Raw genomic sequence first — 144179 nt, 5'->3', positions numbered from 1 at the left:
GGACCTTATATGGAAGATTCAATGCAGATCAGCAGAATATCCATGTCTACATAAAATAACATGACTTTAAAATGCTGTTTGACCTAAAGTAAGGGGGAAATGGAAAGGAGAAATGAGTTTATATGGCTACGAGTTTCTAAAAAAGAGTCTGGAGGCTGGCAGAAGGATTGCCCTCATGCACAACTGAGCAGAGTCAGAGAGACAGATAAAGCAGATACAACCCCCAGATATTGGTTCCTATGAAGGCTAAAGAGACCCATGAGAGTTATGGTCATGGCCGATGGGGTTGACTACCAGGGCAGATGGCCCCTCTTTGGAAATGGTGTTTATGTGTGAGGAATCTGGACTCAGATGGCATCTCCCTTCATAAGACTTTCATGCTAATGTGCTAGAGGTGCAGTTAACGTGAGGGTTTAAGATAGATTTAGGGGATTTGAATCTCTGGACCGACAATGTGATAACCAGGTCCTGAGCCTCAACAGACTCCAGCACCTACAATCTGATTTATTGGACTTACCACACTCAGCTAAGATGGAGTTGAAGAAGGACAATCACCACACCATGGAGCCTAGAGTGATTACAACCGAAAATGGGAGGATTGCATCCAGCATCCATGTGGAATCTGAGCCTCCTCTTGACATAGAGGTGCAATGGACACTACCAATCCAATGTCCACAAAGAAGAGGTGGCATTGGATTGGGAAAAGTGGACATGGTGGACGATGGGTGTGGGGAAAGGCAGGAAGAGATGAGAGGTGGAGGCGTCTTTGGGTCATGGAGCTGCCCTGGATGGTGCCTCAGAGGTAATCACCGGACATTGTAAATCCTCACAGGGCCCACTGGATGGAATGGAGGCGAGTATGGACCATGATGTGGACCATTGTCTATGAGGTGCAGAGGTGCCCAAAGATGTACTTACCAAATCCGATGGATATGTCATGACGATGGGAACGAGTGTTGTTGGGGGGGGAGAGGGGAGTGGGGGGGGTGGGGTTGAATGGGACCTCACATATATATTTTTAATGTAATATTATTACAAAGTCAATAAAAAAATATAAAAAATAAAAAAAAATAAAAAAAAAGAAAATTATCTAAATGTCCTTCAATAGAGACTGTTTAAAAAATTAGATTAAATCAATATTTTGCATATTTTGAAGTCATTAAAAAAGCACATTGCCAGGGAGCAGATGTGTCTCAAGCAGTTGAGCACCTGCCTCTCACATGTGAGGTCCCAGGTTTGGTTCCTGGTGCCTCTTGAAAAAGCAAAAAAAACAAACAACAAGCAAAACCAAAAAAAGCCAATTCAGGGAAGCCAATGTGACTCAATGGTTGAGAGCCAGCTCCTACATACAAGGTCCCAGTTTCAATCCCTGGTACCTCAAAAAAAAAAAAAAGGGAAGCGGATGTGGATCAAGTGACAGAGCTTCAGCCTACCATATGGGAGGACCTGGGTTAGACTCCTGGGGCCTCCTTGTGAAAAAGAAGAAGAGAAAGCATACCCACGTAGCAAGTCAGGCCCATGCAAGTGCCCGTGTGGTGAGCCAGTGTCCCACGCAAGTGAGTCATGCAGCAAGATGATGATGCATTGAAAGAGAGACAAGGGGAGAGTCAAGGCGAAGCACAGCAGAAACCAGGAACTGAGGTGGTGCAATTGACAGGGAACCTCTCTTCCCATCAGAGGTCTCCAGGATCAAATCCCAATGAATTCTAGAAGAGAGAAAATAAGAAGAGAAGAAAAAATAGACAGCAAAAATAGCAGGGCAGGAGGAGGGGAAGGGGGGAAAATAAATAAATAAATCTCTTTTTTAAAAATCACATTGTGAAATAGTTAATTCATGGAAAAATATCCATAATATTCTGTTGAGTGAACAAAAAGTGTTATTGCAGTGCCTAACATGCATATTTTACCAGATTTACAACATGAATTATATATATAAGAAAAAGAGGCCCAAAGGGTACACATCAAAATATTAACAATGCTTATGTTTAGAGAGTAGGATTATGAGTTTACAGTTTTTTCTTTCATTGTGCCGTCCTGTCATTTCAAAATTTTCTATTAAGAATGAGTAAAGCATTTTTGTAATTAGACAAACACTGTAAACAGCACATGTATTTTTAATGTCATCACCATAGCCCCAGTCCTCAGTGAACTGACAATGTACAGAGCAGGCTGTCCCTTGCTGAGGCCAATCCTGGAATCGCTTTGGGCAAAGTATGTGCACAGTCAGGAAAAGAGAAACATGCTGAACTTCCATAGGAACCCATAAGAGATAATAGAAAAACTAAGCTTTCAGGGTATTTCAAGAAACATCTTCTGCTCCAGGAGAACCTTATTATAAATGGGCTTCCCAAAGAACATGAAAGCCAAGTGAAAATAACTAAAACTTGAGTGGGACTTTTAACTTTTCCAGAGGACTCTCATATTTTTTAATACATTCGATCTTCATAACAACTATGTAGGCAGGGGAACTATTAGTATGCTTATTTTAATAATGAAAGAATTTAAGTAGAGAGTGATTAAGAGATAAACCCTAAATTGCACAATTAGCAGAGCAGGGCTGCACTTGGAATTCAGGTCTGACTCTCACTCAGTCCAGTGCTCCTTCTCCTGCCCGACACCCTCCCTCACAGGACTTTTTCCACAACAGAACCCATGGAGACTCTCGGGTCTTTTTAGCTCCAAAGAAAAGAAAAATGTCTTTTCATCATCTTGTGAAATGGACGAAGACAGATAGGACTACAGGATAATTTAAAAATTCAGTCTGCTTTCACGGAGACTAAAATATAAGGCTTTATGGCTACAGAGGATCAAATGGTTGTTTCTGAGCTTAAGAATGTGTCACTTTTTTCACTAACTATATGCTGTTGTGCATTAGCCCTGAGACCCAGACAAGTAAGAACTCTTTGGAATCCAAGTGTAGCAAATACCTCCATAGTGAAATGCCAAGGGATAATGCTTATTTAATGCTGGGTTGAGTAATATATAATTACTGTCCTAATCTTAATTAAGAAAGGATTTCCTATGAATGGACATTATTTTATATAGTAGATGACTTCACAGTTGCACCCAATTGCAGTATAAGAATTTCATTTAAATCCTTTTTGGTTTCAACACTCAAACATGGCTGTTTGGGAGATAGTTTACAACTCTATTTTTAATGAACTGATTTAACTGTAGATATTATAACTGCAAATAAAACACATTTACAAAAAGCTGCTGTCTTTAGAATTGTAAATCTGGCAAGGTTTTTAGCAGTAGAGCCTTAGATAAATAAAAAGTTGCATCTCTTTAAACTGTGAGTGTTAATTGGGCTTTTCTTATCATCTTGAAGAGTAAAAGCAGATGTTGATCTGGTGAAACAATACTTTATCATGTATAGTGGTCCTAAGAGGTGGCATTTTCTTTGATGCCCTTAGTTGTTCTGATTTATAATGGGACCAGATTTACCTCCCAGTCACATGTTTATTTGGACTTGGAAATATCAACCAATGATAAGTAATTCAGGTGACAGCTATTACTAAAGAGGAAGGATCCAACAAGAAAGTCACAAGTGTGTTTTGTCAGTGGACTGTAGCCATGTCAAGGTGAGATAAACTAATCATTTCACCTTGATGTGCTAAATTAAGTAGTGTGAAAAAAATCAGAAGACAATGGCGAAGCAAATGAGCTGAGTGAATAACTTGCTATTTCCTTGCATAAATAAATTTTTGTGATGATTAAAGCTTCGTGAGTAAGTTCAGGGGTGGTGGTGGGAGAAGCAATTATTCCACATAACAGGAGAAAGCATCTGTAATTATTTCATGATAACTATTTAGAGGCAAACAGGAGAAGTTATCAGAAGGGTTATGGTTGCATATTGATCTAGTAAGCTAGGAAAAGCAGAATTGGTCATTCTGACTCTGAAGACTTGAATTCAAATCCATCTCTATCCAAATAAAAAAGAAAGATTACAAGCATGGTCCTTGGAGAAAGGTGCATGTACTACAAGAATGAACTCAAATATGGGAGCCTGTCGGGTTTGAGGCAAGGAGTTGAGGAATGAGCAAGAAGAAGACAGCTTGTTCTCTTCTTCCTCTTGTATGTGCTCTCTTTTTTCCTCACTCATTTCATTCCATTTCAAGAACAATTATTGTGCGCCTTCTAAATTCCAGCCCCTGTACCAATAGGCACCAAGTATGTGGAAGAAGCAGTTCCTGCTCTCAGGGAAGTTCAGGGAGGTGGAAATTCTATTAGGTGAATTTCTTGCTTTAGTTAAGTGCTGCCCCCTTGGAAGACCTTCCACATCATACTGGATATGAAAAAGCAATCTCAAAGCAGCTAATAAAGGCTGAACAAGACAATACACATTATTAGTAAAATGTTCATGGGTGACAGCCACCTCCTGAGATTGTCCAGCTAGCCTCTCCCTCAAATGCATTTTCATATGTGTGTGCATATTTGTATGTGGGTATGCTGTGCATGTGTGCAAATGTGAGCATGTAGATGCACGCATGCTCTTGTATGTGCCTTGTGCAAGCATGGGCCTTGTGCATATGCACATGTGTACATTCATGCCTGTGCATGTGTGCCCTATTAGACCTGCAGTCGGTGTGGCATGGAATTTGGTAAGTCTGAGGATCTAAGTCGGGACTTCAACAATCCTATTTGCACAATACTATTTATTCTAGTTTTCAAGCTGGTAATTTTCCATTGCATGTGTTCTAACAGCAGAACATATCCAAATTTTTCCCTGACTTACACATTTCCCTCCCTTACAGGATGGCACATGTCTTGCTTTACCTTGATCCAACCCTTTGTTGGACTTTTGCTTGCCTATCTTAACTCTAACTCTTTGGTTTATACTTTTCCTACTAAGAAGCCTAATAAAGAAAATGTTTCACCAAAGCTAGTGAAGAGCTCATGCACTTGGGAATTTCTTGCTTTCATTGCAAAGAAACAAGCCGACATTGTCACTGAGATTTGGAACACACTGTGTTTTTCCATTAAAATTAAGCAAAGCAGGGTCAAGTGCCAACTCCATTAGCCCTAGGCTGCAGCTTGCATGTGTGTGAATTTAGTTTTCCTACTTAGTACCATGTAATATTTGCTGTGACATACTGTTGATCTTCCAGGATGGGCACTAAGCTTGGATTTCATAGCAAAGGAGTCTTCCTGGAGGAGGAGATGTCAAAGCCAATAACTGAAGGATGAGTAGGAGCTTAAGTTAGGCAAAGGGTGGAGGAAGAGGAAATGCATTTCAAGTAGAGGACCCAGCAAGTGCTCTTTCAGAGGTGAAAGAAAACACACATTAGAGGAGTTTACTGTATTACTCCAACATTGATCAAAGAGAAAATGCTTGTCTAAATTCTACAACCAAACTACAGTGTGAAGTACATCAGAATTGTGATACAACTCAAGCGATTTCCTTATCTGTTTTAAAAGGCATGGCAGGGCTTTATCTTCCCCCTTCCAAATGGAACTGAAAATACTACTTTGCCCACAAGAGTTGAAGATCAGGGCTTAAAAACATCTCAGCAACTTGATAGGAGCAGTCTCTGGAACATTTTGTTAAAAATGTACAACCCTGCTTTTTAGGGTGTGCATATTTCTCTCACCCTGTTAGCACAGCAGGGAACAGTTCTCCACATCACTGGGAAGAACTGACAACACTACCTGAGTGATTCTTGCCCAGGCACCTAGAGTATTGTCACCACTGAAAAGACCTGTTGACCAAAAGCAGCATTGTGTATAGTCATTTTCATGAACATAAAAGAAAGTTCACCTATGTATAGGGTGTGTGTTCATGTTAACTTAAAATGAGAAAGGCACTCACAAATAAGGTTGAGGTCTCAGGGCATATCACCATGGTCTAACTCTAACAGAACAACCACTACCGGAGCTGTCAAGAGCCCTGGATTCAAGTACAAGTTGTACTGCTTACTGTGATCCCGATGTTGCCTTTGGCAATGACATTCTATGACTCTATATCCAGAATATATCAAGTCATGTCTGAAAGGGATCACAGTCAAAGACTTAAGGCTACACTTATTTTTTGTCAACAGTTCCATTCATAAACGATGAGCCCATGTCAGAAAGCTGTCCTCACATGCTCCCAGCCCTGAGATGGCAAGGTTGACGCTGTGAATGGTCGGAAGCCTGTTTCACTTTTCTGGGCCTCTGGGCTCTAAGCAGCAAAACCGTGCAAAACTTGGAAAGCTCTTGCCTGCATGATTTATGGCTATAGCCAGTTCTTTATTCCCTCACTTTCATAAGCACCAAATTCCATTAGAAAACTTGGGGGGAAATCTACCAATCCTAGGCTATTTTGACCTTTGATTTGACAAGCCAAATAACAAAATGAAAAATGGGTTCTGTAGTCTTGACCATGAATTACCAACCAGAGCTGGGCACCTCGAGGAAGTGGAATAAAAACTCTACACCGCTGGGAGTAGAAAGTTCTGAGCTAGTGGCAGAAGAGAAACTTGAGAATTTGGACACAAAATCCAAATAAAGTAAAGTATTTTAAGTGTGACAAATTATGTTTCTAATTTGCATCTATCTTTGTGAGATAGAAATGGAAGCTTAAGGGACTGTGTTCTATTTTAAGTGGCTGTCTATACCAGGCACATCTTGAAGGGTGATGTTGATGTCCTTGAATTCTATGAGAATGTGTCTATAGGGTCTATAAAACCTACTTGCTATTATTATATGCTGAAGATATTCCACAAAGTTAACATTTAAAATTTTTGCTTACCAACGGTCATGATTTTCCTGTACTGTGTTGTAATTTTGTATGAACAACAAGGTATTTCAGTATTGTTGACGGTTTTCCATTTTTGCTATATATAACATGTCTAAATTTGAAAGTGAAAGCAAAGTAATGAGGAAATTTGCAAAGCACAGAAATATATTTCTCTCTTTCCCTTCCTGAATTTTTCCTTGCAGGTAAGGAAGACGGTGCAATGTGCAAGTTAATCTATTTAAATGAAACCGTGGCTTTTTAAGATTTGAGGGAAAATATTTTTCAGACATTTACATGCATAAACAATTGCACTATGAAAGCTAAACTTAGTCATACAATCTACCTAGATCTCTAGAACATGCGCATACATTAAACCAGTTCAAAATTAATAAAACTCTCTAAATTATGCATGGCGCAGAGGGTGAAAAAGTTGATAACAGGAACTGCTGCCTGCCCGGTGCTATGAATTTGGCAATGCACTGAGAGAAGCCTATGGCTATGCACAAGAGAGGATCGTAATAAGGTATAATTGTTGCTTGCTCATTTGTTTGAACTCCAAAACTATATCAAATAACACTTAATTATACACATAGAAAGCCATTACAGAAAAGAACTCGCACTTGAATAGCTCACTGGAAAGGAGGACATTTAATATGATACAGCTCCAGTAGGTGCAAAAAAGATACAGAGTAAAAGCTGCTAATTAATCTGGAGTTCTAGGTTTGCAACCTCAAAAGAAAATCGAAAGAATATTTCCTGGAGTTTGAATATGTAAAGTTTTAATGGCTCCATCTGGTACATGCCCTCTGATTACCCAGAATGTTGGCTGGCAGTTTGAGGGACGCATTTGATAGCTGGCCAAGTTTAAAGGTCTATTGGAGGTAAAACAATGCCCACCCTTTAACATAGAGTGCCATTGTTCCTTAACAATAAAGCTCTCTGGCTTATTTGAATGTCAACAATTCAGAAAAGTTGATGTTTGGAGCCATCAAATAAAATGTTTTTGTGAAACAGTTTATTATTTCAGTGGTAATTATTTGAATCATTCATGGTAAAGGATGTTTGCTAATGAGAGCTTGGCTGCTGTAAATTCCAGGGAGACTGAGTGCTCTTTGTGCTGACAAAAAGACCCAAATCACTGGAGAGCGACTGACTGGACAAATCATTCATCTATGCAAATGCCAGCCGAAATGGTCAGATGCATTTATTACCCTCCTCATTATAGTAAACAAGGCAGGAATCGTGACTGGCAGTTATCAACTTGCCCTGAAGTATGATTTGTTCTCCTACCACTATTTAAATGAGAGGAAAAAAGGCATGCCACCAGGGACTTTGTTGGTTTATAAAAGAGTAAATGTCACATAGCCCAGTGCTTAAAGACGTTTGATTGACAAATGTTTTATTTGACATATCAAACAATGATGGTTTTCATATCAAATAGTCCATATTTGTTAGCAAAATTCTTAACCCCTTGAAGTTTGGCCAGGGCTGTTAGCTCACTTCTGCCAACGCTTAGAAACTAGAACACAGATGGCAAGTTACATTAAAGGCAATACCAAATATTTCTACACATAATGTGCAAAGACCTAAAAATACTCGGCATTGGGTGACAGAAATGACACAGTGTTTTATCACAACACATATAGTGTAAAATGTTCTTCTGAACTGATAATGCAAATTAAAGTGATGTTGACCTACTTGCACTTACTAAGTATTCTTCTGCTATTTAGTGCAAGATAAGCTAAACATTAAGCAATTTATACAGCATATGTCACAGTGAAATCTAAATTGAATAGTGTAACTCTTCTTAGATGTCACAACAGTGTCACAACACGTTCAGGGTTTCAGGGCTTGCAGTTAAAGCCACAGTACCCTCATATAACCTCTTGTTCTTGTGTGCTCAAAAGTTTTCCCTTCTTGTTTCCTTTAACTTAAGTTTGTATGTTTCATCTCAGTCCAAATGGTATTTGCAAGGGTACTTCGTAATACAGAAGCATGCCAGGCGGATCTGTGAGCATACTGAGTTTGTTCTCAGGTTGTGATTTGATAAACATCATTGGACAACTTGCCTCACGGGCACTTAGGGATGAAATGTCCCCACACAGGCTCTCTTTTCCTTTATTGCTATATTTTAGGCTGCCACCACTTCTGGAGTTTAGTGCCTCTTCTTTCTTAGAACCAAGATTGAACTGTTCATTTTGAAAAGCTGAAAGTCTTTAATCACTAAAAAAGTTTCTAAACAAACCCAAAAGTGTGGGAGGTTTTCCCAGCTTAGAATATAATATGAAAATTTTGTAGAAAACCAGGGTTAATCAGCTCCTAGAGTTTCATTCTATTAATTGGACATATCTTTAGGCTTGTATGTATTCTTCTAATGTACCTTTGCATACATCCTCTAAATGTATGATTATATAAGGTTTGTTGCTTCTCAATTAAAATGGTATCAACTTGGATCTAAAACTTTCTCCACAGAAACATTTCCATTTCTATGAGTAGAAAGCACAAAAGAGAATATGATTACTAGGGGGAAATACCTATTCCCACTGCTGCTGTTTCCTTCCATGTGGCCGGCCACCCACTGGAAAACTCTTGGCTTATCTCTTTCCCATCAGCCAGTGGCACCTGTGATTGGTGCAAAAGGGAAAAGGTTGAGCCCCTCCGTTATGCGTTGAATTGTGTCCCCCGCAAAAGATATGTTGGAGTGCTAATCCCCGGTACCTCAGAATGTGACCTTCTTTGGAAGTAAGGTCACTGCAGATGGAAATACGCAAGTTAAAATGAGGTCATACTGATCCCTATCTAAGAGGAGGCACAGAGGGGCACAGGGGGGAACACTCTGTGACAATTAGGACAGAGATTGAAGCCCAGAGACTGATGACAAATACCAGAAGCTTGAAAGAGGGAAGAAAGAAGGACTCTCTCCTACAGATTTTGAACTTCCAGCCTCCACAACTGAGAGTAAAAAGATTTCTGTTGTTTTAAGCCACCCAGCTTGTGGTACTTCGTTACAACAGCCCCAAGAGATGAAGACACCCTTCTTCTGTGGATTACTTTGGGTTACACCTGAATGGCTGGAGAAAGCCTGGACTCTGGTAGGGTCCCTGGAGTAGGGAGGCTCATCTCCAGCCCTTCCTGAGACCAAGGGGGTAGATGTGCCTAATTCTAGGTGTAGTATTAGGAAGCCCATTGTTGTCACACAGCAAGGTCATGCTCTTCAGAAGTTCTATCCAAAGTTTGAGCACCATTGCCTCGATCTCTCAGTGGGTTCAGAAACTGTGGCCGGCAGGAGATGTTTATCAATATTGATGTGCAAATGACATCTGCTTCATTAATAAGATATTGGGAACACATTTCTTCTCCACAAAATAGTACAAATTTGTTAGGAAAGCCTGGACTCAGCTGGCTCTGTCAAATTTCATTTCATTCAGAGGTAAAAAAATATCCCCTTAGGACTAAGGAATGGGGCATTTTTCTCCGTTTCATGGAAATGTCTCTTGAGGGGAAGAGTTTGGCTTAGGTCGGAGGGTATATAAAAGGCACAAAGTCGAGGCACTGAAATCACATCAAATAAGTGACTGCCTCTTTCACTTCTTGTGGGGGCTGGGCTGAGAAGAACATTTCTTAATGGAAAGCTTCTTGAGGGCAGGGAAACCTCACAGACATCTCAACAGGTATTCCCTTTCAGAGCAATGGCTTGCTTGGCTTGGCTTCATCTACTGATTTGGCAGTTTTTCATTGACATGGAGATTACATGTACCAAACCTGGGCCAGATCAGCCATGTTTTTTCTACTATCTGTAGGCAAACATTGCAGTTTGGTTTGTGGCTATAGCTGCTCCTTGCAAGAAATGACTATCTCATCTCAGGGTTTTTGCTCAAGAAATTGTTGCAACTTGTATGTCAATTGCTATCTATTGCTGTTGATTATAAGAATTATATGGTGTTGCTGTTCGGCTTGCTCCTCAAATATATCCCTCATTTTACAGCTATAGGCTTGTCTCCATCTAGCTGCCTATTGAGATCCTGCCCTTTGAAATGTTAAGGCAATTATGTCTAGGTAATTGGATTGTGGGTAGTGGGGTTATTTGCTTCATTATCCTTGTTTATATTGTCTTTTATGTTTTGTCATGTTTATTTTATAATTAGCCAAAGAGTATAAAACTATAAATATTATAAAATACTCAGGCCGCAACCCATATCATCAGAATCTGGTTTCTCTCTCTCTCCATTTTTGTGTTCTGTTTTATCTCTGTCAGTCTTATTCTTGACTTGTATTCTTGAGGTTGCAAGATGGATGCCAACTGCCCTGCGGTTTAGTCTGGCTGGCTTCTCTTGCCCTGAAGGAAAATGTGTTCCAGCATTCTCATTAAAAATCCTGAGATTCACTCTGATTGGACCAGCTTAGGCCGCAAGCCCACCTTTGAACCAATCATTGTTGTAATGTAATCTAATGTCTTGATTGTCTTAGGCCTGGGTCCATTTTCTAGGTTTAAGAGTGGAAACTCACCTCACCCAGATAATGAGAGACGAGAGTGGGCCTGGCAGGGGTGCAGCGCTAATCAAAAAATTAGCCAGGCAGGCAAACAACAAATGTTCACTCTGCCTTTCTGGCCAGCCTCCATGTGAAGTGACCAAGAGAAGAGTTACGGAAGCCACAACGCTGATAGTAGTTTTTTGACTCTCTTGTATACCTGAATAACCCTTTCTGGGTTGACTACTGTGATTTTGTCATGGAGATTTTTGACAGTGATTTCATTTCCTGAAATTTCATTTTGTTTAATGAGTAGCACTTTGAATTCCAGTTATAATTTCTTTGCTTTGTTTAGTTTTTAAAATTTTCTATAGGGGTTTTGAAAAATTATGAACATTCATGTTAGGTCACCCTAACTTTTCTTTGGAGGGCTACTTAACGATAGTTAATAAGCTCTTCAGAATTCAACAATGACTTTTCCAACCTACATATACTATGCAATGACTCATGATAGAAATTTAGGTCACATTTGGAATATTTAACTAAAAGCTTTGGCATGAAAAGGGAAAACTTAAATTATCAGTATATCAGATTAATGAGACTAATGCTTAGACAATTTGGTAAATATACTCTAGATAAATAAATTTTAAAAATGCATTGGGGAGCTGGTGTAGCCCAGTGTTTTAGCACTGGCTTCCCACCTACAAGGTCCCAGATTCAATTGCTGGCCCCAGTACCTCAAAAAAAGAAAAAAAGCATTAACGTACATGTAAAGTCCTATAAATCATACAGCTCTCCTAGCTGTTGATAGATCTATAGTTACTTGAGAAATCACCTAATTGTCTAATGCTTATATCCCATAGTCTTTTCTATGCCTACAAAGAAAACTGTAAGTCTTAAATAGTATTTTTTAGCTATGTAGTATGAGACATTTTAAAAATATTAATTAATTCCAACAGGATCCACATATTGGTATATCTGTTTTATAAATGGAGCAACCTAAAACTGCTGGACTGAGGAACCTAAATGAATGAAAGGCAGAGTTAGAATTCGAAGTTGACATTTTCATTTCACAACTGACCATTAAACAAGCATAGGATAGGAACTGTAAGTGAAAAATATGGATAGAACTAGATTTCATTTTTTGAAACATCAAAGTCTGAGGAGAGACAAGATTGAAGTTTATAAAAATAAAGAAAAGTATGTTTACCATGGGCATCCCCTGATATTTGAAAGAAAATGTAAGGACAAATGTGAAATCGCTATTTCATTTGGCTGGTATAAAGCATATTTCTTAGTTGCTATGTTCTTTGGACTGGTAAAAGATGATAGGCAAATGGAAGAATTGTGCGTTTAAACAAAAATCGAAGGCTGAGTTCCTGTCCCAGGACTATCTGAGTAGCCATTGCCAAGTCATTTTACCTCTCTGGACCTCAAACTTTTCATCCTCATAAATGGGGTTTATAACCTCTATCTACAAGGCTATTGTAGGGATTAAATGAGATGATGTCTGTGAATATCCTCTGTAACTGGCATCTAACACACATTGGTTCTTTTCCCTCTCTGTTCACAGAGCTATTGCTATCAGAATCGTACCTGTGTTGTGGAATTTAAGAGAAGTTCAATTATTTGAGAATAGAGAGGCCAGGACTCAGGAATGATTTTGAGAAGGAAAAATGGTTTATTGATGGCCGGCCGGACTCGGGAGCTTTCTGTTTGAATCCCGAGCCCCGAACAAGATTTTCAAACGTCTTTTATACAGAGAGGAAAGGCCAAAGGTCCCTTTGTTTCAGTTCTCAATAGGCTTCAATTAGCATATATCTCTTCCACATCTTAGGTAAGCTTTTAGCAAGGACTCCAGACATTTTAGATAAGCCTTGGTTTTTGCATTTCCCCTAAATACTTAAAGTTTATAGCTCTTGCTTTGTTAAACATTTCCTGGGACTGGAGCCTGCTGGTCCCTAAGAGCAGGACTGCAGCCTCTTACCGTTTCACACCCACAAGTCAAACAACTTAGTTATTTCTGAAGAGACAAAGAGCCTTCCACCCATAGCCCACATCATTCCCCCCTTTCTGCCAAAGATTAACTTGCTAAGCTTTGGCATAATTATTGTTGGAGCTATGAGGTGGATGGCTGTTTGTTGTCTTGACTGATTATTTATCAGTCTTTAGTACAGCATCCAGGACCGTTTTTAGAAGTTTAGAACTTTTCATTCTGGACAGCAGAATCTTGGGCAGGGGCCTCCTGCAGTTATTCTGCTGCCACTGGCACTCACGTGGATTTCCAGTCAGGTTCCAGATCCATCTATTACTTTTCTTTTACTCTTAAAGAGTTTACACCTTTAATTTAAAAGGGGTGCTGAAGGGAGACGATCTCTTTTCTGTAACTGCTTCCTGCTGGCCATGGGCTGTAGTCATTGCCTAATAAGGTGTAAAACTCTTAATTTATTCTAACTGGAGGAAGATGGATCTGGCATTCTGTACGAAGTTGGATGAAGTTTTCATTTGGTTAATAAGATGTTCACTCTGAAAGAAACAAACTTAATTAAAAATTTGGAATACCCGTTTTTTTAAAAGAGGACACATTGGATTACAGAGGTAGACAAGGTTAGGTGCCTATAAAGATGGCACTCCTTAAAAGCTGGTGGGAACAGCATATATTCTTTTTTAAGTTATCCATCTTTAGAGAGAAATTGCAACAGACACTTAGCTTTGTCTGAAGACACATTCCAAGCTGTTCAATGATTGACACTCATTCGCTCTGTCAGATGCTCCTGGTGAACTGGCACTCCTTGGGCAACTGGCTTCACGCAGGATTAGAACACTAATTTGGAAATACTCTTAGTTTTCACCTGTGGGAGTGATCAGAACTACAGAATAAAGATTTTTACACCTTGGTTTTCATTGTACAATTTCTAGCAATTTTGACTTGTTCAATAGGTGACTCACCATCAGCAAGCAAGCCTCACTTTTGCTAACTTGAGACTGGCTGAGACTGCCACCTTATTCTATAGACATGTTATTAACTGTTTAGAAAATGATTTTACCAGGAATTTAACATGTCTAATATACTTCTGCACTTGATCCAAAATAGAAAAGATAACATTACAATTATTAGGCATATATTTAGTACAGGATAAAAGTACAGCACTTAATATTAACTAATGTATTACTTAATGCATAAGGATTCAGAGTTGCCATTATTAGTTTTGAGTTTCAGGTTTGTAATACTTTACATGTTATCTCTCCATGAAAGCAGGCCATAATGCCAATTGTGTTTAAGTTTTACTTACAGTCTCCTGGTATCATGGCTCCACTTAGCATGTTCTTCAACGCAGTGAGCAAGTTGCAGCATCCTTCCAGTATTCCAGAGATTTTCCAGTATTCTACTAGCCTGGTGCATAGTGCTCTCTGGCACCATGGAACAGTGCCAGTCTGGAGGCGATATCCATTGTACACTTGTACCGAGTCATTATTGGCTGCAGGAGCTTGAAACTGCAATATAGTTTCCATCGACTTCAGGAGCAGAACCAGAGACTGATATAGCACATATTTTTAATTGAGGGGTCAGTGACCAGCCTAGCCAATAACTCACATGGAGAGGCCACCTGTAATGTATACAAGGCCTGGTTCGAATGCACAAGAGTTTGACAATGTTAAAGTTTATTCCTTGTTTTATATATATTTTAAACAACTTAACGCAATACATATATCAAATGACTATTTACTTACACAATTTTACTATGAAGATAACAGTAGGTGCTTTACTTTAGTAATAGAGGAAAAATATTATTTTTCATTGTTAGAATGAAAACAATTTTTCCAATAGAATCAAGACAACTTTTTATTACCATTTACTTAAATGTGTATTTTGCAGTGGCCTTCAGACAGGTTTATTATTATGAAGTTATTTCTGCTACCAATACCAATCTAAGTTTCTTTAGTTAACAATAACTTCTACAACTAGAACTATTTAAACATTTTCAGTTTGGAAGATGTTTTACAAACTCTTTATAATTGACTATAACCACATTGACTAGCCACCTCATGTTTAAATAAACTTACTAAATTACAATTACCAATGAAAGAAATTTACTCTCTATTTAAGAGAGCATATCTACAATCTTTTCCCTTTAGCCTAATTTCACCAATGTGAACTTACAATTTTCACTTACAATTTTCATTACTGTAAAGATTTTGTACATATGTTAATTTAGTTTATAAATTAACTATGGGAGATTACACTCAAGTTAAATAAAATTGAAACCATAATAGTTTATGCAAGGAATGTTCTCTTTTTCCCTTACAGGAAGCTAAAAACTTCTTTTCTTTAAGTTATGAAAATTATTAATTTAAAAGCATAACTGACTACCAGGTTTTAAAACACATGCATACTGACTTCCAGGTTTCAAAACACATTACACAATTACTTAATTTTTTAAAATCATAACCCAGGAAAGATCTCTCCATAGTTTTTATGGACTTTCCTTTACTTACTGAAATTTGTTAATAGAGCCACTAATTACCTTATTTTGTTGGAAAGAAATCTTCTGGAAGAAAATAAGGCTCACCAGATTGTGGAGAAGAAAATACTTTATTCTCAATCTTGCAAGAAGGGGTGCAGAGCCAGATATGGCTGGTGCCCCGAACAAAGAAAAATGACACAATTTATACCCCTAAACCTAGCATGCAAGCTCTTCCTGTTTTTCCATAGATTGGATACTTCAGAAGTTACAGCTTATCTGAGATTTAACTTTCCCACGCAAAAGTTTGATTTAACTGCTTCTTCTATCACATTCCAACCATTTTAGTTTTTACCTGCTCCCCCCCTTTGTCAAATAAGGAATAGAATTTAGTGCTGAAATGGCACCGACTTAGTTAGCTCCTTCTTGGGCATCCTTCCACTGCCCATAGGACTGGCCTAAACTGGTCTCCTCCACTGCTGTCCAACCCGGGAGTGGGAGACTGAGGCAGCAGGCCGCCGGGTTACATCAACATTTTTCTTCTGTGAAAATTAACCTAATCTTTGTTTTGTTTTGTTTTGTTTTTTTTTCCAATTTATGGCTGACAAAGGTTTAAACTGGGAAATTACCAGGCAAACTGATTCTTAATTCCCTAGCCTAGTAGATAGGTTTAATCTGCCACACCTAGTCTTGCCTTAAAAGCTCTTGCAAAGAGGAGGCCCTTTCCCAATTGTTTCCATAATCAGATTTCTATGACTTTCTCATCCTGCTTAGTTCAATTTGGGCTTTAAGAATATTTATAAATATAACTGCATATTTAACCTCAACAATTTGAGCAAATAGGCAGACATGAATAGTTTGGCACAACAACATGACTTTAGTTACTTTAAACTTTTCAAAGACTTTTGAAACTCTTCTTAATTTGCACTATGACCATGCAGTTTACCACAAGAATTTTCTTTCTTACTTAATGGATTGTAATAACCAAAATGTTCTCAATGCCTTAGCACCATTTTGTTTTAGAACTTTATATTTTACTTTGAAATTAGCAGAATTTTGGATAAGTAACAAGATTAATTTTATATATATTTACTGAGGCTATTTGAAGCCTCAGGGAGACAGACTGCTTTCTCTCATGAATTGCCACTCTTAGGAACACTGACCGTCAAGGCAGGAGACTTCTCCCCCTCCACCCCCCTTTTGATTTTGGAGATAATAAAACTCCAGTGGCCATTTAACCTTATTCTATCAGGCAGCCATTTATTTAGTTTACACTTGAATTCATGAGAGAAAGGGTTACTAATACCAGAAGAGGAGACAGTGATGTCCCAGCTCTTCTCAATTATGAAATAACCATAGGCAAAGGCAAAGGGTGAGGTTAGGCTTGAAGTAACCATAAACAAAGGAAAGGTTAGTGTAGAATTTACACTTAAATAATAGTTTCAGGCTAAATTCACCCAGCTATAATCTCAGTTATTGTCTTTCCACTGTTTTACAATATAAATGCATTTATAAATGATTTTAACTCTTAGTTACAGTTTTATTAATTTTTTTAAAACCTATTAATTTTATAACACCTTTAAATACCTTTCATTCAACTTATAACATATTAAATGAACTTAACCATTACTTTAATTTTTCCTTTAAAGTGAAAGAATAAATCTCTTGCAGTTAGTTTGAAATAAAAGGCTACTTTTCAGGATTTGATTTCTAGAACATAAAATGTTCTTTTAAAAGAGGTAAGACTCTTCTTCAAACATTGAGGATATGATGAGGTTAAAGCACAAGAAGCTATTGATAAAATATTTTCTTTGTATATTGATCTTACTCAATTTAATCATAAAAATTTCTCTTCCACAAACCTTCTACACTTTCAGTATTCATTCAGGTTCTGTCCCACACTCTACTCTTTCCAATAATCAATCATTTTATCTTAGGACAAAATCATCTTCTGTTTCCTTAACAATAAAAACACATTCCATATATCCCACATACTAAGTTACCAGGCAAACTTCTTACAACATATAATTGCCATTAATACTAACCAAGTTTGTTAAAATAATGAACTTTTCTTCACTTTAAATACTTAGTAGCATGTAATACCAGAAACAGTTTTTTTTGGAAGCAAGTTGGCAGGGGAGATTGGCTGCCGAATAAGTTTGTTATAAAATTGCCTTTTATTATTATTATTATCAATTCAGTTTTGTTAAATAATGACTTTCTGCAATTAGCCACTTAAATACCTTAAACAATGCTTTGTAAAACTTTTATAATTATTTATACCCTTAATACAAAGTTTACCTTCACAGAACACATTCTCTTACTTAAGGTTACTACAATACCTTCTAAGAACCTGAGCAGAATGCAAACGTATTTTGGCTTTGACACCCTAAGGAGGGAACTTTACTGCATTTATTCTGATTCTGCTTTTCACCTCCTTCACTTCCCCCCCTTCCAGGCAGTCGGGTGCACAACAAACAGGAATGCGGCTTATGAATAGAAGGGTGGACTCACTGGAAAGGGGCAAGCCGCTCCCCCCTTTCCAGCTTTCAGCCAAAATGGGCAGACAGAACCTACTCAAATTTGGCAACTCTCCCAGGAACCCAGCCGCCCTGACTGGGACATTCCCAACAGACTTGGGTGCTTGGCTCGGACACAGATGGCCTCCAAGCCCCGGCAAAGGGCCAGACCAGAGACAAGACACCAGAACATGCACAAACATCTAGACTCCGCAAACATCCAGACTCCTCAGCTTTTGCCCCAGAATCATTTCACCCCCTTGCCAATGGCAAGGGAGGGCTCCAGCTCAGCTGTAATTCTACTTCATGTAAGGACACAACTCCAATACTAACATTGAGCTGACACAGACAGAAGCACAAAGGTCACTAATCTGACTCACAAGTTTATATATTTATTTTCACCACGGCTGCCCCCACAGCCATCACAAACCTCAGAACACTTAACATTTGGTATAAAGCAAATTCATTCACAAATTAGCACCATAACAAAAGATTTCAGCTAGACTTTTTCACTGTTTAAACTTTACACCCAGACCAAGCTCCACCAGAAAAGCCGATCCATTTTCCTGTAACCAAGTTTTGTTTTCCTTAATCTAGACCAATTTCCAGGATATTAGGACTCGAACCTATAAATACCCTTCCTATTAAAATCGAGACTCCACTCCTTTAGTGGATATAAGACCAGTACCAGATTCTAACATGCAGTTAGACAAACCCAAAACACCAGGGCTTTTCCCCGGTTTTCCTCCTTTTCCCAAGCCTAGAGAGAACGGCTTCCCCCCAGCCTTCTGGGGCTACTAGGGTTCTCTCAGGAGGTGATCAGCCTCCCCTTCCTAGCAATTAAAGCTAGGGCCTTCCAGACTCTGCTCACCCGGGGAGTCTTACCTTCTTCCCTGTTCGGAGCTCTTTTTCGTTCCCAGAATCTTTCTCTTCAGACCTTCCATTGCCCCTTGATTTTGTCGGGAAGATTCTGGCGGAGCCCACATCTTTTCTGGATTAAATTTAATCCAGGGGCGCCCAGATTTGGGGTTCACCCGAGTCCTCCCGGCTTCCTCGGGGATTTGGAAGGGGCAGCAAAATGCTACCGTCTCTGGCCTTCATTTTTGTCCCTTCGTGGTCGCCATTAATGTTGTGGAATTTAAGAGAAGTTCAATTATTTGAGAATAGAGAGGCCAGGACTCAGGAATGATTTTGAGAAGGAAAAATGGTTTATTGACGGCCGGCCGGACTCGGGAGCTTTCTGTTTGGATCCCGAGCCCCGAACAAGATTTTCAAACGTCTTTTATACAGAGAGGAAAGGCCAAAGGTCCCTTTGTTTCAGTTCTCAATAGGCTTCAATTAGCATATATCTCTTCCACATCTTAGGTAAGCTTTTAGCAAGGACTCCAGACATTTTAGATAAGCCTTGGTTTTTGCATTTCCCCTAAATACTTAAAGTTTATAGCCCTTGCTTTGTTAAACATTTCCTGGGACTGGAGCCTGCTGGTCCCTAAGAGCAGGACTGCAGCCTCTTACCGTTTCACACCCACAAGTCAAACAACTTAGTTATTTCTGAAGAGACAAAGAGCCTTCCACCCATAGCCCACATCACCTGCACATTGATTGCATGGCATCATCATCATTGATTTACTAGTCATTTTCCCATGAGACTGAACTTCTCCAGAATAGGGATGGAGTCTTATTCATCTCCTTATAGCCAGTGCTTGGTATGATATGATGAGCATTCTGCAAATGCTACTTAAATATGCATGAGGTATGAGCCTTGGACCCCAGGAAGCAGGTACTTCATTTACAGGAAAAGAGGAATGCACGTGATGTAATAAAGGAATGACACAAAATAGCAAATATTTAAGTATTAAATGTGTGGCATGGAGTAAATGAAAAACCAGGTGAGTGAAGTTGGGGGAAACATGAGAGTGGATGAGCCTTGAGGTAGACCTTTACAAATGGGAAGATTTTTGCTACCGAGAGAAAGATACAAAATGCAGTGCAAAACGAATGAGCAAAGGCACAGATGTGGCAATAGACACGAAAGTCTTAGAGACATTATGAAAATATAAGCGTAACTAGGGCAGAAAACTCATTTGGTGCTGAAAGAAAGATTGCATGGTTATGGTCCGATCAAACAGAGCTTTGAGTCAGCCAACAGCTATGTCTGAGTAGCTGTAAATGCCTGGGCTTACAACAGGCTATATTGTTGGCTCAATCAAAAACAGGGGTTTAAGAAAAGCAGATTAAAGCCACCATCCCCTCTGTAGTGCTGTCCTGGTCTCTCCTACCACTCTCATCCTGACCAGCTCCAGTCCACCCATGCCAGCCTCCTTGCTATTCCTGGAGTAGTCGAGGCACCATCCTGTCTCAGGGTCTGTATTTTGACTATTTCCTCTGCTTGGTATGTTCATCCCCCAGACATCTTCCTGCTACCTCCCTTGCATCCTTCGGACTTATGCTCCTCTCTGTTCCCTAAGGACCACCTTGAATTCCAGCTTTAATACAGCAGCTCCTTTATGGCATGTCATATTCTCCCAGTTCCTCCCTAGCCTGCTCTAGGTTTTCTCTCAGAGCACTGATCACTTTCTTGCGTGTCATACATTTACTTACTTACTATGCTTGTTTCATATCCTCACTTGAGTGTGAGCTCCATGAGTGCACAAATCTTTGTTCACTGATTTTTCCAAGTGCCCAGCACATAGTAGTCCCCAATAAACAATCATTTAATGAGTAAGTGAAGATGTAGCAAAATTCAAGTTTTTACCAAATGGAAACAAGACAGGTTCCAAATTCAAATAAAGTCATTGATAGCCAGTGTTAGGATTATTGATATTTTAGCTTTCCAGTTTAAGACCCTGATTATTTTAGTAACACATCCTCAAACCAAAACAGAATCTGGGCTTGTATTTTTCCATGCATTTACTGAACTGAAAGTCACTTGAACTTTATAGAGGGTTGAGGAAAAAGAGAAATTAAAGGATGGAGAGCCACACATTTCACACTGACATTAGCTGAAGCTGAGAGACAAATGCAGAACAGAAAGCCCTCAATCAATGAACTTGGTTTCAAATGTGTATTAAGAAGCTCTGAAGTCTTAATTCCTTTTCTTAGAAATGTAGAAAGGTCAGGAACCTTGGTGGCAGACTTTCTTTGATCTTCCAACTGAGGTTTCCAAATGTTTTCCACATATTTAAATGTGGATAAAAGGTCAAATATCTTGAGCTAAAAGTTACAAGAAGGTTTTAAAACTTGGTGCGTTAAACAGTTACACAAACTAAATCACCATTCATCAGGGAGTAAGAGTAATTTAGAAACAAAAGCTACTATGGCACTTAAACTTCATCAGCACAAATGGTAACTTGGCAATCAGCTTAATTCTGGGCAAGAAAATTTCTTTTCCCAATGGGGATAATGGCTGTAAATATAATGAGAATTTTGTGCCAAATGGAGAAAAATAATTTAGCTATACACTAAAAATTTAAATTGAAGTTTCATATTAGGATTAATATTATTTATTCACAGTACTCTAGGCATATGACTTTGGTACTTCAGCCAGGAATTAAAAGTTGGAACCCAGAAGCCATCTTTAACTCATTTTTTTCTCCTTCATACATTGAAACCTATTATTCAATCATGAAGACTTATGGATTTTTCTTTTAAAAATCCACTAGTGCTTATACCTTTCTGTTCTCACTCTCATACCCTAGTCTCAGAGAGACCCTAACTTATGCAGGTCTTTCTGGGTTTTGTTTCTCCCTCAACATGTGCCTGTAATTTACTGCCTCCAGATTAATCTTCCTAAAATACCTCCTCCAACACTCAATTTAATAAAGATGTATTAACACCTACTATGTGCCACCCATTGTGCTAGGTGTTATTCCTTGCTCTGTGTTCCTTACTGGAGTACCTCGACTAACAGATCATCCATCCTTCTCTCATTCAACCCAGAATCGAGGTGTCATGGTGGATTCTTTTCAGCACATGTCCATTTTACTCTCTGAATATATCTTAACCAAATCCCTCTCCATTACCGCTGATACTGTCTTAGTTATGACCCTCAACAATTTTTGCCTTAAGTAATGTATTGACCTTCTCTAGTCTTCTCCCCCTCAATTCTGATGAGTTCAGAGCAATATTTTTAAAATATAATCTGGGTCTGCTATGGCCCACCTAAATTCCTTCAACAGCTTCCATTAGTTCCTGAGTGCAAACTTCCTTCTTCAGCTTTGCAAAGGATTGTCTCCGGAACAGTCTAGTTAGAAGTTTTTTCTTAATTGCATAGAAGGATTGGAGAGCAGGTTCTTTTCCTCTAACCAAATGGGCCCTTTCATGGAAGATCAGACTCACTAATTCCAAATAAAAGCCAGGCAAACTTTGACGTCCTTTCCCAGCCCTCCCTGGACAATGTGGGTCAGAAGGAGGATCATCTCTAGCCCAGAAGAAAGTAAAGGGCTTCAGTTCTCATCTCTCCAGGCAAAGTGCAATAGTAGCTGAGTGTGGGGGTGAGAGCTGGGGTTAAGGTGAAACACCCCAGGAATGATGGAAACACCAAGTCTGAGCAAAGAAGGATCAGCATTTCGGCCTTCTGGTGCTTCCAGTTATCTTGGTCTGCCTGGGAGAGAGAATCATGGTGCCCTCCCTTTTTTAATGCTCACCGGGTATAGACCAAGTTCTTGCTGACAGCAGCTCGGCCTTCGGCACCTGCATTGTCTATGCACACAAATCACCAAATTATATTTTTAGAAGGCAACCACATACTTAGATTTCAAACATCTTTTCACTTAAACTTAAATTTATCAAAATGTAAACAACTTTCTTCATCTACAATTAGTATACATGCCTATAAGCATCATCCAATTCAGGGCTGTTGGGAGACCAATGAGGGAAAAAATCTTGAAAAGTGATATCTGCTTTGAACATTATCCTATCACATACACCCAGCAGGGCCATATCTGAGCAGGCCACTCTCCCATTTTATAAGGGCAGCTACTTCATTCAGTATGGAGACTCCGAAAAACGTTCACTCTTGGTGTGAGGTGAGTAACCTGATCAGAAGCAATGTTGTGTGGGAGGCAGTGAAGGCTACAGGATATTCAATGAATCCATGGGAAAAGTTGTTAGAAAAGACATGACAGACAGAGAAAGCAAATTCAGATTCAGAGTAATTGTCTGTTCCTATCACGATGAATCACTCTACCTTCCATGATGAAAGGATGCAAATATGATTCACCTTGTCAGAGGTACTCCTTCATTTCCCATCCAGACTTAAGCTCTAGCAATTCTGGGTTCACCGTGGTTCTCCACACATACCAAACTATCTCAAATATCCAGGTGTTTGTTAATGCTCTTCTCTCTGCCTAAACCCTTCTCTTTCTTCTCTACATGATTAACTGCTGCTCATTCTTGAAGACTCAGATCCTAAAATGCAGAGACTATGGCTTTCATATATTTTTTCTCTCAGTTCAAATGTTCCTTGAACTGAACAGAAGATGAACTCACCAAAGGAGAATAAAGTGAGAATAAAAGCAAGTAGAGGGAAGGGGATGTGGCTCAAGTGATTGGGCTCCCACCTACCAGTGCCTCCTAAGAAGACAGCTAGTTGGTGCAATGGGCAGGTGTTGCAAGCTAACACAACAAGATGATGTAACAAGAGACACAAAAAAAAACATAATGAGATACACAACAAAGCACGGAGCAGAGGTTCCTGATGCCTCCTAAAGAGGACAAGCAGGACGGTGAGCAACACGACAAAGATGATGCAACAAGAGACACAAGAGGAAAAACATAACGAGAGACACAACAGAGCAGGGAATGGAAGTGGCTTAAGCGATTAGATGCCTCCCTCCCACATCAGAAGTCCCAGGTTCTGTTCCCGGTGCCTCCTAAAGAAACAAAGAAGATGAACAGACACAGCAGTGCAAACAATGGGTAGGTGGGGAAAGATAAATAAATAAAATAAATCTTAAAAAACAACGGTAAACCCTTGGAGAATACCTAAATTTAGACCATAGATAGAGAAAGAGAAGTTAAAGGATTTTTATGGTAGGTCTGAAAAAGTAGATGAAGAACTACAAGAATACATGATGTTGAAGCCAAAGGAGAGAAGATTTCAGAAAGAACTGGTCGAATATCAGGTATTACAGAGAGGTCAGGACACTGCAGGATTAAGAGTTTTCTGAGTTGGTCTCATTTTCAGGAGGACCCTCTCCATTTGGCAGCCATTGCCAACCTGAGTGTCCTATTCACCTGCTTTGCAACTCCAGTGGAAAAAAAGGTGTCTGTTTCTCAATAACCCCAAAAAGAGACTTGGGCCTAATTCTTATTGACTCCCATGAGCCTGTCACAGGTCAGGGAGACATGGTGCTTTGAAGGACCAGTCCTGATTTAGGTACCCACTCTGGAGCAATGGGGGCGGGGTTAGTCCCATTTGAACCACATGGACTGATTATGGGGGAGAATTTCCCCTACAGTAATGTAGAGGTGTTTCCACTAGACGAGAGGTTCTTAACCAGGGGTCCATGGACCCACAAGGGTCTGTGGAAAGATTTTAGGGGGTCTGTGAGCTTGAATTGAAAAAAATCAACTTATTATCTTTATTTTCTCTAATCTCTAACTGAAATCTAGCATTTCCTTCACTTTTGAAAGCGTGCAATAACTAAATTACAGTTGTATTCATTTCACCTGACTGGCAAAGGGGTCCGTGGAACAAAAAAGGTTAAGAACCCCTGCACTAGACAAAGGGGAATGGATGTTGACCAGGCAAAAACAATAGAAATCCACTATAACAGTACCTGAATTAACATAATTTTCAGTGTAAATTAGTAAAAATACTCTACCAATAGATAGTTCATAAGAGTCATAGAAAACCTTGGAAGGGAAATCTTTGAAAAATTATATACATATTTAAATCTATATCCCTCCTTTCTGTGTGGAGCAGTAAAATGAAGATTTATCCCTTTCTTAATTGTAGATGTTGACAGTACTTTTAGAGTGATAGAGAGGAAGCCTGAGCTCATTAACTCCTGAAGTTCTCCTATAAAACTTTGAGGCAACAATTTCAGGACATATATGGGTATGTGTGTATATATATATGTGTATGTATACATTTTATATACTATCCATAAAATTTTCTAAAATATCAATTTCAAGATAATAGGAATTCAAATAACTATTTTAATTTACATTTTTACATTTTTATTTTAAGCTTGAAATTTTGGTTAGGAGACTAGGGCACAGCAAAGCCATATTTATATAGATCTTGTTGTGACAGTTTGAATTTGGTGAATACCATAAAGAGATTGTTTGTGAAATAACCCACTCCTGTGGATGTGAGACCCTTTGCATTAGAAGGGATCTTGATTAGATTGCTGTATTTTTTGTTGGCTTGTTTTTTGATTTTTGACCGAAGGCACTGGGGATTGAATCCTGGACTTGTATTTGGGCAGCTGGGGTTCAACCACTGAGCTGTACTCACTCCCTGATTAGATTGCTTTTGATCAAACTACATTAGTGAGGCATGACTCAGTTTGGGTCTCTGCCCTCTTGCTGGGTCTTATATAAACAGAGGCACAGAGGAAGAAACATATGGAGAAAGGAAGGTACTCTTTTTGACCCTGGCATATGAAAGACAGAGAGAGAGGGGACTCCAGGTTCATCCACAGGTGCAGAAGGGCAGGGAAGCCCTGAGAGGCTGAGAGAGGAGGCCCAGAAAGAGACAAGCCATATGCCTGATCATGCACAGCTGGGCTCCAAGAGTCTGCGAGCCTGGAGGGGAAGGCAGGGACCTTGGTAGCGATTGGCCACCTTCTTGCTTCACCATGTGGCAGGACCCCAGGTTCACCGGTAGCTGACTTTGGTGAGAAAGCATGCCTCGATTTGGACATTTCACATCCTCTCAACTATAAGTTTTTACCCTAAATAAAATCACCATTATAAAAGTCAACCCATTTCTAGTACTTTGCATTGGCAGCATTGTGGCAAACTAAAAACACTTGCTCTTACCCATATCTGGTTCTACCCATGATGCACAAACAATGAAATCTGGCCAGAGCACTTCTTATTAGTAAATCTAATTCCTCATATCAATGTTGCAAAGGCATTCCACTTTTTATAGCATTTTAGATTAGTAAGGAACTATAGCACTACACTTACTACCTAGCTGAACTGCCTCATTTCACAGATGAATAAACTGGTGGCCAAAGTATTACAGCAGAGAAACTGACCCAAGATCTATCAGTGGCAGAGTAAGTCTAGAGCAGGAAGACCAGGACTGAACTGTGCTTTTGCTATTTTATCCCAATGCTCATTGTGTGCAAATTCTAATTGTAATGTTTATGAACATTTAAATACAGTTAATATATTTAAATACATCTTGCATTTAGATACATGTAGCCCAATCAGTTAATCTGATCTTTATTTGGGTCTCTCTCAAAATTTAAGGGCGGAGATACACGTTCTACAGCAACTCATTTTAAATCCCCCTTCTCTCTTGTTAGCCTAAAATTCCTAGGAGCTTCTTGTTCTCTACTTCCAGAATTTGCTGTCTCTCTTCCTCCATCAGTGACAATATCTTGACCCTTTACAGTACAGTAATCTAGTTTCTCAGTTGTCTTTACTCATGCCATGTTACCTTTCCTGAATACATTTACCTGTAACACACAACTATTTGAGGATTGTGGTTCTTTCTTCTGCATTGGCTACTTTTCTTGAGAGAATATCTCCACGTGGATTGGGCCTTTCTTTCTTCTAAGAGCAAGAGATGGGGACAGGAAAAGGAGGGGGGAAGTTAAAAGTTATGGAAGGCACAAATCTCTGGAAGTATATAGAAAAGATGTTCGAGAGTCCACCCTCATATTTCAAATCTGGGATTGCTTTGTGAAGAAGCAGAATTTCACCTCACCCTTGCTCAGGACAACCACCTTTGTTCTCATGAGAGATGGTTGACTGTATGAGTTTGCAACCGGTCTGTAAGGAATGCCCCAGTTAAACAGGTTTCGTGCCACCATAAATTTTTGCCTTGGCTTCATATACCAATCTCTTCCCTGATTAGCAGTTGTATTAGTCAGCCAAAGGGGTGCTGATGCAAAATACCAGAAATTCATGGGTTTTTATAAAGGGTATTTATTTGGGGTAGGAGCTTACAGATACCGGGCCATAAAGCATAAGTTACTTCCCTCATCAAAGTTTATTTTCACGTGTTGGAGCAAGATGGCTGCTGACATCTGTGAGGGTTCAGGCTTCCTGGGTTCCTCTGGGCTCAGCTCCTCTGGTTTCTCCACAATGTCAGCTGTAGATGATGAGGTTCTCTAGGCTTTGCCTCTCTCCACAAGGTCAGCTGTGGACTATCAGGTGAATGGCTCTGTCTCTCTCCTGGGGGTTCCAGCTTCAGCATCAAACTCTGACATCAAAACTCCAACATTAAAAGCCCTCAACTCTGCACTTTGCCATGACTTTTGGACTCAAGGCCCTACTAGCACAAGAGGTTTACATGATTACTTAATCAAGAAAACTTATGAATCCAATATAATCTAATATGCCCAGAGAAAAAGATCAGTTTACAAATATAATCCAATATTTCTTTTTGGAATTCATCAATAATATCAAACTGCTACAGCAGTGGTTAAAGGGGCAGGATTGTTTTTATTTGAAACAACTCAGCTTATCCCTGATTTTGAAAGGGGTTCAGCAAAAATGGTTTGGGAGACTTTCTTTAGAATGGAGTTTGATAACCTGTAGGCCAGTCTTCATGGACTTAAGTAATACAACGAGTACATGCTTCTTTCTTCACCCTACATGTTCTACATGAACTTAACTATAATAAAGATCCCAAACTCCACAAAATGTCCAGTGTGGTTCCAGGTGTGGCTAAGGTAACAGTAACTATCCTGCTCCCAGTTAGGATGCTCTTCTTGTATTGACTGGATTTAGTGAATTTTTCCAGTTTAGGTTCCCTCGGGTCTAGTTAAATGCTCACACCAGAGCCTTTAATGTCAATTTCAAGGCATGAGCAGTCTTACCATCAGCATTTGCTTCTTTACTGGTTGTATTTCACCTTCACCACACACTCAGCAAAATACCTATTTGGTTGCTTGCTTTCCCAGCAGGGGATTTTTCCTACTTGTGTGGTACTCCCTAGTCCTTGCCCTGTCTTCCCCTGATCTATACTCTCCATATTCCAGTGCAGTGATGAGAAAAGCACTTTCCATGCCATCTCAATTTCTCAGAAGAGGAAGTGTTTAGAATTGGAAGGAAACAGGCTCCTCCACTGTAGAGAATGTATGAACTTTATGATACCTTGTGGTGTCTCAGGGTTTTATTGTTAAGCCTTTTTATGCCACTTTTAAACATAGACAATAGCTATACCAAACATGGATTATATTTGCATTCCCTCATTGAAGTTTATCAAAGTAAATGCGCCTTACTTTTCATTACAGGATGATAATATGGTTTTCCTCCTCTGATCTATTAATAAATTTCTACTATTGAACTATCCTTGTATTTCTGAACTGAACTTTATAGGTCATTCCATAACATTTCAAAATATTTATAGTCAATGATCTTATCTTTTATTTAGGGGTTTGTGTCTGTTCTTTTAAAGGAGATTGTCTGAAATTTTTCATGTTCTCCTTGTCAGGTAGGAGCTAACTTCATATAAGGAATAGAGACAGTTTCTTTCTTTATGCTCTGGACAAGTTTATATAAAATAGAAACATTTTGTTCCTGGAAATATGAAAGAATTCATCTGCAAAACCATCTGGACTCTGCACATTTCTGAGACATATCTGTGACAACTTATTTTTTCCATGGAAATTGATATATTTAAGCTTTCTACCTCTTCTAGGACCAATTTTGGTAATTTATGCTTTCTTAGACTACTGTCCATTTCTTTGAGATTTTACTAACATAGAGCTGTGTAAAAAGTAGTTGCTTGAAATTCTTTTAATATCCTGTTTCCTTTTTCATTTATAACGTTGTATATAGGACATTTCTGACAGCATAATTGTTTTTTGTGTGATTGCTAGAAGTCAAATCATTCTTAGACAAATTTTATCTTATGGACACATGTTACATATTAGAGTTCTGTTCCCATTCATACTATAAAAACATTAAAGTTAATCACAGAAGTAAATATAAAATAAAACTCTTAAATAGAAACAAATATTTATAAATGCATAAACCCAATATTTAGAATAAAAGGTAGATCTCAAATATTCTTTTTACAGGTACGCTTTCTTAAAATGAACTCAGAAAGTTTACATTGAGTTTGTTCTTTTGTGTTCCTTGTAAGATTTCTTAAAGCAAGTAAAGATGGTCTTTATTCATCCTTAAGTTCTCCTCCCTTGGAGATTTTTATTGTGCAAAGGTTTGGAAAGGTAAATTCTGAATGGCAGGATTAATTTCATGCTAATTCTGTATTATTGATTACAGGATGCATATGGTTGAGGTGAAATTGGAGAGAGAGGTGGGGATCAGGCCATCATGGGTCCTGTATCTTACATACCATTATAGAATTTTGGACCAGATCCTATATATGGGGGGAGAAGGGACTACTGACAGGTTTTAACTATTGGTGTATTATGATTATATTGCATTTTATAAATATAACTCTGGCAGCCATGTGAGATACTGATTAAAAGGGAGACAGCATGAAGGCAGGGATACTAGTTATGAAGGCTGGCAATGAGTTAGGAGGCAGAAGAGACAGATTCAAATAATATTTAAAAGGCAGAATGGCAGGTCTTAGGAATTAATTGAGTGTTAGGACTAAGGAAAAGGAAGATGTTTTCCAGAACACCCTTGATGTAATTGATTAGATGAATGGTAGTATCATTAGTTAAGGTGAGTAGAAATAGTAGCTGTTAGGGAGAAGATGATGACTTGCTTTGCGCATATTAAATTTTATGTGCCTATGGAACATTCAAGAAGAACTGTGCTTGTCACCAGTTGGATATACCAGTCTTAAGGTCACCAGAGAAGTTTGAGTGGATTATGCATTTAGCCATGATTAGGATTTATTATGGTAAAAGTGATGGGATGGGTTTGCCTAGAAAGAATTTGTTATTGTTGTTTACTATTAACTATAATCCACAGTTTAACTTAGGGTTCACTGTTTGTATAGTGTAGTTCCATGGATTTTAAAAAATGTTTAATCTGTTACCATATATATAATCTTTCCCTTTTTAATCACATTCAGATATGTAATTCAGTACTGTTATTTATGTTCATAATGTTCTGCTACTATCACCACCATCCATTACCAAAACATTTCCATCATTCAAAATAGGAACACTGTACATAGAATGCTTTAAATAAGAAATGAAGAGAGCTCAAGACCAAAGACTGGAAACAGTGAAGTTTAAGAACAACTCCATCAAAATAAAGATATTAAAAATTTTTCCCTTCCCAAAATGAGTTCTCTATTCTGACAAATATCTTTCCAAGTATTCATGCTCAAATCTTGAGTCATATTCAATTCCTTACTCTCCTTCTGTGCTTAACTAATTTTCAAGTATGGTTGAGTTTCCTTTCAATGACTCTCTCATATCTCATATCACTCTCTAGTCACCTACCCGGCAAGAGCCCTTTAGCAATAGAAGGTTCTCTTATCCAAGATCACTGGGACCGATAGCTTGTCAACTTTGTTTTAGGAAATTATGAAAATAATAAATATATACCACATGAACATATAAATGTGCATTTACTCACTCATCTTTTGGTACAGTTATGGTCTTTTCTTGACTATTGATTTATTTACTTGAGTTCTGCATTGTCCTACTTTTAGAAACTATCTCCATAATGCATAATGATAATAGCTATCATTTATATAACACTATGTACCAGATGCTCTTTTATGTACTTTAAAAATTGTAACACTGTTAGTCTTCACCATAACCCTATGAGTTAGTTAGATACTCTTGGAAAACTCTATTGTACAGTTAAGGAATCTGAGACACAAAAAGGTTGAGTACATTAAGCAAGGTCACATTGCCAACAATTAGTATAATGGAATTTAATCCTTTAAATCTAGCTCTACAGACACTTAACCACTGTGCTATATTGCATCACTATTCTGAAAGTATTTGATTCTTAAAAAGTAACATGACTTGTTAATAATAGGTGGTATATTGGAAAAAAAATATACCCTATTGTAAACTATAGGCTATAGTTAAGTACAATTATAATATTTTTTTCATCAATTGCAATGCAAAGTGCTAATAGGGTGGAGGGGGTATAGGGAATACTGACTTTTTTTACATGATTTTTTTGTAAACCTACAACTTCTCTAGTTAAAAAATTAAATAAATAAAAAAAAAATCCTTCTAGATTTTCATTTCCCCCTGATCTTTAACCGTGTCTCACATATCCCTAATTCTACAGCAATTATTAAACCCTTAGTCTTTCCAAAGTAGGTAGCTGGGTTTTCACAGAAACAACAATCATTTTTCCTTTTGCAATGATAATTAACTTGGTTTTAAAATATTTAATTAAATTATGTACTTACAACTAAAGTTCAACTGGCATGAACAAATATCTTGACTCTTGGTAAGCAAGCAACTCATGTGGTAGGAAAGAAACCCAAGAAGTGCTAGAGTGTGTCTCATTTGTTCCAGCACTCACAGTGCACTAAGCATTAGACAGGTTATTTTAGAGAGAATATCAAGAGCAAGGGTTAAGAGACATTTTGATTAAGAGGAGGTCAGTTAGTTTCCAACCTCTTGCCAACCCGATCCTACCTAGTGCTTTCAGAGTGATTAATTTTCCTACATGATCATGCCACTCACCTGATCCAAAAGTCAGTGATTTCTTCCTTGTCACACACACTTTGTGTTTGTGGCAGTTTGGTATTGTTTATGAATTCCAGAAGTAAACATTGGATTGTGTTTGTAAACTGGTCTATTCTTCTGGGGGTATTAGATTGTACTAGATTCAGAGGTTTCAGTTTTACTTTATTAAATCAAGATTAGGACTTTTATTGACCATGTCATTAGGGTCACTAGGTTTGAGTCCCTCTTTCCCCTACCTCCGTTTCTGGGCTATATAAATTGTTGCTCAATCAAAGACAGGGAAATAAATACACAGAAAAGAAGAACTCAGAGTGTGTAGTTTTGGATGCTAGAGCCCCAGGGAGACAGCCAAGTCGTTTGCATGACAGTTTGCAGCGGAAAAGACCAGAGCCCTGAATAGCTGAGAAAGCCCAGAAAGAAACAAGCCCCAGGGAGGGAGATGAGCCTTATGCTAACCTACAGCTGAGATAGGAAGAAGCTGAGATGACAGAGCCTTAGGAAGAAGAGGAAAGCTGAACCCTCGCAGAGACTGGAAGCTCTCTTGCTCCAACATGTGACAACAGTCTTTGGAAAGGAAAGTAACTTACTCTTTATGGTCTTGTGGCTGTAAGTTTCTACCTCAAATAAATACCCTTTAAAAAAGCCAACAGATTTCTAGTATTTTGCATCAGCACCCCTTTGGCTGACTACTACAATGTTTAACCTGGATAATTGGTGAAAGTTTACCCTAATTATAAGTTCAGTTCTGGTAAAAAATTAAGAAATTCTTTTAACAGCTGAATGTAAACATTTGAATATGTAGATAATAGAAAATTTGATAAGATACAGCAAGAAAGACAGTGGGCAAGTCAAAGGAAAGTTTTTTATTCCATTTTTGACTTGAATGTTAGTTTATGGAGACATGACACCTGATGAACAATGGGTCTTACCTGCTGCAAAGCAAAAGATGCTAGTGAAACTGATAAATTCAAGTTTCCTATTTCAAAAGATATATTGAAGGAACAGGTGAACTCTGGGGATTTGTAGGTCTCATTGAAAATACAATGGTGGGAATACTCTTTTGGCAAATTTTGCAGGGAAGGGTCATTAGTGCAGGGGTTGGTGGTGGGAGGATATGTGGGAAAGGGTGCACCTGGAGCATGCTTCTGTGGAATATGAATGTGTTCATCTTGTCATGGGGTGTCATCTCAGTGGGTGGAGATCCACGTAATAAACATGAAAATATTAAACTCCCATCCTGAGTAGTCCTGGTTCATTCTCAAATAGAGGGGCAAAAATCTCTCAAGTTCATAGGCAGTGCCAAAAAAAGAAAATGGACCAATATGTCAAGAAGAATATTCTTCTTCAAAAACTGAAACTTAGTGGTTGCCATAGGTTCCAAGGGGAGAAGAAGGGAAGAATGGGTAGAACATTGGGCATTTTGGGGGCATTGTAAGTATCCTGCATTATCTTACATTGATGGATAGAGGCCATTATACATTTTGTCAGAACCTATAAACATGTATGGTACAAAATGTAAATCATTGACCATGTTTAGTAGCAATGCTTCAATATTTGTTGATCAATTATAACAAATTTACCATACTCATCTGGAATGTTATTGGTAGGGAAGAATGTGTGTGTGGGGTGTTTATATGGGAATCCCCTATATTTTCTACATGACTTTTCTGTAACCTGAACTTCTTGGGAAATAAAGTTAAAAAAAAACATAAGACACTGGGGGAACATACAGAAGAAAGTGTCATTATATATAAAAGATAGCAAATCTTATGGGATGAAAGGCACAATGCAAAAAAACTTTTTATTTTATTTTATTATTCTGGGGGCTTTATTTTGGGGGGAGTTTTTGGATTGCAGAAGGGTTGCAACTGTGGCAGGGGAGGATTACTGGTGTGGGGTGTCAGTGGTGGGGGGATTTGTGGGGAGGGGTGCACCTGGGGCATGCTGTTATGGAATATGAATGTGTTTATATGATCATGGGGTTTTGTCTTGGTGGGTGGAGACCCACACAATAACTGATGGAATATTGAATTCCCATCCTGGGGAATCCTGCTACACTCTCTAATAGAGTGGCAAGTATCTCTAGAGCACATGGGCAGTGCCTAGTGAAGGAAGACAGCCCAGTGTTTCAGGCCCTTGATATTGATGCTTGTACTCATGAACCTTGTACTTGTGAAATTGAAACGTAGTCTAGTGATATATATTGCCAAAGAGTTACCTCCTGAAAGTCTCCTTGTTACTCAAATGTGGCGTCTCTCTAAGCCAAACTCAGTATATAAACGTACTACCTTCCCCCTAGTATGGGACATAATTCCCAGGGATGAGCCTCCCTGGCACTGAAGGGCCCAGCACCAACTAGTAATGCATTTGCAAAAAGACCTAGTGCAAAATGGGGAAATATTAAATACAAATGAGTTTTTATGGCTAAGAGATTTCAAACTGAGTCAGGATGTTATTCCAGAGGTGACACTTATACATGTCTCAGGAAGATCTCACTGATTGCTGAAATGCTTCAATATGCATTCATCAATTGTAATAAATGTATCACACTAATCAAAGATGTTGTTAATGGGAGAAAGTGTGGAAGGGGGAGGGGTGTGGATATGAGAATCCCCTATATTTTCGATTTCACATTTATGTAATCTAAAGCTTCTTTAAAAATAAAGAAAAAAATATTGAAACATGGGACTGTGTAGCAGTTTGATATGGTTATGAATTCCAAAAATAGATATTGATTATGTTTGTAATCTGATCTGTACCTGGGCATGATTGAGTTATGATTAGGGTGTTGAGTCCCTACCCACCAAGGCATGGGAAAGAACAGAGTTGAGGGTTTCCGATGTTGGAGTTTTGATGTTGGAGTTTGAGGCTGAAGTCTTAAGCGGGAGCCCCGAGGAAAGAGACAAAGCCGTTCTCTTCACAAGCTGACCTTGTGGAGAGAGGCAAAGCCTAGAGAGCCTCATAGTCTACAGCTGACCTTGTGGAGAAAACAGAGGAGCCAAGCCCAGGGGAATCCAGGAAGCCTGAACCCTCGCAGACATCAGCAGCCATCTTGTTCCAACATGTGGAAATAGACTTTGGTGAGGGAAGTAACTTATGCTTTATGGCCTGGTAACTGTAAGCTCCTACCCCAAACAAACACCCTTTATAACACCCAGCAGATTTCTGGTGTTTTGCATCAGCACCCCTTTGGCTGACTAATAAACATAGTGACATCTCATGTGAAATATGAATATGGGTAATATTGCATATATAAGACCATTTTTCTTTGAAGCTGAACAACTGTACGTTAATGTTACAAGATGTTATATCAGACAAAAATACAACCAAAGCAAAATATGGACAGTAAAGTAATATTTTAACAACCTTCCATTAAGATTTTTTTAAAAAGGAAATATACTAAGTGAAAAGATACATTGAATAGCTTCATCTTAGGAAGTCAATAAACTATACAAAAGATTTGTTTAGAACAAGTACACATGAATGAATTATTCCTCGCTAATATGATATACATCTTCCATTCAAAGATATTAATATCACTCCTTTCATTATGCAAGATTTTTCCAGCTACAGCATTCCAATTAACATAACCATCTATTTCCATATGAACAGGAATCTGTGCTAATTGTACATTAATTCCTAAGATGAATAATTGAGATATTGGATGCAAGATCTCAAAAAACTAAATCTTGTTTGGCGCTTGAAGTAACAGGTCCTAAGTCATGAGTTAATCAAGAAAACTATACATAGGTCTTCATTAACATACCAAGAATCAGCCCACCAATAGCAAAATCACTGAATGTGCACATTTAATGGTGCAAAATTCAATCAAACTTAGCACAGCCTGAAAATATCTGTATCTTAATAATTCCCATGTTTATATAGATAGAGATTTTCCTGTGGAGAGAGCAAAGCTCTTTTGCATATCTTCTTTGATTAATTACACTTAAGAACAGATGCCATTATCCATACTTGGCAAAATATCAAAAAAGGTGAAGTAATTTAAACAAGGTCACACTGCCAGAGAGAGCTACATAAGCCCTAGACATCTTGGCTGCAACTAGCACCTCTCCAGAACCCAGAAATACACGGGACAAAATACATTTCTGTACTTGGACATTTCTGAATTATTGCAAAGTCCCAAATGGTGCTGTCACCAACCTCTGCTTCCTTTCCAATGCTATGTGCAATGATGAGGAAGGGTAGAAAGTGATGGTGGAGGCACCTGACAGGAGTTTTAAGACCTTTGCTCTGGAAAATGCTACAGATGGAAACCTGAGATTCAATCTACGTGTCCAACTGTTGTGTGCTATGACTTGGTCATAAATATTCTATATTGTGATTCAAGGATTGCTGTAACATAATCCTTCTCAACCACGGAACCAGTCACAAAATACCCAGTAGTGATGCAGCTCTCTGTGGAAATTCTGGTGGGCAAAGGTTGCTGTGAATGTGGATCTGGAAGCATTGGGTCCTGATTCAAGGTCTTTTATCTTTTCTGTGACTGGACAAGAGGTAAAAGGTTAAGGGTGTGGTGAAATCTGTAGAGTTGTTCTAGGCTCTTGGTTTGACCTTAATCCTTTCTCAGAGGTAATTTTGGTACATGGCTGGTAGTGGTATCTAGGTAGAGGGTGCCAGATAACAGGAAAACAGGCATGGAATAGAAGTTAGGATTGGTACTAGACCTGGATTAGAAAACAAAAGGCACATCTGCCCATATTCCTTTGTCCTGTAGTACTAGAAGCAAAAGCCATTTGCTATCCTGGATTAGAAGTTCTTTAGAATTCCTTTTAGGTACATCATTATCTTTTCTTTCTTAAATAAAAGAGTTTTAGAGTATTGTAGAATACAATTTATTTCCAGAACACTGCATTCCAGCTAAATACCCTCCCTGAATGCACAGAAGTATGGTTGGCTTTTAAGAGAGATAATTTAAAATGTAATACAAGGTCATCTCAATGGCAACAAGTAAAAGAGCAAGATGTCCTGTGTTTAGATATGTAAACAGCAAAGCTCACAGAGAATGTGAACTGACTGTTTCAGCTCATGTCCAGATGATGAAGGTATTTTAGAATACTGAAGAAATTAAGGCTGAAGAAACTTTGCCCATATATCAGCAATTACTGGTAGTCAATATCATGGGTTTGATAAAGTGCCAAAGCCCACTAATAGTATGAGAACATTAAGTCTTTGGTCCCAAAGTCATAGCAAGTCCTTGGATTTGGAGCTGTCTGGGTTTGGAGTTGAATAACAAATCAGACGATTTTCTTATGCCCTCATTTCAGTGGCATTGTACTGCACTTGTGGTTGGAGAACACAAAGACAGATTGGAACACAATATCAGCTGGTGATGTGACATTGCTGGTTTAGGACTCAGATATATAGAAAGTTAAACTGACTAAGCTCATGCATTCTTGGCACATGCCAGAATTTTATCCCCCAAATTCTTCTAACATTGGCTGCTGGGTTCCTCAATTACTATGCAAGATGGGCCAGCTATCGACTTTTGAGACTAAAAGGATGCTCACTTGTACTATCACCTGATAGATTTTTATCTTGCACCTGCCTTTTCAATAAGATGAAAATAAAATATGGATTACCTCCCCCCATTTCCAAAGAACTCTAAAACAGTCTAAAGGAGTCAACACAACTGCTTAACAAGATTCTATCCATTTATCTCACTCAGGTATCTTGTTAAAGTTCAGATGTTGCTTTGTAATATTTAATACTTACAATAACCCTATGAATTATCTTCCCTATTACGGTAGGTTGAACTGTGTACCCTGGGTGGGGGAGGAGCAGTGGGAGGGAGGGAGAACCATTCTTAATCTTAATCTATTTTGTGGGTATAAACAGGACCTTTTGAAGATGTTATTTTTAGTTAAGGCATGGCCCAAGTGAATGAAGCTGGGCCCTAATCCCATTACCGGGGGACTTATGAAGAGAATGTCACCTGGAGGAACAGAAGCAGGAAGCCAGTGGAACCTAGAAAGAAAGGAGGGGATATCATCATCAGATAAAAAAGCCAAGGAACCCAAGGATTGCTGGCCAGCCAGAATGCTACTGACCCCAGGCAGAAGCCAGCTCTCCAGCCTCCAAAACCATGAACCAATAAATTCCTGTTGTTAAGCCAACCCATTGTATGATATTTGTTAGCAGCTGGGAAACTCAGACAGGTACCTGTTTATGGTGAGTCTTCACAGTACGGACACAATTTTCTGCAAGTGAAATGGCCTGAAGCTTTCTAGCAAGTGTAGTCTAGGGTTCGGCAGCATTTGTATGACCTGCAGGCTTGTTAGTAAGGTTCCACCCCAGACCTAAAGAGTCAGAATCTGTATTTTTACAAGATCCCCAGGAGATTCATATGCATTTTAAAATTTGAGAAGGTTTGGTCTTTTACTATTTTTTATTGTAAATGGTATTTGTCAGGTATTCATGGAAAAGAATGCCTGCTTAGATTTCTGTCCATAGTTGGAAGGCACAGATAAAATTGGAATACAGTTACCACCAAACACAATTTGTATGAGACCCTAACAGTCTAAGTGAACATACATTTTTTTAGTGGAAGAATAAAATACTGATTTTGTACTCACAAAAAGATGGCCCTCAATCATCAAAAAATGACCTTCAAAGCAAGCAGCTCAAAAAACCACTCTTCTGAATTTCAAATACTTGTATTGGTTCCCTAAGGAGGTACTTTTGAATGATTACATTAAGGTAACTTTCTAGCTGCAATAAAGATTATGGAAAAATATTAGTAGGGAAATAGGACATACAAATATAAAATTAGCTTATGACCTTGCATCCTATAAAGTAGTCCAACACTTTATGAATAGCAATCTACTGAGTAAATAGTAAATAAAGTGCCCGGTTTCATAACAGATTGATCCCAGCTGACCATTGTTAAATCTTGTCTGGCCCATCTCCAAGTCATTTGTGCTGCCCTGGCAGCTACAGGCATTCTCAGAGGGCAAGAGGCCAGGAGGCAGGCGGAAGGAAGAATACTGCCAGCAACCCATGCTGGCCTCTCACCTTCTTCTCTTAGTGAATTGCTTTGTGAGTCTGTAGATGTGAAGGAAAGACCTCTACCCTAAAGCAATCAAATCTCTCACCTTTAAAGATGGAAATGATAAGCAAGAAAAAAAAATAGCAAGAAAATTATGTGTAACAAGGAGCTTTATCCTTGATAATATTTTGACAAGCCCATTAAAGAGGTAAAGTTAATTTCTCCTAAAAAATCTGGAAATATTCTGTTGATTTATAATGGGGGAAGGGAAGAAGAGGAGAAAGCCTATACTTAAATTCGGTTTCCATATTTCCTTTTTTTTTTTAAGATTTATTTTATTTATTTCTCTCCCTTTCCCCCCATTTGTCTGCTCTCTGTGTCCATTTACTGTGTTCTTCTGCGTCTCCTTGTATTATCCGGTGGCACTGGGAAACTGCGCCTCTTTTTCATTGTGTCATCTTGCTGTGTCAGCTCTCTGTGTGTGCGGTGCCACTCCTGGGCAGACTGTCCTTTTTTCACATGGGGTGGCTCTCCTTGCAGGGCGCACACCTTGTGTGGGGGGCACCCCTATGTGGGGGCACCCCTGCATGGCATGGCACTCCTTGCGCATGGCAGCACTGCTCATGGGCCAGCTTACCACACAGGTCAGGAAGCCCTGGGGATTGAACCCTGGACCCTCCATATAGTAGACAGACACCCTATCGGTTGAGTCATGTCTGCTTCCATATTTCTTTTTGAATGACTTTGAGATAGAGGAGCATTTTCCAATAAGTCACTGAAGAATCTAACCAAGATACCCCAATCAGTGATAGGATCACAAAGGGTGATACTTAAAAATGCACTTCTAGGGAGTTTCTGACCAGATACTTTTGTCCTTTCACAAACTACCCATGAGAAATATAAATGCAGGAAATGCACCACTGATGAGTACTGGAGTTTAGGAAAGCTTTGTAATAAAGGTTCATCAATTATTGTGACGATTTCATTTTGAATTATATTTAATAAATTATTCCTCAATTATTTGTATTTATTATATATTACTTATATTAACTAGATGGTGAACATATTTATGGTTTGATAATAAGAATAGTATACACATCTTTGTTTCAAAGGATACGGATAACCCAGAAAATCATGTCTTTCAATTTTTGTTTTAAATTTGTTTAAATTTTGTGTTAAAATGGGGAAGGGACATTTACAGGTGGCCAAGGGCACAGATAAATGGCTTACAGTTCGACGTTATCTGTGGATCCCAGAAAAGATCATGTTCATGGAACGAATCCATATCTGTGGGTGTGATACTGTTTGGATTGGATTGGATTCAGTTGAAGGGGGGAGACTTTGGATTGCTTCAATGAGGCATGACCCAGGGTGGGTCTTAGTCCTCTTGCTCGAGTCCTTTATAACTGAAGGACTGAAAGCAGTAGACATACAGAATAAAGGTGGCAGAGATAGAGAAACCCCAAGAACCTGAAAGAGGGGTCTGGTAGACCAGAGGCCGGACTGAATAGAGTACATCAGATCAAAGAGAGGAAGCCCAGAGAAGAGAGGAGAAATGAGTCACATGCCTGATTGCCTGCAGCTGAGCTTGGGGAGAAAGTAAACCCAGAGAAGACAGAGACCCAGACAAGCAGATGCCATGTGGAAGGAATCCAGGATCACCTGCAGTCAACCTTCAGTGAGACAGCGTCTCTTATGATGCCTTTATTTGGACATTTTCTCAGCTTCAGAACTGTAAGCTATTAACCTAAAATAATTTCCCATTATAAAATCCAACCCATTTCTAGTATATTGCTCCCAACAGCTTTTAGCAAATTTAAACAAATGCGTATATATCAAGAGTTAATCTGGATAATCCAGGCCTCTTAAATTTCCACTGAGGACAAAATAATTGTGGGGGGTTGAAGACATTGACTTATGGAATATTAATATTGAAACTCTCAGATATTTACTTATCACTCTTGCTTTATCTGTATGAACTGAAAATCTTTACTTTTTTTCTATCAATCACCATGTCAGTCTGAATAGACTTCAGGGCCATGCCTACTGCAGATACACAGGAGCACTTTAAAAATCATTTCTATTAAAAAAAAAAAAAAGGAGGCATTGTGTCTCAATTGGGCTTGCCTGAGGCCCTGCCTACAAGCCTAATTTTTTATGGCTGTATGTTCCACTCATCATAGAAACATAGGCAGTACATTACTTCAGGAGGAAGTCTATTCAGTTGGCTATCTTCAGGTAGTATTTCTCCTATGTTATTCCCCACCACTGACAATCTTTTATTGCTGCCGAGTTTTTAAGTAAATGATCCAAGCTACAGAGAATGGTATAGTACAAGACAAAACATCACAAACAGCACAAATGTATTTAATGTATTTTAAAAATACATTTAAAAATATTTTTGAAATCTATCATGATAAAGCTATACCTTCTAAGTCTGTGTAAATTCAATTAAACTTTTATAAGATTTTAAAACAATCTTACTGACTTATAATCAGTATTCACTTATTAAAGATATTGGAAGTTGTTCACTGGAAGCTGCCAGTTAGTAGGCCTACAATCAAGTCTTGGCTTCGCCAGCAACTTGCCATAAATCTGAGTTAATCACCCCATCTTTGTAGGCTTTTCTCTCCTCTAGTGACAATTGAAAGAGATTAGAACAAACAGGAAGTTACCATTTTCTGCTGGAAAGGCTCAATTACTGATCTTTCAAGCATTTTTATAAATACTAAGATAATAATATTCATGTATTTGGATACTACTTTATAGCTCACAAAGTGCTTTCACATACATGATCTCTTTTAAATCTCTTTAGTGCCCTGTGAGTTAGGCACATTTCACAGAAGTGAGGACAAGTTTAGAGAAGTTATAACTTGTCCAAGAACAATGAGTTAGTTACATGGAAGAACTAGAGAGACACATTTTCCAACTCCCAAATTCAATTTTCTTTTTACTATATTCAACTGCTTTAAGGTTTAAGGTAACATGGGGCATGATCGGTTTTTATTGAATTCTAAAGTAATGAGGTATCATTTAAAAAAATTCTCTGGATTTAAAGGCAGAGGACTAGATTTAATTGACAATGCGGTAGTCACTTAACCTCTCCAGTCCTCAGTTTTCTCATGCGCAAAGCAAGTGGTTTGAATTACTTGCGTTTTGGGCTTCCTTCTTGCTTAAAATTCTGACTTTCTTTTTAGTGGCTGTGACTATTTCTAAATTAAAATGGTGACAAATATTAGAATGAATCATTTTTAAGGACTGCAGGAGTTTAAAAGAAGGTAGACTACAAGATAACAATTGGCTATTTATGTTCTTTGCCATTGACATATTAAAAACCTTGGACTAAAATAACTGACTGAACTCCAGATCCACTTTCCAGCAAACACATTGAGATTTCACAGAGGGGGAAATTATTTTGATAGAGGTATGTACAAAATATATGGAGTGGCATTTTCTGAGAGATCTTGACCTCAGAGAAGACCTTACTTGAGAACCAATGATAGAAAACCAGAGGAGCTCATTGTGAGGACATTTTTGGCTCTCTCTGAAGTGTGCTGAATATCTCTACCTCTCTGATACAGTATTTTATTGTTATGCACATGCATAGTTCTGAATTTTATAATTGGTAGATATTTCATTTTAAGATGTAAAAATCACTTGGAATTAGTAGAAGGTATAGTGGTGAGATTGTTTCAAGAGATAGGGACAAAGAAGAGTGTCTGAACCTGCTGCTGCTTTGCCTGCCTCCCATTTGAGTAGAACATTATAACTTTTGAAGCTGATATAGAATGGGTCATAACCAGCTTGCTGAGCTGGTGACTTTATGCACAATTAAGCCTTGTTGGGACTTTCTTTATTTGTAATAATGCTATTACAGTGTGGGATGCTATTCTGTTTCAAACAACATTCCATTTAATAAGTAGGCATTAGTTCACCATTAAATCAGGGCCATCACTAACTGATAAGCATCACCACTTTCCTTCCCTCTCCTGCCCAAAAGCACGTCAATGGCATGTCCTTTGAGAGAAGGAACATTGGAAGGGGGATAGATTGAGCAACAATGACCAAAATGCAGTCTAGTCACAGAGATGGAACTTTCTCCCAGTCTTTTCCTTTCTTTAAATATAAATATACATACTTTTCAAGAAGCACTTTAAGTGCCATTAAAAACAAAACTAAACAAAACTACTAAATAAAAAAAAATAGCATGTCTCTTAGACATTGAGGAAATGAAAATGCATGGAGTGGCATATAAAAGATGAGCACTGAAAGATAAGAACAAGAATGTTGAATAGAAACTCAAAAAACTACCACTCTACTCAATAGCATGAATAACTTTCACAAACCTAATGTTGGGAGAAAGAAGCCAGAATCAAAAGTACCCAAAGTACTTAAAGTTCAAAATTTGGCAGGGTCAAACTATGGTAACAAGTCAGGATAATCGTTACCCTTGGGGAGGAGTAAGAAGTAGTGGTTGAGGAGAGCATGAAGGAGACTTTCTGGGTGCTAGTAATGATCTATGTTTTTTTTTATCCAAAAGTTTGATAATGGGTTTTTTCACATTTAATTGAATTGTACACTCATATTTTGTGTTCTCTACTGAGTATTTCTTATACTTCAATGAAAAGTTTATTTTAAAATTGTGTTAGGAATGAGAAACTGCTTCAGTTAGACCCTGCAGACATCAACCTAAGTCTCACTGCAACCATAGAGGGGTCAGTTCTACTTACTTACTAATAAATAATTTTTAATCCACTTTTATTAGAATAGATTTAGATTTACAGAAAAATTGCAAAAACAGTAAAGCGAATTCCAGTATACCATCACCCAGTTTCCCCTATTGTTAACATCTAACATTACAATGGTACATTTTCACAAACTAGAAACCAACATTGGTATATTTCTATTACCTTATTCTCCACTTTATTCAGGTATATCTGAATAGTTATATATAATCAATAGCTATATCTAAATCAATATAGTTGAACTAATGTTCTTTTCTGTTCCAGGATCCCATCTGAGATATCACTTTATATTTAGTCGTCTTGTCTCCTAAATTCCCTCTGGTTTGTGATAATTTCTCAGTCTTTCCTTGTTTTTCATCATCTCGACAGTTTTGCGGGGTAAGGTATTTTGTAGAATACCTTGGTTTGTCTGATGTATTCATCACACTATATACATCAACTTGACTGATGAGGATGCTAACCTTCACCTGGCCAAGGTAGTGTTTACCAGGTTTCTCCACAGTATTCCCTCCCCTGTTATTTGGAAGGAAGTCACCAAGTGCTGCCCACTTTGCAGGGGAGGGGGTGTTAAACGTTATTTTAAATTTCCGTTTTGTCTGTTTTATACTGCACATCATATATTAGCTCAGTTTATAAGTTATAAATATCCTTGTTATTTTACCTCTTTAGGAGTAATTAGCAAGTAATGTGTGGCCCAACATCTCAAATGTTTCTCCATCTTAATGGAAACTTTAACTGGATAAATACGATGCACACTAAAGAAAGGACGATAGTGTACCTACTGAAAATAAATGATAAATGCCTGAATAAAGGAGACTTGTGAGCATCTTCTTCATCAGCGGTAATCACGGCTTCTGTGTCCGGAAGGAAATGGGCCTACAAGGAAAGGTTTGTATCTTGGGCAGCGGAGGTTTGCGCTTCGTGTAATATATAGAAGGTCTATAATGTGTTCAACTTTTCCACTCAGGATCGTTACCATCCGTAAACCCTAGCCATCGCTTAAGCCACCAATTCTGGATTGAAGAAACCCTAATACGATAGACCACAGCTGGCAGCCTGCTGCAAAAGACGACTTATTCCGCATAAGATTTCAAACGCCAGCCGCGTTGCCGTAACTGGGCAATTTATAGTACCGACCTGAGTAGGCGGCCGGTAAGAAGCTCCTCCTCCCGGCCCAGGAGCCTGCGGGGCAGACTCCGCGAGCGCCTCCCGCGCTGGTAGCGCGGCCCTCCCTCCTGGCCCCGCCCTTCGCGGCCTCCGCGTCTGACTTCCGGGTCGCGCAGGGACCCGCTCGCCGCCGTCGCGCCGCAGCGTGGGAGTCTGGGAGCCGCCCCCGTGCCTGGGCGTCCGCGCGCCGCCTAGTCGCTGGTGAAGCCCGCGGCGCGCGCCTCTCCCGGACTCTGCCGGCGGGTACGGCCCTTCCTTTTCTTTTTCCTGCGGTCTCCTTTGGCGCTGGGGGGGTGGCGAGGCCGAGGCCGAGGCCGAGGCCGGGCGCCCTGCTGGGGGAACCTGGGCGCCGGGCCAAACACCCTGACACCGCGCCGCGCTAGCCGGGCTTGCTGGAATCCTGAAAACAGTTTATATGTATTGAGCGCTGCTTCTCTGCACCAGTCTGTTCGCAGGGCGTGAAGCGTCATCTGGACGTGCGCTCGACGCAGGGTTGTTTATACCGCGGAGTCTGCGGCCTCAGGCCCACACGTTTTGTTGTCTCGGCCGTCCCCGCGTCGTACTTGTTGCTCGTGTACCTGCTGTCTTGATTTACCATTGACGTCGATGGTTTTTGTCCTACCAGGCCCATGTGTTTACTCAGGATTGCCACACGCTGCTTGGCTGCAACCTCGTTTCTATGTTTAGGGGTGGCCTTATAGTGTGACCTGGCCTGCTTGTCAGGATGTTTGCAAATGGGGTGGTTTTGCATTTCAGCGATGGTTTCCCAAATAGTCATTGCCACCAAGTTTCCAGATACATTAACTAATTGAAATATACAAATAATTTGGGTGTAATACAAACCTGTGATGTGTAGCCTTGGCAGGGATCTCCGTCTGGTCCCTATGCCTTGGAATGCTCACTGACACCAAGTGCGGATAACTGCTAGTTCCAGTCAGTTGGAAGAAACGAGCTAACAGCTATCTTTACAACTGTCTGGCTTGCACTCGTTAGTTTCTTAAACTCAGAATACAGGCACATTTTTTCTTCAAGTTCACTTAATGCTCGTGTGGCTTTATACTACCTATTGTTCCTGTTAGTTGAGTAGAGGAAGATTTTCCAGACAAATCATCGCTCCTGTTCATTACTAGGATATAGAAACAGTACTGAATTTACATATTGATTTTGTACCAGCCACTTTGCTGAATTCGTTTATTAGCTTTGGTAGTTTTGTTGTGGAATTTTCAGGGTTTTCTCTATATAGGATTATATGTACAAATAGGGGAAGTTTTACTTCTTCCTTTTTGTTACTTTTTCTTGCCTAATTGCTCTGGCTAGACCTTCCAGTACAACTTTGATTAACAGCGGTAATTGTGGGCATCCTTGTCTTATTCCTGATCTTAGAGTGAAAGCTTTCAGTCTTTTAACATTGAATATTATGTAAGCTTGGATTTTTCATTTATGCCTTTTATGATGTTGAAGTTTCTTTCTGTTCCTAGTTTTCTAAGTGTTTTTATCCAGAAGAAGTGCTGGATTTTTGTCAAATGATATTTGCATAAATTGAAATGGTCATGTGGGTTTTTCCCCTTTTTTCTTTTAATGTGGTGTATTAATTAGTTGAATTTCTTATCTTGAAACACCTTTGCATATCTGGGATAAATCTCTCTTGATTATGGTGTGTAATTCTTTTAATATGCTGTTGTATTCAGCTTGTTAAGGATTTTTTGCATCTATAGTCCTAAGAGTTAATGGTCTATAATTTTCTTTTTGTAAGGGTCTTTTTCTGGCTTTTGAATTAGGGTAATTTTGGCTTGGCCTCATAGAATGAATTAGGAAGGATTCCCTCCTCTTCAATTTTTGGAAGAGTTAAGCAGGATTAGTACGAATTCTTGGAAGGTTGGGCAAAATTCACCCATGAAGCCATTTGGTCCTGGGCTTTTTTTTTTGGTTCAGAGGTTTTTGATTACTGATTCAATCTCTTGTTATTGGTTAATTGAGATCTTCTATTTGTTCTTGAGTCAGTGTAGGTAGTTTCTGTATTTCTAGGAATTTGTCCCATTATATCTAGGCTATCTAATTTGTTGTCATATAATTTTTCATAGTATCCCTTTAGAAACCTTTTTATTTCTGAGGGGTTGGTAGTAATGCCCTCCTTTACATTTCTAATTTTAGTTATTTGTGGCCTTTTTTTTTTCTTTATCAGTCTAGCTAAAGGTTGTTGGTTTTATCGATCATTTCAAGGAACCGACTTTTGGTTTTGTTGATTCTATTTTTTTGTAATTCTTAATTTTACATCTACCCACCCTATTCTTTGTTATTTCCTTCCTTCTGCTGGCTTTGGGTTTAGTTTGCTCATTTTTTCTAGCTCCTTCTGTTGTGAGGTTACATCTCTCACTTGAGAAGAAAGAAGTGAAATAAGAAAGAAGATCTTTTTTAATGTAAATATTTAGAGCTATATATTTCCCTCTCAGAACTGCCTTTGCTGTATCCCATAAGTTTTGGTATGTTGTGTTTTCATTTTCATTAGCCTCATTTTCCTAATTTCCTTTATGATTTCTAAGTTGATCCATTGGTTGTTTGAGAGTATGATGTTTAATTTCCACATATTTGTGATCTTTTCCATTTCTTCGTTACTGGACATATATCTTCATTTCATTGTGATCAGAGAGGATACATTTTATGATTTCAGTATTTGAATTTGAGACTTATTTTTTTACCTAATATATGGTTTACCTTGGTAGATGATCCATGTGCACTAGGGAAGAAAGTATATTATTCTGCTGCTATGTGAAATGTTCCATGTTAGGTCTGGTTGGATTACAGTATCATTAAAGTCTTGTATTTCCTTATTGATCATCCGTCTAGATGTTTTATACATTATTGAAAGTGGTGTATTAAAGTCTCCTACTATTATTAGTATGGAACTGCTATTTCTCCTTTCAGATCCATCATCAATATTTGCTTCATATATTTTGGGGCTTTGCTTTTACGAGCATTTACATTTATAATTGTCTTTTTTTTTTTTAAGATTTATTTATTTATTTAATCCCCCCCCTCCCCTGGTTGTCTGTTCTCTGTGTCTATTTGCTGTGCCTTGTTTCTTTGTCTGCTTTTGTTGTCGTCAGCGGCACCGGAAGTGTGGGCGGTGCCATTCCTGGGCAGGCTGCACTTTCTTTCGCGCTGGGCGGCTCTCCTTACGGGGCACACTCCTTGCGTGTAGGGTTCCCCTACGCGGGGGACACCCCTGCGTGGCAGGGCACTCCTTGCGCGCAGCGGCACTGTGCATGGGCCAGCTCCACACAGGTCAAGGAGGCCCGGGGTTTGAACCGCGGACCTCCCATGTGGTAGACGGACGCCCTAACCACTGGGCCAAGTCCGTTTCCCTATGTCTTCTTTTTTGAATTGATCTCTTTATCAGCATTTAGTGACCTTCTTTGTCCCTCATAACAGTTTTGACTTAGTCTTTTTTATCTGATATTAGTATAATGACCCCAGCTCTCTTGGTTACTTATTGTATAGTATATGTTTTTTTCATCCATTCACTTTCATCTTACTTGTATCTCTGAATTTAAGTTGAGTCTCTTTTAAACAGCATATGGTTGGTCGTGCTATTTTAAAAATCCATTCTGCCATTCTCTCCTTTTGAGAAACTGAAGAGTTTAACTTATTTATAGTTAAAATAACTACTAATAATGTAGGACTTTTTCTGCCATTTTGCTATTTGGTCTTTTTAAGTCTTAAGCCTTTTTTATCCCTCATTCTCAATTAATGGGTGTTTTCATATTTATTTGATTGTAGTGTACCATTTTATGTCCCTTCTCATTTCCTTCTATATATATTTTTCAGATATCTTCTTTGTGATTACCATGTGCTTAAATTTAATATCGTAAACCTAAAACAATCACATTTTGATACCAACTTAATTTCAATAGCATACCCGTACACTGGTCCTATGCCTTTACATTTCCAACCTTCTTGTTGTACTTCTTACAAATTATATCTTTATACATTTTACATCCAAAATCATAAATTTATCATTACTTCTAAGCATTTTGTATTTTAGAACTTGAAAGAAGTAAAAGTGGAGCTATATACCAAAAATACAATTCAATACTACTAGCCTTTTATAATTACCTGTATGATTACTTTCAGTGGAGGTCCTTATTTCTTTATGCCACTGTCTAGTGTCCTTTCCTTTCGGTCTGAATAACCCCCTTTAACCTTTCTTGTAGGGCATGTCTAGTTGTGACAAACTCTTTCAGCTTTTGTTTATGTGGAAATGTCTTTATCTTTCCCTCATTTTTGAAAGACAGTCTCACCATCTTGTTTGGCAATTATTTTCTTTCAGTACTTTAAATATTTTATCCTACTATCTTCTTGCCTCCATGGTTTCTTATGCGAAATTGGCACTGTAATCTTATTGGAACACCCTTATATATAACATGCTGCTTTTTGTTACAGTTTTCAGAACTCTCTCTTTGTACGTGTCATTTAGACTATTATGTGTTTGGGCCTGGCTCTTTTCTAGTTTGACCCGTTTGGTGTCCACCGGGCTTCTTGAATGTTTCTTTAAATTTGGGTAGTTTTCTGCCATTATTTCTCTTAATTTTCCTTCTGCCCCTTTCTCTGTTTTTTCTCCTTGCTGAACTTCTGTAATGCATTCATTGGAATGTGCATGATGGTGCCTCATAGGTCTCTTAGTCTCTCTTCTCTTTTTCTTATTTTTTCTCTCTTCTCTGCCTGAAATATTTCATTTGTTTTGTTTTCAAGTTCACGGATTCTTTTCCCAGTTGTAACCTGCTATTTAAACCTTCTAGAGAATTTTTCATTTTAGGTATTCTGGTGTTAAACTCCAGTATATTTGTTTGGTTCCTTTTTAAAATTATGAACTCTTGATTGCAATTTTTTTTTCATTCATTCATTTTTTCCCCCTGATATTCTTAATTCTTTCTCTATTTTTTCCTTTATCTTCTTGAGCATACTGATGATCATTTTTTAAAAGACTTTGTCTGGTATATCCAAAGTCTTGTCTTCTTTATTGGTGGTTTCTGGATTTTTACCTTGTTCCTTTGGGTAGGCCATTATTTCTTGTTTTGTTTGCCTTGTAATCTTTTGTTTCATATTGTACATTTTAATATTTTAAAGTGTTAACTCTAGTATTTAGTTTCTCAGTTGTCTGTCCCTTAAGGGATATGACTAATTTCCTTGGGTGTCAGGAGTTAAAAACAAAATAGAAATGCAAAAAATAACTTTTACCATTTTTGCAAATTCACATTGGCTCTCGATTGTCTTGTGCTCTCCTTCAGAGTTTAGTACCACTATCAAGACCTGCCTGAGACTAAAATGAAGTGCAGGGTTCTCTCAGTCTTTTCTGAGTATCAGTCTTGTCCTGGCCTATTTACACGAATTCAAATGCTCTTGTTACTTACTATGAAATAGACTTTCTCCCCCTCTTGATTGTTCCATTGCATGACTTAAAGAAAGTAATTCTTTTCCCCAGGCTGTTTTGACTTGTTTCTTGATATTGCTTATTTGTCCACAAGCATGTTTTCCCTGCAGGTAAGTTCTGGGAATGAGAGCCAGAGAGGAGTTTCCTGGTTCATCTTTCAGGCTGCACCCAATAGATTGACACCAACATGTAGGGACTATTTATGTAGGGATTATTCTGCTCCCTACAGAACAGGGCCAGAGGCCCACACTGTAATGAGGGGTTGGGAATGGAGTGAGAGGGGGACCCAGCAAAGATGCTATGAGCTTCCACCATTTTTAAAAGCTGTGTTTTCTTGATTTGGCACACACCCATTTACTGCAATCCTTGGACTGTTTTCTGGAGTTCTAAGGAAGATAGGTCTTCCAATTTTTACTGTTCAAAGATTCTTTGGGATAACAGCACCCTGGGGCATCTTATGCCACAATCTGAGCCAACTGGAAGCAAATTTATTTGTCTTTTGATTGGAATACTTTCTTGAGTATTGTTTCTAGGTGAAGTTATGGGAAGTATACTTGGACGTCCTTTTTTTTGTTGCTTGTTTTTCTATGTGAATAATAATTTGAGGCAGTTTTTTACCTTTAGAATTTCTGTACTGCTACATTATTTTCTAGAATTTCTTTAAATTTTACTTCATCAGCTTCAGTTCCTTCTTGAATTCATATTATATAGATAATAGATTTCTTGTATTGGGCTCTAGGTCTTACTTTTTTTTTTCTCATTCATTTTCATATTATTTTGGCCATCATGTTTTTAATTTTCAAGATCTTTCATTTTCCTATTGATTCTTTTTCTTACTAGCTTGTGTTTCTTTTAGGGATCCTATAACCTGTTAACACCCTCATAATTATTTTTAACTATGATTTGCATTCATTTTTACTGGAAACCATTTGCTCTAATTGCCCAATTTGTTTCTCTCTCTTTAAGATGACTAGCTCTCCTACTATGTATGAAGACAGATCTATAGTCACTGATTTCTTCCTAGTCTGGAATCCCTCTGAAGTCAAGAAGGTCACTATTGTCTTTCCAGGCAGGTCATTCCCTAAAGTGAGAGATCTTAACCTTTTGTGCTCAATGGACCCCTTTGCCAGTCAGGTGAAAACCATGAACCCCTTACTGAATCCACACTATACTGTGTATTATTTAATAAATAAATCACACCTGCACGTCCCACAAGAATAATATTTTTTTGAATTTCAATTTGAGTTCATGGACCCCTTGTTAGGAACCTCTGCCCTAAGGTGAAGTGAGTGGTTGGGGCTCTGTGAGCAGGCTTTGCTCTGATCATGATGAATGAGCAGAACATCCAGACTGGTAGATGTCCTTCAGGGTGTGCTGGTTGAGAACAGACTAATAAACTTAGGCTCCCCTATAAACAAGCTGATACTTGGGTATCAGATCTTGTAACATGACTTATCATTTGCTTCAGAACAAATAAGGACTAAACAACAAAAGCATACAGAACATTTCCATCACCCCAACAATACTCTGTGAAGCCTTTTTATCGTCTTTTAGTCAACGCCTCCTTCCCTAATGTCTGGCAACCACTGACCTATTTCCCTTCCCTATAGTTTTACCTTTTTCAGAGTATACTATAAATAAATATTCACGGATCATTTCCAGCCTGGCTTCTTTTACTTAACAAAATGCATTGAAGATTCATCTATATTATTGCCTAATTAAATAGTTCATTCCTTTTTATTACTGGTAATATTTCCTTATATGGCTGCATCACTGTTTATCCATTTACCTGTTGAAAATCATCTTGGATGTTTCCAGTTTAGGATGATTATGAATAAATCTATAAATGTTCATATGCAGATTTTTCTTTTAATACAGATATTCTGTACACTTTGATAAATACCTAGGAGTGGGATTGCTGGATCATTTTGTAAGATTATAGTAAACTTCATAATAAACTGCCAAACTGTTTTTCCCAAGTGGTTATACCGTTTTGCATTTCTACTTGCAGTGTTTGCAGCATCTGATTATTTTCTTAAAATTTGATTAATCTGTAATTCTTCCCATATTTAAGATATTAAATACTATTTGTCTAAAGCTGATCTTTTTCAAACTATTCTTGATACCACTTTTCAGTAAAATGTTTGCTATTTTGTATTTATGATCTATTTGAACATTGGCCAGTTTGGTCTATATGATACGGTGTTTTTTATTTTTTATACAACTTAATTTTATTGATACACATTAATAAAGCATATAGTTCATCCACTATACCACAATCACTATACCACAATCAGTGGTATAGTATTTGGTATTATCACATAGTTGTACATTTATCTCTTCCATTATTATTAGAGCATTTTCATTATTTCAGTAATACTAATAAACAGAAAACAAAAACGAACATTCATTGCTCAGTTTCTCTATTTCCCCTGTACATGGATGCTGTTTCTGACTATTCTTGCACAATTAATTATTTGTTTATTAAGCAGTTTTATTGAGGTATGTTCACATCCCATACCATGTATCCAAAATATATACTCAATGGCTTTTAGTATAATCACAATGTTGTGCATTCATCACCACAAAAAGTTTTAAAACAATTTCATTACTCCGAAAAGAAAAACTCCACATCCCTCAGAAGTTCTTCCCCAACCCTATAGAACCACTAATCTAATTTCATCTTTATAAACTGATTTATATTTACATTTTATATAAATGGAATCATATGTAGTACTTTGTGTCTGGTTTCTTTCACTTAGCATAGTGTGGTTTTTTAAAAAATCTGATATTAACATCTTGTGTTAACATACATTTGTTAAGTTTCAAAGAAAATGGTCTTATATATGTAATTTTACCCATATTTATATTTCACGTATGGTTTTACTGTGCTATACAGTCCCATGTTATATGTTTTAGCTTTCCTTCTAGTAATATCATGGCCTCAGACTTTCCCTTTAAACCACTTTCATACCCACATGATAGTACTGCTAGTTACAAACATTATGTTGGGCTTTCACCTTTTTTGTTAATTTCTGAAGATTACCAAACATCCTTTTTACCAGTTCTGTTTAAGTTAACCCTCAACTTTCCATTCTGAACCTCATTCTAGTTTCTGGTGACCAATAAAGTTATTAAATTCATGAGATTACATAGTACACAATCATAAAGTATTTGTCCTTTTGTGTCTGAATTGCTTCACTCAACATAATGTCTTCTGGGTTCACTGGTGTTGTCATATACTTTATGACTTCATTTCTCCTTACAGCTACATAATATTCTATCGTGTGAAGACACCAGTTTGTTTACTCATTCATCAGTTGATGGACACCTGGGTTGTTTCCAACTTTTGGCAATTGTGAATAGTGCCGCTGTGAACATTGGTGTGCAGATGTCGTCCTGTCACTGCTCTCAGTTCTTCTGGGTATATACACAGCAGTGGTATTGCAGGTCATTTGGCACATCTATGTTCAACTTCTTTAGGAACTGCTAAACTTTAGTCCTCCACAGTGGCTGTACCATTCTACATTCTCACCAACAGGGAGTAAATGTTCCTATCTATCCACATCCTCTGCAACACCTGTAGTTCTCTTTTTAATAGTGGCCATTCTAATATGTGTGAAATGATAGATATCTCATTGTATCTTTGATTAAGATTTCTCCAAACACTAGTGGTGTTGAACACTTTTTTCATGCCATTTGCATTTCTTCTTTGGATGAATGTCTATGCAATCTTTTCCCATTTTTTAATTCTGTCTTTTTATTGTTGAGTTGTAGCATCTCTTTATATTAAAATGCTTATCAGATATGCAGTTTCCAAATAACTTTCTCCCATTGAGTCAGTTGCCTTTTCATCTTTTTGACAAAGTCCTGTGAGTGCAAAAATGCTTGATTTTGAGGAGGTCCCATTTATCTGTTTTTTCTTTTGTTGCTTGTGCTTTGAGTATAAGGTCCAAGAAACCTCAAGGTCTTTAAGATGTTTCTTTACATTTTCTTCTAGTAGTTTTATGGTTTTAGCTTTTATATTTAGGTCTTTGATCCATTTTGAGTTGATTCATGTATGGGAAGTGAGAGAGAAATAGGGGTCTTCTTTCTTTAATTATGGCTATCCAGTTCTCCCAGCACCATTTGTTGAAGAGACTGTTTTGTCCCATTAACATGACTTTGGTACGTTTGTGAAAACTGGTTGACTGTCAAGGTAAGAGTATATATCTGGACTCTCAATTCTGTTCCCCTGATCGATGTGTCTGTCTTTATGCCAGTACCATGCTGTTTTGATCAATGTAGCTTTGTAGTATGTTTCAAGGTCAGACAGTGAAATTCCTCCCACAATGGTTTGTTTTTTAGAATGCTTTTGGCTATTCAGGTGCACTTTCCCCTCCAAATGAATTTGATCATTGCCTTTTCTACTTCTGTAAAGTAGGCTGTTGTAATTTTGACTGGTATTGCACTGAATCTTTTAAATTATTTTGGGTAGGATTGACATCTTGATGGTATTTATTCTTCCATTCCGTGAACGTGGAATGACCTTCCGTTTAAGTCTTCATTGATTTCTTTTAGCATTGTTTTGTAGTTTTCTGCATATAGGCCCTGTATGTCTTTTGTTAAATTGATTCCTGTGTCTTTTTGTTGCTATTGTAGATGGAATTTTTTCCCTGATTTCCTCCTCAGATTATTCAGTACAAGGGTAGAAAAAACATTTTTGATTTTTGCATGTTGATCTTGTATCTTGCCACTTTACCGAACTCATTTATGAACTCTAGTAGCTTTGTCATAGACATTTCATCATTTTCTATATATGGGATCATGTTTTTGGTGAATAGTGGGAGTTTTAGTCCTCTTTTCCTATTTGGGTGCTTTTTATTTTTATTTTTTTCTTGTCTAATTCATCTAGCTAGAACTTCTAGTACAGTGTTGAATCAGTGGTGACAGTGGGCATCCTTGTCTTGTTCCTGATCTTAAAGGGAAAGCTTTCAACCTTTCTCCATTGAGTGTAATGTTGGCTGTGGGTTTTTCATATATGCCTTTTATCGTTTTGAGGAATTTTCCTTCTATTCCTGTCTTTCAAAAGTGTTTTTTATCAAGAAAGGATGCTGGATTTTGTTGAATGCCTTTTCTTCATTGATCAAGATGATCATGTTTTTGTTTCCTTCATTTTGTTTATGTGGTATATTTACTTAAAATGATTTTCTTATGTTGAACCACTCTTGCATACCAGAAATAAATCCTACTTGGTCATGATGTATAAGTCTTTTGATATGCTGTTGGATTCTATTTGCAAGTATTTTGTTTAGAATTTTCCATCTATGTTCATTAGAGAGATTGGTCTATACTTTTCTTGTGGTGTCTTTTCTGTCTTTGGTATTAGGGTGATGGATAAAATGTGTTGGGTAATTTTCCTTCCTTTTCAGTTTTTTGGAAGCGTTTAAACAGGATTGGTGTTAATTTTCAAAATACTTGGTAGAATTCACCTGTGAAACCATCTGGTCCTGAATTTTCTTTGTTGGGAAATTTTTGATGACTGAGTCAATCTCTTTAAGTGTGATTGGCTTTTAAGTTCTTGGAGTGTCAGTGTAGGTTGTGCATTTCTAGGTATTTGTCCATTTCATCTAGGTTGTCTAGTTTGTTGGTATACAATTTCTCATAATATATCCTCTTATGATCCTTTTATTTCTGTGGAGTCAGTCGTAACTTCCCTACTTTCTTCTCCGATTTTGTGTCTTTTCTCTGTTATTTCTTTTGTAGTCTAGCTAGGGGTTTGTCAATTTTATTGCTCTCAAAGAATCAACTTTTGGTTTTGTTGATTTACTCCATTGTTTTTTGTTCTCAATTTCATTTATTTCTGGTCTGATCTTTTTTATTTCCCTCTGCTTGCTTTGGGAATGGTTTGCTATTCTTTTCTGGTTTTTCCAGTTGTTCATATAGAAATTTGAGTTTAGCTCTTTCTTCTTCTTTTTTTTTAGATTTAATTTTTATTTATTTCTCTTCTCCCCACTCCCCCACCCCCGCCCCCATTTCCCCCAGTGTCTGTTCTCTGTTTCTATTTGCTGTGTATTCTTCTGTGCTTGTATTCTCATTAGGTGGCTCCGGGAACTGATCCTGGGATCTTCCAGAGTGGGAGAGAGGTGATTACTCTCTTGCTCCACCTCAGCTCCCCTGTTCTGCTATGTCTTCTTATTTTCTCTTCTCTGTGTGTCTTGTTGTGTCATCTTGCTGCACCAGCTCTCCAGATTAGCCTGCACTCCTGCGCGGGGCAGCTTTTCCCGTGTGAGGCAGCATTCCCATGCAGGGTGGCTCTCCTGCAAAGGGCTGCATTCCCCCATGGGCCGGCACTCCGCCTGGGCCAGCTCCCTTCACCAGGAGGCCCTGGGCATTGAACCCTGGACCTCCTGTATGGTAGATGGGAACCTGATTGGTTAAGCCACATCTGTTTCCCTCTTCTTTTTTCATATAGGAGTTTAGGGCTATAAATTTCCTTGTCAGGTCTGCCTTCGCCATATCCCATATGTTTCGATAAATTGTGTTCTCATTTTCATTTATATATTTACTAAGTTAACTTACCATTTCTTCTTTGACCCATTGATTAAGAGTGTGTTGTTCAGCCACACATTTACAAATTTACCTTTTTCCTATTATTAATTTCCAGTTTCATTGTTATGATCTGAGAAAGTGCTTTGTATGATTTCAGCCTTTTTGTATTTATTGAGACCTGCATTGTGACCTAACAGAGAAACTTTTTCCTCTAACATGGAGAAAAATCCATGAGCACTTGAAAAGAATGTATAAACTGCTAAGTTTGGGTGCAGCATTTTATATGTGTCTGTTAGGTCTAGCTTGTTTATCATATGTTTCAAGTTCTCAGTTTCCTTGTTGATCTTTTTAGTTGGTCTATCTAATATGAGTGATGTGTTAAGGCCTCCAGCTATTATTGTATAGATGTCTATTTTTCCCTTCATTTTTGCCAGAGTTTGCCTCGTACATTTTGGGGTACCTGGTTAGGTGCATCGATATCTGTGACTGTTATTTCTTCCTGGTGAATTGTCCCTTTTTGAAATATATAATGGCCTTCTCTATCTCTTACATTTTTGCATTTAAAGTCTGTTTTGTCTAACATTAGTATAGCTACCCCTGATCTTTTTTTTAAGTTACTGTTGATGTGGTGTATCTTCTTCTAATCTTTCACTTTCAACCAGTTTGTATCCCTGGATCTAAGGTGAGTCTCTTATAAGCAGCATATGGATGGCTTATGTTTTTTATCCATTCTCATCCTGTATCTTTTGATTGGAGAGTTTAATCCATTCACATTCAATGATATTACTGTAAATGCATTGTTTACTTCCATCATTTTATTCTTTTGTTTTCATATGTCACATCTTATTTTTATGTACCTTTTTACTCTTTTGGTTATACTTTTTTATTTTTTCTTCTATACTCTCCTCCAAGCTTCTCTTTCCTTTTTCTTTCAGGTTCTAAGACTTTCTTTAATATTTCCTGGGAAGGTGGATTCTTTTTTATGAAATCTTTTAGTGTCTGTTTGTTTGTGAAGATTTTAAACTCACCTTCATATTTGAAGGACATTTTGGCTGGATAAAGAATTCTCATCTGGCAGTTTTTCTCTTTCAGTATTTTAATTGTGTCATACCACTCTCTTCTTGCCTCTGGTCTTACTCAGCATTCCTTGTATGCAATGGTTTGCTTCTCCCCAGCTGCTCTAAGAATTTTCTTTTTATCTTTGACGTTTGACGTTCTAAGTAGTATTTGTTTTTGAGTAAGTCTAATTGCATTAATTTTGATTGGGGTATGCTTTACTTCTTGGGCTTGTACGTTCATTTCTTTCATGAGAGTTGGCAAATTTTCAGCTATTATTTCCTTAGATAACTCTGCCCCCTTTTCCTTCTCTTTTTCCTTCTGGAACTCCCATGATATGTATGTTGTTGTGTTTCGTGTTCTCATCCTACTGAACCCTTGCTCAATTTTTTCCATTCTTTCCTCTCTTGGTTCTTTTCTTTCTTCATTGTGTGTTTTTTTTTTTTGTTTTTTTTTAAAGATTTATTTATCCCCCGCCCCAGTTGTCTGCTTTCTGTGTCCATTTGCTGTGTGTTCTTCTGTGTCTGCTTGTCTTCTCTTTAGGCAGCACCGGGAACCAATTCTGGGACCTTCTGGAGTGGGAGGGTGATACTCAGTCTCTTGTGCCACCTCAGCTCCCTGGTCTGCTGCATCTCTTATTGTCTCTCCTCTGTGTCTCTTTTTGTTGTGTCATCTTGCTGTGCCAACTCTCCACTTGGGCCAGCTTGCCACACGGGCCAGCACTCTACTTGGTCCAGCTTGCTGTGTGGGCCAGCACTCCGTGTGGGCCAGCTTGCCACGCAGGCCAGCTTACCTTTACCAGGAGGCCCCAGAATCAAACCCTGGACCTCCCATATGGTAGACAGGAGCCCAGTCGCTTGAGCCACATCTGCTTCCCTTTAATGTGCTTTTGATCTCACCTGTCATGTCTTTCATTCCCATGAGCTCTGCTATTTTTCTATTCAGATTTTCAAATTCTTCTTTGTGCTTGTTCGATATCTTCTTGATGTCCTTTATCTCTCAGCCATATTGTTCTTCAACATGTTAATTTGATTTTGGAAATTTGTGAGCATCTTGTTGATTAGTTGTCTCAAATCCTGTGTCTCTTCTGGGGCATTGATATATTCCTTTTTCTGGGCCATTTCTTCCATTTTCTTAGTGTGGCTTGAAATTTTGTCTAGTTAGGTTGGTGAATTTACTCAGATGCTCAACTTCTTTCTCTTTTGTAGGGGTTTAGTGGTGGGAGGCTGTGTGTTACTGCTGTTCTTTGATTCTTGGTTCAACCTATTCTGGGTCTTTAGGATTGTCCCTGTTAGTTGCTCAAACCTGGGCTGCAGACTCAGTGATGGGTTGCAGACCTGCTTCCTAGTGCCTTGGGGAGGGAGGCTATAAATAAAGTCCAGGAAAAGCCTCTTTTTCTTATTTACATTTAATTTCCTCACGTGCACTTCCTTGTTCCAGCAGATGGCAATCTTTGGCAGACCTTTCCGTTCAATGCCTGGTTGGAATGTATTTGCTGCAACATGAACCAGATTGGTGTGATAGATCCTTCTTGGAGGCTAAGCCTTGTAATTCAGACTTTCTCAGAAGCAGTTCTCCAATCTTTACTTGCAGCCCCTTCCCATTTCCTGGGTAGGAAATTGTTCCACTCTGCCCTGCATCCTCAGCAACCAGTCCTGGTCTGTGGAGAAGGAGATCGAGAGGTTTGGATCTCTTTAGTTCCTTGATGGCTCCCAAGAAAACAATTGTACTTCCTCACCTGTTCTGGAAGGGCTTGTGGGACACAGCAGACCAAATTTGTAGGTCAAAAGCTGAGTCAGCTTTAGGCTGTGTTCCTCTCTCCCCCTTTCCTGGGGAGGTAGGTCCTTGGGGCTCCTTTTGTCTGTAGCCACCTGTCCTGAGGCCTGAGAATTCAAAAGTGCCTGTATGGTGGGGGAGGCTGCCATCAGTTGCAGATGCGGCTTTTAACTCACAGTTTTGCCGTAGTCATTCTTTTCCTTTGTCCCTATCTCTTCTGCGTGGTATCCTGCCTTCCTCTGGTGTCCTAAACCCTAGAAGATTTTCTTCCAGTCCATTTCTGCCTGTTGTCTAGCTATTTTTCTCCATTTTATATTTTTTAAATGAAATTTTTCTTACTCATTTATTTCCCTTTTGCTAATTGATGGTTCTAGGTCTATTATATACATTTTCTTTATTGGTCTAAAGAATCTGTGGCTCTCTTATCCAAGGAAACAGTCAGATTTGACTGACATTTGTAAATTTACTACAAAATTCGTAACTCAGATCTTTGCTCGCATTATTTATTAGTGTGAGATAATTTAATTTACAAGTAATGACCAACAATCTTCTCTATTTTCTCCTATTTTTGTGGATAAATTTGAGTGATGACTTTTGTTGTACATTTTTAAAAATGTACATGTAATTGAGGAGTTTCCCTTTTACCTGCTCTGTGCACTGAGCTCTCTATCCTTTCAAAACACTTGACTCACTGAAGAAAAGAATCTCTATCATTATTTGACCATTTTATTGCTCCTAGGCAGGAATTCAGAACAAATTGATATTTTCACAAACTAGAAAATGCATACTTCTTTCTCTGAATGTCATGTATAATTTATTTTAAACAAAGTAGTAAGTTTTTTTGTGTGATGTATGTATGTGACTACATCTTTTTGTACATGTGTATCAATACGGAATGCAAGATAAATATACAAAAGCTGATTCTATTTCTGTATACTAGCAATGAGCTGAAATTTAAAATAGTGATAATAGCATTAAAAGCACGAAATACTTAGACATAAATTTAACAAAGTATTTGAGACTTATACGCTGAAAATAGAAAAATTGCTAAGAGAAGAAATTAGAGAAGACCTAAATAATTGGAGAGATACACACTATGTGTGGTTCAAAAGACTTAAAGTTAATATGTCAGTTCCCTCCAAATTTATCTGTAAATTTTGTATAATAACAATAAGAACACTGAGTTCTTTTTATAGAAACTGATATATGTGTGAAAATACAAAGGACCTAAAATAACCAAAACAATTTTGAAAAAGAATAAAATCGGAGGACTCACACTACCCAATTTTAAGGCTTTCTGTAAAACCACTGTGATCAAGGCAGTGTGGTATTAGCGAAAGGATACACATGGATCCATGGAACAGAATGATTGACCAGAAATAGACTCATACTTGTGAGTCACAGATGATCATTTATTTTTTGTTTTCTATTGTTTTTATTTTTTATTAGAGAAGTTATAGGTTTATAGAAAATCATACAGTAAATCCAGAGTTCCCAGTACCTCCCACCCCAAACACACACAGTTTTTCCCTATTATTAATACTTTGCATTAGTGTGGTACTTTCATTACAACGATGAAACCATATAATTATAGTCATACTATTGACTATAGCCCATAGCTTACATTAGGATTTACTGTTTATGTTGTACAGCCCTGTGTTTTTTTCATAGTTTTTATTCTAGTAACATATGTACAACATAGAATTTCCCCTTTAAACCACATTCAAACATATTCAGCTATGTTAGTTACGTTAATAATGCTGTGCTAGCATCTCCATCATCCGTTACCAAAACTTTTTCATGACCTGAAATGGGACCTCTGTATAATTAAGCATTAACTCCCCATTCCCTAGCCCACTGTTGCCCACTGCTAACTTGTATTCTAGTTTCTGACGCTATGAATTTACTTATTCTAATTATTTCATATCATTGAGATCATACAATGTTTGTCCTTTTGTGCCTGGCTTGTTTCACTCAACATGATATTTGCAAGGTTCATCCATGTTGACTCATGTATCAGAACTTTATTGTTTTTTATGGCTGAATAATATTCCATGCTTTGCATATACTACATTTTGTTTATCCATTCGTGGCCATCTGGTTTCTGACAGAGTACAAGAAATGTTGAAGTTCTTCAGAGAGAGAGAGAGAGAGAGAGAGAGAGAAAGAGAGAGGGAATAGTTCCTGATAGAAATTTGAGTCAATATAAAGAAATGAATGTTGAAAATGGTAAAAAAAAAAAATTCTTATTTTTAATCTCTTGAAAAGATGATTATCTAAAGCAATAATAATGTTATTTAATTTTATAATCTGTAGGAGTAAAATATATGACAATAGTACAAAGGATGGGAGTGAGAAAATGGATAAACTGTGAATCAGTATAATATTTGAGGTTAAACTGACCAATTAAAAACATATATAATATTAAAAATGCATATTATAGGTATATACTTTATATCCTAGAGCAACTACTCAAGTTAAAAAGAATTGTAACTAATAGGACAAAAATGGAGATAAAAATGTAATGATAAAAATCTAATTATTTTCATCTAAAAAAGGCAGAAAAAGAAAAAGAATGTATAAAAAAGAACCTCAATGCTTACCTTATACCATATACTAAAATTAATTTGGCAGACTTATTATTCTAGCAATTGAAGAACTTTTATCATTGATATAAAGGCAGTGACCACCAGGGGTTCTGAGGGGAGGGAAAGGGAAGAATATGTATAAAATGGGGGTATTTTTGGTTATGACATTTTGTCATAACCTATAAAGTTGTGCTGGGCAGAGTATAAACTATAATGTAAACTATAGTCCATGGTTAGTAGTAGTACTTCAGTATGTGTTTATCAATTGTAACAAATGTACCACACTAATGAAAGATGTTATTAATGTGGAAAAGTGTGGGAGGGGGAAATGGTGGGACATATGGGAATCTCCTTTATTTTTTATGTAATAGTTATATAATAATCTAAAGCTTCTTTTAAAAAATTGTTTTTTAACTTGAATAGATTATAGACTGAAGTATAAGATTAAAACTAGAAAACTTCCAGAACAAAACAAAACAAAACAAAAAAACAAGAGAAAATCATTATGATCTTGGGCATAGCAAAGAGTTCTTAGATGTACAAAAAATACAATAAAGGAAAAAATAATACATTTGATTTAATAAAAATGTAAACCTTTTCCTCTTTGGAAGACAGTATCATGGAAATGAAAAGGCAAACATGGACTATGCAAAGCATCTGATAAAGAGGTTGTAATATGTATGTGTAAAAAATTCTTAGAACTCAAGAAGATAAACCCAATTTTAAATAATGGACAAAATAGACATTTTGCTAAAGAAGATACAGATATCAAATAAGCACATGAAAAAGATGATCCACATTAGTCAGTTAGGCAAACCAAAACCACATTAGTCAGAAAGGCAAACCAAAACCATAAGGTGCCACCACTGACCTACTAACATGGCCAAAGACTGACAATATCAGCTGTTGGTAAAGATGTAGAGCAACTGGAAGTCTCATATTTTGTTGGTGGGAATGCCATATGGTACAGTCACTTCAGAAACAGTTTGCCAGTTTTTTATAAAGTTAAACATACTTTTGCCATAAGACTCAGCAATCTCACTCCTAGGTCTTTACCCAAATCAAATGAAAATTTATGTTCATGCAAAGACTTGTATTTGAATGTTCATTCAGCTTTATTCACAATGAGTAAGAACTAGAAGCAACCCAAATGTCCATCAACAGATGAATGGATAAATCTGCACAATGGAACATAATTCAGGAATAAAAAGGAGTGAATTACAGATGGAGAAAAATATGGATAAATCTTAAAAGATGTTGAGGAAAATAAGCTAGATCAAAAGAGTATATATCAAATACAGGAATGTTCTATGAACTAGAACAAAATGTACATCGCTATTACAAGGGGATTAGAATATGGTGATACATGGGAAAAATACAATTAATATAACTTACGGACTGTAGTTAACAGCAATGTTGTAATATTCTCACATCAATGTCAAAGAAGGTACTATATCAATGCTAAGGGTTAAAAATAGGGCTGTGTGGGATTTTTTCTTTTGGACTAAGGAAAATGTTCAAAAATTTATTGAGGTGATGGCTGTATAACTATGATAAAAGTGAAAGCCACTGAGTGTACACTTTGGATGGATTGTACAAGGCATGGGACTATATAACAGTTAAATATGTGGTGAATCTGGACTGTGGTTAACAGAATATCAGAGTGTTCTCTCATGATTTATAACAAATGTACAATACCAATACATGGTGTTAGTAATGGAGGGTGTATGGAAAAAATATACCAAATGTAAGCTATGGTCCCTCGTTAGTAGTAACATTTTTGATGCTGTTCATTCATAATCTGTAACAAATGTTCCACAACAATGCAGGGTGTTGGTGAAGGGGTGATGTATGGGAATACTGCACATCATGCATGATTTTTATGTAAGCTCATTACTTCTCTATTTAAAAATATTTTGAAAAGAGCATATACAATACTATTCCATTTATATGAAACTCTAGAATAAAAGACAATCTGGTCTATAGTTGAAAGAAAGGAGATCATTGTTTGGTGGAAGGAATATATGGGGGATTGCCTGGAAGAACACCAGGGAACCTTGTGGCATGATGGAAATGTTCTGTATCTTGATTTTGGTAGTGGTTACATGGGTGTATGTTTTTTGTCAAAACTTAATGAACTATACACTTAAAATGGGGTACACTTTTTGGTATGTAAATTGTATCTCAAGGTTAATTTAACAATGGCATACACTTTTTATTTAATTGCCCTTTCAGCTAGCAGTAACATACATATGATAAGGTATTTGAAAATTTATTATGGAAGGCTAACTATAAATCTAATATAGTTGTATTGGGTAAACTGTCCTTTGTTTTAATGTACATATGTGTAGCTAGTATTTGGTTAAAGTAAATTCACATAATTTGTATGGTCTTAATAACTAGAGGCAATTATATTTTCTTAATAACTAGAGGGAGATATATTTTCTTTCTTCATTTAGTCTATAAAAATTAACTTCAACCAGATATACTTTGGTTTTGGTTAAATGTACCTTGTGTATCTGCTAAAGATTTAGGCCTAGTCTAAAGTCATAGTTTTCCCATTTAGATGGTTTATTTTTAGCTATCATTAAACAATGAAGAAAAAAGATAAAATCTAGATGATATAGCATAATGGCATCTGTATCTGGTACCTTCTTTTTATCATTATCATACTTTGTGTAATTAGAAATACGTCCATCCTTGTCACTTTGTGAGAGGGTAACTAGAGCATGAGGAGAGTTTCCACCTATATAAGAAAATCATCATTCAGTCATCCTACAGATTTACTTTTCTTGATTTTTTAACAATGGTTCCTACAGTTCCTTTTTCTTGTTAATTATTTCAGACATTTATATGTATTTGTTAAAGATGGTCCAGGAAAGAAAGAGAAGAAAGGAGACATTCTATGTAACTATCTATTATCAATTCCTAATTTAAATTGGAACCCTTTTTCTCTGACAAATTCATTCCTCTCACTTCTTAGACACCTCTTACTTAGTCCCTGCCATTTGTTCATTAATTCAGTAGAAGTTTTTGAAGAGCCTGCTGTGTTCCATACTTTTTGTATCAGTTCCTTCAGTTTTAAGACCTACCTTGGTTCCTGGAAGAGAGAGAGATGTTCACATCTTTGGTTTTCAAGATTATTCCTCTATCTTTACGCCAGCGCTTTTTGGCTTTATTATCTCTCTCTTGTCTTTTACTGGAGTACCCATTTGATCAATTTTGTTTTTTCTGCTTTGTTTTCCCCCTGACCCAGGTGTAGGAACCAGTGCATTTTCATACTTGGTTCTTTTCCCTTTTTAGGGCAATTTGTGTTTTTTGGGTGAGGTCAGGCTTCTAAGTGTACTGCTCCCTTTTAGCATCCATGCAGCCCATGTGGTAACTGCTCTGTAGTCTGTCCTTAACTTTAACTTATATCTGGATTCTCTTTCTGGCTGGCTCCTCTGTTGTCTCCCTTCTGCTTCATTTGCTTCCTTTTCAAGAAGGTTTGAAACAGAACAGGAGATTCTTTTCTCCCTCGTGGTCCACTTGTTCAGTTAAGAACTCCGCCTATTTATTCAACCCTAGAGCTTTGTTTGTTTAAAAAGTATAATCATAATAAAAATGTTTTAATTGGAGGAGAATTTACTTGGAGGAAGAGAAAGGCACATAAAGTGCTATAATATCATCCCAGGAGTTTCCTTATTGACACTGTTATATTATTATAATGTGTTAGTTTTAAGTATACAGTACAATTGAAATATAACCAATTTTGAAGAGAAAAAAAAAGATGTGTTTGTTAACACTTGGCCTGTGCTCCTCCCCACATATCTAGTACCAGAGCTCTTTGTCTTTTCATCCATATTCTTATACTATCACCTTTGGCCTCTTTCTTTTTCCCTTGCTCTTTCAGGTTATTGGTGGGGTTTTTTGTTTGTTTTTTTTAAAAAGGAGCTTCTTGCTCTTCTATACTTTTTCCAGTTCTTCATAACCAACCTGTGATCTTAAATAGATTTGAAGTGTTTAAAAAATCATTGTATTTGAGGAACTAGCTTTTTTTCACCTCTCCAGTCACCTCTTTCATGACTCTTTAATTTCAATCAGAGTTTCTTTGTGGTCAGTCAAGTCTCTTTTATTATTCAGGGACTGCTTTTGTACTAAAAGAAGTTACCACATTTTTATATTCTCTTTGAAGAGTAAAATTTCAATATGTATATTATTCCTTCTTGGGTGGCTTCAAAGAAGTTATGTATTTGATTCTTTACCTATTATGTTTCAGATTTTATTATCCATCCCCGCCCCCCCCTTTTCTGTGTCAGAATATGGAACTTTTTTTTTGTTTGTTTCATTTTCTTGGTCTTCATGTTCCTTACCTTCAAGAGTCACAGGTTTAATTTGTGTTTATTTTAACTCTCTCATGCCATCAACTCTGCCAGTCTTCATAAAACAGGGCAAATGTTTGTTGATCATATATGGTGTGTACTAGATCCTAAGGGTGTCTTAATTATAAGACATTTTTGAACTTGAGGAATGCATAGTCTGCTGGGATGTGGAAATACTCAGTGTATAATTGAAATGGTACACAAAATGTAAGAGCAAGTAGATAAGGTGTGAATTAAGGTCTGAACCTAATACCGAAGGATGAGTAAGAGAATGCCACACAGAGAACAAGAGATGAGAACTTGTAGATTCCACGGTGTGAAAGCCTAAGAGGTGGTGTGATGTGGCTACAGCAAGGTTTGATGCGTGTGTGGCATTGGAAGCGAGAGGAAGAAGATGGGTGCAAAAGCAGGTTTTGTGTGTTATGTTATCAAAAAGATGACTTTCCTTAAATGGCACCTTATATATGTAAGGGTATATGTAAGGGGCTTGAAGAGGAAGGCAACCCCAGAAAGAGACTGAGAAGTTAGCAGAGAGGTGGGAGGAGACAGAGTGTCTCATGGTATAAAAGTGTGGAGGGCGAAGGACAGAGAAGAGGACTGAATATGAGTGTCAGATGCTGTTCCAAATTCAAATATGGCTCCATTCTTATTCATATTTTCCTCCATTTCCCCATGTGTTGATTTCTTCGTTCAACCAGAAGAGTGCTTTTCTCAAAATAGTGTCTCTTAATCAGGTGAAGCAGGATTCAGAAGCTATAAAATTGAAGGTTTGCCCTTTTATTTTCTTTCCTGATTTGTTACTATATTGCATTTTGGTACCATTTTGCCACTGTCCTTCAAAGCTACCTAAACCCTCGTTTTTCTATTACTTTATTTTTGCAAGTAGATATTGTATTATTACTTGCCTTCAAAATATGATTGTGCTTTATTGCTTGTCATGTTTATCTTTTCCATGTCTTTTTACTTTACTGTAAGTTGAGAATCCTCTTCTGAGTTTAAAAATTGTTATCCAGAGTCTTTCATTGCACTCTATGACCTTAGCCTTCCCCTTGTCCTGGCTCTTGTTCATTCTGATTGCCTCCTTTTGTTTATTTCGTGAAAAGGTCTTTTCCTTCCTCCCCTTACCTCTGCTGAAGTACAAACCATCTTCTCTGCAGTTCCTGCCATCCTGCTTCTCTCCGCCTCATCGACTCCCCATCTCACTTCAAATCTCAGTAGTAAACATATGTTCTCCCTTGTCTATACCTCTTAATTTCTCTTTTCCACTGTTATTACTTTCTCTGTAATTGTATTATTTAACTTTGTTAAGCATTTTATAATATGAGAGATGTGGTTGAAATAGGGTTGTATTATAATAGAATTGTGTCCTATAAAGCAACTTGTTTCCCAAGGAGTATGAATGTCTCATGATCAAATTAAAATGGCTATTGTTTTATATTACTTGATTGTGCTAGGATGAAAGTTTAGCATGTCATGGAGAATTTTTACCTTATGATCATTGTTGTTCTTTGCTGATTAGATTAAGCAACTAATAAAATAGACGCAATCCTATTTCTAATTCTGACTTTTCATTAGATAGAAAATGTTTGTTTTACATGTTGTGAGAGTTATTAAAATTAAAGTATCATTTTGAATGAACTGGAAAAGAAAATGTCCTTGAAAAGGTATGTTTTATATAATCATCCTTTTGGACAAATTTAGTGTTACAGAACAAATCATTTTGTCTTTGAATCGCATTCTCCTCATAAAATAGTTACTGTATAATTTGCATTTGGTTCTTTGCCCATGGGGATATTCATTGGTTATCACATATTGCTCCCATGCCTTGGCAACTGCCCAGACAGTACATGGACAATTTGGACTTCTGCGTTGGTGGTTGCTGCCCACATGACTCCTGAGACAATGGCTCTACTCCCTTTCTCAGCTTCATTTCCCAGGGAAAAGTAGAAGGAGCTGTCCTTTCTTCTCCATATGTTCTTCCCCACTCCCAAAATGTTTTTATGTTTATTCTTGGTAGATTGGAAAAGAGTTTAGCATCAATGAAGGCTATTAATAGTAGGTTTGCATGTTTCCCTTTTTTATTTCTATGCCTTGTTTATTTTAAAATACAGTTTTTAATTTGTATTGCATTTTCCAAATAGCATTGCTGGCAACAGATCAGTAAATGTGCTTTGTCAGTGTACCGTACACCAACTTTGACTTCTTTCAAAAAATGCTCTTGACATTTTTAGCTTTATCTCAAAGAAAATTAACTCTAAAGATTATTGTTATCCATGGTTGAAAAAAACAAAACATTCGTTTTACATTTCTCTTCTGTATTAAAGAAGTTTAACTATGTAATGTGTATATACATTTCTTTAGAGTTCATAACCCACCTTTATGTGTCTTGCTTCAATGTAAAATTGTACTTAACTATGGCATACTTTAAAAATGACATTGCCTATATGACAGTTTTGTTGCATTTGATATTCTCCTATAATCTGCAATGATAAAAACAAGCTGGGAAACAGTTACAAACTTTGTGGCTTGGTATGTCAGGCAGAATTTGACTTTGACAATTTGCCTCAGTCTTCTTTTTCCCAAGAATGATTTTGAAAGTCCACATGAATGATGATATCTTATTTTGTAGATTTATTTTTTAGGATGTATTTTTTATTTATTTCTCTCCCCTTCCTCCGCCCCCCCCCCCCCCAGTTGTCTGCTCTCTGTGTCTATTTGCTGCGTGTTCTTCTGTGACCGCTTCTGTCCTTATCAGTGGCACTGGGAATCTGTGTTTCTTTTTTGTTACATCATCTTGTTGTGTCAGCTTTCCGTGTGTGCGGCGCCATTCCTGGGCAGGCTGCACTTTCTTTCACACTGGGCGGCTCTCCTCACGGGGCACACTCCTTGCACTTGGGGACCCCCAAGCTGGGGACACCCTTGCGTGGCATGGCACTCCTTGTGCGCATCAGCTCTGCGCATGGGCCAGCTCCACATGGGTCAAGGAGGCCCACCTGGGGTTTGAACCACGGACCTCCCATGTGGTAGATGGACGCCCTAGCCATTGGGCCAAGTCTGCTTCCCTATTTTGTAGATTAAAAAAAATAAAATAAAACACTGTGCTCTCTGATAAATTCAGTTTTATAAAGAAAGTGTAAGAAGCTCAGTAGAAGCAGTTTATAGTCTGTGGTGTGAGAAATGATATCCAAAGATCATACAGTTAAGTGCATCGATCTTTACAGATGTTTTTCTGTTCTTCCCTTGAAGATCTCCAGTAATAAAAATTTGAAGATTGTCCAGATTTGCTCCTCTGTCAATTAAGTTGGATACTCATTATAAATTGTTTTTTATTTCATTTTTATAACTTCATGCTTTCATTAATTGTTCTTATTTTAAGAAAGACAAGGACCAAGTAACTTTTTTTTTGAAAAAATAACCTTCCTTAATTTACCTGAGAGTCTATTTTGAAATAAAATATATATTGTAAAAGAAAGAGCTGTCTCGCTTCAAGTATTAGTGAGGATTTGAAATTTGTATAGTTGTAAAAAATTTTTTGCTTGACATATTTGTACATGTGGTAGATGATATGTTTGAATAAAGAAGTGATATACCTAGATATTTTTCCCATATTTATAACATGACCTATATTTTGGCACTTGGTGCTGTATGTCCTGAGGTGAATCTGGCTTATTGATTCTAATGCATCAGCACTAGGAACATGTCCTGCAAAAAATGCCTAATTTATTTTAATGACTACTTTGTTGCCCTTCTCCAAAAAAAAAAAAAAAAGTCTTGTTCAGATTTTTCTATTTCTTGTTCCTCTGCTAGATGAGTATACTGACTCTTCCTCATTATGCTTCATTTTCTCTCTTGGTCTGCAAGTTTTTCACTGTGATGTCTCTTTAATAAGAATTTAGTCTGCTGTGGGTTGTAGAAGTATCCCAGCAAAGAGGTTTCACATTTGCCTCTAACAGGCCTAAGTTTTTGCCTTGGGGGAGGAGGGTAGTGAAGTACCACAAAGACAGTGTGAATTTAGGCCCATACCATGCAAGGTACACCATGCAAGGTACAGGCCTAATAATACGGTTCTGATTTCCCTATGGTGACTTTCCCCCCCTGTTTTAGTTGATGTCCTGCCTCCTTGAGCTTCCTGGCCAGTGAGCTGAATTTTCATGGTCCTGGCTTCATGGATTGGATGATCCTTCCCAATTCCAGTGAAGCCTATGATTGGTTCTGTGAGTCATGCTAGCTTCACCTCTTGCTTTCTGCTCTGCCTTTGACTTTACTCTTTGTTTCTCACAGCTGTAAATTTTCCTCACGTATTTCAAGCTCAGCTTTTCATTGGTTTCACTTATTTTTATATTTTATCAAGCATTTCGGTGTGTTTGGATCTGGCTTAGGTTGAGAGGTAGAGAAATATTATGTAATTTTACATGCTTTTAAACTTTTATATATGTATTTTTTTTCCTTGTCTGTTACCTTTCTATCAACAAGTCAAACATTTTTTTGCCTGCTCTTTATTAAGTATGTTGAGAAATAAAGATGTTTGACTAGATTCCTTCTTTCAAGAAATTTATTCCTAATGTAGACCCTTGTGGAGTTAAAATGCAAATGCAGTTTCAGTAGGTACCTGACAGTAAGCACTGTTGGGTGGAAAAAGTAGTAGTTATGTGTAATAAAGGTTGGAAAAAGAATGAAACAAAGTAAAATATGAAGGATGGATAGAAACTGACTGAATTGACTGGGTTAGACAAGAAGAGGTAGGTCTAGCTGAAGTGGAGCTGAAACTGGCTGGGAAAAATGACAGCCACTGGGAAGGCTCGGGGCCTCTCCTCTAACTGGGGCGCTCGCCGTTACTAAAGGTTGCAAACAAATTCAAATTTTGAAAAACACTGGCTCCGGTAAAATGTGTGCAGGCATAGTTTGACCCATAAGCTATGGGTTTGTCACTTCTCAATAGGAAGGATTCATTATTATGTTCTGTCATAAATTTTATAAAATATATTAATCTTATTTCAAAATTGTCCTCAAAAACAGAAAAATATCTATCTGTTCAGTTTGAAAGTTCTGTACCTAATTAAATGTTTATCTATAATAATCTTTTAGAGATACTTGGTTATTGGAAATAAAAACAGTTTCTAAAACTCTTATCTTACAGATAAAAGAATGTCATATTTCAGCATCTGTACCTGATACCAGCATGGAAATTTCAGGCCACATGGATGAGTGCCAGATTTTGCATTTTCTCAGTGTATCCTGTGGTCATTTTATCTGGGGTGAGTGATTTCTAAGAGTAGCTGGCAATAAACCAGATACCAGCCAGCCATGGACTGCCCTAACAAATAGTGTTAAGAGTTATAAATTAAACACTGTTTGGTGATCTGTGATGTGTAAGGCAGTTAATTTAGTTGGTCTGGATTAACTGTCAGTTCCAGAAAACTGTATTCCCATAATATGAAATCTGTTCTTAGCATGTTTGGAAGAGAGTAATAATTAACAATAAAGAATCATTTTTTAAGATGTGAAATGACAGCAATACCTAAGATTCTCCTAGATTTATTGTAGTATTTTAGTGGTTCACCACATTTTCTAAATAATTTTAAGTTTAAAAGCTAAATAACTTAGTATTTCTTGAATGATAGTTATAATTTGATATAAAATATAGCTTTTTGGATCATACATCTTCCATTGCCTTATAATATTCAGTTTTTGCTTCCCCAAAATTGTAAAGCTGTATACATTTACAATATTTGGGTTTTTAAATAATGCATTATATAAATTAGTTAAACCAGAGATGAACATTTTCACTTTAAGAACTGTTCTTTCAAAGTTTCATTCTTGGAAATTACATTGGGAAAAAGCCTGTTTGTTAACTTATCCGCACATTTTTCTGCTTATTTAAATTATTTTCTTCACCAAGTCATTCATTTTTTAGAACATCCTTCAAAGAGTTCATGCATCTTACTGAGGACACCTGACCTTTTGAAACTTCATAATTCACACCTAGATGTCACCAGTCTTTCCCATGTTAACAGTTCTGACTATGTTTTATTATATATGCCTTCGGCGCCGAGCCAGGACAGCTACAAGAGGAGAAATGATGAACAGCCATAGAACTATAGAATCAAACAGTCGAACTTCCCCTCTTAATGCAGAGGTGGTCCAGTATGCCAAAGAAGTAGTGGATTTCAGTTCCCATTATGGAAGTGAGAATAGTATGTCCTATACCATGTGGAATTTGGCTGGTGTACCAAATGTTTTCCCAAGTTCTGGTGATTTTACTCAGACAGCTGTGTTTCGAACGTATGGAACATGGTGGGATCAGTGCCCTAGTGCTTCTTTGCCATTCAAGCGGACGCCACCTAATTTTCAGAGCCAGGACTATGTGGAACTTACTTTTGAACAACAGGTATATCCTACAGCAGTTCATGTTCTGGAAACCTATCATCCTGGAGCAGTCATTAGAATTCTGGCTTGTTCTGCAAATCCTTATTCCCCAAGTCCACCAGCTGAAGTAAGGTAAGACTCATTTTTTAATGACCTAAGATATAAGATATATGGCTGAAAGAGTTTCGTTGTTTTAATGTTGGAGGTCTTTTTTTTTTTTTTCAAAGCATTCTCATAAGTAATTTAAACAACTTTGATTTTTAAATTTACCCTAGTTTCCAGATAGACATTGTAGGGAGGGAACATAACACATCTGAAGATTTAATACATACCTGTAACACCTCACACTGTAATACTCATAGATTGTGAGATTTGTATGTCACAGAATGTACCAAAATGAAAAATATGATTTGAACTAATTAGGTTGTGGGGCAGTTTCAGTAAGTAGGAATATAATTTCTAAAATAACTTCAGGTATGCATTATGTTATTACTTTAAAATACTTTATGTAACTCAAAATAGGCCTATAGAGTGATATTTAGAGGAGGTCCTTAGGACATTAGCAGTAATATTAGGTGGATGTTTTGTAACAAGTGTATTCATTTAAAAATAAATTTTGCTTTTAGTAATTTATGTATTCCCCCTAAAAGCCTATTTCATCATTAATTTCATAGCAGTTCCTCTATTTCTTTGTAGTTCAACCTCCTGATTTAAAAAAAAAAAAAAATATATATATATATATATATTTGAATAGGTCATATAGTCACATGGATCAAAAATCTAAAAGGTATATAGTGTAGTCTCTTATGTACCCTGTTCTACATTTACCTAGAACTCATTCCTCTCCCAAAGAAATCACTTTTATCAGCTTCCTTTGTATCTTTCCAGAGTTTCTTTATTCAGATACAAGCAAATACAAATATGTTTTTATTTCCTTTTTACACAAAAATAAGCACCACCATTCACCATGTTTTGGACCTTTCTTGTTTCACTTAGTAGTATATATTTAGAGCTTTCCATATAATTACAAAGAGAGTTTCCTCATTCTTTTCTACAGTTGCACATAATGCATTGATGGGCACTTAGTTGTTTCCAGTCTTTTGCTGTTGAAAACATTAATATATTGAATAACCTGGTCATAAGTCATTTCACATGTGTACAAGCATGGCTATGGGATAAATTCCAGAAAGATGACTGGGTCAAGGGTGTATGCATTTGTACTTTTGATAAATAGTGTGAAATCTGCCCTCCAAAGGGGTTACACCATTTATATTCCCACTAGTAACGTAGTACATTCCTATTTTGCCAAAGCCTTACCCACAGAGTATGTTAATAAGTTTCAATAATTTTGTCAATTTGATGGGTGAAAAATCTCATTTTGACTTTAACTTAAATTTCTTTTATTATCTGTGAGGTTGAACATATTTTCATATGTTTAAGGACCATTTATGTTTCCTTTTCCTTTGCCCATTTTTCAATCACATGTTTATTTTCTTACCAGTTTGTAGGAGATGTTTACATTGTGTTATTAATTTGCTCATTTTTTAAATACTTGAAAGTCTCCCATGCTAGGCACTGTTCTAGGTGTTAGGGATACATCAGCAAACAATGAACAAAGCCCTTAAGAGCTATTCTAGTGTGAAAAAAAGAGAAATGAAATAAATAAAGTATGTGGTATATCAGTAAGTGATAGGTACTGTGGTGAAAACCACGGAAGGGGAAGTGCCATTTTAAATAAGGTGTTTGGGGAAGGACTTGCTGAGAAAGTGACATTTGAGCAAAACATGAAGTTTGATGGAAGCAAGCCATGAAAAGATACCTGAAGGAACAGTGCTATAGGCAGAGAGAACAGCAAGGAAAAAGGCCTGAATGGGAGTGTACATTGCATTTAAGAAGCAATGAGGCAGGGAGCTGAGGTAGTGCGAGAGAAGGTCCCAGGATCGGTTCTTGGTGCCCCCTAAAGAGAAGACAAGCAGACACAGAAGAACACACAGCAAATGGACATAGAGAGCAGACGAAGAGGGGAGATAAGGAAATAAAATAATCTTAAAAAAAAGAAGCAGTGAGAGGGCCTGTGTATCTGGAGCTGAGGAACAGAGGCAGGGTGATATAAATAAGGGAAGAGAAGTGATAAGATGAATGTAGATGGGTTAATGCTCTGTTAGCTTCTATAAGGACTTAACCTTTACTTTTTTTTTCGTTTGTGTTTTTTGTTGTTGTTGTTGTTGTTTTTGAGGTACCCGGCTGGGGATTGAACCTGAGTCCTTGTATGTGGGAAGCCGGTGCTCAACAACCGAGCTACACCAGCTCCCCCAAGTTGGCTTTTTCATCTGTTTATTTGTTTGGTTTTTAGGAAGTACTGGGGATTGAACCAGAACCTCATATATGAGAAGCAGGAGCTCAACCACTTGACCTACATCTACTCCCCTTGACTTTTACTTTGTATGAAATCAGAAGCCATTGGAGAATGTTGAGCCGATGAGTGACCTTATCTGACTTACATCCTAATAGGATCTCTTTGGCTTCAGCATTGCGAATAGACTGTATGTAGGCAAGAGGGGAAGCAGGTGAGAGGTGACGGTGGTATAGTAGTTTGAGCTAGGGTTATAGCAGCAGAAGTGGTAAGAAGTAGAGATACATATGTGTGTATATGTGCATCAGATGAATTGGATATACAGACAGACAGGAGGAAGAGGAGAGAGAGAGGAATCAAAGATAATTCCAGTGATTTTTTTCTTGAGTAACTAGCAGATTGAATTACCAATAACTGAGGTGGGAAGATTAAGGGAAGAACCAGGTTTTTCTGATAGGTGGAGTAGGAGACATGTTAAGTTGGAAATTCCTGTTAGACACATCTATGGAGGTATCTAAGAGAGTTGGATATACGAGTTTGGAGTTCAAAGGAAAGGTATGGCCTACAGATAAAAATTTATCTTCTTTAAATACTACCTAAAGAAGGTATTTAAAGCTGAGATTACTGAATGAGAAGAGGTAAAGATGAAAAACAGAGCACTGGAGTACTTCAAGCTGTAGCAATTGGGAAGGTGGGGTGGAAATAACATAAGAGACTGAGAAAGAGAGGTGAGTGAGGTAGAAGAAAAGCCAGGAGATATGGTGTCCAGGAGCCAAATGAAACAGGTGTTTCCAGGAGGAAGAAGTAATCAACCACACTGTTACTGTGTGGTTTAGGAGGCTGAGAACTAAGAATTGACCATTGGATTTAGCTATGCAGAGGTGGCGATGCCATTGACTAGAATAGTTTTAGAGTAATGGTAGGGACAAATTTCTGATTAGAGTGGGCCTAAGAGAAGGAGAGGAAAGGAACTGAAAACAAAAGAGTTGGCTGCTCTTTCCTGGGGTTTTGATGTAAAAGGGAGAAGAGAATTGGGTTCCTAGCTGGGGAGAGAGGGTCAAGAGAGGGTTTTCTTAAGATAGGAGAAAAATATGACATTTACATATTAAATAGCGAGATTACAGGGAGAAAAAATCATGATGTGTGAGAAATGGGAAGAAGGTGCTGCCATTGAATAGGCAAAGAGGATGGAGTCTCATGCAATGGTGGAAGAGTTAACCTTAGCCAGGAATGTGGGCATTAATTTCGTTCCCAGAAAGTAACAGGGACAAAAGCTAGTGGATGGTAGAAGGTATGTGGAAATTCTCTTCTGATAGCTTCTGCTTTCTCAGGTTCCTTAGCTGAGTATGAAAGTGGGCAAAGAGATATTGGAAGTTTGAATACAAGGGAAAGGAGAAATCATCATCTAGGAGAGTGAACGGATTAGGAAAATGATGTATAATTGCTAGACTATATTATGAACCAGTAAAGTTACAGAAATATATGTAATAAGGTTAGCTCTTTGACTGGATCTAGGATACAAATCTTTTTCTTAGCTTGCTATTGTCTTTTGAGTGCACTTATGGTGGGTTTTTTTTTGCTCTATAGAAGCATTAGGATTTTTTTCAAAGTAAGAATATCTTTCCCCATTCCAAGATTATGAGGGAATTCTCCTATATTTTCTTTTTGTGTTTTATGGATTCATTTTTCACATTCAATTCTTTGATCCTTTTGGAGCTTATAGTGTTATGGTGTGAGGTTTGGGTTTCCTACAATAGGTTTTCACCTATAAATCTCTGCAGATTACTAAAACTCTGTTGGATAAATTCATATTGTAAGTGCCAGACACACAAACCACACTCCAGTATGAACTAGTAGCTCAAACACGTGGCCAAGGGAGCTTCTTCTCCTTGTTACCATTGGGGATTTCTAACCCTCTTTCCTTGGTACTTTAGTCTCTCCCACTACTTGGGCTGCCCTACAGAGCACATGCATGTGTTCACACACATACCCCTTAGTCTTAGACTCTGACTTAGACTACCTCATGGTGTCTAGTGCAGCTGTTTCTGTCTGCCCGAGAGCAGTTTGTGGATACCTTTTAATATGCAGAACCCCAGCTGTGGGGAAGATGAAAAGGGACCTGGGATCAGCTGCCACCTCTTGCCACACTACTTCCTTGAAGTCCCTCCCTGGTCTTTCACCACTGAGGGATCACCTGCACCAGCCTATAGGAAACAAGTGCAGAGTACAGCATAACTTTAGTTGGAGACTGCTGGTGTGATCTTTACTTGTTCTCTTCAGAACTGTCTTGATAATTCATTGTAAACTACATTATTAATGAATTGATTTTTTTAAACATAGAAAACCAGCTTCCTTTAATATGCAGTTGGTTTTAGTTTTTTGTTTTGTTTTGTTTTGTTATTTCATGAGTGGGGAAAAAGAAGTACTTTGGGTAGAATTCTTTCATATATGAGAATTGTTTTATCAGAACTCTCATTCTTTGCCTATTTTCTACATAGTTATCCACTTTCTTCCCTAAAAAGCTGAACAAATTTAGGAATGTGATCTATGAAAAATGTAATGTCCTGCAGTCACTTAACCTCTAAAGCTTAATGGCTTCACAATTGATTTCAAGTACAAATCACATTTTAGCTTGGGTTCCTAGCTGAAAGGTTTAGCTTGTGATTGTGATTAAAGTTATCAGTTTATTTACAAATAGATCTCTAATTTACTTTGCTGATTTTCAGCTTTATTCTGCAGAAGATACCATTAAATTTTAAAGGATAAAAGAATCTCTACCCTTTTAGTCTTCCTGATTATGAAGTCAATAGCTGTTTCATTGTTAAAACAAAAAACAAAAAAAAACTGGTTACAAAATACAAAAAAAAAAAAGGAAAACATTCAGTAAAAAAGTTATTCATGGTTCTGTTACACAATTCAGTAACTTAACATTTTGTTGAATTTCTTTAGACAGAAATATTTATTGAACACCCTTTCTGTCATTTTGTTGCTGGAAACAAAACAATGAGCCAGACAAACATGGCTCTTGCTCTTTAAGCTTACAGGCTAGCCTAGAAGAGGACCATGAAATGCCAAGGAGCATGACTGGGTGGAGGGGAGAACCTAACCTGTGTGCTCAGAATGCTTCCCCGGAGAAGTGATTTAATGATTTAACTCAGACTAAAGGTTGAGTGATGCTTTAGAAAGGTGGAGAGAGAAATAGCACATGCAAAGGTGAGATCATGATGTTTGAAGAAATGAAAAGTGTCCAAAGCTGTTGAAGGATTGCAAGCATGGGAGTGACATTCTAGTCTAGATTAGTGATTTGTAGACTTTGGAATTTCATAGATATCTTGGATCCAGTTCCTCAGAAGCAAACCTTAAATGAGTATTCCTGTAATTTATTCCAGGAGAAAACAGTAAGGGAATGAGGAAAGCATAGGGAAGGGGGAAAGCCAACTAAGAATGCAGTTTTTCATATCAAGTCCCACTCTACTTGGAGACAAAGGAGTTAGGGAGCTAGGCTTTATACTCTTGCACCAGTCAGTCTTTGACTCTGGACGGGGGTGGTGAAGGGGATACAGGGGTACTGAAAATCCAGGCCCTTGACAGTCTCTGGGTGAAGAGGCTCCTGGGGCCTGCGGAAGTTCTCTAAAGATGGTCGCAGACATGAGCCCTTAGGAGCAAATCAAGAGATCCTGGAGGGTGGACACGCGGAACTGCCCAGGGGTTCTGGGTGAGGCACTGACTGGAGAGAGTCACTGACAATAAACTAGTAAAAATAATAATTGTTATAATAAAATTTAGGAAACTGATAGAGGGTTAGGAGATTATTTACTTTGCTAAATAAACATATATTAAAAAAACAAATGGAATATCAACATCATTTATCATCACTATCATTTCATAAAATAAATCTCAGTTTATACCAAGAAATTAGAATGATCAGAATCTCAGAATAAAGAACTGTTAATTTTACACCCAAAATACATGCATGAGCATGTTTTTGTATACACCAATATGTATTTCCTTGTTTTTTATATTTAGTTCATGTAAAACTCCATCATGCTCTACTGTTTGGGAACCACTGGACTAAACCGTCTATTATTTTAATTGAGCACATAGTTTTATGCCAGTTTAAGAGTTAGCAAACAGAAGAGTACAATTGGAGTAGCACAGGAATTTGTTTGTAGGAAATGGACTTGTAGCCCCAGAACATTTGAAATGTAAAAACAATCCTTCCCCAGTACATCTAGCTATACATTTCTTTGTTTGTTGAGTGAAGTGAAGTTACAGGTAGTTCTACTATTTCAAAAAGTCTTTTAACTTCTTGCCTAGTGCTCTATTAAGAGGAAAACAAAAAGGACATCACAGATTATCCTGGTCCTGAGGATAAGATCTTAATGGATGCTTATAAGAGTCTGAAAGTAGGCTAACTCAGGGTTATACTCTGGAAGAGAGAGAGAGAGAGAGAGAGAGAGAGAGAAAGGGGAAGGAGAAAATGGCAATTTGAAGTTATATGAAAGAAACTGATTAGAAAAAAGATATTTAGGAATCAAATATAGTGTGTGGATTGTTTTTTTGTTTTTTGTTTTAGCATGTTAAAAGCATTTTAAGTATAGTGATTGGAGTTAGGAAAGCAGGGAGGAAGAGAAAGGCTGTCACAGAGAGAATTTCTGCCAACAGGAGTTGTTTAAGCAATGATTTCACAAATTTGTCATGATCTGGTTCCCTTGACTTTGTGGGCTAAGTAACATGGTTTTGTCATTTAAGCCTGACTACCAGGCCCTTGAATGACTGATTTTTCTTTTAAGCAGATGCCATTTTGTTACTCTCCAATTAAATATAGGTTAGGAGGTAGAAAATTAGAAGGTACATCTATCAGAATACTTGTTTCTTTTATTCCTGTTTGTTTTCCTAGTCTACGTCTTTGTTTTCAGATAGAGCAAGGTCAGCAGGACCTTTCTCCTTTCTTTGTGCTGGCTACTAGATATGCTTACTAACCAAGGGAAATTTCAATTACAGAGAAGCTTTTTGCACCCAATTGCCTGACTTCAAACCTGAATACAAGTCAAAATACTTGCTGTGTCTGGTTTCCATGAATGAAACATCTTTCTTCCTCTCTTGCCTACCTGCTGCTTCCTAGGAGCCCTGGAGAGAATTTCCCAGTGGTATAGCAGCAGGGCTGCAGTCACAGCAGAAAGAGTGGTTTGTTTATTTGTTTCCAGTTCTTGCCACATAGTAGGCATTCAGTACAATAGAAGCACCTGAGGGCTTGGAGTAACAGGAGAAGGAAGTGGGCTAAGGTAGAGAGTGATGTTGGTTACCACCAGAATTGAGTGCCCCAGCTGCTGACTGGAGAGCAGCCTGAAAGGAATGCCAAGATGAATTTTGCATATAGAAGACTCCACATTTAAAATACTTAAACTGTACATTAAAGTTTTGTCAGATTTGTTCAGATAAATACGAGGTGTGGAAATAAATAGTAAATACATAAATTGTACAGACTACACAGGCTACCATTTAAAGGAGTTTACACTTATCAACCCTACCCTGGGGGAAGGGGACTTGGCCCAGCAGTTAGGGCATCCGTCTACCACATGGGAGGTCCGTGGTTCAAACCCCGGGCCTCCTTGACTCGTGTGGAGCTGGCCCATGCACAGTGCTGATGCACGCAAGGAGTGCTGTGCCATGCAGGGGTGTCCCCTGCGTAGGGGAGCCCCACGTGCAAGGAGTGCACCCCGTAAGGAGAGCCGCCCAGCGCAAAAGAAAGTGCAGCCTGCCCAAGAATGGTGCCGCACACATGGAGAGCTGACACAACAAGATGACGCAACAAAAAGAAACACAGATTCCTGTGCCTCTGACAACTACAGAAGTGGACAAAGAAGATGCAGCAAATAGACACAGAGAACAAACAACTGGGGTGGGGGGGAAGGGGAGAGAAATAAATAAATCTTAAAAACAAAAACAAAAACAAAATCCTACCCTGGATCTAGAGGAGGAAAAGAGTTGGGGGTGTTTCCCAGAACTGTGTGTATATGTGTGTGCTTACATGTATGTAAGTCATATATTGGTGTATGTCAGTGTGTGAGTACATGCATATGCATGTATTTGTATTTGCTTGTTTTAACTGATAGCTCTTAAGATTCTGGTCTTTTTTTTTCTGATAAGAAAATGAAATTGGCATATTCTTCTCTTAGGTAAAATAGACTCCATTCTCTTTCTAGCTTTGAAATGATATGTTCTAGTTCCATTAGGGAATTTTAAACAAAAATTCATTTTAATGCAGATATCACAAAATCAGTTTGTATTGGTCTCATAGTTTATGCTCACTCAAATTGCCACTGACCTATCGAATAACTTTTTCTGTCTTTATCATTTTTCTATGTTACTTATTTTCATAACAAAATCATAATAAATTATAAATAGATTAATGTTTACTTGGAAGTTTTTAATATTTAGACATATTTTAATTTTTCTAAAAACTGTTATCCTGATATTGGTTTACTTTAAATGTGCTGTCATATTTATAATTTTTGATGTATGTATAACTAAATGCTCTTGCTATATAGAAGTCAGAAGCAAAAATTATGCCAAAGTAGCATTAATATCTGATATATTTATCATCTTACACAAACATCTTGACCTGTCCATTTTGCATATTCTGCAAGGTAGATAGAAAGGACTTTAGTAGATTAACGCATTATTAAAATGTGTTCTAATCAATGCCTTTCTCTAGGCTTATATTTGCAATTTTATGATTTAATTTACATTGTAATGCATTTCAAACTATACATAAAGAAGATGTATAATCCACATATATATTTATTGCAGAGCACCTGTGGTGATTTCCATATTTCATTTTCAGTGTTTCTGTTAAATCTCAGAAAAAACTCCTCATTGAAGCTAAACTGTAACTGTGGCTGGTCAGTCAATCCACATGTGATCTGGTTTACCCAGTTATTTCACAGGGTCCTGAATGGTCCTTGTTTCCTGGACATGAGATGTTTCTCCAGTGTTATATGATGTCATTTTACTGTGGCAACAAAAAGATGAGTAAAAACAAAGTTTGAATTTTCTCATGTCTTTTACCATTTACCCCTATGGTATTTGAAATCAAGCCAGCCAGAATCAGTCATGTGTTTTCCCACCAATATCATTTGAGATGTATTCATGCTTCTGTTCTCTTCTACCTGTATGGTTAGCTCTATTTAACTGTAATAGAATTCTAGCAGAATGTTCAAATCAATTTCATTGTTATGAACTCTTGAAGTTTTTGTAAGTAAACTCTATGCTGATATTCCATGTTTGCTTTTCTTCATTGTCACAGGTTCCAGATACCCAGCCTGCTTTCCTTACCTCTTTAAAGCTATCATCATAACCTGTTCTGCTCCTTAGAACTCTTCCCCTTCCTCCCCAAAATTGACTATAGAATGAGTCACATCTTTCTGTTTCTTTTTTCAGTTGTCTCTGAATACAAGTGTTTGCGTGCTTTTTTTGTCGGATGGATTTTATTCCTAATTTTTGTCGGGTATTTATAAAAGTCCTAGAGATTGTACAGGTCCCCACTGTTATGCTTCCTGATTACCTTGGTGATATGGTTGTTAGAATCCTTACTGAGCTTCTGCTCTGCGTTATGCTTTTATTCTTTAAGGTAGGAATTACCATGCTCCTCTTCTCCATTTGATCCTGAGATTGATGACAGCCTTGCTTTATGCCCTTTTTTGCCATTTTGGCTTACAGACTATTAGAGTATATATATGCTGATACTTCCACATCCCTAGGTTTGGCTCAGATTTCTCCACTGAGTTTCACTCTTTGGTCTATTTCAGTTTCCTGTATTCCTTGCCATAGCTAATCTACTGCTTAGATCTCAGTAGGTCAGTGGGCCAAGAAAATGAACCAATAATTTATATTGAGGGATAAAATTTCATATGATTTATGAGTATATGAAAGCATGCTGTGTTTTTAATAATAATAAGCAGTGAATTATGAATTAAATCAGAAGGAGCTATGGCTCACTATAAAATTGGAGATTATTTAAAAAAATAAATAATGTTTTCAGTGGTCATTCTTATACACCCTTGGCATAGCCTTTTTTTTTTTTCCAGTATGTATAGGAGGCTTAAAAAATATTCTTATTCTTTCTTGTAAAAATAAAAAAATTCTTATTCTTTAACATAAAAACTGTTAAGAAAATTTTGTTGGCCAAAGTAAATAATTAGAAATAGAGGAAATAAGTTTACTGACATTTTTTATGCTTTTCCATCTCTCTCTGATGTGTTAGGAAACAATACTAGAGAAATGGTTATGGCATAGATTTATATATATGTGTGTGTATGAATGCATTATATCCCTGATGATACTCTGCTGTGAAGAGTTTTAAAATAATTTGAGAAAATAAGTGTTATAAGAAGATATACGATATAGAGGTGGAGTGGATATAACCATCCCAGGGTCTACAGGGTGGAGGAATAGAGTATGGTTTACTTTGTAAAACTAAATATTGTACCTCTATTTACCTGTTCCACTTTTTTTACCCTGCTATTTACAAGTTTATTTCTGAGTTGCAAAGATTATTTCCCCTTTCCCATGCTTTTAGAATTTCCTATATTCCCACATTCAATCTTGACTGCCGCAACCAGACAGACAGAAAACATGAGGACCTTCTTTTTCTTGCATCTGTAGTGGAAACCTCAGCAGCAGACATTAACCATTCCAGGTCTCTTTCAGAGATCATACCTGTTCCACTTTTAAGATCAACCAATATGTAATCTGCCAAAAGGGACTTTTAGGTAGACGTAAAAATAACTTGACTAATAAGGTCTATGACATTTAGGGTTTTTAAAATTTTATTTTTTCTTTAGTATTTTGAAAACAATACTTATGTTTTGATTACAGGCATTGTAATGTATTGGGCATAGGGTCATAACTTTAAGGTAACAGTAGATCTCATTCTAAACTGTATTATTGGGAAGTTTCTTTCTTTGGCAGATGGGAGATTCTTTGGTCAGAGAGACCTACGAAAGTGAATGCTTCCCAGGCTCGCCAGTTTAAACCTTGTATTAAGCAGATAAATTTTCCCACAAATCTTATACGGCTGGAAGTAAATAGTTCTCTTCTGGATTATTACACTGAATTAGATGCAGTTGTGTTACATGGTATGAAGGAAAAGCCACTGCTTTCTCTCAAGACTTCACTTGTTGATATGGACGATCTAGAAGATGACTATGAAGAAAACAATGATTGTGTAATGGATAATCTTAACAAAAAGTTTGGCAATGCTTCCTTCAGAGAAGGGCCAAATAATGGATATTTTGATAAACTACCTTATGAGGTAAGCAGAAAATATTCAGTAGTAACATTGGATATAATGTGGAGTCTTAAAAATATTTAGATATTCATGATCGTTTTGCTAGATATTAGAGGAATGGAAGCATTGGTAATGTACACATAATTAATTTCATATATTATATGTTTTGATTTGGGGATAATTAGATAAATTCGCAATTATATATTATCAATATATGCTTAACCCTTATAGCATTTACGTTAAAGATGATGTACTAATAAAACCAAGAGTATTAATGAGATTGTGAGGGGAATGCTTATTACATAAGTTTCTCTAAGCACTTCAAAAGAATTTATTAGTGTACAGCTAGCTATATTACTTTTTTTTTATCCCCCCCCTTATGGCTTTTTGCATGCTGTCTGCTCTCTGTGTCCATTCACTCACTGTGCATTCTTCTGTGTCTGTATTTATTTTTATTCCCCCCCCCCCCCAATCTTGCAGCTTATTTTACTGTCTGCTCTCTGTGTCTGTTTGCTGTGAATTCTTCTGCATTGTTGCTTGTCTCCCTTTTTTTGTTGGGTCACCTGGCTGATTTGGCTCTGTGCGGTGCTTGCGGGCCGGTGGCATTCCGTGGTGCCCAGGCGGGCAGCTCTCCACAGCGTGCGGGCGAGACTGCCTTCACAAGGAGGCCCTGGGACGCAAACCCAGGGCCTCCCATATGGTAGATGGGAACCCTACTGATTGAGCCACTGCCACTTCCCTAGCTATATTACTTTTGGTGAAGTAGGTAGAGTGTCTTGACCTAGAAATACTTTTTTTGTGTGCCTAGTTTGAAGTCTTGTTTTCTTTAAATATGTTTGAGACAGTTTATTGATTTTTATCCAAACCTGATAAAAGTCTTGACAAATAGCATTCTGAAGAATGATTGACGGGAACTTCAGGTAAAGAGAAGGAAGAAAATGTTTAAAGGCAAAAAAAAGTTAAACTGTGACTTGTCTGGGAATTCTGGTCTTTCAGTATCACTTAAACATAGAATTTAATACGGGAAGCTATAAGAGATGAAATTAGATGGAGGCTTGGGGCTTCTTTAGTGCATGACTCCACAGGATACCAATCACATAGCTCACAATGATTGAGATGACCTAGCATTGACAGCACACAGCCTACTCAGTTGCACCATAGAACACTTTTGAGCATTTTACCACAAGAATTTTATGCTTCAGCCAGAGGTTCTCAGTGTGCTATGTTCCTTCCTTACACAACAAAATCAGGTGTGGGAAGTCATGAATAATTAAAAATTTTTAAATAATTTACTTTTGTTTAAAAATTAGAGCAGATTCAAGATTATATCTATACTAATTTCACGTTCACTTTCTTGTGTTCTCTCCTGTTCTTCATATGATCTTTTTGAGAGAAAGATGTATAATGATAGCTAATATTCCAGGAATAACTATAATTTTTGCAAATCCTTTAGCCTGAAATTAGAATAATTATACAAGTTTTGGCCTAGTACATTTTCTCCTTCCTTTGATCATGATTAAAAAAAGATGGTGAACCTTTCCGGTAGGCAGCGGGGAAACATTGAAAGTTTTCGTTAATTTTACTCTATTTTTTTATTTTAAGAAGGAAAATAAAATGAGATTTCTGTCTTAGACTACTCTGGTAGTAAATGGAGATTAGGCCACCTGGAGTTCCAGGTGGGAGGCAAGAGCATCAGTTAGAGATCTACTACAATGATTTAAGAAATGATGAAGCCCTGGAAATTGGAATGTTTGGGAAGAGATGATGTAGGAAGAGCATTCAGAGAATGAGCAAAGTGGAAATCAAAATGAACTAGTGAATGTGGAGAGGAAACAGAACATTAGAGGGGTTTTTATGTTTCTTGTTGGAATGAATTGGCAGATAAACCTGCCATTAATCATAAACAGGAATTAGGTTAAGTTTGGGAGGGACCCATTGACTTTGAGGAGCCTTTGATTCATCAAAGTCAACTTATCTAGTTGAGGACAGTAGATAGTTACTCTTTGAGTTTAAAACTCAGGAGGAAGGTCTGAGTTTACATTTGATTGAGTCTACACAAAAGATGGGAGGGGAGGAACGTGGTAGATGAAATTGACCAAACTCTGTAAAGTGAGAATAAAGGACCAAGAACAGAATACTGGAATTAACATTGAAGAGTCTCTTAGAGTAATATAAATGAAAGAAGCCACTTAGGTTAAAGATAGGCGATTCCTAAGAGCAAAGAAATAGGAAGCTGAAGAGATATAAAAAACAAAAAAGTATATCATCAACAACATTGATTACTGCAGAGAACTAAGTTAGAAGTTCCCACTGAATTTGATCATTGAAAGATCTTTGAGGACCCTTTACTGTTATCGGTTCTCTGGAGCCATGTCCATAGAATGAGGGATGAGAATACCTAATTGTATTTGATTAAGGCATCAAGGGAGGAGAGGAAACAGAGACAGAAGGTTTTGCTGTCTAAATAAAGGCAGAAAACTACTTCTATTAATGTACTCCAGTATGGACTGTAAAATGGGTAAGACTGTTCACCACGATGAATACCATTCTGGCCAACACTCCATCTCTTTGTGTCACATTCAAATAAGCATATCAAAATAAGAGAGAGTATGAAATTATTATAGGTATTGTCTGCTCTAATTTACTTTTTAAAATATATTTATTTTTTAAAAAAAGATAGATTACACAAATGCCACATAAAAAATATAGGGGATCCCCATATGCCCCACTCCCCACACCTCCAACATTTTCCCACATTAACACCATCCTTCATTAGTGAGGTATATTCATTGCAATTGATGAACACATTTTGGAACATTTCCACTAAGTCTGAATTAAAGTTTACATTGTAGTTTACACTCTCTCCCACCAAGTTCTGTAGGTTATGGCAAGATATATAATGGCCTGTATCTGTCATTGCAATGTCATTCAGGGCAAATCTCAAATCCCAAAAATGCTCCCATATTACACCTGTTTTTCCCTCTCCCTGTCCTCAGAACCTCCAGTGACCACTGCCTCCACATCAGTGATATAATTTCATCCATTGCTAGAATTACAATAAATCTATAGTAGAATACCAGTAAGTCTCATCCATTCCCCAGTCCTGAGGATTCTGGGATGGTGATGTCCATTCCACCTCCAATTGAGAGGGGGCTGCAATTCCATGGGATCCCATCGGGTGAGACCTATGAACTTGAGAGTAGGTGTTGCAACTCTATTGAGATTCAGGGCCCAGCTGGCACATGGACAGCCTGAACATTTAAGTGTCTTGGATGTACACATACCAACTCTAGGACTAATTATAGGTTCAAATAGAAAGACAGAAGAGCCGTGTGTAAGGAAACCACAACTGAGTCCAGCTTTGTTACACTGGGGATCATAAATTCCAAAGTCGAGCCCACTGGCAAGGTACCAAACTCCTGAGTCATCTGCCCTGTCTATAGTGCTTGGATGTCTCTAGAGCCCTCAGGAGCCCCGCTGTTTGGGGTAGTATATACTTTGGCAGTCAGTAAGATCCTGCTGAGACATGCATAATATGGCATAACCTCTGGAATGACCTCCTGACTCACTTTGAAGTCTCTTAGCCATATAAACTCATTTGTCTTAATCTTTTCCCCCTTTTGGTCAAGGTCTTTTTCCAGTTGCATTGCTAGTTGATGCTTGGTAGTAATCCCTCCGTGCCTGGGAGGCTTATCGCTGGGAGTCATGTCCCATGCTATGCTATGGGAAGGTAATGTATTTATATGCTGAGTTCAGCTTAGAGAGAGACCACATTTGAGTAACAAGGAGGCTTCCAGGAGGCAACTCTTAGGTACCCTATAATACTAGGTTAAGTTTCAGTTTCAAGAGTAAAGTTCATATGCACAGTCATCAATATCAAGGGCCCGTCAGTGGACCATCCTCCTTCACTAGTCATTGCCCTGTACTTGGGGCATTCTTTCTGATCCATTAGAGAATGTCGCAGAGTTCCCCAGGATGGGAATTAGATCTGAGTGACTTTTTAAAGGGAAAGAAACAAGAGCTAGGGTAGAGGATACATCAGAGTAGGAAGGTTTCTGTTAGTGATACGAGTTGGAAGATAGGACAGCATTTTCAAGGCTGAAGGAAAGGAGCCAGTAGAGAGAGAAAGCTTGAAATACACCAAAACCTGGTGGAAGAAACCAGTAGATAGACTCACTAGTCCTGGAGAGACATTAATTAGCCTTTATGAAAGAAGAGAACCATGTGAAGAGTTAATGCTGCACAGCATAAGTGATCACACAGGAGTAAAAAGACTTAAAAAAAAAGGAAAGGTAACTTGAAAAGTAACCCAGGCTATCTCAAGAGAAAAAAACCATGTGTAAATATGTCAAATGATACGATGTTTTCACGGTTTGAAAATACTTTTATTTTAAGAATGGTTTTGAAGGCAGATAGATTAACTGTTTTGGGAGTTCTTTCTAACACATCACATCTTATATTCATTATAGTATCAAATGGCACTCTATATAATAAATACCCCTCATATGAAAGCATATTTTCACAGACACTAGATGCTAGATGAGTAATGATTAATGGGTATTGTCTTGTAGGCTTGAAAACTGTACCTTTTGTTTAACCATAATCCCATAAAGCTTTTCACATATGAATGCCATGGTCTCATTGATTTTTCATTCTTCTTCTTCTTTTTTGATATTTGCTTAAAATGAAATATTAAGTATCCTAGAATGTTTTCACACCATATACATGTTTTAATATGGTGACTTTTATTTGGAACCATGCCAAAAGTTGCTAGCGGTTATTTAAATTACAAGTCATCTGGAAAAAGTGAATTATTTATCCTTTGATACAGGAATGCACTTAACTTTTAGTGTCTCTTTACACTGACTGCTTAAAAATTCTACTGAAGTAACTTTTAATATTGTTGTTAGAACAACAGATTTTTAATTCATTCTAAAAATATTTAAGGTCCTGTTATTGCCAACCCAGATGGTTCATAGGTTCTTCCAAACATTTAAGAAACAAATAATTCCTGTATTATTTACACTCTCTCATAGCATAAAGGAAAAGGAAGGCATTCACCTTTTTTTATGAAGCCAGTGTAATACTGATTAAGATAGGACATAAAAGAAAACTACAGACCAGTTTCACTTATGAATATTAATACAGACATCTTAAAGTAACAGTAAGTAGAATTATTTTTTAAAAATAATCCAACAAAATTCAGGAATTATCCTTGGAATTCAAGAGTGCTTTCATATTAGGGAATCTAATTACATAATAATATCATAGAACTTGGTCAAGGGAGAAAAATTCTATGATAATTTCTGTAGATGTGCAAAATGGGTTGATAATTGACTACTAGATATCCAAATTTTTATCCGTTTTTTTTTTAATTTAAAAACATGTTATTAAATATCTACTAGTTGTCTAGTATCGAGTATCATAAACCAAAGGCTAACTTTGTATTTAATTATTAGGCACTAGAGCCAACCATAGCCAGTATGGTAGCTGTTGAGCATTTAAAGCATGGCTGGTCTGAATTGAAATGTTCTATAAGTATAAAATATGCAGGATTTTGGAGATTTAGAACAAAAAAAAAGAATGTATGCTAGCACGTTAATTTTATGTTGATTCCATGTTGAAATGGTAATTTGTGGCTATATTACATTATAGTAAGATATATTAAAGTTAATTTCACTGTTTTTACCTTTTTTATGTAGTAACAAATTTTAAATTCCAAGTGTACTCACATTTGTGATTCACATTTTATTACTTTTGGGAAGCACTGCTGTAGAACATTTGAATTAAACTCTGGAACAAGACAACAGTGTTACTTAATATGCTCTGAAAGTACTAGCCAATGCTGTTAGACATGAGAAAGAAATAAAAGGCATAAATTTTGGAAAAGAGGTTGCAAAATCATAATCATTTGCAGGTAATATGTTTGTTTATTAGAACACTCAGGAGAGTAGTCCAAAAACTATTTGGAACGATAAGTAAGTTGGTAGGTTACAGAATTTATATACAAAAATGAATAGCTTTAGGAACCTAGAAAATCATGTAATGATAAATCATACCATGCCCTTGAATAGGAAGATAGAATAAAATCAAAGTATGAATTTTGCTTAAAATAATCTGTGTTCAATAAAGTCCCTTTTAAAATGCCAACAAGATTTTTTTTTAACTTGAAAAGTTCATCTAATACTTTTTTGAGACTACCCAGGAAAATTATGGAAAAGAAGATAATGGAGGGGGTAGTAGTCCTACCAGGTATTAAAACATATTATGAAGCTAGAGTGTTTTTATTTGTGGATCAACAGTGAAAATAGATTCTCACTTGTAACCAAACAGTCCAATATATTAAAACACATAAACTTTTTAAAATTTATAACAAAACATATTTTTGACCTAGAGGGCTACTGGTATTGGAGGAATAACGGATAAATGGAAGAAAGTAGAGTCCAGAAAGTAGCAAACAGCTGCTTTCTACAGATAAAAAGAAAAGACAGATAAAAACGACATGCCATACTTTTTTTTCTTTTTTTTAACTTTGAGAATAACAACATTTAAAATTTTGATGCCAGGGCTGTCTAGGGTATAGATGAATGGGTACTTTCATATACTGTTCGTGGATGTATACATTGGTACAAACAGTCTGAAGGGCAATTTTGTACTTATATCAAAACTTTTAAATGTATGGAATTTACTGTAAGGATATATTTGCAGAAGTTTGCTAAGATATACATACAAATGTATGAATATACATACACATGTTATGTATTATACGCAATGATACTGCATTGTAATATTAGTAGTTAAAAAGCAGGAAATGTGCCAGTGAGAAATTCATTGAATAAAGTATGAAATTAGGTGGATTGGTATTTGCAGCTAGAGAATGGTCTACAGGATATATCATTAAGTGAGAAAAGCAAGGTGCAGAAGAGTTTATATAGTGTATTAGTCAGCCAAAGGGGTGCTGATGCAAAATACCGGAAATTGGTTGGTTTTTATAAGGGGTATTTATTTGGAGTAGGAGCTTACAGATACCAGACTGTAAAGCTTAAGTTACTTCCCTCATCAAAGTCTATTTTCACGTGTTAGAGCAAGATGGCTGCCAACATCTGTGAGGGTTCAGGCTTCCTCCCTTCCAGGGTCTCACTTCTCTCTAGGTTCAGGGTTCCTCTCTTCCCGGGGCTTGCTTCTTCCTGGGCTCAGGGTTCCTCTCTTTCTGGGGCTTGTTTCTCCTTCCTCTTTGAGCTTACTTCCTGGGGCTCCAGCTTAAGGCTTCAGCATCAAACTCGAACATCAAAAACTCCCTACTCTGTCCTTTGCCATGCCTTTTATCTTTGAGTCCTCATCCGCCAAGGGTTGGAGACTCAACACCCAAATGATGTGGCCCAATCAAAGCCCTAATCATAACTTAATCACTCCCAGGTACAGACCAGAATACAAACATACTCCAATATCTGTTTTTGGAATTCATAACCATATCTAACTGCTACATATAGTATCATTCTTTTAGTGCGAGTGCAAGTATAGAATTTCATACAGATCTATCTACAAGGGACCAGAAATACTGTTAAGAGTGACTCTCTCTCGGACAAGGGATTAGTAGAATAGAGGGTAGAGAGGCAGAAACTTCTTTTTTGTAGCTTTCTTCATGTCTGGGTTTTCTAGTTTTTTAACCTGTATTTCCTTTTTGTTTGTATAATACTTCACCTGTCAGCAGGGTTATCTGGAAGATGAGATTATGGGCTAATTTTAAATTCTCTTTCTTATACTTCTTTGTTTGTGAAGTGTGCACACACAGTACCCCCCTCCCCCCACACTAGCATTTTTTAGAAGCCTGCTTCAAATGTTAAAAATAAATAGAAACTCCCCAAACTTTATTATAGTCAAGATATGTGTTGTTAGTCAGCTGATGCCCATATTTTATAAACACTCTTTAAACTTATTTTAAAGGTCATATCATCACTCTATATAGCAATAGTTCTTTGAAAATTAATTTAGAAGTTTACAAATTTTGTCCGTTATGAAAAAAATGTTGGACTCATTCAAGGAGACAATTTTAATGAAAGATAAAAATTTAATTACCCCAATTTGTAACCGAATCCTTAACGATCAGTCCCCTCACCCTAGCCTTTCTGAAACAAGTACACTTTCACTTTTGGGATTATGTCTGTGTCTTGTGTTGGGCTCCACTAGCATTCTATGCTGCTTCTCTGTCAAAGCTATTAAAATATATAATTGTAATTACCAATCCCCACTAGACTGTAAGCACTCTAAGAGTGGGGACTCTCTTTTTTTCTCTGTCACCAGCATCTGGTTTGTAGTAGATCCTCAGTAAATGTTGAGTCTATAAAAAATTGTATTATTGAACATATTATCGACCAAAATATACCTTTGTACTCCAAGAAAATGAGTATGAACTGAATATACTTTGAACAACTTTGTGAAGCAGTATAGTCTATTATACTTAGTTTCTTCCATTTGCATAATTCTTTTGAATGTTGATTTACTTACTATGTGAAAATATGGTTATAAATGTACATAATGCTCTTATTCTTTATAGACTATCTTATATGCTTAATAGCAAGATAGTTATTACTTTTCCATCTTGATAATCTCTGTTTCTCTGTTTTATGTAGGTCATTCAACTGATTCTGAATCATCTTACACTACCAGACCTGTGTAGATTAGCACAGACTTGCAAACTACTGAACCAGCATTGCTGTGATCCTCTACAATACATCCATCTCAACTTGCAACCCTACTGGGCAAAACTAAACGACACTTCTCTGGAATTTCTGCAGGCACGCTGTGCTCTCGTGCAGTGGCTTAATTTATCTTGGACCGGCAATAGGGGCTTCATCTCTGTTGCAGGATTTAGCAGGTTCGTGCAAAGCCTTGTTAAGATTATTTCACCAGTAGGCTGTGCTTACTATGTAGTGGTTTTTGTAAGAGTTTGAAATTATATACCATGTGCTTTACAGAAATAAAAAAGATATTTTGTATATTATGTTCAGAATGCTGCTGCTTATAAAAATGAATGAGTTTTACCATCCTCTTCAGCTGAACTTTATACTAATATGAAGGGAAATATTTTTAAAATCTCAAGTAAATTTCAACAGAACTCCTTTTTTTTCCTTCCTCATATTTTCAGCATAGATGATTAACACATTTAAAAAACTATTTCCAAATCAAAATCTACCTCTCTAATGTGATTTGTCAGAAATGGAAAACAATTTATTAAAGAACATTTTTAATTAAATCTTAATTACATGTGCAATACATAACCCAAATTTAGAAGCTCATTTAAACTAATTATGTTGAAAATGCAATTGCATGCTAAATAGGCGACCACACTTGCAGACCTGCCCAGGTGTTTCTCCTCCTTTCTATTTAAGCATTTAGTTTCCTTACCGTTAAATGTCACCTGTTAAACATTTGAAGGCTTGCAAAAGTGCATATTCACTTAATAATGCTGAGGTAATTTTTCTTACGATACAAACAGGTGTTTTTTTCTTAACCTTGATGATGGTGGTTCACATTGTATGTTGCATTTCCTTAGTTTGCATTAAGTTAAATAATGGAGTAGAAACTTTTTTTGATTAATGAATAATCTTTAATGCTGTATGAACTGAAACTCTTCCTACACACATCCCCAGTGGATACATTCTTGGACAGTGATATATTAGTTAGAAATTTGTATATTGAGCCTTGCTTCCCCTTGACTTAGATGATAAAAATAAAGATGCAGTTCCAGGAAAAAAATAGTTGAAACCATTAGGTTTGGGTAAAGTAATGGTGTTTAAAATAGTTTATTCATCAAAGTAAAAAATAAAACACAAGCAGTAATGGCTATAGCCCATGTTGAAACCATGGATGTACTGGGTTCCTTTCTTTTATGCCAGAAATCGAGCCAGGATAAGGGGTTCTTAAAGATGTTAGTGTGGACCAGAGGATCTAAAGATTTTATAACATGTTATTATACAGAATTGTTTTTGTTATATAAATTTGCTTCAGAAAGTCTATCTGTATTAGGAAAATAAGGCACTTCTTTATGGCAGTGTGATTTCTGTCAATTTCTATAGAATGCACATTTCAAAAACTGCTAGGTGTCTGATTCCTGTCCAGTAGAATGCAGCTTATTTGTAACTATTTTCCTCTATCCCAAACAGAAACACTTCCTCTGCATATTTTCTTCCCTGATAATAAGACCAGGAAGAACTGCAGTTAATGACAACTGTGGTTATTTAGAGTATATAGTGTTGATCATATACCAAGACTAACTGAATATGAGAGCAAGGTAAAACAATCTGTGTCAGTAAGCATTATTTTCAATGATAAGAATCTTTAGGGTATTTTAATTACCCTTGTGCCTTTTTACACAGTGTTTTCCACTATTAGCAATTTATTAAGTATTTGTTTTCTCTTTGTGTGGAAAACACCCTGGGTATTGTTGACCATGTAAAGAGGTGTATTGTTTTATAATATAATTCCTGTCTTCAGGCTGAAGAGAAGCTATAGATATAAAGATAAATATGTTGACATAGCCTTTATGGTTTGCATAAATAAAATAACAGGGTGGCAACTAATGAATATAGCCATTAAAGGAAGCATTGGTACTGAATGACTGAAGTTCAGCTTCTTTAGTAAAATGCTGCATATGACCCTGGTATAATAAGGAAAATGAAAAGCTAATATTAAATCAATTTTTAAACTCTTTTTATGTAGCCTAATCTGGTGCATGAGAAGAAACATCGGTTGTGAGAAGAAAATTTAGAGATGCTATTTTTTAAATTTTAGACCGATAATGGATAAAGATCTTCTCTTGCAAGGTTAGAGCTCCAATTACTTTCTCACCAGCAATTTCGCTTCCATTTTCAATTAACCCAGGTTAGTTACTGTGGGGCTGTTTGAATAATCACGGAAGTTCATATATAAATTTAAGTTCTTCACATTTTACTGTAATATTTCAGCCAGTAATAACATAAATCTTGATAGTAATCCTTTAATCATAGCCACTGTTCCCATTAAGAGAGAAAGAAGTTTAAAAAACAGGGAAAAAAGATCTTTCTCTGGGAGGGTAGAGATTGGAGTTGAGCCTACTGATTGCTGTTGGCCCCCTTGACTTGACTGCTGAATTGATAGTCATTACAGCTTGTAGGCAGCATTCCCAGAATAAACAATAAATATTCATAGCTTGATTATTAATGAATAATCTATGAATAAGCGTGGTATATTTATGCTCATTACTATGAAGATGACTTATTTATAATACTTTAAAGAAAAAAAGTACATTTTTAAAACTAGAGATCAATGATGAGAAAAGCTTTGAGAAAAAGTTTGACGTGATTTATTTTTGTTGCTGAAAGACCTTATCTTCACAAAATAGACCTGGTTAACTGGATTTTAAAGAACTTTTTAGGAATTTCTATTATTCATAGTAACAGTAAAATAAGTTAAATTGAAATAATGAGAACTTAAAACTTTTAATCAGTTTTATGTGGGTGAGTGTGTCTCGTCTCTGTTTTTTTCCTTTATTAGAGAAATTGTGGGTTTACAGAACAATTTTGCATAAAATACAGGATTCCCATATACCACTACCACTAACACCTTCTTGTTTGTGTGGAACATTTATTAAAATTGATGATAACAAATTTTTATAATTGTACTATTAATTAAAGTCCATCCATGGTTTAACTTAGGGTTCACTGTTTAGTGTAGTTCCATGGATTTTTTTTTTAAATTATTTTGGGCCATATATACAACGTAACATTTCCCTTTGAATCATATTCAGATACATATTTCAGTGCTGTTAATTCCATTCACAATGTTGTATTACCATCACCACCATCCTTTACCAAAACATTTTCATCATTTCAAATAGAAACCTTGTATATTTTAAGGCTTAAGTTCACATTCCCTAGCCTCACCCAGTCCCCTGTTAACCTATATTCTACTTTTTTTTTTTTTGCAGTACCAGGGCCTGGGAATTGAACCTGGGACCTCGTATGTGGGAAGTCAGTGCTCAATTACTGAGCCACATTGGCTTCCCTAAGCTGGTTTTTTTGTTTGTTTTGCTTATTGTTCGTTTTTGTTTTTTCAGGAAGCCCTAGAACTGAACCCAGGATCTCCCACGTGGGAGATGGGTGCTCAACCATTTGAACCACATCCACTCCCTAATTATATTCTAGATTCTGACTCTATTCTGAGTTTGTTTATTCTAGTTGTTTCAAATCAGTGAGACCATACAATATTTGTCTCTTCTGTCTGGCTTATTTCGCCCAACCTGATGTCTTCCAGGTCCATCCATGTTGTCACATATCAGGACTTCATTCCTTATTATGGCTGGATAATATTCCGTTGTATGGATATAATGCATTTTATTTGTTCATTCATTGGTTGATGGACATGTGGGTTGCCTCCATCTTTTGGCAATTTTGAATAATCCTACTATGAACATTGGTGTTTAAATACTTGTTTGAACCCCTGCTTTCATTTATTTTAGTTGTATACTTAGTATTCAATAGCTGGGTTATATGGTATTCTGTGGAACCACCAAACTGTCTTCCATAGTAGCTACACCATTTTACATTGCCCTGGTAATGAATGAGTGTTCTTATTTCTCCACATCCTCACCAACATTTGTTATTTTCCAGTTTTTTGTAAAATAGTCTAATGAGTGTGACATGGTATCTCATTGTGGTTTTGATATGCATTTCCCTGATGGCTAATGATGTTGAGCAGCTTTTAATGTGCTTTCCAGCCATTTGTGTATCTTCTTTGGAAAGATGTCTGTTCAAGTCTTCTACCCAGTTTCTTCTACATTTTTGCAAATGGAGATCCAGTTTCCATAGCACCATTTGTTGAAGAGACTATTCTTTCCTAATTGAGTAGTCTTTGCCACCTTGTCAAAAATCAGTTGGCCATAAATATAAGGGTTGATTTCTGAGTTCTCAGTTCTATTCCATTGATCTATGTGTCTGTCCTTGTACCAATACCATGCTGTTTTGATTACTCTGGCTTTGTAATAAGTTTTAAGATTGAGAAATTAGTCCTCCAAATTCATTCTTCTTTTAAAGATGGTTTTAGCTGTACAGGGTCCCTTAGCCTTCTATATAAATTTGATTATTGGCTTTTCCATTTCTGCAAAGAATATTGTTTGGAATTTTAATTGGGATTGCATTGAATCTTTCATTTGTTTAGGTCTTTAATTTCTTTTAGCCATGTTTTATAGTTTTTTAATGTGTACAAGTCCTTTCCATTCTTGGTTAGATTTCTTTCTAAATATTTCTTTTAGTTGCTATTGTGAATGGAATTTTTTTTCTTCATTTCCTCTTCCAGTTGTTCATTGCCATGTTTAGAATTACTACTGATTTTTAGACATTGATCTTATACCCCACCAACTTTGCTGAATTCATTTATTAGCTTTAGGAGCTTTGTTGTGGATTTTTCAGTATTTTCTGTAAATAGGGTCATATCATCTGCAAATAAGGGAAATTTTACTTCTTTCCAATTTGCACACATTTTGTTTCTTTTTCTTGCCCAATTGTTCTGGCAAGAACTTGCAGTACATTATTGAATATCAGGGGTGACAGTGGACATCCTTTTTTTGTTCCTGATTTTAGAGGGAAAGCTTTCAATCTTTCACCATTAAGTAGGATGTTAGTGTGGGCTTTTCATACATATCCCTTTATCATATTGAGGAAATTTCCTCATATTCCTGGTGCTCTGTTTTTATGAAGAAAGGGTGATGTGTTTTGCCAAGTGCGTTTCCTGCATTAATTGAGATGATTATGTGTGTTTTTCTTCCTTTATTCTGTTAATATGCTGTACTATATTAATTGGTTTTCTTATGTTGAACCAACCTTGCATACCAGGAATAAATCCCACTTGATCATGGGATATAATTTTTGTAATATGTTGTTGGATTAAGTTTGCTAGTAATTTGTTGAGGATTTTTATATCTATGTTCATAAGAGATAGTAGTTTAGTTTTTTTTCTTGTGGTATTGTTATATGGCTTTGGTATGAACTGATATTGGCCTCATAGAATGAGTTAGTGTGTATTCACTCATCATACATTTTTTCTAAGAGTTTGAGCAGAATTGGAGATAAGTCTTGTAATTTTTGGTAGAATTTCCCTGTGAAACCGTCTCGTCCTGGAGTTTTCTTTGTCGGTAGGTTTTGATTACTGATTCAGTCTCCTTAGTAGTAATTGGATTTTTGAGTTATTTCTTCTTGAGCCTATGTAGGTAGTTTGTGTGTTTCTAAGAATTTGTCCATTTCATCAAGGTTATCTAATTGCATGCAGTTATAAATAGTATTCTTTTATTGTCCTTTTTATTTCAGCATGGTCAGTAGTAATGTCCCCTTTTTCATTTCTTTTGTTATTTGTATCTTTTCTCGCTTTTTCTTTGTCAGCATAAAAGATTTGTTGATTTTGTTGATCTTTGCAAAGAAAAGGTTTTTTTGTTGTTGATTTTTGCTATTTTTTCTTTTTTAAAGGAAAAGTATCTTTTCTCACATTTAATTAGTTTATTTTTTATTGAGGTGAAATCATGCAACATAAAATTGACCATTTTAAAGTGAACAATTCAGTGTCGTTTAGTACATTCACAACATTGTGCAACTACCCCCTCTTTCTAGTTTCAAAACATTTCATCACCCCCAAACCCTGTACCCATTAAGGCTTTCTTGTGTTTTTGTTTGTTTGTTTTCTATTTCATTTCTGTCTACTCTAATCTCTGTTGTTTCTTTCCTTCTGCTTACTTTGGATTTAGTTTGTTCTTTTTCTAGTGCTTCCAATTTTGAGGTTTTTTTTGTAATGTAAATATTTAGAGCTGTAAAATTTCCTCTCAGCACTGCCTTCACCGCATCCCAAAAGTTATAGCATGCTTGCTGTATTTTCATTTTCATTCACCTCAAGATATTTCCTGATTTCACTTCTGATTTCTTCTTTAACCTATCGGTTGTTTAAGTGTCTGTGATTTAATTCCCACATATTTGTGACTTTTCCCTTTCTCCATCATTCCTAGCTTCATTCCATTGTAGTTGGAAAATATACATTTATGACTTTAATTTCAATTCCTTAAAAGTTGTTTTGTGACCCAAAATATTGTCTTTCCTGGGGATTGATCCATGTACACTTGAGAAGAATGCTTAGTCTATTTTTGTTGGGTGCAGTGTTTTATTTATGTCTGTTAGGTCTAATTGATTTAGAGTATCATTCAAGTCCTGTACTTCCTTATTGATCTTGCAGACAGAATATAATTGGATCATGCTTTTTATCCATTCTGGTAGTTTTTGCCTTTTGACTGCGGAGTTTAATCCATTTGCATTTAAAGTCACTACTGTTAATATAGGTCTGTCTTCTGCCATTTTGCTTTTTAGCCTTTGTAAGTCTTAAACCCATTTTGTCCCTCACTTCTTGATAAAGCCTACTTTTATATTGATTTGCTTTCTTGTGTTGTACCATTTGAGTGTCTTCTCATTTCTAATTGGATACATTTTTCATTTGTTTTCCTTGTTGTTACCATAGAGTTAAAGGTTAACATCCTAAATATATAATAGTTATATTTGGTTTGATACCAACTTATTTTCAGTAGCATGCATATATACTTCTCTTGTACTCCTCTGTCCACTCACCATTTTTTGGTACTTGTTACCACTTATATCTTTGTATATTGATGTAAATGTACAAAAACTAAGATTTATAATTACTTTTAATGCATTGGCATTTTAGCACCTCTAGGAAGTAAGAAGTGCAGTTACATACCAAACATACAATACAATAATACTGGCATTTATAATTACCCAAACAGTTACCCTTATCACATGTCTTTATTTCACTGTGCTGCTTTGAACCACTGTCTGGTATCCTTTCGTTTCAGTCTGAAGAACTCCTTTTAGCATTGCTGATAGGGTAGTCTACTGGTGATGTACTCCTCAGCTTTTATTTATCTGAGAATTTCTTAACCTCTCCCTCACTTTTGAAAGAGCCTTGCAGATAAAAAAGTCTTGACTGGCAGTTGTTTTCTTTCAGCACTTTAAGAATTTCAACCCACTCCCTTCTTGCTTCCATGGTTTCTGACTAAAAATTGGCACTCACTTTATTGGGATTCCTTTGCGACTTTCAGATCTCTATCCTTGCCTTTTGCATTTGATAATGTGATCAGTATATGACCAGGTGTATTTTTCTTCATGTTTATCCTGTTTGGTGTTCTCTGAGCTTCTTTGATGTGTTTATTCACCTCTTTTGCTAAGTGTGGGAAGTTCTCTGTCATCATTTCTTTGACTGTTGCTCCTGCCTCTTTCTCTCTTTCTTCTCATTGTTGTTTTGCTTGATGGTGTCCAATAGCTGTCTTAGGCTATTTTCACTTTTAATATTTCTTTTTTCTTTCTGCTCCTCAGCCTGAGCCTGACTCTTAAATATCTTGTCTTTAAGTTCACAGATTCTTTCTTCTGCCATCTCCATTTTACTCTTGAAACCATCCTGGGCGTTTTTCATTTCAGTTATGTGGTCTTCAATTCTAGTAGATCTGTTCAGTTCCTTTTTAAAATTCCTTTCTCTTTACTAAGACTCTCATATGGTTCATTCATTGTTTCTTGATATCTGTCAGTTCTTTCTCTGTACTTTCCTTCATCTCCTTAAGCATTTTTAAGATTATTTTTTTGAAAGGCTTTGTTCAGTAAATCTACATTCTCATCATCTTTGTTGGTATTTTCTGTATTTTTATTTTCCTACTTTGGATGGACCATCCTTACCTGTTTCTTTGTCTTGTACTCTTATGTTGCACATTGTACATTTAAAATTGTTAACTCTGGGATTTACTCCCTAGGATGTCTGTTTCCTGGTTTTGTAACCAACCGGTGATAAGACAGATTTTCTTGAGCTTCCACCTTCCGATCAGGAAGGTCTGCCCAAAGCGAATACACTGTGCAAGGTTTTTCTGTCTTACTGGGCCTCTGTCTTGTCCTAGGCTTTTGCTTATTAGTTGTTCTGGAGTTTCCCCTTTATAAGAGTTTGGTTTTCCTCTTTGTTTCTCAGGGAACAAACCTCCCTCCCCCAGGTATCCTAAGTGAACAGCCCTTTGCCCCAGACTGTCCACCTCTGTAGTTTTTTACGTTCCTTTCATTGTCTCAGGCTGCTTTTGCCTGGAGGGGAAATTCTGGGAGAAGTGTCACCCTGGGAATGTCCCAATTTGGTCTTTCCCAGCCCAACCTGGGCCACGAACTCAGTAAGGGGGTGTAATCTGGCTCCTAAGTGCCTTGTGGAGGGGGTCAGAAAGGGCACCAAAAACTTCTCCAGCAGCTCCCCAAAGCTGAACTTTCCTTGCCTGCCCAGCAAATGCAGCCCTTCAGCTAACCTTCCCCTGCAGCCTTGAAGAATTCCTGCATCTTTAAATCTTTACCTCCTCTGTGCTTGACCTGGGAGGATTGAAACCATGGTTACAGCCTAGACAAGTTGGAACAGTTGCTGTATCTGCTCTCTCCAGCTATCTGAATTCACTAATCTACAGCCATGGTCAGTGATGGCTATGTCCACCCCTTTTTTGGGTGAAGAGGATTTTTATGTCCCTTTCTGTCACCAGCAGGTTAGCCAGGGACTGGACACCAAGGCAGCCTGCTGGGGAGGTAGGGGGGGAGGACGCTAGTGTCTACCATGTGTAGAGAGAAATTTACTGTTCTTTTTTTTTTTTTAAAGATTTATTTATTTATTTAATTCCCCCCCTCCCCTGGTTGTCTGTTCTTGGTGTCTATTTGCTGCGTCTTGTTTCTTTGTCCGCTTCTGTTGTCGTCAGCGGCACGGGAAGTGTGGGCTGCGCCATTCCTGGGCAGGCTGCTCTTTCTTTTCACGCTGGGCGGCTTTCCTCACGGGCGCACTCCTTGCGCGTGGGGCTCCCCCACGCGGGGGACACCCTTGCGTGGCACGGCACTCCTTGCGCGCATCAGCACTGCGCATGGCCAGCTCCACACGGGTCAAGGAGGTCCGGGGGTTTGAACCGCGGACCTCCCATATGGTAGACGGACGCCCTAACCCCTGGGCCAAGTACGTTTCCCGAAATTTACTGTTCTTTACCATAGTTTATAACCCCTTTCTATTGTTCATCCCTGGATGCTGTACAGTGTTCTTCTGGCCTCTGGAGTTACAAAAATTTTTTTTTTTTTTCAGATAGTTCCTGCCTGTTCAATAGTTGTTATGGTGGAAGGACTGAGTCCTGGAGCTCCCTACTCTGCCATTTTCCCTAGAAGTCCCTATACTGACTATTTTAATCAGTGTTTAAAGTCCTATTCTAACTGCTGATTTGTGATTTGTAATTTGTAACTTTGAGTACTGCTCATACATCTCATTAGTGAATAAAAGCACATCTATTATAATTCTAACTTTTTTTCATTATAGAGTTTGCTGAAGTCCTGGATAGTCCTTTTCCTCCTTGCCTGTTTGTGTTTTAGGCTTAATCACATCATTTTGATGTTCAAAAAGCCTTAGGTACATTTTTCCCCTTCCATTTTTCTTCAGATAATTTCGCAGGCTAACCCACTTGCTCTCACCTTGGTGATATCTAGGTTTTTATCTCTAACTCCTTTACTTGTTATAAGAAGGCTATATTCTTCAGGAAACATACTTGATTGCTTTCTGTATACAAGAACTTTATTAGATGTTTGACATAAAACTTATGGTATAAAGTACTTGTTGGCCATTTATGTTTTCTCTCCAATGTTGAAGAACAAATTCTTGTATTTTATATGCTTATATTTTATGTAATTGTGTGTAGTATCTCTTTTAGATTGTCTGTGGAGACAGTTTTAAGAATTTTCTTTCCCTTTTCCCCTTTATTCTACCATCACTGGATAGTACCACTGTAGGAAGTTTTGTTTTTAATGGTCTTTATTTTGGATTAGATGTATTAAATAATGTCCTCAGTTATTTGGATTAAAATTACCTTAAATATACTGTTCAGTAAAACTCATTGAGGATTAGCTAAAAAAACATGGGATTAAGAATCAAGCCATGAATCTGTATACTCAATTTTTTCCTTACCTTTATACTTCAGGCAGGTTTTGAGGATTCATACCTTTTATTTTGTGATGAGTAAACTTAGATTAAATTGTTCGCTCATGTGATATTAATTATTTTAGGATGCAAGTTACCTTTAATAAATTACTCCTTATGTACTTGTATTATTCTGGACAAATTAATTCACCTCATAAGGATAAGCAATTTGTTTGTCTTTCCATAGATACCTTTTCTTATAGCAGGAGACCTAGTTTTGGGATTGTTTGTCTGAACTTAGGTGTTCTCATAATACCCTCAGTATCAAGAAATACTTTATGAGAATTCATAAATGGAATAAATAGCCTGTGGGAAATAATGAAGCTGTAGTTCTCCATTCAAGTAACCTGTATCACAGTTGAGATGAATAAGTAGTTGACCATGCAAAACATATGCATGTAATTATGCATTAAAGAAAAACTTACATGAGAGCATTAAGGAATTAAGAAACAAAAGTTGAGCCAACTAATTGAGTCTGCTGCTACTTCTCCCATCTTGGAATGGAGATATTTTGAAAAGGTAAATAGTATAGATATTGTAAGTTTAGGTACAGATAATATAGGGATATGACCAAATAATCTCTTCAGAGTAGAAATGTTCAGTGTAGGAATTCCGAGAGAGAGAGAGAGGGAGTCAGAAAAGTAATATAGGCATAATCGTTGTCTTTATTATGCTTTCAAATTCTAACATTCATTAAATTAACTTGGGAAGTTTTCTACTGTCTGTTAACAGTTGACTTTCTGGTGATTGACTTGATTGATATCACTATAAATTCTTTGGCAGGTAAAAGTTAATAATGAGAACAAAAGACAAAAGGGATGTCAAGCAAGGCATTCTAAAATCAAATACAAAAACGTAATGTAGAATAAAGAGATAAGATGCGTAAAGATTTTAATTCTAAAAGAGTTAATATACTCATTAACTTTTCTAATCTATAAATAACTTTAGAATTAGCAAACCAAAGTAGAATGGTCTTTTAATTCTCTGAAACCCCATGTCCATTTCTAGATTGCTAACTTGCAAATAATGAAGAGCTTCCCACTGCTTAAAACTGGTGTGTATACTCAAATGTGAATTTTGTCATATTTCCTGTATATGGGAATAGTTGGCCCTCCTGTAGGGGAGTAATATCCTGGGTCACTGGAACTTAGTCTATTCAAGAATAGAGGAAAATTAAATTCATCAAGTAAGTTTTCATAATTGGAAGGTTCATTCAACAAACTCATCAAATGGTTGTTAGGTATCTAACATTGCACTAAGTACTGAATACATCAAGAATCTGTTTGAGTTGCTGTTTTAGTTTGTTAAAAGCTGCCAAGACACCATACAATGGGATTGACTAATTTACAAGATTACAGTTTAGAGACTGAGAAAAATATCCAAATCAGGCTATCAGGCAATGCTCCATCCCCAGAGACCCAGCTGCCAGTGATCCTGGACTCCTGTCACATAGCAGGGCACAGTGGCAGTGTCTGCTGATCTCTGCCTTCTCCTCCAGGCTCTATTGCTTTCATCTTTTGGCTGCTCCTTCTGTGGCTTTCTCTCTCCCAGTTTCCATTAATTTCAGCCTCTTGCTCTTGTGGCTTTGTGAGCTTCTGTGGGTTCTTCTCTCATCTTCTGGGTCTTTTCTCTCTGCTCTTTTTCTCCATATTCATTCCAATTATAAAGGACTCCAGAAAGAGGATTAAGACCCACCCTGGGTCTTACCTTACTGAAGTAATCTAATCAAAGGATTTTAATTAAAGATATTTAATCAAAAGTTTCCACCTACAGTAGGTTCACACTGACAGGAATGGATTAGCTCTAAGACATGATCATCTGGGGTCCATGCAATTGTAAACTGTCATTTGCCAAAGTATTTGAGACAGCTTATAAAAGCCAGTATAAAAATCTAGTGAAATAAGGAAAATTTGGTTAAGAGAAAAATGGTTGCAAAATAGATGATACCGGATTTCAGTTCATTTTATAGAAGGTATGTCATAATTTTGTATTTACTTGCCTACTTTAGAAATAGATCTAGAATCTGAGTGCTTATCTCTACACCTTCTGGTATCACCTGGATCCAGTGCTCTATCCTCTCTTCCCTATTTATTGCAGTGGTGTCCTAACAGACACCCTGGTTTTTTCCTACCTCTTTTCCCCTTCAGTTTATTCTCCACACTGAAACCAGAGTGATCCTGTTAAACCATAAGGTAGGTCACATCAGTCCTTTGCTGTAATCCCTCTCATGACTGGGAATAACCATCAGCCTCAAAATAAAAACCAAGGTCTTTTAGAGTGACACACAATTAATGAATTGTCCCCCTGATCTATCTGATCTCCTCACTGTTAGGTTCAGAGCGAAGCCGAGGAAGGGAGGCATGGGAGCCGAGGTCAGTTTAGGCAGGCAGGCTGTCTGAACAGACTGCAGCCCCGAGGGAGTGGGGGAGAGGGTTTTTATAACTCGTTCTGGGGCTCAGCTACAATGGTTTAGGTTGTGATAATTTATGCTAGCTTTGTAGTTTTAGGGTTTAGAAGTGATAACTTATGTCAACTTTGTAGTTCCACCTGCGTCTTAGGTTTTATCCTTCTGACCTGGGTTGCTGATGTGGGTTGCTACTTTCCTATCTACCTACCAACCAACCTACAGGAGTGCTCAGGGAAGGGAGTGGAGTCTGGAGCTCTGGTTTCATATCAAGGAAAGCTCAGCTACAGGAAGAGGAAGGGAGAGGGAGGGAGAGGGAGATGGGAGGCAGGGTGAGAGCTCTAACACGCACCACCCCCTCACTTTGTGCCTCCCATTTTGGCCTCCTTACAAGTCCTCACTCTAAATTTTGTCCTGCCCCAGCGCTATGGTGCTTGCTCTTCCCTTTTCCTGGAATGCTCTTTGTCCAGGTAGTCACCTCACTGACCCCTCACCACCTTCACAATCTACCCGTCTTTTCAGTGACACCTTTCTGACTGCACTATGCACCATCAAAAAGTACTATTCTCCTTCTCTGCTCTTTTTTTCACCTTGGCACTTTCTATACTCTAACAATAATACTATTTATTTTACTCACTTAGTTGTTTATATTCTATTTCTTATCAGAATGTTAAGTTCCCTGAGAGGAGGGATTTTTGTCTTCTTTTTCCCACTGCTATCTCCCCAGTACCTGCAGTAGTGCCCAGATCATAGTAGGAGCTCAGTAAATATTTGCTGAATGAATGAGTGAACTTACTTGATGTAGACTGCAATTTTGCTAATACAACCAGCAAAGGAAACAAAAGTGAGAGAGAAAAAGATCCAGGAGAGTCCCACAGTGGGCAGTTGTGTGAAATGCCACTGGTAAGTCAAGTAATAGAAGCACTGAAAAGAGTAGCTATTGAGTTTGACATTTCCAAGGAAATGAATCTATAAGTAGAGCAGAATAGATTACAGTGGGTTAAGAATGAATGGATGTTGTATAAATGAGATGTGTGAGCTATCAGGTTATTTGCAATATTTAAAATACAATTAAAAAAATAAAGTAGGTTTTGTTCTTGGGTAAATGTGAGATGTGTAACATTTAACTTTTTTTTAATGTTTGTGGAATGCCTTAACCTTTACATACTGCTTTCACATCTTGATGTTCAAAACCAGGAGGAAGTAGGGTGAGTGCTGTTTTATATTTGAAGTCTATCCTTTATAGCTGAGAAAATGCCTCTTTTAAGGTCACTTGCTAGGAAGTAGTGGGAACAGGAAAAACACCTCTTTTGACATCTTGTCCAGTGTTACTTCCTTTATTTCTATAAGCGATCTGATTTAGTCAATTTTATCTTGTTTGTGGATTTGTAAGCTCATTAAATCATTTAGGAAAAAACGTGACATAAATAAACTAATAATACACTACTGATGTGCCACTTGGTAGGTAAGAATTGTCAGTATAACTGAACAGGGATAATTGATACACTGTTTAAAAAGTCATTCTGCTCAGTTGATAAAGTTCATGGACTCAAATACTCCGAGACTTATATTTACCATTAGATTGTTTTTCAGGTGATGGTTATGGACAGGAATGTTTTTACCCCCATCTGTAATATAACAAAAATAAATACTGCATCCCCTACTCTAATAAGGATTTTTTGTGTGCTCAACCTTAGATTATTTCCATGTATTTTATATAAGCTGTAATTTAATATCTTGTAATATTTCAACATCAAGCAGTCCAAGCTGCTAAATAGTTACAAGGAATATATCAACAGTGCAGCTCAGCCAACCCAGAAATTTTCTGCGTTTAAAGTAAGCTGGTCTGATTTGTTTTGGGGTCATTTAATTTAAAACTGTCATTTGTGTGTAGTGTTCAATATATATTATCTGGTACTGGATGGATACTGTTAAGGGAAAACATTTTCTCATAGTTTAGAGTTTTGTTGTTTTGTTTTTTGGCTTTACCAACTCAGATGTGAGTTACAAGTAAGTAGGAGAAATATACTCTGTTTGCTTAATTTCCATTTAGCATTAGTTGGCTTTTTAAGTTATGTATATCCACTTAATTTTTCTTCTCAAGTTTATTTATTTTATCCTAAACATGCATATTTCACTATGCTGTGAATGAGAAGTTATGCAAAACAGGTTTTCCTTTTCCCTAATGGAAATCCATTCTTCTAAAATGTCTGCTTAGAATTGATATAATCCCAAAGTTCTTGCAAAAATATCTTTCAATTTTATAAAAGTCACACAGAACATTGTTTTTACAGGTTCCTGAAGGTTTGTGGATCTGAGTTAGTACGCCTTGAATTATCTTGCAGCCACTTCCTCAATGAAACTTGCCTGGAGGTTATTTCTGAGATGTGTCCATATCTGCAGGACTTAAATCTCTCATCCTGTGATAAACTGCCACCTCAAGCTTTCAACCACATTGCCAAATTATGTGGCCTTAAACGACTAGTTCTCTATCGAACAAAAATAGAGGTAAGAATAACTCACATCTTTGCTAATGTAATAGCCAACTAAAAACTTAATTGCTTTTAATTGCTCTTGTAGTTTCTCATTTTGAAATAAATTTTCTGATATCATCTGAATGCTCTAAAATCATTAGAGCTAACAGTCATTTCAGAATTATTTGGTGTGTATTGTATTTGTTTTTTAAATTACAAGGAAGTGTTTTTCTCTGTCCTCCTAAAATTTTGTTCATACTGTTCATGTTCCCAGGTAAAGAAACAAGCTGTGAGCTGAGGTGAGCAGAAATCCTGACAGGGACTGAATTAGGGAAAGAGGTAGGAAGGTAGTAGGCAAGAAAACATTTCCTTGGCGGGGAGGAAGCAAAGCAAAGTGGAGTTTATCCAGGACCAGACTTAGGCATTAACATTTCCAATATATAGTTCAGGGAGTCTGATTATGGAAGAATGGACTCATGCCAAATACATTGGTATACTTGCATCTTTCACATACTCACCTCTAACACTTCTTTCCAGATCAGTACATAGATACCTATCTCTCTTCAATGGCTGTATAGTGTACCTTCATATGTTACACTATAATATCTATTCAGCCATTCCTCAAATGATCATTTAGGTTTTTCTAGTTATTTTCTGTTTACAAACTTGCTAGCAATAACATTCTTCTATGTATAGGTTTACATGTACCTGTTGTTACTGCTGTAGGATAGAGTCCTAAAATTGGTATTGTTGGGTCAAAGGGTATGTGCTTTTTTTTTTTTTTTTGTAGTCTCAGGACCCCACTTTCTGTCACACACTTGCTCCCTCTACTCCATGTATGCTGATCTTCTTTTTATTCCTTGAATGTTCTGATTTGGTCCCAACTCATAGTTTTGCTCCTGTTCTTCTGCCTGCTTGGAATGTCCTTCTAGATGATTATATGACTATCCTCTTCTCAATATTCAATTTAAAAATATTTTTCAGAGATGGTATCTTGAACACTGATAAAAAGTAGCCTCTTTCTAGTTTGTTTCTCTTCACATCACCCAGTTTTATTTCCTTTTAACGTCTTTATCATTATTCTGAAATTATTTTATCTGTTTCCTTGCTTATTGTCTTGTCACCCCACACTAGGATGTAAGTTTCATGATGGTAAAAGCCTTGTATATCTTTTTCAGTGCCATGTTCCCAGCACTTAGAATAGTACTTGCTAAAGATTGGCCATTGAATAAATACTTGTTAAATGAATGAGTTAAGTTGGCCAAATGATTATTCCAAAATGATGAACCAATTGCTGTCCCACTCTGGTACACCTTTGCCACTCTTGAATATTACCTTAGTCAAGGTACTCTACCTCTTGGTATCTCAATTTCCTCTTCTCTGTAATGGAGATAAAAAAAAAATACAGATCTCATAAGGCCATTGTAAGGATTAAATTATATGTAAAATGCTTAGAAAGTACCGGGAACATAGTGAACTCGTAATAAATGGTAATAGTAGTAGTAGTAATAGAATTAGTAGTAATAATAGCATCACCATTGTGGCAATTTTTGGTATGTTATACTATCTAATAGGAGGAGTCTCCCTTCACTATTCTTTAAACCTTTCTTGTAAATCCTTGGTTATTTATTCTTCTAGACATACCTTTCAATGGTTTGTTCAGTTTCTCAAAAATATACCATTGAAATTTTATTAGAAGCACATTCATTATTTTTCGTTTTGCTCTCTAAGTCTCCCTATCTGTTCATGTAGGTCTTATTTTACATCTAAGAAAAGGTTATTGTTTTCTTCATATAGGTCTTACAGCTTTGTGGTTAAATTTATTCCTTGTCTTTCAGTCTTAGGTGCTATTTTCTCTTCCATTAAATTTTAACTGTTTATTGTTAGTATTAAGGAAAATTTGGTTGTTTTGTGTTCATTTATCTTGTAACTAACCACCTTATTAAATTCTTATCATTCTAATACTTTTTACGTGTCTTCTGGAATTTACGAAAATAATCATACAATTATATAATCTGGATATTAATATATTTTTTATTTTCCAATATTTATAGTATTAATGGGATAGGAAGAACTTCATCAGTAATAAGGAATAACAGAGTTACATACTAGTCTTATAGTATGTAATAGTAGTCCTAGTAGGAATATCTTTAATTTTGAAAAAAATATATATCATACAAATATTTAAATACTTATTGCTAGGCACTGTTCTAGGCCCTGTGACTTCAATAGTGAACTAAACAGGAAGCTCTTTATGAAACTTACTATTTTTATATGATGTTCGCTTTTGCTTTCTGATAAGTATCTTATGCTTATTTGATTAAAAATGTTTTATTAAAAATGTGCATTATATTTTATTGTCTTTTAAGCCTCTATTGACAAACTCATCATTTTTCTTTTATTAATAAAATGACTTTTTTTTAACAGTCCTTGCATTTCTGGGCAATCCCTGCTTTATCATGACCTGTTTTTATTTTAATACAGAGCTAGGTTTGATTAATATTTTGGGACCAAATTGCCTGGGTTTGAATTCTAGCTCTACCACTTACCACTTCTGTTAACCTGAGAATGTTTCTTAAAAACCCCCTGTGCTTCAGTTTTCCATTCTACAAAATGGAAATAATAATAATAATAATAATGGAATGTATCTCAAATTGGTGTTTTGAAGATTACATTTAAAATGTTTGCACTACTTTTTGGCACATATTAAGTGCTATAAAAGGGTTTATGCTTATAAATATTTTTACATCTCTTTCTTAAGCAAGATTGAACTATAGTTTTCTTTTTTATGCTACTTGATTAGGTTTAGGGCTGGGGTTATTACAGCTTAGCAGAATGAATTAGGAAACTTTCCATCTTTTTCTGCAGGCTGGAATAATCCAAATAAATAGGAATTATCTTTTAGGTAGAATTTATATAGTCACCTGGGCCTATAGCCTTTTATTTTTTTAGTGGTAGGAAAGAATAGAAACCTTTCACTAGCATACATCTTTTTTCTAATTTATGGGAGCCTAGAAGTATATAAGAGTTTCTATTTAATGCCGTTTTCCTGATTTGGGGTAAAATATCTAGCTAGAGTTTAACAGGTGACCTGGTATGTGGGAAAGACTTTGGTTCTAGTTCTAACCCTGCCAGTAATAAGCTTAATATATCAGGTAAGATAAATAATCACTCAACTTCCCAGGTTACTTGTAAAATGAGATAACTGTTCTTCCTGAGTGCCAGTTTGAGGATAGCATTCGCCCATGTGTTCGTTGGCCTATATGCGATGGCCTACTATTTGTGAGTGTGTAAGATTCCCTTTCTTATTTAGGACTGTCCAGTTTGAGATTTTGCCATACTGGCTTTTTACTGGTAAGTTCACTACTTTATTGGTCTGTGTACCATAAAGTTGAGACCCTCCAATAAAGGTAATGCCACACTTCAAAATTACCTGATTAACTGTAAGAAGAAATACAGCATGTTTAATTATTAAATGAGTCTTTGGGAAGAAAAACAGGGTAAAAATAATAAGAAATTATATTAACTTGCTAGGCATCTTACTTCTGGAAGGATTCATGAAACTAGGTCCCATGGGATGCTTTTGAAATGTTTTATATTAAAATGATCTGAGTGTTAGAGAATCATTAAGTAGTCCACAGTTTTCTTCATTTCACCTCAAGAGACTGATAGAATATGACTATATTTTTAAAAAGTGATTTATTAGGACTGAGAAGATTTTGTATCTTGAGTGGAGATCTATACATAATGTATCTTAAGTCTAGATACTAACATCAGCTCTGACTTTTCTCAATTATATAAATATGGATGTAGGATCATTTATGTGTAAATTAAAATTTAGATTGCACCTTCTATTACCTTCTATTAAAGTTTGTTTTTATTAGTCCATCTGTACATAAAAACCTCTTATAAATTTATTCCATGCAATTTTTCTGACATTGGAAGTCTGAAAACAGACTTTCACTGATCTTCACCTGACTTATAATAAAATGAAAATGATGTCATTTTAGTGTTATAAATAGAAAATATCAAATTGAGAAAAAATTTATCCAGGCAAATTTTACTTTTAATGCTTCCTAGCTCTGAGTACTCAATGTCCTCTACCTGTACATTACTTCTATTGCCTCCTCATTCTTGGTATTTACATCAGACCTCCATCTTAGGTAGTTAGTAATTCAGCAACAAAGTGAGCTGGTGTTTCTGTTTCTTTCTAAACAAGCAGAAGCCATAACACTGATATTCATATCAATCTGTAAAACCTTCCCTTGTCACTTAAGCGAAGCATTGTTCTCCCTCCCAAACACACATCCTTTCAGTCCTGCACTAAACAATGTTGGTGGATAACAGGAAAAAAAAAGAAAGAGTGAGTAAGAGTAAGCCTGGCCTGTCTCTAAACCTAATCATTGGTAGTAGGTTGAGATGTTATAGACTCTGCCTGATTTGAAAAGAATTGATTGAAACTGCCTCTGCTTGCTCTAAGGAAATATATGAGAAGAAAGAGAAGACACAGATTTGAAATTCCTAGGAGAATTTATTTTAAAAGGAATAGAGATAATCCAATGCCACTTTTACCCTATTTATCTAAACCCCACAAAATTCTAAAGCAAGCAAAAAATTAGTACTACAAAATATTTACTCTATTATAGCATAATAACTTCAGATAGGCCAAATTTATGATGTAATAGTTATATTTTATGTGCCAATATATAATTGACATTAATAAACATGACACATTTATGCTATTTGAAAGGACTAGTTAAGTCTGTGTGCACAGTGAATAACACTTTAGAGGATACCAGAAACCTGGGTTTTAGTACCAGAGTTTGGGAAACCTTACTGAGTAAATCCTATACTTGCTGTCCTAGACACTTTGCATGTTATTTAATTCTTACACAGGCTTATTGAGGTTAGGTGGTATTCGTGTTTCACAGATAGTGAAATTAGGATCTCAAATGATTGCTAAGTTACCCATTTATACAATGCAGTTAGGTACAGAGTCAGGATTTGATGCCAGATCTGGTGGCCTTGGTGTTATAGTTCAATTCATAAAGTATATTTTACAGGAAATTATCACCTTGAATGTCGTCTGAGCAGCTAAAGGACATGGAATATGATTTCTGTATAGTTTCATTTATATGCTTTGGTTTACTGGTTATTACTTATATTGTATGTAATTTTAAAAAATCATAAAGTACATAAGAGCATAGAAGAGTTACTGTAATAACTTGGTTGGCTCTATGTAGAACAGGAATTTTTCTTTACTACTTATTCCTTTTCTAATTTGGAATTAAGTAGGAAATATATAACATTATAACATATATAATGTAATGATCCAGGATAAAATACAACCATTGTACTATGTTGAATTATATTTTATAAGTATTTTTTAGTCTCAAATATCTTATTCTACAAGGAAATGGAATTTTTTACTTTATTTTTATTATGAACAACAGTTTGAAATTTTAGTTCTGAATTTATGAATCACAATTATTCAGATTATATTTAGAAACATGTAAGTAAAAATCTGTGGAATTAATACATAATTAACTGCTTCAAGAATATAGTTAATATAGGTCAACACTCAATTTTGCACTGTACTGAAGAGGAGAGTTGGGACTGATAATCCCCCAAATAATTTTAGCATGGAAAGTGATGTGTTTGTTGTTGATATCTAGGTGGTATGTTCTTAAGTGTAGTTGGCCATAGCCAGACCTGTTGTAGACTTGATTACCCAATTAGAAAGTGAACCCAGGAGAATGAAACTGTGGCAGAACCAGAATTGTCTTATATGCTGGTACATTTTTTTTGTAATTTAAAAACTGGGAAAATAATCAGTTTGTTAATTAGTCTGTTTCATATACCCCAATTCCATTGCTTTGGCTAATGTTATGGTTAGCACCTTGCAGTGAGAGAAAGCAACATAGCATCTTGTTGAGTCGCAGGTAGTCTTAAGCGATGACTAAAACTAGCAGGGAGGTTAGAGTGTCTGTTTGATACATTATTTGGTAATCTAAAACTGTAAGATAATCAGTTTGTTAATTAGTCTATCATATACCCAAGTCATGAAACCCAATTCTTATCTTGGCTTTGCCACTGAAAAGCCTTATGAGTTTGGGTAGGTTACTTGCATTACTTGGAAGATTTATTTATCTATTAAAGGAACCTGCAGTATCACAGAGGTCACTGAGAGGACCAAATTAGGACCTACATGTAAAAGCACACACACTTTATAAAATAGGTAGACTTACGTGACTGTGTGTTTTTGTTGTACTGTAGATTTAGTCAGTGAGTACTCTAGAATTTCTCCCACCTTTATGAAGTATTCTTATAGCTCTTCCTAAATAGGAGACTAATTTCCCACATGTGCTGAAAAGATTTATGCTGTTATCTCTTTCACCCTTATTGTTTGTTTCCTGTAAAAGCAATGTTCATTCCTAAATTTTAAGTTCCATAATGGTGGGGACTATTTTCCAGTTTACTTCCTTACAATTAGTACTTGGTGCAGTGCCTGGTACCTAGCAGATATTCAGTAATAACTACCTCTTAATTCAGTTTCTCATTTTTAGAAAAGTTGGAAGGTGTAAGTTTGTCTAGCTACAAAAGAAAATATTTGAACCTATATTTGATAGTATTCTTAGCCCTAAAAGATAATGAAATAAATTATGGTTCAATTTATTTTTCTTAATTTATTTTGTCTTCTTTTTCTTTCATTAGATATGTTTTTTAGAATTGCAATGAAAAAATTGTTTCATCAATGTCAAATCAATAAATAAGCTCATTGTTATTTGCAAGAGTCCATGGTCTGTTTGTTGAATTTTAGTAGGGGGCAGAGCAGTAAATATATGCAGAGTGAAGAACAAGATACTACGATAACAGTGAGACAGTGTGACCCGGTATACAGTAAGCCCACATTTATGCCGATAATGTCACAGGTTTGACCTTGGTTGAAGGATGGTTTGTATTGTCCCACCATTTAGAAGAATTGAACCCTGGATCTGAGAATAGGCTCAGTTTACTGCATGATTCGAGAATAACTAATGAAGTATATTGGTACCCAGCAGGTATTCAGTCCACTTAATTTGGTAGATGTTTTTAGCGTTCCATATAGACAACACTTTAGGCATAAAATGGGAACTTAGAAAAGCATAAAATGGGAACTTAGAATAGACAGGAGAGAATACTTTAGTTGTACATAATTTTGAAATTGTCCTTGTTGCCACCATCTGTGCAAGGATGTAATTATAGTAGGGTTAGGTACTGTGTTTCGCAGGACTATGGTTCAGTCCTTTTGGTGTTTTCTCTATTCACAATGTTATTATATATGATAATAAAAGTTGATTACAAGCACTTTTTAGCCATACATGATGATGGGTTTTCACTGAGGATAGGGCTGTGAAAATTTAGGTCATTAAATGGATTTTTAAATACTTTAAAAAATACTTTTATTTTGAAATAATTTCAGACTTACAGAAAAGTTGCAAAAAAACAAATTCCTGTATACTTACACACCAACTTCCCTTCTATATGCATAATTTTTTTCTGAACAATTTGAAAATAAGTTGAAAGCATAATACCCTTTTATTCCCAAAGGACATTAAAAATAAAAAGTGTAATTCTCCTAAAGGGGCATGTGTGTATAATGGATGGAATAGGAATAACTTTTTAACATTTCATGAGAAATCTTTAATACAAGTCTTGTGCATTTACTAAAACAATCTGGATTAGTGTTAAAAGTTTAAGCTTGATTACCTTTTCTTTGTTTGGAAAAAAATATTGGGGAGGGGAACATGGGCATTAAGACAGTAAGAATGTCATTCTGTTGCTTAGCAGCAGACAAGAAAACCAAGAGTGTTTTTTAAAAGTTGGAGTTAGAAATGGAACACCTGCATCCAATTTTGATTGCCTCACTTCAAGAATGATGGAGCATAAATTGAAGGAATCTGAAGAAGTGAAAAAACTGATTATAGGTATTGTGGAGAACTAGTATATGATGGTAATCCGTAAGTATGGTTCAGCAACTGTTTACTTGGCCTACCAGGCTGTGTCGACAGTTTCAAGGACCCCACTACCTTCATCTTCATGATCTAGAAGACAACAAAAGTAGTTGATCTTTACTTTTTTTGGATATCAACACTCTCCTCCCATTTTCTTTCTTTTTTTCTTTTTTTGTTTTGTGCCACATTATTTGGCAGAGTGAATATATAAGTAAAGTTGCATACCACCCTGTCTGTTGATAGAAGTGCTTTGGCTTTCCTACAAATATTCCTGAATGACGATTGCTTAATTTCTATATGTAGTTAGTTTCAGATACTTTAAATAGTTCTCAAAATACTTCAACTTTTGTTTTATACTCTCCTTCTGCAATTTTATATAGATTGGAACACTGGAGAAAAAATTCAGGAAAGAGATTCATGCATATAGTATGTGTATTTTAAATTCTAATAATTGAATGATTGTGTTCTTAGGATTTCTGTGGTGGTATTATGCAAATTCATGAATTTTCATTTAGTGGAGATACTTTAATGAGACCCTATCTTCTTATTAAATGTAATTTCACTGGTCAAGATACATTTCGAACACATCACAGCAATATCTACAAGTATCTGTGTTAGGTGATGTCACTACTTTTTATATGTTAACCATAGTAGTCTGTTTCTCTTAATATATAAACTTGTTATATATGTTTATCCATATACTCTGTAGGGATTATGTTTAGAGAGGAGAATTCTAAATTGGAATCCTATCTTCTATGGTAAAAGTGTAATAATTAAGGGTTGCATTCCTTATTAAGGATAAGCAGCAGTTAATTTTAACACTCGCCAAAAAAGTCATTAAAGTAGTTATAACAACTATAAACTTATATTAATATAAAATAATGAGCATAACTACTGCATTTATTGATTTTACAGGTCTCAGTATATTATAAAATGTATGTACTATGCATAAATGCAGCTCTACTAAGCCATAAATCTGGACAATCTAAAAAGTTATATGAGAATACAGTAAACACTTGTTATTTTTATTAAATATTTTGCTTACCACTTTAGAAATCTGGAGGATGGAGAGGTTACAAAGTTCATGGTTAGTATCCTTTAAAAAGAAATCACCTCCGAAAATTTGAATTCATGCCTTACTTTACCTCTCTATAAATTTCCTTGTAATAAGAAGAGGCATTAATAATAATTCTTTGTAACTGCCTGGCACATCATGTCTGCTTCCAGCAAACTTTCACATCTATTATCCATCATTTCACTAACTGAAACTGTTTTTGAAGTTGAAATTATTCTTTTTAGAAGTAGTCATTGTAGCATCTGAATATATGGAGGCTTTACTAAGGACTCTTAGGAGAATAAAATCGCTAAACAAACTGGAGGGCAGTTGTGCAAGGAGGGAGGAGCAGTCTTCCTCCTCCTATGATCGTTGGAATATGGTGTTTATGAACTAAATCCAGTAAATCCTATTCTGAGTTGTAGTGGATAGTCAGAAGCCCCGATCCTGTAAGCATATTTTGAATGGTTTTTGCCTAATTGCATTAGTTAAAACTGTTCACATTGAGCTTTTCTCTTCATTCATCACCTGTTAGAATATTTTGCTATTTACTCCCTTGCTTTTGGCATTTTATTATCTGAAAGGGTGGGTGCATCTGATCTACTTGAACATTTAATTATGTTTTTACTCTCCCACTTTGATCCCAGGGCCAAAGCTATTAATGCTTCTTAACTGGATCTAAGGCATTGTTGAGTTTGTTACTAACATTTATGCCTTGGGTTTTAAAGTTTCTGAACAAGGTTGTAGGTAGATTTTAGGTGAAATGTAAAAGGATTGTTTATATGTATAGATGCCAATGCCAGGTGCCATCATTCACGTAGAGTATGTTTTGGTAATTCTGTGGACAAAATTAACTTGGATTCAGTCATTCCCTAATGAATTTCTTATACAGTGATTAAATAAGGTTGGCCTTTGAAAATTACAAACTCATTTGAAAATGAATCTGATGCATGGCATTATTTTGTTTTTATTTTTTCTTTCACTAGAGAAATTGTAGTTTTACAGAAAAATCATGCATAAAATTCAGTGTCACCATATACCACCCTAATATCAACACTTTGTGTTAGTGTGGTACTTTTTTTTACAACTCATGAAAGAATATTTTTGTATTTGTACTGTTAAGTATAGTCTGTTGTTTATAGGTTGGTTCACTGAGTTGTACAGTCCTGTTTTTCTAAAAAAAAAAATAGAAATCAAATTTATTGAAACATATTCATAAGCCATACAATCTAAAGTGTGCAATCATTGGCATTTGGTATAATCACAAAGTTGTATATTCATCACTTCAGTAAATATGAGAGTATTTTCATTGCTCCAATAATAATAATAATAATGATAAACAAAAAACAAAACTCTACCCCTTAGTAGTCACCTCTCAGTCTCTCTCTCTTTCACCTGCCTTACATAACTGATAATCTATTTCCATTTCTCTAATTTATATTTGTACTTATATTTTGTATAGATGAAGTCAGTATGTAGTACCTTTTGTCTAGTTTCTTTCACTTAGCTTATTTCCTTTTTTTTTGCTATTGATGGAAGATTATTTATATATTACTATACACTGCTGTCTATAGTTTGCTTTTTTTTCCCCCAGGAGGTACCAGGGATTGAACCCATGACCTTGTACATGTGATGCAGGCACTCAACCACTGTGCTACACCCACTCCACCATAGCTTGTTTTGGTTGTATTTTTGTCCAGATATTATCCTGATATTGACATCTTACAACATTACATTTGATGTCTTGAATTATTAAAACTGCTAAGTATTTAAGTCCTATTTTAGTTCTATGGAACCACTATTGTGCATCTGTTGAATGCATTTTACAGAAGTAACCACTAGAATTTGTAGACTTGGAAACCTAAAACATGCCTTAAATCTTAAATGAGAGTTTTATAAAAAATTTCCCTTTTATTTCTGAATACCTTTTGTATTTTCAATAATGTAGCTTTGATCCATTCAGTTTTGTATTTTATATGTGTAGAAGTGCTGCAAGTACTCATTATGATACAATTGTTTTATTCTCCTAAATAGGGGTTAGCAAACTCTTTCTGAAAAGGACCAGATAGTAAATATTTTATGCTTTGCAGCTTAGTTTCTGTTACAACTATTCAACTTTGCTGTTGTAATTTGAAATTACCATTTCAAATTACCATTCCATAATAAATGAATGGGTGTACCCATGTTCCAATAAAACTTTATTCACAAAAACAGGTAATGGCTAGATTTGACCCATGAACTGTGGTTTGACACTTCTACCAATGAGTTTGTGACCCCTCCAGAATTGGAGTGACGAGTTAGTTTCTCCTTAGTTTTTCTTCTTTGCTTTGGCATCAATAGCAGTATTTACATTCTGAGTACTAACAGCAGAGATAAAGATCCTAGAGATATTCTAAAAGGAAATGGGTTAATTGGATTAAGAGAGGTTGCAAACCCAATGTTTAGATATGTTCCCCAAATCTGGCTACTCCCACAGTCTCTTGCCTATCACTGATGAGTTCTGCTGGAGAAAATCATGAAATCATGTTAATTCATGCTTGCTCACCTCAGTGCTGCCTGTTAACTTTTTTTTTTAAACCTATCTTTGACTTCTTGTCACATTCCTCATAGCATCTCTTTCAGGATTGTCCTTTTTTTTTTTTTTATTAACTATAGCTTTAACTCCATCCCTTCATAGCTTGGTCTCAGCATTTGATCTCGTGTCTTATTCAGCAAAGATGAGTGCTGTCATTCAACATGAATCTCTTTTGTCTTATGAAAGTTCTTTTTTAAGGTGGAGAAAAAAGTGATAGTTCTAATATTAAATGAATGTTTTTATCCCCAATGTAATGCAGACTGTTAAAGTTATTGTAATATATTTGCCTGAATAAGTATAATATGCCATGAATTCCTATTTTAAGAATTAAAATTCCTCCAGAGAAAAGAATACATCTCCATTCCACAAGATTTTTCTAGATACATATGATTAGAATCTTAATTCAAAAGTGAGTTAGGAGGAGGTACTGTTAGGTCTGTGCCTGAAAGTTACAAACTTTAAAATAGACAATAACCCATATATCAGGCTCCTCTGAGAAATAGTCCAGACAGGTTAATTTGATATTCTTGTCAATAAATATTTTTTGTCTTGCTCTTATTTTTAATTAGAAGAACTTTTTCAACTGAAAATCCATCTCAAACTATGTAGAGAGAATCTTATTGTCTCAGCAAGGGTATAGTCATTTAGAGCCTAGAGGACAATGTTGCATGGCTGTCCAAGCCACACCAAGGAGTTGGATAGAAATCTTGGAGAAAGGAGACACTTTGACCAGGAAAGATATACCAATAAGTATATAGTTATACTCCAAGATGTAATAGTGATTAAGATAATATGGGGAAATGAACTGGGCCCAGTGGTTAGGTCGTCCGTCTACCACATGGGAGGTCCGCGGTTCAAACCCCAGGCCTCTTTGACCCCTGTGGAGCTGGCCCATGTGCAGTGCTGATGTGCGCAAGGAGTGCCCTGCCACGCAGGGGTGTCCCCTGCATAGGGGAGCCCCACGCGCAAGGAGTGTGCCCCGTAAGGAGAGCCGCCCAGTACAAAAGAAAGTGCAGCCTGCTCAGGAATGGCACTGCACACACGGAGAGCTGACACAACAAGATGATGCAACAAAAAGAAACAGAGATTCCCATGCCGCTGACAACAACAGAAGTGGACAAAGAAGAACACGCAGCAAAAATAGACACAGAGAACAGACAACTGGGGTGGGGGGGGAGGGGAAAGAAATAAAATAAATAAATATTTTTTAAAAAAAGATAATATGTAGGCAAATAGGCAGTTTAATGGAAAGAATACTGCCTTTGGAATTAGAACTGAACCCTAAATTCAAGAAAGTCCATCACTTATTCCTAAAAGAATCTCAGCCAAGTAGGAGATCAGATTGCTTGGTAGGAAGCTGGGGACAAACCTTGTCACACTGCTACCGTGGACCATGAATTTTAGAAAGCGTGGATTTTTGAAAGATGGCATTGACCCATCCTCATGGCTAGAACTGAGCCAAGCCTCCTACCGGTTCTGCAGTCCCAGTATGATTGGAGAGCAGGACCTCTCCACTTTCAATAGAAGTCTTGGTTCTAGATTGGAGGCAACATACAAGACCATGTTAGGCAAAGGATGTGGAGGTAGGGCATTCAAAAGGTAAATGAAGGGAAGCAGATTTGGCTCAATGCATAGAGCATCCGCGTACCACATGGGAGGTCCAGGGTTCAAACCCAGGGCCTCCTGGGTGATGCTGGCCCATGCGCAGGCTGATGCACTCAAGGAGTGCTGTGCCATACAGGGGTGTCCCCGGCATAGGGGAGCCTCACGCTCAAGGAATGCGCCCCATTAGGAGAGCTGCCCCATGCAAAAAAAGTGCAGCCTGCCCAGGAGTGGTGCCGCACACATGGAGAGCTGACACAGCTAGATGATGCAACAAAAAGAGACACAGATTCCTGGTGCCGCTGACAAGAATACAAGCAGACACAGAAGAACACACAGCAAATGGACACAGAAAGCAGACATCTGGGGCGGGGGGAGGGCAGGGAAGGGGAGAGAAATAAATAATTTTTTTTTTTTAAAGTAAATGAGGGCATCTTTTTAAAATGAACAAGTAATTTTGGAACAGTATAGTCTAAAATCAAATAAGAACAAGTATTTGTGAAAAAGGACCAATTTGAAACCTAGGAAATAAATTCTAGTTATTAGAATTTAAAATTTTCAATAAATGGATAAGTTCCAAATTTAACACAGTCAAAAAGAATTAGTAAGTTGGAAGAGAATTTTGAGGAATTTATTCAAATTTGTAAGAGCTACAAATGTCAGGTGCTGCTGTAAGTTCTATATATGATTCTATTATATAGGTATATTAATTCATTTAATGCTTACAACAGCCCTATTCCTTCCTTCATAAATATTTATGGAGTATCTACTATGTGTCATGCACTATATTTCTTATCTGTTGCTGCATAGCAATTACCCTAAAACTTGGTGGCTTAAAACAACCTGCGTTTATTATCTTGCACAGTTTCTGTGGGTCAGCAATCCAGGAGTGGCTTATATGGGTGATTTTCTCAGAGTTTCTCATGAGGTCCAGTCAAGTTGTCATCTGCAGCTACAGTCATCTCAAGGCTCCAGTTTAAGGAGATCTGATTTTGAACTCACATGGCTATTGGCAGAGTTCTCTAGCTATTGGCCAGAAGCTTCCTCTTCTTGCTACATGGACCTCTCCATTTGCTACCTGAATGTCTTCATGACATAACAGCTGTTTTACCCCAAATGAGTGATCCAGGAGAAAAAACATAACCAAAATGGAAGCCACAGTCTTTATAGCCTGATAACAGAAGTTACATACCATCACTTTTATTGGTTAGAAGCACCTGAGACCAGCACACACTAATGGGGAGGTGAATTGAATACCACCTCTGGACGGAGAAGCCTAAATGTATTTGTGCACATATACTTTAACTACTACAGGCACTGTTCTAAGAACTTGGGACACTCCAACATCATTTAATAGCTGTTCCCAAAGACGGAAAGGAAAGCAATGATAGAGAAGCAATATTTGATGAGAGAATTGTCAAGAATTGAAGGAAGACAGGAGTTTTCAAATCAAATGTGTACTCAGGATATCAAATAGAATAAGTAAAAGTAAATCTTCATCTTGACACATTGTGACTCAGGTACAGAATATCTTTATTTAATTTATTGAAATATATCATTCATACATAAACATACAGAATATTAATGATAAAAAGAATATGATTAGACTGGCAATAGACATTATCAAAGCAATAGAGGCTAGTAGGCAGTGAAGTATTATCTTCAAAGTGTTGAAAGAAAATCCCTGTCTTCCTAAAGTTGTATACTTGGCTAAATTTTCTTGTAAGATTGAGTGTATATATAAAGCCAAATAAGTCATTTTAACTTTCTGAGACTCAATTTCTTCATTTATAAATGAGAATGCTGATGCCTACCTTATAGGTTATCTGTTCTATTTTTATGGATATATCCCAAGTGCCTAGAATAGTGTCACATAGTAGGCACTCAATAAATATTAGTTGAATGAATGAATGAGTGATTAGGTTTTTGTGAGGATTAAATAAGTTAATATATATAAAGAACTTACAGAAGTACTCAATAAATACTTTTATTAAAATCTTACCATCCCTAGACATTCACTAAAAGAACTAAAAATATTCTTCAACAAGTAGAAATATCAGTAAGAAGGTATCAGATATAAGAAACAATTGTGACATAGGTTTGATTAAATGCCAGTAAATTGGTAATCATGAAGACAAACTAATCTTTTTATATTTTTAAAATATATAGATAAAACTAAAATCTTTAATTTGATCCTAAAATCCACATGGAAGTGCAAAGGGTCAAGAAAAGCTAAGACACAATTTTGAAGATAATGAGGAGGTTCTTGGCCTACCAGATTTTAAGACTTCCTATAAACTACAATAATCAAGACTCAAATATTGGCGTAGGGAATGGCAAATAGACCAGTGAAACAAAATGACACAGAGAGAGGCTCTTACATATTTGCAAACTCAGTATATGGCAAAAGCTTCACAAATCAGCAGATAGGGTACAGTCTTCAGTAAATTGAAATGGGACAGGTAAGGGGTTGTCCCTATGGAAAAATGAAATTTGATATCCTACCATATATAAAATCAATTCCAGTTGAGTTAAAAGCTTAAGTACAAAATATAAAAGCTTTAAAACTGTTACTTTAAAAAGTATAAGGAAAGGCAACAGAATAAACATGAAGGAAAAAATATTCATTGTGACTATTAAAATGTTGTGTTCACATCTCAGAGGATCCTGTTAAAGTGAAAAGTCAAGTCTCAGGTTGAAAGAAGATATTTCTAATGGGTATAACGGATTAATACTGATTGATATCCAACATTAATAAAGAATTCCTACAAATCAAGATGGAAGAGAGAACCAACCCAGTGGAAAAGTTAGCAAAGGATAGGATCAAGCAATTCACGGAACAGAGGATATGAGTGGTCAAAAAACACATGAAAAGTTCCTCAACCTCACTAGTAATGATGTTACTGCAAATTAAAGCATTATACCCATGAGTTAAGCAGATGTTAAAAAGGCTAAAAAGACTATAGGTTGGCAAATATATGGGGACTCAAACACTCTTACACAATTAGTAGGAGAGTAAATTGATACAACTTCTCGAGAGCTGTTTTATAAAATCTAAAATAGTTGAAGATGTGTGTGGAAAGGATATGCTCTAGAGAAATATTTTCCCATAAATATATAAGGAAGCATGTATAAGAATGCTTATTTTAACACTGTAATAGTGAAAATCATAAGCAACCTAAATATCCATCAGATGAGAATGCATACTGTGAATTATTTATACAATGGAATATTATATCATTAAAATCAATGAACTAGGCGCTCTAGATCAGCAAAACACTGCTGAGGAAGATGCAGAAGTATATTCACATTATAGTACCTTTTATACAAACAACATGTAAAACAAAATTGACAGATGCAAAATTAATTATAAACAAAATTATAAATGTAATTTTCAGGCATGTTTTAAAAACACTAAGTCTATGTTAAAGGTTACCTTTGAGGAAGTATGAAAATGGCGGCGGTATATGCAAATAGAAAGGTTTAAACAGAGAGGACAGAATGTTAAGATAAAGCTGAGTGGCAGGTACTTGGATATTCATTACCCTGGGCTCTATACTTGTCTGCATATTTGAGATACTTCAGAGTAAATAATGTAAAATAAATTACCAAATACATTTCATGGTTTCATGAAATTTTTATATATATATTTTTTTAATTCAAAGTTTCTTACCCAAAAGGATAAATGGATTCTTTCTAAAAATCCTCTCTAATATATTCTAGATCTTACTCATGGGAAAATCTAAAAACCAACTTAATGTCATTTCCCCACATGTTATTAAGCTAAAGTGGTTAAGTATTATGGAGAACCTCAAAATTAATTTATCTTCATAAACCCTTTTTTAATATTAACATTCTGAGAACTACATGGGATTGTCTCATAAATGTTATGTTACATTGAAACCTAAGCATAAAGTCAATATAAATTTTTTTGCTTAAATTTTAAAGAAATGCTTAAAGTGAAACAATAAAACTTAGACTTAAGTCTTGTATCCTTCTTGAGACTGTTTTAACTATTATTTTACTTTTAAGTAAATTATTTTATCTGAACTACTTTGTTACTTTATCTTCTCCCTGAGAATCCTGTATAGGGTTTGACTAGATATTTTGTATTGTAATTGACATTCTTAACACCATCACCCCAGTGATATTTTTTAGTTTCTGAAAACTTGAAATAGGCTAAGCAGGCTTTATAACCATCCTAATTTTGTTAGGTGTGATTCAGTTCAAATGTTTAGAAAGACCTCATGCCATGTAAGTTTGAATATGATGTTCCTTAATTTATAAAAGACAAACTAGTGTTTTATTGTTTTTACAGTTTTTCATGGCAGTCATTTCACCAAGTAAAACTATGACTAAAGATATTTTAGATGTTAATTATATAGCAGGCTAGCATATTTTTGGGTTTCTTTAATAGTGAAACTGTTTTTATTGCACAGGATGGTTGGCTTAAATGGCAGGAACATGACTAGAAAATACATGTTATGTATGTTTCAGTCAGCATGTTGCTAGTGACAGGTGCTCAATGGTTGTTGGTATCCTTGTCAGCAAAGAGACTCCTTTGACATTAAAGTCACCAGCTCAGTCCTGATTTGAGGAGACTCTATTGGCAGTTCCATCAGGCCGCAGCTGACCAGTGAATGTCAGAGCTGCCGCTGTTCTTCAGGAGTGTCATCTGTGTGGTGGTTTGTTGTTTTGCTTTGTTTTGTAGGGGCTGGGTGTGGAGTTAGCCTAGCTTATTTTTCAGTCCTAACCAGACTTTCAAATTGTTTATCATTGGAAAATGAACTCAGCAGTCATAGGAAAAAATAAGTATCTTCAGGTATGCCAAACCATATACAAAGTGCACTTACATAGAGACTAGTAATGATTACCTTGACTCCAAACCAATCAATGGTTGGAGCACCTGGGGACTCATTAAATGGCATTTGTGGTGTCTGTACCCTAGGTTTGAGCTGTATTTCAGGAAAAGCTCTGACAGCCTTTAATGTCTAATTGACCTCTTCTCTTTGTCTCACTTCTTTTTACTTTCAATATTTGCCTCTGATGTGGTCCCTGATGGCAGCAAACAGCCCTTCTCAGCATTTTGAACTTCTGTTCAGAACTTCAGCACCTCAGTTTGGGTAGTTGTGTAATGGTGAGTATTTGAAAATTCTCTATGTAGATGCAGTCTCTTGTTCTCTCTTTCTTCCCATGTGTCAGTTTTATGTTCCCTACTCTGACCCACCCCACCCACTTACACCCACATTTTTTCAGATTTATGGTTTATTGTTTTGTACCCCATTTTTGAACATTTTTCTTACGTTGGAGAGTATGTCTGACGCATTGACATTTATCTCCAAGAACAAGGAAAGAAATGTAATCTGGTGGAAAGAGTTTGGTTCTGCCTCAAGTCAGATGTTATCTCCCACCAAGTTATTTACGTATCTGGGTTTCTTTACCCAAATTTTCATAAAGCTAAACTCTGAGATTATTTCCTGGAAATGATGGTAATAGGCTTATTTTATTTATTTGCCTTTATGTTTATTTACTATCCTCTGGGCAAAATAAAAAGATGGCCAACCTGTATTGGAACTCAGTCTTTTTTGAAATTTTATTCATTTGTAAAATCCAAAAGTTTAGGGACTATTGAATTAGATAATATTCTAAAGTCCTTTCCATAATTAAAATTATGATATTACATATCCCTGAAAGATTTAATGTAGTGAGTTAAATCTAAATTACATAGGTTATAAATAATACTAAGACTTCAAGGGACACTAGAACTCATAGTGTAAGAGTATGTATGGGGGCGGGGAGAGGAGGGAGGTAGGTCAGTGCTTACCAGAAATGCTTCTCCCAATATAAGTGCTTCTGAATGATTTCATTCCTTTTCACTTCCCTACCCACAAGACATATATTTAGGAGATCCTCAAGTCATTCCAGTTTTGCAGCCACTTAGGAGGAGGACCTGAGTGAAGCAAAATGGTTACAAGATTCCTAAGCATTTATCCTGATCATCAGGATAAATGCTTAGAATCAACAGTCAAGGTCCATGACCTAGAAACGATATATTTGAAATCTTTTGGAGCTCAGCAATGACTTTAGAACTACCCCAAGATTTAGTAGCCATAGGCTACAAAGACCTTTTATAATGACATATTCATCTCTGTGTCCATCTTTAATCCTGGTGGTTAGACCAGTTTAAGCCCCAAGTATAGGCTTATGCCAATTCCAGACTCTGGAAACAATCTTGGGAGCCCACTGACTCAGCATTAGGTTCTCCTTACTGCTGTTTACTCCTCAAGCTATTTCACAGATTTCTATTGGTTCTTCTAGTGGCTCTTCTGAGTTGGGCCATTGAAACTGGATGGCAGATCATGTGACAACACACCAGCCAGTTACTGCCACTTGGATCTTTGCATATAGCTAGACTGCCCTCTTTAGATTGGCAAGGACTAAGTTTAGTTTTAAGAAGGTGTTCCCTTATTCTGTCTTTTTATCCTCCTTAAACTGGAGCAACATGCCGTAGAAAAGCAGGCTTCTGACCATGAACTCTTCATAGTTAGGATTTTGTATATATTTATAGTTTGAATTAAATGTATTTTTTTAAGGAGGTACTGGGGATTGAACCCATGAACCTCATATATGGAACGCAGGCACTCAAACCCTTGAGCTACACCCATTCCCAGTATTATATGTCTTTTGACTTTAAGTCAGCAGTTTCCAAAGTTGACCCGTGGAACTTAAGTCCTGAAGTATATCAATTAAAGGGTTAGGGTGGTAGGGGAGATTCCTAATCAAAATTAGAAAATGATGCAACTATCTCATTTTCTTGGAGTTTTACTATGGTATGTCCTACAACAAAGAAAGCCATTTACCTTTGCTTAAACCAGTGTTTTTGTCCAACCTTATCTGACTACTGAACCCATTTTTCTATATTCTACCTATCATTATGTAATACAATGGGAAATGCTACTTTAGAAAAATGTGCTATTTTTAAGTTGAAGTAGTTACTAATAAAATATTGTTACCATTGACATTTATTCCCCAGAAAATGAAGTTTTAAGGTATGGAAAATGATATTCAAAAACATTGTGAATTTACTGTTACTCCCACTAAAGTCACTCCTTACTTGTCATAGAAATATTGTTCTTACTTCAGAACAGGTCCAGGTTTCACCAGGATAGTAGAACAGACAGCTCTTAGTTGATAACATAATATCATTTCAATTTGACCAAAAGGCAGGATGACTCATTTGATATTTTTTCATTTTGACTATTAAAATAATAGTCATTTTCAGATTTATTATTTCTATGGAAGATGTATGAATAAATAGAGCACTGTGTTGACTTTGCATGTCTTCACTGAGAGTTTTCCTAATGCATATTTTTTCTATATTGAATATAATAATGTAGATACTGAATTAGATATGCCACACTTTTTTCCTGAAGTTAATCTTAGTGCCACACATAATCAGTTTGATAGATTTACAATGACAAGAACTTCTAAAGAGTAATACCTCACCAGTAACAAAACCTAGGTGGTATTGTCAGTGCCATAAACATTTTTGGTAGAACTCTGGAAATTTTCATTTTTCCTTTCCTTAGAAAATTGAATAACTGGTCATTTCTTTGGTTTAAAATTTTATTTTATTATCCATGATAATAGAAGGCAGTAAAAGAATAGATTATATAACTCCGAAGTTATCAGAAGTTTGCTTTAACTACTGGTTTTAACTTTCTCTTCCACCAAATCTTTTAACAAATTTGTAGGCAAGTTATATTGGTTAGAATTAGATTCACCTGTCAGTGATATAGAAAAACCCAAATGTCTGTGGTATAAATAAAATGAGGTTTTATTTCTCTTTATATAAACAAAGATAATTATTGAGTTTTGTATTTCTTTTCTAATTCAATCCTGTTAGTCCTAGGAAGAGGGGGAATAAAATGACCCATTGGTAGAATGAGAGAAAGAAAAGTAAAGAGCATACATAATTATCAAGGCCAACAATATTTTAGCTTCCAAGTATGTATCATCCAATGTGCAAACTATTAGCCACATGCAGATATTGAGAACTTGAAATGTGGCTTGTCCAAATTATGATGTGATACCAGTGTGAAATATACACCATATTTTGAAGGCTTCATTCCATAAAAAGATAAAATATTTCAATATTTTTTCTTTTGATAACATGTTGAAATGATAATGTTATGGATGTGTTTGGTCGAATAAAATATTAAAACTAACTTTACCTTCCCTTTTACTTTTAAAACATAACTAAGAAAATATAAAATCATGTGTCATTTGTACTATATTTCTTTTGTGTAGTGCTGCTTGAATAATTTTAAGTTGGCAAAGTTAAGGAATTGTAAGACCTAGCTTACATCATCTTAAGTTTCCTACTAATTGTATGAACCTGGTCAAGCCATCTAACTTCTTGGTGACAGTTCCTCTATGATATCATATTTTTCAATTAGTGAAAAGGAATAAGAAAGTAAATGGAAAAAAAGTCTAATCTCTTAGGAAAAAAAGAGTTGGTGCCTTAGTATGGAATGGATAATTTTCTGTGTTTCCTCTCACATGCATTGGATAAGAAGGCAGCTCTGCTTGCTTTGTGAGTGGGAGTGGGTTTTTGGTTGGCAGATGCTATTTGTGAAAACTTAAAAATAAGGGATACTGATCTAAATTCCTAATTTAAGTTGGAGAACTTGCACATGCGACAGCACGTGTGTAATTCAGTGTAATTCAGAAGAGGGTTGTAATTAGTATGGTATGTTGCATTTAATCCAGTAATAAGTATTGGTTTGATTCTTATTTGTCCAGCCCTAAACGTCTTTGCACCTTGTGTGTTAAATAATGCTATGAACATTTCACAGCAAAGAACTATTGAATGAATTTCACACTGAATAGTATGCTGATAGACATTAGTCCATATGCCACTGAGATTGTCCTGATACAAATGTAATACCATCAAAATCATGGGTTTCAGAAAGGTTTTTTTTTTTTTAATTTCTTCTTTCTAAAAAAGGTAATTGGCTGAACTAATTATCAAAACTACAATCTTTTGTTGTTCAGTTATACTAACTTAAGGAGATAGTTATATTCACCCAACCTGCTTTTCGTCTTCTGCATGATTCCACTACATACACACGGTTGCTGAAGACCAAAAACTTGGAAGTCACCATTGATTACACCCTTTCCATCACCATTATATCTAATCCATAACTCTTTGGTTCTGACTTAAAAATATTTTCCCAAATCTGTTCATTTCTCCAGTTCCACGGCTACCATCCTAATCCGAGGCCCATTCATCTCTCCTTTGAACTACTGCAAGCATCTTGACTGGGCTTCCACCTCCGTTCTCACCCACCTTAGTCCACTGTCAAGACAGCAGCCAGATTTTTGTTTTTGTTTTCATGCAAATCATATCATACCACTCCTTTGCTTAAAATCCTCCTTTGACTTCTTGTAGTACTTAAAATAAGCACTCGGACTACTTCGATGGCCTAAGTGGCCTAGCCTTGCTTAACTCTGTGCCCTCATAGCCTAGTCCTCTCCCTCACAGCCCTTGGACCATAGTCTGTTTTTGCTCCTTGAATGCACCAGACTCACTCCCTCTCGGAGGCCTTTGCATTTGCTTTGCCTCTGCCTCCATAGCTTCTCGTGAACTTTTTATTCAGTTCTCAGCTTATTTGTCATGTCCTCAGAGAATCTTTCCCTGGATAGTTTAATTCACCACCTCTCAACTCTTGCCACTCTAACTGCTCTCACAACACTGGTTTATTTTCACACCCTGTCTCACTCTCTGAGTTTATTTTGCTCATTTATTTGTTAGTATGTCTTTCCTCAAAATATGTGAGCAAAGTTTATGTTTTTTTGTTCACTGCTGTTCCCAGGATCTAGAGAGGTGCTGGCATATAGTAGGTGTATAAATATTTATTGAACAAATGAATAAACAAATGAAAAGAAGAAAGTAAATAATCAAAGGAAATGTTTGCTATTTTGTTTCCTTTTGACTAGTAATAATTTTGACAACTGTTTTAAACAAAATCAAACCTCTTAAAAGAACCTATTTAAAGAAACACTATTAAAGCAATAAAGTCCAAGAACTGAAATGCTTAATCCTTGATAAGTAGAGGCTTGTCCTGTGAGCATGAAGTAAGTTATTGGACCCCACCAATAACTGACAATAATTAACATAATTTAAATTATTTTGATATTTCATATGCTATCCCCAAATGCCTCATTTAACCCTAAACTAGTATCCTTATTTATACTATTAGCATTTCCACATAGTGTTTTAGAGCCTACCAAAGTATGCATCTTGATCAGGGAGATCTTCTGTACCCACCAAAATGTATTGATCACATATAAAATAGAAGAAACTATGTCCTTTCAGCAAGTAGCAGCAGCGAGGTCAAAATGGGAGGCATTAAAGAGCAACACATAATCCTTAAATTTTTCAAGAGAGACAGAAAATCTCTGGCTGCTTTGGCATTTAAGTCATCGACATCCTCTGTTTGGAGTTCTGTTAAGTGGGTTTCTAAGTAAGTAATTACTTTTGTTCTTTTATGAAACAATGGCAGATCTGTAAGCATGTGTGGGCAGATCTGCATTAAAGAGAATGGGTATGTTTACATGTAAGCAAACAATAAGAGATTATTAAGAATGTTCTAACTGGCTATTAACAGTTGCATTTCTGAGCATAAAATATAAAAGATTGGAATTGCTTGATTTCCAGATTGAAGACTATGATGTGATAGCCAGCATGATAGGAGCAAAGTGTAAAAATCTGCGGACCCTGGACCTGTGGAGATGTAAGAATATTACTGAGAACGGGATAGCAGAACTGGCTTCTGGGTGTCAGCTTCTGGAGGAGCTCGACCTCGGGTGGTGCCCCACTTTGCAGAGCAGCACCGGATGCTTCATCAGACTTGCACGCCAGCTTCCAAACTTGCAGAAACTCTTTCTTACAGCTAACAGGTCTGTGTGTGACACAGACATTGAAGAACTGGCATGCAATTGTATCAGATTACGGCAACTGGACATATTAGGTAAGGATGCAATATCAACATTAGTTTTAAATCCCATTTCCTTGATACAAAAACTGATTTCAGATATTTCGCAAAAGAAAACAAATAAAAACCTTTCTGGATCAAATAAGAATTTTCATCTCAGAAGACCACTTGGTTTGATATGGAGGGAGGGAGAGAGGGAGAAATTATATATGCACCTAAGTAAAATAGGACTTGATACACTGCCACCACCAATTTTCAATGCTGATTACAGTGGTAGTCAATTGAAAATGTCTGAACTTGTTCTCAGCAGTGAAGACAATAACAGAATATTATCGTTGAGGCTATCAGGAAGCGCCACATAACCTCAATTCTTGGTCTGGTGAGAAGAGTGAGAATTTACATGAGCTATGTTCTTCGTTTTTATTAAGGACAGAAAAGAAGTAGTACATTTGTATAAAGAATTCAGGTTAGATTAGAGAAAAGTTTTGTTTTTAAATTCTTGATTAAGGAATATTGTGAAAAACCCATCCCTGATAATCTTAGTTTTTTAAGAATAGTTCTACTCTAAGGCAGATGTACTAAAATAATTCTTGCCACTTCTGGGATTCTTTGTGTCCTTAGTACTTTCATCAGCAATAAACCCTATGATATTTTGTTACTTTTTACTTTAGTCTGAGGTACTAGCCTTGCCACAATTAAAACTGCCCGCATACTTGGTACTTTGTGAACTCACAAACACTTGCAGTGTGTCCTCTGGTAATCTATTAGTACTAATAGATTGGTCCATGAAGTGCTAATAGTACATAAAGTGCTTCTCCTCCATCCTTTCCTGCCTTTTTTTGGAGGTACTGGAGTTTGAACCCAGGACCTCATACATGGGAAGCAGGTGCTCAACCACTGAGCTACATCTGCACCCCAACAAAAGCTGGTTTTTCATTTTGTTTTGTTTGTTTGTTTTTTGTTTTTAGGAGCTACCGGGGATTAAACCTGGTACCTTGTACATGGGAAGCAGGCATTCAAGCACTTGAGCTGATCCACTCCTCTTTACAGTTTTTTAAGCATTTGATACCTGTGTCTATGGTTTCAGTTAAAAATCTCTCCATCGTCTAAATTTATGTTACATTCATGGATACTGCTTATGTACTTGGATATTATTTATTCAATATACTTTTAAGCAGAAATTCTTGAGTACTTATTATATGCACACTTAGGCTAAGTTGCACCTATGTTATATTTTAATTACTCTCCACAGCCCTGGCAGTTTTATATTATTGTCCTTTCATAGATGAGGACACCAAGATTCAGAAATACACAGGGTCACAAGAGTTAGTAAGTGGCAGAGCCAGGTTTCCAAGGTCAGTACTCTTCTTTTCCCCACACTACTACCACTTACCTCGTAGCTTTTCCTTCCCACTCATTCTTCCCACCACACCTTGAATTATCCTAGATCTTTCATAAGAGAAGTATTTTTGAAAAGTTCAAGAAAAAGTCATGAATTCACAGGGAGAATGAAGAAAGGTGGCAAGGGCCTTTTCAAATGGATCACCCCTGGCTTCAGTTCAGAGGATGGTGCTATTGTTGGTTAAAACCTGTTTGACAGCCCCTCCCCCAGCCCCCCAAAAAGCATCATATACTAGTTACAAATAGTAACTGGTGTCTGAAAAAAGTTGTTAAGAACCATAAAGAAGCCATCAAAACTGATAATAAAACTAATGTCCATTTGTGATGAACAATGGGTTGTTTGTCAAGTGGCCTAACTTTGGCACGTTAAATGTACAGATTACTTTATAGAGGCATAAAGGAAACATTAATAAGTATAATGGCTTCCTTTTTAAAACATTTGTAACTTTCATAAGCATAAGAGCAAGAAAGTTCTGTTATGTACTGTGTCATCACTAATTAAAGATAAAAGACAGCCATCATGCAAATATGCATGAACTTCGTATTTCAAATATAAAGAGCATAGTAAGCAATAGTATCAATTATAACCAATAATTATTAATTATAATGTTAGAAGCAGATGTACTATGTGATATATATTGTGATATATTATATACTTGATTTAATTCTTGCAACAGTAAAATGAGGGAGTTAGAGGTAAGTTACTATTAATAACCATAGAGCTACAGATGAGGAAACTGAGGCTCAGACAGGTGAAGAGATTTGCCCAGGGTCTCACAATTAGTAATGGTGGAATCCAGACTCAAACTAGAGTCTATGCTCCTAAGCACTATGTTATATTGTCCTTATTCAATATTTTTGTTGGTTTTTAAAAAAATTTTCCTTTCATCCATAAGTGTTAGAATCCTGTTTTTCCAAGGATTCTTGTTAAGCCAGGATGAGTCTTTTTTTTTTTTTTGTCATTTTATGACCAGAACATATGAGTTTTAAGTGGCATGCCTGCTTTATGATGAAAATATATATTGATTCATCCTCAGTATAAAGTTAAGATCCCTGCCTTCAAAGAGTTTATAACCTAGTAAGGAGTGAAATAAGTATAGAGATAGTTGTGCAAGCTAGAGGCAAGTCCATTTTGATGGGGCTCAAAGAAAAGAGAGAACATACATGAGTAGAGATAAAGGGAGAGCTTTATTTTGAAGGTTAATAGATAATTGAAAGAGATTCTTGAAAGGTGACTAAGAAACAGGACAAGGCAGGCATTTTAGGCAGAAGGAGAAGGATAAAACAAGCACAGGCGCTAAAAATACAGATTATCTTTTGAGAATTGGTAATCTTATTAGTCTTAAAATAGCAGTGTAATAAGGACTTTCATGGAGAGTTTTAACACCAGGATGAGTAATCTGCACAAAAATGAACAAGGACGTATCATTATAGGGTTTTAATTAGGGGGTAATATATTCAGAACCCTATTTTAGGGAGATTGATTTGGAAACAAGTGACAGGAGAAGAAAGATCTCTCTCAAAATCATAGAGATTTGCTACAGTAACCATGTAATGAGGATTCCAAACCAGGTGAAACTAACCATCCATCCATTAATTCTTTTGCTCCTTACACATTTATTGAACATGTAGTGTGCCAGGCATTGTTTTAAGCACTGGAGATATAGCAGTGAACAAGATAGATATGGCCCCTGTCCTGTAGGAGCAGTAGACTCTAAAAACATAACTGTGTAAGTGGATAAGTGCTGGTAACAGTGCAAAGTACTCTGAAAGCATAGGATAGGGGACCCTAGCCTTGTTCCTTTTTAAATCTCCACCGTCTTTCCCTGGCAGTCTCTTAGGCTTTAGTGAACTCCTAGTTTATCAGGAAACTCAAGACTAATGGGCAGGATGGCAAAAAGAAAACAGTCACAATCCTAGGTGAAAAACACCACCATAGCTAAGTGTCTTAGTTGAAGTTCTCAGATTGCATGTAATAGAAGCCCACTTGAGATAACTTGAGCAAAAGAAAAAGAATTATTATGAAGATACAGGTATATCTCTCAGATCCTGTGGGTAAACGCTCTGGTCAGTCGTCCAGGGTGACTGGGAAACAATGAAAAAGCAAGAAAGCTATTTTATTCTTTGTCCTTCCTTTCCTGCTCTGCATGTTCAGGAACTCCCCTACCTCCTACCCCCACCCTTCTGTACGCTCAAAAAGACTGTTACATCTGCTTCTCCTTTTTGAGTTTGCCTTGTTCTTTTTCTCATCTTCCTGGCCATCTCTACTTTTCTGTGTACATCTGACCAAGTAACAACCCCAACACAGCTTTACAGTCTCTAGTTCAAGGGCTCTGTGACCACCAAAGGATTCCATGAATCTGAATCCCCAGGAATCTGGATTGATGAGATTTGGGTCCTATCACAGATACAGCTTCTGGAGCCCATGAAGGATTTCTCAGAGAAAAAAGGCATAGGTTAAAATTTTCAGATCTCTTAAAGCCCCTCTGAGTAGATGCATATATGTAACATAATTGTGATTGTTTCTTCCCAGAAAAGGTGTAAAGTCAGGTACATTTGACAACAGATGACATCTTAGAATCAAGTAATATTTGGTATTTTTAAGTGCCTGCCATGTATCAGTGCATTCCATAATTTATATAATTTAGTGTCCAACTGAATATCCCATAAGCACTTCAGATTTAACATGGGTTAAATAGAATATAATCATCATCTGTCTTCCTTTTGTACCATTTTATACCCACCAGTTGCAGTTATCAAATTGTATTGTAGTTATTTGCTTTCAGTGCTGGTGAGTGACTTCCTTAGTGTTTTACTCATCTTTGCATCCCTAGTGCCTAACACAGACTCTACAGGGTAGTTACTCATTAATTGCATTGCATGGGATTAAAGATTGAATCGTTGGCAAGCATTGCTGCCTGATTTGACCCATGGCTAAGGAAAATGAGAGGTGAAAACAGCTTTGAGGCAGGGTAACAGAATTACACAGGTCTGAAGGAGCTGATTTGAAGGGGTAGGAGGTGGGAATGAAGGTAGTTGGTAGTGTTGACAAGATCCAGGTCCTAAATGCCAAACTGCTGGGCATAATTAAGCTTTTAAAAAAATTTTTTTACAGAACCATTTCAATAGAAAATCTTTTATTTAAAAATGTTTGTAATTTTTAAGTGATAATTTAAGTGTATTCTAAACAATAAGTAATAAAGGAACTCTAAATTAGGACATTATGTTTTTAAATGTTAGACTTTAAGGTGTTTTATTTGGTTTTATATTTCAAACAGGAACAAGAATGGTAAGTCCGGCATCTCTGAGAAAACTCCTGGAATCTTGTAAAGATCTCTCCTTACTTGACGTGTCCTTCTGCTCAGAGATTGATAACAAAGCTGTGCTAGAACTGAGTGCTAGCTTTCCAAAAGTGTTCATAAAAAAGAGTTTTACTCAGTGACTTAATATATATTGTGTAATAAAATCAATATGCTTTGTGGGGTTTTGTTTTGGGGTGTTTTGCCTCTTGACTTGTTTAGTTTCGTTTTTATAATGGTGAGGATTTAGACATTTATAGATTTTAAAGCAAAATTATGAAATTGTCTAATAAATCAAGTAAAAATGTAAACTAATGTTTTCACAAAATATGGCAATCATTTGTCTTCAAGAAGATGTGAGTAGCTGGTATTTTTTTTACTTATATTAATCAGTGACATTCTTTAGTCAGTAATTATACAATTAATAAAAGAGTAATAAGGAAACATAACTTATTTTTAAAGGAATGCTTTGCACAATAAAGTATCATAATATTTATGCAAAAATAAAGTTAGTTTTTCACACCTCCATGCAAAAAATATTGAATGCCTCATTTATGACCTGGTCAGTATTTTGTGTGGTATGTATAAAACTGTCAGAGCTAGTTGGAGAAAGACTTGTCTTTCCATCTTGTGATATTATTTTTAGCTGATGCATTTTTTGAAAGATATGTGTTTCTTTTTCTTTTTGATTAAAGTAGTATGCTGTCTTGTAGTATATCTTTAATGCTACATTAAGTTCATCTAAATAAATTTGTGGCAGAAACGAAGAAAAGGGAGTTACCTGATTTTTTCGTGCATTGGTGTCAAATGCTTATTGTTTTATAGCTTAAAATGTATAAGAGAACCACTCAAAACAGGCTTCCTTTCAGTGTATTAGATTATGTCATATTGTGCTATGTCAGTTTATCCTTTCCTCTCAGTGTATTCGATTATGTCATATTGTGCTATGTCAGCTTATCCTCCAAAAACTAAAACAGAAGAAAAAACTTTACAATCCAGAAAAATTTGTCTGTGATTCTTCCTTATATTGGTGTTTTAACTGGTATAAAAGATGAAACACTTATTTTTTAAAGAATATATCCATTAAGAGTTAATTTACAATAACTATTCAACCTGAAAATTTTTTAGTTTTTTCACATTTACCTATTTCACTATTGAATAATACCAGTGTAAAAATACAGGCATAATCAAGAACAAGAGGTAAACTACTAAACTAAATAGATTTCCAACTGCTATGCACATGCTTAGAAATTTGCTGAAGGTTTAAGTCTTCTGAATTCTACATGGATTCTATTTATATTTTTTTCCTGTCCTCTAGCAAATTTAATAAGTAGAAATCAGCTACAGTGGGAAAAAAAAAATGAAAAAGCAATCTAACATTCTTTATAAGTGAACTGATTTAGTTATGCTACTAAGAAAGTAGACAAAGCATTTTGTTACATGAAAAAGCAGGGCTATTTTGAATAGCAAACTAATATTATGTGCTGTGTGTTACAAAATTCATTTTGCCCCTCAAGGCTAAACGTTGTCTCCCAAACTTTGCCTGTCCCAAAGGGGTCCTGTAGAATTGTGCTGTCCAATATGGTAACCACTGATCACATGTAGATATTTTAATTCTAATTCACTTAAATTTAATAAAAAATTCAGTTCCTCGGTTGTGGTAGCTCCTGTGTTCAGCAGTCACATGTTGCATTAACAACAATAGTTCCATTAGCCAGAAGAAGTCATTAGTCCCTTGGGCTAGTGGTTATCATATTGGACAGCTCAGATTTAGAACATTTTCATCATCACAGAAGTTTTGTTGAACACCACAGGCACTACTCTAGAATTTCTTGTTATAAGATGTATGCATGCTTTTAAAAAGCACATTGAATTTAGAAATTAGCACAGTTAGTATGTATCTGTAGGGTATTTTCAACAGCACATTTATTAAAGATTCCACCCCCACCCCCACCCCCGCCCCAAGTTCTTAAGCTGGTGAATTTGTATACATGGCAAAGAGTAGATACTGAGTAAATATTTATTGAGTGAATAAGAATGTATTGTTGAGTTAAAACATATAAAATGTCAAATTTTTAAAATACCTTATAAATTAGTAGTAGTACTCCGTTGTTTGCAAGAATAAAGAATGTAATATTGTGAAATTTAAAATATTAAAAACTCGTGCAGTCTCTGTTCCACATACACAATCATCTGCATGAGAATTGTCCCATGGTATGCCCCCACTTTACCTTCTCTTAGTGAAAGAAAAGGCCATTTGGAAAAGGGCTCCTTTGTCTTTCATCATCATCTTCATGTACTTGGAATTTTTTTTCATTCACAAATGTAGGTAAACATTTTAAATACCATTCTATTCATGGGACTCTATGAGAGAGGAATCATTACTACTCCCATTCACAGAGGAGGAAACTAAGTTTAAGGTACTTACTCATCATCATGTAGCAGAGCCAGGATAGAAACCCATACCATCTGGTTTTCGGAGAAATTCATTCAGCCTATGCTTTTAAATGTCTGGGGGTGGCTTCTGGTGCAAAAGCAAAGGTCAGCAAACTTTCTGTAAAGAGCCAGATAGTAAGTAATTTAGATTTTCTGGCCTAAGAGGTAAAATTGAGGATGTTATATAGTACATATATAACAAGAGAGAAAACAAATTTTAATCAAAGTTTCATTGGCAAAATGCAAATTACAATAATTGATAGAATTCTATTAGTTTCTTCTGCTCTTGATATACTTGCCTTTGAGTATACTACTACATTACAGATTAATCACTTCCAATTGATAGGTAGAGGCAGTTGCAGTTAAAATTGATTTTGAAAATTTCTTTTGCACTTGCATCGAGGTCCAAAAACTGCTATTGGAACTGCAGTTTGAGCTCAGAAAGAATATCTGCTGCAAATTCATGTGGGAATAGAGGTCTTGCTTCTTGTTTTACCTTTAGACATTAAAGGAAGTGTATAAAGCAGAGTGACGTTACTTGTGATTCAGTGTTGTGGAAATGATTTTACTTAAGAATGTTTAATATATAAACACTCTTTTTTTGCCTTGTAATTTTTGGTTGAATTCATTAAAAAGGTTATGAAGTCTGCATCAAAAGCTAATTTCTAAAATCATTCAGTGCTTGGTAATAATGTTTGAGGGCATTTCTTATTGCTCAGAAAAATTTCATTATCATCCCTGAGTCAAAAAATTGCACTACGACTACAGTTGTTAATCCAATGAACTTCTGTGTGGTAGGGAAAATCAGGATATTCAACTTCTATATAAAAATATTCAGCTTCAATTTGCCCTCACAGATTTAACTATCATCAGTTAGTGTAGCTAATTGACACTACAGGTTGAATAACACAAGGTAGAATCAAATATGTTCCATAAAATACCTGTTGATGAATAATACAGTAAATAACCAGACTTTAAATTCTTTACTTTCACAAGCTTTTAAAATTTGACCAACTAATCCTTTCTCTGCTCCACACTTGTTTTTACCACTATTCAGTGTAACACATCTTAGCAGATTCTACTTCAGGTTGTACTGAATTCATGTTTTCTCAATTTCTTATAAAATTCTCTTACATATAATTGTTCTACACAGACTATAGAGGCTAACTCTTCAGGCGCTTAAAACTTGGCACTGACTGCTCACAGACAAGTGAACAGTATCAGTAGCATCTGTTGACTTTTCAAGAGCCAAGGAAAACCACTCAAAATCATTTGACTTGTATTTTTATTTGGCTATTCATGTTTTTCCCAATGTCCTCAATTCTTTAATCAACAGTTCTTGCCAAAAGCTAATAGTTTTAAACAAGTTTATTTACTCTGGATACATTCTTTCAGCTGCTGCAATCAAACATGATTTAATTAACCTTTGGTAAAGCCTTTACTTAGCCAACAAATGAGTATTATTTTCATTTTTGTAAAGAAATTCTGTGATGAGCCAAACAGCAGTGCAAAACGATGAGAGCATCATATGGGTCTTCACAACTGCTCACCTCTGCCCACTGTATTGTGAAAGCAGCCATAGACCCATACAAAATTGAGTGAATGTAGCTGTGTTCCAATAAAACTTTATTTATGGACACTGAAAGTTGAATTTTATATAGTTTTTATTGTGTCATGAAATACTCTTGATTTTATTTTTTTCCAGACATTAAAAACTGTAAAAACTGTTCTTTGCTCACAGGCCATACTAAAACAAGGGGCCAGTTAGATTTGGTTTGTTGACTGTGGTTGTAACCCCTTTTCTAAGGTATTCTCAAATTAAAAACCCCATAGTTACCATTCCTAATTTTATAAAACACAAACCTCTTCCTCTCAGCCTCTATCTTTCTCCTTTTACCATTTAGATTTTTAAATGAAGAGCAATATTTTATTTTACTGAGGAAGCAAAGTGTTACCGTAACAAAAGCAAATTTATATAGACTATATGTTCATTAAAATTTGAAGACAACCCATTCTTATTAACATTGTCAACTGACTTAAATTTTCATGTAAATATTTATCTTAGCATTTTTCTAAGGTAATAATTTTCCCCTTGACTCATAATGGAAAAGATATGTTCCTGACTTTGCTTGAGAGCATAATTAAATGATCTTCTCAATTTAAATTGCTCTGAAATAAAATCCTAAAGATATACAATATATAGTAAAATGTATAAATGGTTAATATTCTTCCTCTCCTGGGAGTAATTAGTTATGAGCCCATATGTAGCAAAAGAAAACAGTTCTTTGTGGAAGTATTTAATGTTACGATATTTCCCAGGAATTAACTAAAGACTGAAAACTTGTATTTGCAAGTGTGATAATACTAACCAAGGAGAGTCAGAAGTAATTGCATTTGATTACCGTGTATATTAACTAATGTTTGGCTTTTCATTTTATACTTTAAAGTATTAAAGGATGCTATTTCTCACAGTAATTTTCATCTTTAAACCCATGTAGCAAACATCAGTGTTGCATCTGGTTTCCCCCTTTTAGCACATTCAATAGTAATACTCAGAAGAACTTTTCTTTTTAACCACCCTGAAAATCTTGTCAATAACCCTTAACAAAATGTTTAGCTATTGCCAAAAAATTCGAACAGCTTTTATTTTGTACTTGCAGCCTAGTTTTGTAGCAGAATACTAATGTTAATAAGCAAATGAGGTGATGATTGGCAGGAGTAGCTACAAGTCAAAAGGGGAAAGATAAATCATAAAACATTATTATATGTTTATAATACATATACAACAGAGAGTGTACTCAAAATTTTGGCCTGTAAGTCTGGATTTGGGGCTTAAATGTTTGTGTGTATGAAAGCGCTAAAAGGCTTATTTGACTATATTTTGAAAGAACAAAAATAATTATGTCCAAATTGACATTTTCAGAGGAGGGAAGATAGCAATGTATTTGGTAATGTGAACTAGTACAGTCTTCTCCTACAGATAAAAAAAATGTAAGGAGGATATTTAAAAGCAACACAGTCATGTAATTTGATAAGTTGGTGAGTAATTTACACCAATGCTAAAATGACTTTTTTTTACGAATGAGGATCTATACACATAACCGTGAGGTGCTTTAAATTTTATTTTTATAAAAATGCTACTCAATGTCTAATGATTTCTGTTTGCATTCTATTACTGTAGAATAATAAGATAAGCTTCAATATTTTATTAGCTCACTTTCAAAATTGATCACTTCAGGATATGGCTGAGTATAATGAAGGATTTGGGTAAAAAGGTTTGTGTCACACAGCCCCTATGAAATTAGACAAGGGTAAGATTGGAAGATGAGCCATCTTTCTATGTGCTGAACACTGCCAATCCATGTTCATGCTATGAAATGATAGCAGCTCAGAGTGCATTTTAACTATAAATTGCATTAGGTCTGCAATTAAATAAACTTCAAACTGAGTTCATTGTTGTTTCTTTATTCCTTTTCAGTAATTCCCCCAAATTAAGATTTATTTACTTAAAAGTCAACCAAAGTTTGATAAAGTGTTTTCTCCTTTTATCTTTAAAAGCATGTAGTGCTTTATGTAGCATCCAATCCCTTTATTACTAATTGGCTCTTAAGTGGTTCCAGAGTTCTTAGTAATGCCCAAACTACATTTAGTAGCTGGGATGGAATGAATGGTACAAGGTAAAATACATCCATCCATCCATTTATTCAACAAATAAATATTGACAAAGGTGTGCCAGACAGTTTGGGGTGGGGAGAGGGAATCATGTAGAGAATGCATATAAATATCCACAGAGTAGTTTTTCAGAAACTATGTGCCAAGAAAAATTCCATGGTGAAATAAGCATGGGATATAGTGAGTTAAAGTTAAGTTTCTGTATTGCTGGATTTAGAAGCCTTGAATATATTAATGGACACTGAATCTTTAAATTGGGGTAGGGTGAGTTAAGTTATTTAGTGTTTTCCAGTCTTCTATGAAGTTCCTGTCAACATCTCTAAAGATTATGCATTGTAATTTGTTTCTAAGTTTTATTCATATATTAGATTTTTAGAGTATGGCTTTACTTTTGGTATCCTCACATTTTGTGAAATGTAAATCATAGTTTAGTAATTGAGAATGCCAAAAGGAACTGCTGTACCATCTGATGGTTTTTAATGTTTGTATGCAGGCTTTTACTATCAAATTGCTTTAATAATATTTATATGTTGGGCTACTCCAGAAACTTAATAATCAATTGTGTATTAATAGAAAGTCAAATTTTATATTAACTGCTGGTCAATAA

At 36.4% G+C, this 144179-nt stretch overlaps 1 protein-coding gene across 2 annotated transcripts; it reads left to right on the top strand.

Moving 5' to 3' along the window:
- The first annotated feature begins 44865 nt into the window (after positions 1-44865).
- Positions 44866-138468, top strand: FBXL4 (F-box and leucine rich repeat protein 4). 2 transcript variants are annotated; one of them, XM_012527310.4, is made up of 9 exons: positions 44866-45109; positions 71744-71861; positions 72521-73104; positions 84299-84641; positions 93248-93492; positions 108360-108573; positions 126830-126901; positions 132488-132800; positions 137444-138468. In XM_012527310.4, the coding sequence occupies exons 3-9, from the start codon at positions 72593-72595 to the stop codon at positions 137605-137607; spliced, it is 1863 nt and encodes a 620-aa protein (XP_012382764.1). In that variant the 5' UTR covers positions 44866-45109; positions 71744-71861; positions 72521-72592; the 3' UTR covers positions 137608-138468. The 2 variants fall into 2 exon arrangements, with proteins under 2 accessions (XP_012382764.1, XP_004463842.1); XM_004463785.4 differs by having other exon boundaries at positions 44887-45109; positions 72995-73104.
- Positions 138469-144179: the final 5711 nt, after the last annotated feature.

The sequence above is a fragment of the Dasypus novemcinctus genome, chromosome 11 (genome assembly GCF_030445035.2).
Source record: "Dasypus novemcinctus isolate mDasNov1 chromosome 11, mDasNov1.1.hap2, whole genome shotgun sequence".
In the NCBI taxonomy this organism is placed as follows: Eukaryota; Metazoa; Chordata; class Mammalia; order Cingulata; family Dasypodidae; genus Dasypus; species Dasypus novemcinctus.
This window is presented reverse-complemented; position numbering and strand designations above follow the sequence as displayed.

Coding starts and splice junctions, on each gene's coding strand:
- FBXL4 (XM_012527310.4), top strand. CDS start 72,593: ATGTCACCAGTCTTTCCCATGTTAACAGTTCTGACTATGTTTTATTAT. Junction 73,105..84,298: donor AGTCCACCAGCTGAAGTAAG/GTAAGACTCATT, acceptor TTTCTTTGGCAG/ATGGGAGATTCTTTGGTCAG. Junction 132,801..137,443: donor ACGGCAACTGGACATATTAG/GTAAGGATGCAA, acceptor TATTTCAAACAG/GAACAAGAATGGTAAGTCCG.